This window comes from Melospiza georgiana, chromosome 1 (genome assembly GCF_028018845.1).
Source record: "Melospiza georgiana isolate bMelGeo1 chromosome 1, bMelGeo1.pri, whole genome shotgun sequence".
In the NCBI taxonomy this organism is placed as follows: domain Eukaryota; kingdom Metazoa; phylum Chordata; class Aves; order Passeriformes; family Passerellidae; genus Melospiza; species Melospiza georgiana.
The window spans coordinates 146881456-147025634 of record NC_080430.1 but is presented as its reverse complement, the minus strand read 5'-3'; the positions used below and the strand labels follow the sequence as shown (position 1 = coordinate 147025634).

General features: G+C 44.5%; 1 protein-coding gene across 1 annotated transcript; it reads left to right on the top strand.

Moving 5' to 3' along the window:
* The first annotated feature begins 47681 nt into the window (after positions 1 to 47681).
* ST3GAL1 (ST3 beta-galactoside alpha-2,3-sialyltransferase 1) lies at positions 47682 to 127350 on the top strand. Its single transcript, XM_058038132.1, has 7 exons — positions 47682 to 47701; positions 100790 to 101580; positions 111599 to 111795; positions 115021 to 115200; positions 120092 to 120137; positions 122305 to 122424; positions 123853 to 127350. The coding sequence occupies exons 2-7, from the start codon at positions 101269 to 101271 to the stop codon at positions 124024 to 124026; spliced, it is 1029 nt and encodes a 342-aa protein (XP_057894115.1). The 5' UTR covers positions 47682 to 47701; positions 100790 to 101268; the 3' UTR covers positions 124027 to 127350.
* Positions 127351 to 144179: the final 16829 nt, after the last annotated feature.

The following is a 144179-nucleotide window of genomic DNA, read 5'->3' as shown; positions in this document are numbered from 1 at the left end:
AAGGAGATTAAAGAACCATCTCCAAGAAGGCAGAGCTGCTGTTTTGGGCCTCCTACAGAATGTGAAGCAACTTCTCAGCCCTGGCAGGGCACGAGCAAAGCCCAGCACACCTGGTCTGAGACTCTGTCTCTGCTCCCCCCAGGGATCTGGACCTTCCCTCCCAGCTCACACCGAGTCCCAGGCAGAGCTGAGCCTGCCCCATGGCAAGCAGGGGCCATTAAAACTCCAAAGATCTCAGCTGGCTGTGCTGTGTGTTTATTCCCGCTGGAGATCATTTCTCCATAGCTTCCTGATCCAGAAATAGTCAAGTTTGGGACTTCTGGAAATCCCCCTCCTCCTGTTGAAATATGGCGTTTTAAAAGCCATTTCCTTTATCTGTGGGTTTTGAAAACATGCCATGGGTTTAAAATATTTCTTTTAAGGGTTATTCTTTTTTTACTGAAATAAAAGTCAATTTTCACAAACCACAAATGTCTGTGGTCAGTCAGGCTTACTAATACTTTCCACAAATATCTCAGACAGTAGTTAAAATAAAGGAATTTGTTTAAAATCCTGGCACCTGAAAACAGCTGCTGTGATTTTTTTTTTATATTTTTCATTAATTGCTTGGGAAAAAGAAATTGGATGCACTCTTTTATTTCTTGAAGGTTCCATCAGCCTACCAAGTGATAGCAGATTAATAATTGTGGAAAATTCAGTGCAAATTGACAGACAAAATTTAATTATCTCAGAAGGTCACTTCCTAGAATCAGGTATTAGACAAATACATTGTTTATGCTACCTGAGCAGGACAATGAATGAATGCTTGTTGCTTTGCTGGTAAACAAATGTCATTTCTGAGATGAAAAAGCAAAAATCTCTGTGTGTGGAATGGGGTGGGCTGTGCAACAAAGGCTGCTGGCACAGCCTGGCCCTGCTGAGCAGGTGGGAGGACAGTGAGCACCAGGCCAGGCACCGAGGGAAGTGTGGTGGTGGCAGAGGACGCTCCCAAAGAAGCTGTCACCTGAGAGCCTATGGTGAAACCCTCATGGCTTCCCCTTCACCCCAGCTGCTGTGGGAGCAGGGAAATCACTTCCCAAGAAAACAGGACTTGACACAGGTGATTGATTGGCTCTGGGCTGTAAATCCTGGCAGTCCTGCACTGCTCTGTTGCTTCATCTTGAGCACTAACTGAGAAATTCAGGTGATTTATGGCAGTTTCCTGCCCAAGGCAGGGACAGGGGCTGAGGAGCCCCTCTCAAAGGAAGCTGGGCTGAATGCAAAGCTGCTGGGGGTGCTGACTTGTTCAGAGCAGATGTTCATAATGCTCTCTCACAGCACTACTGATCCTCAAGCTTTTGTTCACACATCATGTGGTCTTCATGACATTTTTACTTTGTGTTATCCCTTCCTGGAGAACTGAGCTCTGAAAGCCTCCCTTGTTGTAACCAGCTGCCCTGGGTTACTGTGGGGAGAACCCCTTGAGAAAGAGCAGCACATGATCTCTGCTCTGGGCAGATGTGAGGGTCCCAAATCTGTGCCTGTTGCCACCACAGCTGTGCTGCAGCTGCTGCCACCAGCATCCAGCACTGCTGTCTGCAGCTCACCAAAAGGGACTCACCAGACAGGACAGAGTGAGGCTCGATTTGCGCTGACAGCAACCTCCGGGACAGGCTGAGAGGGTGCTTTGCTTCAAAAATTCCTGCTGAAGAAACTTGCTGCTCTCTTCACTACATGTGCAGTCAGTTCTCATTCTTCTATTTCCAGCAGGCAGCTCCCAGTGCCATCCCAGTGCTGCTAAGCAGAGCCTGCCACCCCACAGAAGCAGAGCTGCAAAGTCAGAGAGGAGCCAAGGCCTGGCTGGCCATGAAAATTGAATTGTTTCATCATGCCTGAAGTATGGAGAGCTCTCTCAAAGGCATGGTGTGGGGAAGAAGGTCTCTGCCTCTGGGAATCTCTGGCTGCTGCCTATTCATAAGGAATCTTTTTTCATTTTTCTTCTAAAAAGGAAAAAGTACAGGGCAGCATTTGCATTTCTACAGTATAAATCGCAGAACCACAAAAAAGCTGAGGCTGCAGGGGATTTTGGGAGGTCATCCAGCACAAACCCCTTGCTCAGGCAGGAACACCTACAGCCAGCTCCTGAGGACCATCTCCAGATGACTCTTGAATATCTCCAGTGAGGAAAACTGCCAGATCAGCCCAGGTGATCTGTGTCAGCATTCAGGCAGCCTTGCAGTAAGGAAATGTTTCCTGGTATTCACAGGGAGCCTCCTCTGTTTCAGTCTTTGCCCATTGCCTCTGGTCCTAGCACTGGGCACCATGGAAAAGAATCTGGCTCCATCTAATTTGTACCCTACCTTCAGGTATTTATCTGTATTTATAAGATCCTTTCAAGCCTTCTCTTCTCCAGGCTGAATAGTCCCAGTTCTCTCAGCCTTTCTGTATTGTATTTGCAGGGAGTGTCCTGACAAAGGCAGGAATGATGCATCTGACTGCATGTTCTCAGAAGGCTAATTTATTATTTTATGATACTATATATTAAAGAATAGTATATATTATAGAATTATATATTAAAGAATAGTATAGATTATAGAATACTATATATTAAATAATTATGTATTAAAGAATAGTAAACTATACTATAGTGAAGAATGCAGAAAGGATACTTACTAATGCTTGAATGCTAAAAGGATAATAATGAAAACTTGTGACTCTTTCAAGAGTCTCAACACAGCCTGGCCCTGATTGGCCAATGAGTAAAAACTCCTCACACCAGAATCCAATGAAACGATCACCTGTGGGTAAACAATCTCCAAACACATTCCACATGAGCAAAACAGAGGAGAAGCAAATGAGATAAGAATTGTTTTCCTTTCCTCTCAGGCCTCTCAACTTCCCAGGACAAAAATCCTGGGTAAAGGGATTTTTTCAGAGAATGTGAATGCCACATTTCTGCCTATCAAAAATGCTGCATTGTTTTAGTCATTTTCATGGCCTTTTGTTGGACTCTCTCATTATGTCCATGTTTGGCAGCTCAGCTCTGGATACAACATTGCAGATGTGTCTCAACCAGTGCTCAGTGTAAAAGAAGAGTCACATCCCTGATCCTGCTGGCAGTGCTCTGCCTGATCAGGCCCAGGACACCACTGTCCTCTCTGTTGCAAGCACACTTTGCTGGCTCATGTTCAACTTGGTGCCCACCAGGACCCCCCTGTAGTGCACAGGGGATTTCCATCTGTGGTTTCCATACTGTTTTCCACCATGCTTTGATGCATGAGGTTGTTCCTTCCCAGGTACAGGAGTTTTTCCTTCCTTTTGTAGAATAACTGATCTCATCTTTCAGAAATTAGTCCTTTAAGTAACCTTAAAACAGAGAAGAAACTCAACAAGAGGCAGAAATACATGCCAAATTATGGGAATAAATGGAGCATCACCAAGGGCATCCCTGCTGGGGAACAGAAAGTGAGGAGCACAGAGGAAGAGGGGCTGTGTCCCTTTCCCTGCCCTGCCTGGCTCCTTTCCTTGCTCTGTTAAGGCTGCAGCCAGGCCACACCCTCACAAGAAATGACATGAGGTTTGCTCCAGGACAGAAAACTTGAATGTAGTGAAAGTTGTTGAGCATCCTTCCACTCCTTGCTGGGATTTGCACAGGGAGAGCTGCCACCAGACATGCAGCCAGATGGAAAAATCCAGGGAGATCCATGAATACTGTCATGGCTATTTCTGCCTAGAACAGTCCCCCTTGGAGCTGACTCTGGAGGAGTTGGGACAGTACAACTTCCCTGGAAGAAAAGGTCTTGCTTTTCCAATAAAATATTTCACAAGTGGTCATAAGTTTACCACATTACCAATTTTGAAGACATTTTTAATGTGAGAAAAATAGAAACAACTTTCAACTTTCCAGTACTTAGTCATCCTGTGTTGACAGATTAGATGAGTTTATATCATATTTTATTGTGCTGTGTATGTGTTAGAGCAATATTGCAGTAATCTGGGCTATAAACCTTTTGCTTTATCTTATTTAATGTCCTACATCTTTGGAAGTAGAACTGTCATTTTAGACCAGTCCAGAACATTTCCCATTAGTCTTAGTCCATCCTCTGGGAATGTTAAATGGAGTCAAGGGAGAGAGAGGGAAAAGAGCACAGACCCAGTTATAAATATAGGACATTCTTTTTTCTTTAACTGCGAACTTTTACACAATAAATGATGTCTTAGTCTGGTGTGGTTTATATTGGGCACATATATTGTCAGTAAGAGGAACTCAGGAGTTTTCTGCAGGGAGTTCCTCTGCTTTTATTAAGATTAATAGAAATTCACTTATAACTATGCTTAATTGCCTGCTGCCTTGACATAACCTTTGAGAAGAATGAGGGTTCCTCTTGCTTTCCAATAGCAGAGCATCCCCAGAGACCCTACTACCACGTTTTCCTTCATCTGCAGAGGTGCACTGAAAATTGAGGATAAGAGCTTTCAGAGTCAAGCTATGCTATAAAGAAGTTGAAAGCTGAAGACTAACGAGGCTTAGGGAGAAAACACTGTGCCTTGGTTCATAGATCTGAAGGGCTAAAAATATCTAAATTTCATCATTAAGGGGGAAAATTTTGCCTGACCTGTCTAGTGACATTATATGGTGGAGTAACTGCAGCAGGCAACAAGGGAAGACTGATTGATGCCACCTGCCAAGAGCTCTGTAGGGCCTTTGACACAGCATGACATGGTTATCTCCAAATGGAGAGACATGGATTTGATGTGGACAAGGAATTGTCTGGATGGAGGCAGCCAGAGAGTTGTGGTCAATGGCTCCTGTGTCCTGGTAGAGTCTGGTGAGGAGTGATGTCCCTCAGGGTGTGCCTTGGGACTCTTCCACACCTTCCACACCTTCATCAGTGACATGGAAAGGGAAATAATGTGTACCTTCAGCAGATTTGCAGGTGACACCAAGCTGAGCAGGGAAGTTGACACAACAGAAGGATGGGGTGAACATCCAGAGGCACCTGGACAAACCTGGGACGTGGGCCCACAAGAACCTCATGATGTTCAGCAAGTCCAAGTGCAAGGTGCTGGAACTTTGTTGGAGCAATCCCAGACTCAAGCTCAGACTGGGAGGAGTATCGGGGCCTGAGTAAATATATGTATTGCAGTAAAAGATCTCTGTATTGTAAAGTGACCCTGCCCCAATTCTAGTTATTTTAAAAGGGCTGCAGCTGTGATGTCCTTAATTGGGTGGCAGCTGTAGCCCGTGGAGGTTGCTGGGATAAAAGGGGGCGAGGCGGTCAGGGAGAGCCTTGGAGGAGCCCTGATGAAGAAGCAGGAACAACACTGCTGTGAAGAGCTGCCTGTGAGAAATCCATCCACAAAGTATGGGACTCCAGAAGTATGATAACAACAATATGATTACAACAATTGGTAACCCCGACATGATAGAAGATAGGACAGCCGAGAGCTGTGGCAGCTTGAGAGCTGTGGAAGAAGAGCTGTAGGACAGCTGAGAGCTGGGACAGATATGTGTATTGTAACTGTGTAATTGAAAAATGTGTTAAAAGAAAAGGAGGGAATATAGGGGCCTGAGTAAACATATGTATTGCAGTAAAAGATCTCTGTATTGTAAAGTGACCCTGCCCCAATTCTAGTAATTGTAAAAGGGCTGCAGCTGTGATGGCCTGAATTGGGTGGCAGCTGTAGCCCGTGGAGGTAGCTGGGATAAAAGGGGGTGAGGCGGTCAGGGAGAGCCTTGGAGGAGCCCTGGTGAAGAAGCAGGAACAACACTGCTGTGAAGAGATGGCTGTGAGAAAACCACCTAGAAGGTATGAGACTCCAGAAATATGATAATAGCAATATGAATACAACAGAGGAGAGCCTATTGAAAGCAGTCCTGCAGAGAGGTTTTGGGGTTCCTTTTGGGTGAAAAGCTGGACCTGGCAATGTGTTCTGGCAGTCCAGAAAGCCAACCATATCCTGGGCTGCATCCAAAGCACCAAGGCTGTGGATTCTGTCCCTCTCCTCTGCTCTTGTGAGACCTTCCTTTGGACCTGCTCTTACAGCTCCTCAGCACAGACATAGACTTGTTAGAGCACATCCAGAGGAGAGCTGCAGCACCTCCCCTGTGGAGACAGGCTGAGAAAGTTGGGGTTATTCAGCCTGGAAAAGAGAAGGATCAAGGGAGACCTTATGGTAGCTTTCCAGTACCTAAAGGAAGGTACTAAAAACGATGGAGGGAAACTCTTTACATGAGCAGACAGAGACATGACAAGGGGAAATAATATTAGACTTAAAAAGGAGAGATTAGATTAGATGTTAGGAAAAAATTGTTTACTGTGAGGTTGATGAGACACTGGATCATGTTGCCCAGAACAGTGGGCATCCCTGGAAGCATTTAAGACCAGGTTGGATGGGGCTCTGAGCAGCCTGGTGTGGTGTTCTTGCCCTTGGCAAAGAGGTTGGAAGTAGCTGATCTTTAAGTTTCCTTCCAACCCAAACCATTCTATGATTGTAGCTGAGCAGGCAGATGAGGCTCACCTGGAGAGGCAGAGGGATGCCTGAGAGACATAAAGCAGTCATAACTTCATCAGTTTTGCTCCAATCCAATAACTGCACTGCCTCAGTGTCTTTCTGTAAATGTTGTACCCCTTGGTCTCCTGCAGAGACTTTTCCCCAGAGCTCTCTGCCTGTGCATGCCCTTCATGTAAGGCCACACTGTGAAAATGTTGATTTTTCCAGGACACCTGCTGCTTAGGTAGGAAAGCTCTTTGCCATGCCCAGGTATTCTTCTGCACATGCCCCTCTCACATGTGTCTTCATGGAGAGCCAGGCCGACTAAAACTCCTTCAGATGTCTCCTTTTCCTCCTGATGATCCAGGTGTTGAAGGAAGTAGGCTGCTCCCACCCACAACTCACTGGGCAAGACAGAACAGGCTGAAAAATCTGAAGCTATAGATCAGACAAGGAGAACTGCAGTAGTTAACTGGATACCTCTGGTGACATCTTAAGTGACCCAGAGAGACAGGTCTCCAGAGGCAATTGAAGTGCCTGCTGTCACAAGTGAAACATCTCAGTCTGAAGATGTCTCTTGCATCAAACTTGGATCTCTGGTTCCTCTGTGGAGAGGTCAGCTGTGTTTCAAGCCACTAGAGAAGCTGCAGCAGCAGACAGAGATCTGCACCCGGGGAGGCTGGGAACAGTGAACAAGGAAAGAAGCAGAGAAGGGGATTGTGCAGAGGACAAAGTTGATAAAGAGAGATGGAAGATCAAAGTGAGAGGACAGAGGGAGGAGGACAGCAAACCAGGGCAAGAGACAAAGAGGCAGATTGGGAGAAAATGGGAGGAGACTGAAAGAAGATAGAAACTGGGGCAAGAGAGAGGGATAGGGAAATTAATTGACAATAGTATGAAAAAGTGCTGCCTGAAAAAGGAGGTGGAGAAAGAAGCAGAACACAATGAACCAGAGAAGAAAACAAACAATACTGCAGAACAGCAAATGTTTCCATGGAAATAAGATGTAATTGGAGAGGGGTATGGACCCTTACTTCTCCCCAAGTTGAATTAATAGAAGGATATGCCCTCCCCAGCAACAGTCCATCAGCAGCAAAAAGATATCTCAGACCAAACCATCATAAATGCTTCTCTTGTGCTGCAGGAGAGGCACTGCCTCTCCTGGGAACAAAACAGTCAAAGCAGCCTCTTTGAGACTTGAGAACACATTTCAGCCTCATATTTCTAAGCATTCAAGAAGGAAGGACAGAATGAAATTAAAGCCCCTTCTGCCCTCAGCAGGAGCTAACAGACAATTTTTCCTGTAGGGGCTTAGTTTCCTTCTAGCTCCTACACTCAGCTGGCATCACAGTGGCAGCCGGACGATTACAGTTGATTGAACCCATTGCCATTCTGTGTCAGAGATGGTTTAAGGTCTTGCAATCATTTTACTCAGCATAGTTAGGAGGTGAATCACTCCAGAGTGGGATTCCTTGATAGCTTCAGTAGTTTGAGTTTTAGTGAGAACTTCTTTTCCTTATGACAGATGCTATTTCTGTTCTTGCTTCTTGTGAGCAAACCCTTGCCATCTTCTTACCTCTCCCCGTTCTTTGTAGTCCTGGTCAGAAAGTTGAAGTAAAAACCTCCCTCTCTGGCTCTGGTTGCATTTCTCCAATCCTTCCTTGCTCCTGTCAAAAGACACAGCATCCCAAAGCTTGTTTCTCTCTATCTAACAAATCTCACACATCAGTCAGGTGTGCCAACCTCCCATCTCCATTTCCTGTTGGCTTTGTGCCCTTTTGCTCCTCTTCCCTTTGAACTTTGCTGCCAGGTACAGGAACCAAGTCATGACTGGAGCACCTTGGAGCCCAAAGCTTGGCAGATCTGTCTTCTTCTCTGTGGTACCCAGCTCTGTGGCTTGAGGCAGAGCACATCACTGCAGCACAAGTCAAGAAACATCCTCCACTGTTGATTATCTGGTTAGAACTACCCAGTTTCAAGAAGTAGAAAAGTGATGGCTACTCACTTCTTAGTTCAGAGTCTCCCATACTTTTAATTCTTTTTCAGGCTATCTAATTATGTGATGTTTTCCATTTTCTGAGTTCATTTCCTTCACCCCAACACTGCAGTAGCAGTTTGAGACACACATGAGCTCAGCACCACATCATTTCCCAGTAAAAGCAATTCCTCAGCTCTATTATCCTCTTTCATACTGCATCATTCTAGTCCAGAAATCCACCTTGCTGTCTGTCTCTCCAGAGATACCACCCAACAGAGTAGATCCTATAGAAAAAATGTCAATCTGGCATTTCAGTCTAGCTGAGGAATCAATTAAAATGTGGATGACAGCTACAAGTAGCAAAGAGCACTGCTCAAAACTGCACCTGCAAACAAGGCTGAGCTAGAGCATGCCCTAGGAGTTGTGTGGTTCATCTCAGCAAATTTAGGATGTAGGAACATATTGCAGAGCAATAAAGCCTTTAGTCCCAAATGCTACTATCAAGAAAGATGGCAGAATAGTGAGGCTACAAAGAAGGAGGGAATTTCAGGATGAAGAATGGAACTACAGTGAGCTACTGCTTTCTTGCTCATTCCCCCAAGTCAGTTAAAACCAAGCAGAAATGCCTACCTGCACAAACACCCTAGAAATTAGGTTTAGCTTTTCAACCGCCTCTCTTATTTGCTGAATGTAGTTTCAGACACTGACAATTTCTCAGCCATGTTTGCCCTCTCCATTTGTATAATTATTCAGGCTACTAGGTGCATGTGGTATAGATGTACCTAGTCTGGCAATTAGTAAATACTTAAACATAGTCTCTTCACTATTCCTATTTTTTTTTTCTGCAAATGTATTGACATATGGAACTTTTTGAAATTTAAATTTACTATCAGTTTAGATTCAGATGCTTTAAGATGAAAAATCTTAAGCACATTGAAAATTCTGTCTTTCCATCTCTCTACAACTACAATTATGAGGACTGTTTACTGATGGAAAGTTATCCACATGCATCCTGGAATGTGCAACAATAGAAATTAAATTACATACATCTCAAAATAGGTCATTCAGGAAGTGGCCATTATTTAATTTTAAACAGACAAACATCACGGCCCCACCAAAGGCAAGTCAACAACAACCACATCAAAAATCAAAATACAATAACAACAAAAAAATCAAACAAACTACTAAAAAGTTTGCAGATCCTAAACAGAATTCTTTGTTTGTCTGCCAGTTCAGAGTAGCTGGGTGGCAATAACCAGTGCATCCAGCTCTCCGCAGCCTACAGGACTAGACCCATTTTCTGTGTGTGGGCACTGAAGAATACATAGATTTATAGTGCTTTGAAAGCACACACAGGAGACTTTTAATTACCAAGGCCCCAAAGGAGATATAATTGGTTTCAGAATTTATGTGCAATAAATCCTTCTGCTTGGTTATTTGTTAGTAAGTTCTGTTGATATACTTTGCAGTGCCTTTAGTGCCTCCCCTGTGTGTTGTGGTGATGGAAGTCCAAGGTTTGTGTGTTGGATAGTTGGGGAATCAGTAACCCTGCAAACCTAGGTATGAAAAGGGTAATAGCTCATGCTGAGGCCAGAAAATAGTTGTTGGGGGAGTCAGGAAAAGTCCTGCATCTCTGCACATTTCTGCTGTGCCGTGGTCTGTACACATGGTGAGGCAAAGGATCAGGTGTTTCTTATTTTGGGAAGGCACATGAGTAGGCAGTGCTGGAAACATCCACCTGTAGGAGGAATGGCTTGTTTTTCTGATTTGCTAGTATTTCTACTGCCTAGCAAAGTAGATCTGTAAAACAAGTCCCATTTTTGCACCCCTGTATCTGTTCTACCATTTGGTCTGCATGAACTTCGCCAAGCAAGTCCATCTCACGAACAACAGCTCTCCATGAACTGTGGCAAGGTGAGTCCATCCCACAAGTCTCTTATCACCTTGGTGTCTCCCAGACACTAGTAGAGTGTCCAAGCACACCTGTCCCCTCCCAAAGACATTCTGAACCCCAGGAGAACAAACAGTGGTGTTCACATGAGCAGGTGGAGCGAAGAGCACACAGGTCATTCTCTGGCTGCTCTCTCTGTAAGGGTTAGAGAGCCACAATCACAGAACAAAACCGTAGCAATCACAGGTAATTTCCAGGTGAAGAATGCTGTGCTTCATCACCATCATTACATCAGCAGGGAATCCCCTTGGGGATCAGACGTGAGCAGAACACAATTAGATGACAAGGAAATCCTTTACTCAAAAAAGGATTTACTTTAGGGTTGGTTTAAAAAAGAAGGTGCAATGAATTTTAAGGTTACCTTCAAGAATGTTTTCCTGAAACTGATTCCACAGAGGTCTTGATTATTGTCAGTTACCAAATCACTTCTTATTTGTAATCTTTTATGTCTATAGCATGCCCTTGCCAAATTTAGACTGGAAGATCACTTATATTTTATAAGAAGATATGACAGGGCAGGCAAAAACTGGATTTTTATGGTGAGTTACAGCCTTTAAACATTGGAAAATAAATGGATGATAAAACCCTACCACTGCACATCTATCACTGCCACCCAGCCTAGGAAAAGGATCTCACTGCCTTGACATTGTTCCCTGCAGCTCTCTTTCTCCAAACAGCCCTTTGTGCAACAGGAACCATACTCACTGATAAAACAGCAGGAATCTGACTTTTCAGAATCTAATTTATGGCTGCCAGTAGTGCTCTTTAACTAGTGAGTCTTTTGTTTCACTTGTGTTGGAAAGGGAAAAATCATCAGCTTCCTGTGCTGCTGGGGACATCTGGGAAAAAGGGAAGGGAATCAACAGAAATTTCATCTTTGCAGAAGGTATATTAGGGAAGTAGTCTCTCCAAATAAAACCTGTGAGACCTTCTTGGGGTATTATGAAGGACATATCCTCTCTCATTACCAGCTGTGTGGGGTTCCTTAGTCTCCTTTGCCCATTCATGTTTAGAGGTGCCATATGGCAGCAGTCACAGACTCTCCTTCAGTATCAAATGCTGCTTTTCCTTTGGTCCTAGAAATACATGTTTTGAATTTGTTTCCCATATATAACTGAAATGATTGAAATGTCATCTGTCACTTCAGTGTGAATAGGGCTGAAAGACAGCCTTCAATCACACCAGTGCCAATGAAGAGGAAAGGAGGAAGTGCAGAAGGCTCCCATTAAAAGACTCTCATGCTATTCCTTGTAGTGCAACTTTGCAATACATTTGGAGGTGAGTTGGAGATGAGACAGAAAGGTCCTGGCAGGATTTATCTTCAGCCCAGAGACAGTCTCAGAGACCTATTTCTGAGCTGGTAACAAGAGAGCCTTGTTGTCATAGGTATGAACATTAGCAGTGGCAAAGGCTCACAAGGGCCTAAGCCAGCTCCAGTGATCACATTGTGCAGCAGCTGTTTGACTTCTTCAAACAAAACCTAAGCCACCTCCAATACTTGGTCAAAAGAGGGCACAGGAAGAAGATAATATGCATCTCGCTTAAGTAGAATGTAAAGAAAACAAACCCTGAAAGTTTAGTCAAACAGAAAGAAGAGGGGCTTTTTCTGGACAGTTGTCAAATCCTGATCCTCTTTCACATCCACAGCAGCAAAGGAATTGCCAGCTGCTCTGACCTGTGCCCTGAACCACATCAGTGAGCATCACTCAGTGTGTGCCTGCAGCACCTGGACCAAGCTGATCTGCAGGAAGGTGGAGCTTAATCCTCTGTCTAATGAGCTGAGTGCTGTGAAACAGCAGAGTGCTCCACTTCCTTCAGCCATAATCCAATTTCCACATACAGAATAATCCACTTTACCTTCAGACAATAATTTCATCCATCAAGGGTGAAAGAATGAAGCAGATCATCACTCTACTGAATGAAACAACCCGTTGGTCCCTAAAAAAGCCCATGTCCACATGTGGCTCTAGCTGTTGGCTGCTAACAGAGAATGACTCTCTGTCACTGCTCCTGTCCTTTAATGCATTTCTGTATTCCTGCTCCACTGTGATGTCACTGTCACGTATTTACCAGACTCCCTTTTAATCTTATTGTCAAGAAGGAAACTTGATCACAACCCCCTAAAGTAGATTCTGGCTCCTCACTCAACAGAGGTCAGGATGTTGTTTTATCTAGTTTTGCTCAAGACAACTGGCAGAATTTTGTTTACATATTAGCTAAGAAGCTCAGAACCCCCCAGGATGTCTGAGGTTAAGGATGGAGTGAGTCAGTGCTCACAACTAACAAGATTATTTTATCCACCTGCCGTTCTCAAGGTGCAGACAAAAAGAAGACCAGATTGCTGTGTGTCCTAGAGTTTATCTACTGCTGTAGTATAGAATTTGTACTGTGCATCAGAGACTGCTTAGAATAAAACAGAGGCACTCCTGCACTCCTTTTGCAGAACAGGATAAATCACTGGGGTGTGGGGAGTGATCCAGGACTTTCCCCTTCACAAAGTGACAATGGTTTTGCAACTTCAAAGAACTGTCTCCAAGAGGCTTTGCTGCAATTGCTACAGCAATTAAGACAAGGTGCTGCACCACGTTTTTCTTTTTGGAAAAAAACATGGACACATTTGTGGAGTGTGCTTAAAGGTGTCCTGCGAGAACTACATCTAGGCTAGATCAGGCATTCCCTCTAGTTATCTGGATGTATACCATGGTTCTGAAATCCATACAATACTTTTCCTTTGTGTTGTGTATAACAACATGAGTGCAAGAAAGTTCACTAAAGTTTGATTAAATGGGAGCATAAAACATTAAACTTGGTTTGGGGAGCTTTGGCATGAAAGTCTGTCACACAGTTGTTCAGATTCTTGCACCAAGACTCATCTGTTGATCAGAAAGTAACTGTGTTATTTTAAAACAGTTAATCTATGTCCTTTGAAGGAAGGGAATGACTCATAAGCTTGGTCTGGGCTCTGATGCTACCTACTATGAAAATTTTTATTATTGAAACAACCCATAAGTTCTAGACAGGATGGCTGGAGATATAGACTGACTCATGAACAGATATACAGAGATATGAGCTGCACATATGTACACATACTGGTATTTTTCTTCCATAATGCTCATTACTTCAGTATCAAAGCATGCATTTGCTTAGCAGCAATTCAAAGACCTGCAAGAGCTTTGAAGGAAGCAGGGAAGACGAGATTTAAGAAACTCCATTGCTGGAGGACATGGAGAGAGCTGGTAACAGTCACCTACTTCTCACAGGAAGGAGCATGAGGAGCATCATCTTAATAATGAACCTATAGAGTTTGCATTTTATATTAGTAAAATTACACTGGAGTTGGAGTAGCTTAACCCTGTCCTGAGCCAGTGTTGGTGTGTATGAGCAGTGTGGCACACCAACTTAAGTAAAAAGTGAGAAACTTCCTCCTCACTCCATGTGCCTTTTCCTTTTCATAGAGGAACCTGGTCCACACAGAGTCAGCTGGTCCCAAAGCAGCAGTGGAGGAAACCCTGGCAAGAGTTTCAAGCAGAAGATTAGATTAAATTGAACGACATTTTGATTTGTAAAGATCACACAGATGGAGAAGCCTGATTTAAAGGAAAGCTAAAGGTCATGCACTACTTAGGCAGCAGTGGAATTTGTCCATCCTGCTAACTCTAAAAATAAACTTTTAAGAATGTAATAAAATTGGACTTAGGACTAGAGGCATTTTGTGTGTTTTGAAATGCTTATGTATGAGCCATGTGGGACAGATGTGCCTAATGAAGGGAACAGGGAATTTGCATAGTGACTAAAAACATGGGCATGAGCACTGTAAGTCTGCAAGATGGAAACCACATTGCTGTCCCATGTTCACCTGTAAACTAAGAAAATTATTTCACTGCCCCTGATTTGGGACCTCTCAGCACCAGATCAGCAGCAATGTTTGTAACCTTTGAGCAGTGAGTGCATATGATCCAATCACTGAGACTGGGAAGAGTTGTAGGACCTCATCCACTGACTTCAAAGGGCTTAGGAAAAACCCTTTTCAGCTTGTGTATGATTTTTTTTCCCTAATTAAATTCCATGATAGATAAAATTTGGGATAATGAACAAACTCAGTCTTCCACCCCCAAAGGATAATGTATGACCCCATGTCAGTTTCAATTAGTGTTACCAGGAAAGGCAAGCCCTTCTGAAAACCTGGCTCAGGAACACTGATTTCTCTGTAATGGATAATGACCATGAAAGGGTGGGAATACAGCTGGAGAGCAGACTCAGAGCACTGCTCAGCTCGTGACTGAGGTGGATGTGCTAAGTCTAGTGAGCCACAAGCCCTGGCAAGTCAAGGCAGAACCCTGAATGAGGAAGCAATGCTTTGAAGAAATGTGATTGTTGCTAATTTTAGCTATAGATGAAAAGGTATATATTGAGCTTTTAGAATCAATAAAACCGGCTTCATGCATCCAAACCATGGAGTCCATGTCTCTCTCAATCACCACCATGAAAGAGCTCAGAGCTCACAAAATTAAACCAGCTCTTTTCCCAAACAGAAATATTACCAAGTTTCTGCACCTTTTAAGCCATGCATGCATTGAGTGATAGTATGGATATCTCTATTTCTCATGCCTACTAATCTTGCTTGCCTCCTTCTGAGCCCCAAGATGATTACCAAAGGCACCAATGACACAAGATTTGGTGGGAGAGTTTCCTGAGCTACTTACCTCATTGTAGGTCCTGTAGGTAATGAAAAAGGAGGAGAGCTTAAAGCAATTCTTACTGTCATGGTAAAATACAAAGCAGTCTTCACACACAGTACAAGCCTTCCTTGAAGGTTATCAATCCAATGTGATATTTTGAGAAGACCAGCTGCTACAGAGAAACCTTAGATATATTATATCATCAGAACAGACTTCCACCCTAAGGGAGGCATATTGTTACCAGTTGTTTGAGGAAAGAATAGCTTAATGCAAAAATAAATACTCTTAAGGCCTTTTAATATACAAGCATGAAATGAGGCTTCATCCTACAATACTCCAAGTAAACACCAAACCATTTCCATTCCCTGTCCCCTCCAGTGAGAGCTGAGGGCCTCAATTTCCTTAGTGTGCATGCAGGGGAAGGTTGCCAGTGTGAGGATGGACATGTGCTCAAAACTGAATTTTGTTTCTCAGAAGCAGAGGGACTTTTGCTATTCAAGTAGGATTTACCCTGATCATGATTTGAAACCCAGAAAGCAAATGCCAGTGAGATAAACTGGCAAGTGCTGCCTTTCAGTGGGACTTGCACACATCACTGTGGGAAGAAGGGTGATATTTTGAGTGGCATAAAACTGCCTACAGGCCTCAAATATACTTCTTTTTCATGGCATTATAATTTGTCTAGAACTATTCAATTCAAGGAGTCACTTCACCATGCATGAGAAGAGAGTGGTATAAATCAGGCTGCTTCAGGAGCAAGTCTGATGTGAAACTATGCTTGAGATCTGGGCAACAGAAAAGATGGCTCCTTAAAGCAATTGCAAATACTTAGAAACTATATAAAGGAAAAAAAATTACACTGGTGAGAGGGTTTGCTGCATAACCATTTTATTGCAGGTCTTTCTGTAGAGAGCCCAGGCATTCAGTGGAATGTAGATCTACATGAAAGCATCTGGCAACTGAGAAGAAACCTGCAGTAATCCAAGGCAGGGGATGAGCCCAGTGGGTCTTCTCTATGTCCCTGTGAGTCTGAACACACAAAGCTCCCTTTCACTGCATCTGATCTTTGCTGTGAACCTTACAAGGACATCAGTCTGGTGGCAAGCAAGAGATTGGAAGGCTTCCAGATTCAGAAATCATGGTTTTCATCCTGCCATGAGCCAAACACAGTAAAAGCAGGCCTAAAGAAATTATAGCCAACAGGAAATTCCAATCATCCTTTGGCTATATCTATCAGTTCCTCAGGGTCATAACCCAAACCCTTGTGTGTATGTAACAACTCTAGCTGTCATCTTCCAAATAATTAGCACAGACAGGATTTATGTGTTTTGCTGATTATGGGGACTTGCATTTCATGATAAGCATTTTATAGGCTCTTAGACTTCTAACTAGCAAATTCAGAACTGAATTTAAGTTAATTCAAGACTGAAGGTTCCTTACATGGTCAAATTGTTTTAGGGTCTGTATCTGTCTGACTTTAGTACAAATGACTCCCTTTGGATTTTGCTCTCAGTGAGACTTTTAGTGCCAGAATCACAACAGAGTCTAAGGAATTCAGAGGGTGAACTCATTCTGTTCTGTTAATAGTGTCCCCACAAACACACAAAAGGAATGTTGAATGGAAAATTAAGATGCATTCCTGTCTTCATCACTCATTAGTGCTGCTTTGGGGTGAGAATAGCACCTCACTTGTGCTGTGCCAGAGCAAGGTGTGAAGCAATGACCAAAAGAAAGATCTTCTTGTAAAATAAGGTCATTCCATCCCCTTGCTAACAGCTCCCCAAAAATCTCTTCCCTTGGTCTCATTGCTCAGGAGTATTTCCTGCATACAAGCACACCAACTGGCAACCTATTTACTTGGCACTGGCCACTCAATCCCCTTTTCCCCCTGTTTTCCCACCTTTGTTCCTCTCTACACCAGTTGTATCCTTCCCTTTCCCTGTCTTTGGTTTCTCCCCCAGCCTATCCCATACCAGCTCTTGTGGAATCCCCAGCTGCTCCTCCTCCCCATCCTCTCATGTGTCCCATTCCCAGGCAGGATGCCTCTCCCAGCTGTGAGGTGAGCTGGGCAGCTGTTTCCCTTGGGAAGGGTGTTACCTCCTGCCCATGAAGCTGAGGCTCTCCTGGAACAGCCCCTGCCCAGTTTAGAGCCTTGTGTCTCTGATTGGGATGTTGTGGTTCCATGGCTTGTCCTTCTGCCTGTGTGTGTGGAGATGAGCCTTCAATCACACAACACAATAGAGTTCTTCCAAAATACATCACCTCAGATCAAAGAAGATCCTGAGGACAACCCTCTGGCTCTGCATCTGTAGGTGCAGGTATTCTGCATGGCTTTGAATAAAACACTTGGTCTGTACCATGGGACATAACACACTGGGTGAAGTGGAGGAGGGTGATGATGTTGAGCACTTTGTTAATGGTTGTGAGAACCTGCCAAAGACTTGGTTGAGAAAGGGTTTAAAGAAGGGAACACAGAGGGCCGTGCTTCATCTGGACTATGTTAGAAACAAAAAGGGAGAAGAGAAACACGACTGTTCTGAGAGAAGGATACTTTGTGGGCACTTGGGACATCTGTATTAATTTAAAGAGCACTGGAAAATCTTGGCTGTGTGGAAGTGATCTGCACTCTCTGCATCAGGGAATAAGCCTCCTTGGGGACATGGGACAGGAGAAAACCAGAACTCTGGACCTGTGCTACCTTGGGCTATCACACATCCTTCATCCCATACTGCTCAACTTCCAATGCCAGCATAGAGGGCTGTAGTCCGTCCATCTCCCTCATTTGGGGCATTAAATGCAGGTATTGATGCTTGTTTCTTCTTCTCTCTTGAGGCCAAAGTAAAGCACTACTACATTTGCTGAATCCATCACTTCGTGCAAACTACATTTATATGACAGCAAATCTATAAACTTCCCTGTGTCCATTTACTCTGTTGTTCAGCTGTCAAGAAAAGGCAGCCCATCAGGTCCTTGCCAAAGGGCACAGCAGCTGCATCTTTCTCCTGGCTCAGTAGGATCCTCTGCCCTACATGAAGCCAGACACTAGAGCAGAAACCTCCTTGGGAAAAGAAAAAAAAAAAAAAGACAAAGAAAAAGAAAAAATAACCCAAAGCCCCAGATCTCTATTTTAATAAATTATTTGGGTTATTTCCTCTCAGTAGTTCCTCTTTAACTTTTGATAATCAGTCTGGTTCTCCTTTATATTTCCTGTTTTCCATGCCATAAACATGCATAATCTAGGAAAATAAAAGGAATGGAAGAGGAAGATAAGAAGTCCCAAGAACAGGTACCACTATGAGGGAGGGAAAATCTTGGTATATCTGTGCCTTGTTAGCAGTCATGAGATGATGAACAGACATCACTGTGAAAACAGGCTTTGAGTCTAATGTAGTCTTTATAGGGCAATGGAAATAAAAGTTGCCCCAGAAGAGAAATCTCAGATTTCCTGATAGGTTTAGATTGAAAAGAGGTCTGTTACATCTCATATTACTGAAGATACTTCTGTTCCTAGGGGATTCACAATACCCTGGAAGATTTTCTAATTTCCATAGTTGTTGGTCACTTTGGTCTTTCCATACCATAACAGAAGAGGAATATGGTTTAGTGTTTTAAATTGAGTACAACCAGAAGAAAATAAAGATTATGCTGTTTGTATAACTGAGTTTTGTTAGAAAATGCTGATTTGAAATATCCATGGGAATGTATTCATTGCAGCAATCTTCCATTAAACTCTAAACTTGCATGGTACCTTTGAATTTGGAAGCCATAGGGGGTCCCAAGGCTCTCCCCTCCACTATTAGGTATTAGGGTCTGTAACCAAGTATCAGTTCCCAAGTAGTCCCAAATCCTTAAAAACTTCATCCTGGATTTTGGTACCACTCCCTGTTCTATTATAAAAGTTTGGAAATCATGGGCACCCCAGGCTGATTTTCAGACCTTCTGTGTTATCTGAGGTGGATGGAGGAATCTGGAAACAAAGAGACAATATTCCAATGGGAAAGATCAGCAGCAAAATCCAATCAGGCTGATGTTGATTAACTTGAGTATTACCCTAATATTTACATTTTTTATGAGGCATAACATTGCTGGACCCTGCATTGCTAAATACATCCTATGCACAGATAGGAGTTATTCGAAACAGTTAATTTTAATTAGAATTCAGTAAGCATATCTTCACAAATTTTCTAGTGCCACTTTAAGGAAGATGCTGGCAGGACAGAAGATGTTTGGTTATGGATTGAAAACCAACAGGTGTGACCCAGCAGGCTGCTGATCCCTTTTTCCACTCCTTGTTATCTTGCCCAGGTCTCACAGCCCAGCAAAGAAATCCCACATGGATGGAATGAGGCAGAATTTTACTGGTGGCCAAATCTCTTATGCAGTGAGGAAGACTCAGAGACAGCTCTTTAAAGTAATTTTTTCAGTGAAAGTTTAATATCTAAACATCCTGAAAATTAGTCCTAAGCTAGTGTAAAAAATGAGCCTTAGTCAACCCAAGTGTTTGGCTTGCTGCAGCATACAAGGGAATAGTTGTAGGCTCCAGTTTTAAACAAAATGATACAGGAGTCCCCAAACTTTGGCTTTGCTCACAGTGTCCTCTTTACTCCTGGCATTCCCATTCTGCCCACTTTCATGAATAATTTTCTCCACCTACCTCACAGCAGCAGCATTGTCAGGTGTTGGGAGGAAGCACATTTGCACAAAGGCTGCACAGCACTGAAGGATGACAGCCCTTGTCATTTGAGACCAAGCAGGAGTGTGGAGGCTCAGTGGGTTGGGACAGTCAGATCCTTCCCTAAAGTCCTTATGATTAATGAAAAAATTTTGAAGTGTGCAAGCATGTTTTTGGTATTGTTGTTGTTGATGCTGGTTTTGTTTGGTTGTTTTTTAGAGGTTTTGGTTCTTTGTTCTTCATCTTGGATTTGCCATTTTGGTGGCTCATGAGCAGTGCAGAACCCCCATGCTAGGACATCCTATTCTTGCCTTCTTCCATCCCCTCCTTGCAACTGTTCATCACAAAAAGCTCATCTCCACACCCACAGGCGGCACAAGGGATGTGGGGGAGTCCCAGTGCCCCAGCCAGAGGCACAAACACCAGCCAGGGCTTTGGCTCCATAGATTGGCACCCCTGCTGTGGGCAGCACCTCTCTGGGTCTCCTCATTGATTGAGGAGGATCTCATGCATGGGAACAACATCTTTGGATTGTGCAAGGCTTGTTAAGGGGTGCTGAGGGGGGTAACCAAGGCAGGGAAAAGAAAGCATTAGCAAGGATTAGGGAGGAACAAGCATTGGAAAATAGATTGATATGGGATAAAGTGGTTGGTCAAGTGTAAACAGGCTGCTGGACACTATGCTTGCCTGGCCATGCTCTGTGCCTCATGAATGCTATCTGTCCTGTCTTCTCCATTTCCAAACTCATCGAAACCCCCTTTTCCTGTGTGAGAGACTCTCTGCTTGTATGTGGGGACAGCTCCAAGTGGAACAGGTCCAGGAGCCATGGGATCCCCATGTCGGTGGTGCAGGGGTCGGAGTCTGTGGTCACCAGGGAAACTGGAGCTGGACCAGCCAGGGAGCAGTGACATGGCCTGGGAGCAAGGGGGTCAGAAAGCCTCTGAGGTAAAGACCAAAGGAGGGTAGAGAGACCAGAGGAGTCCCAGAGAGCTTTCTGTATGAGCCACTTGTGATAGCAATGGAACTGGGGCTGTGATCCCAGGGACTGGCGTCTCCAAGTGCCAGCACTGGTGCTTACTGTGATGTCACAGACATCTTTTATGAAAAATCATTTTTTTTAGGATTTTTCCTCCTTAGAAGCCTGAGAGGCCTCAGGAACAAAATGTAAACAATGGTTATCTGCTGCTGTGGAATGCAACAGGTGGATCTGTGATTGGTCCATGTTGGTTGTTTCTAATTAATGGCCAATCACAGTGAGCTGGGTCGGACAGAGAGTCTGAGCCACAAGCCTTTGTTATCATTCTTTCTTTTTCTATTCTTAGCTAGCCTTCTGATAAAGTCCTTTCTTCTATTCTTTTAGTATAGTTTTAATATAATATATATCATAAAATAATAAATCAAGCCTTCTGAAACATGGAGTTAGATCCTTGTTTTTTCACTCATCCTAAGACCCCTGTGAACATGATCACACTGTGTCATGTGTGCTGTGTCTGTAACCTGGCTGTCCAAGATTTATGTACATGTGTAAATATGTGGTGTGTAGGTGAGCCCTGTGTGTGTGTGTGCCTGCAGGGAGTGCATGCCCAGGGATGCTGCTGGGACCTGGGGCACGGAGCTGTGCCAGTGAGACATAAACTTTTAAAGAATTTAGAGATTTTAGAGGAGCTAAGATTTTAGTTAGAGATAAGCTTTATTGGAGTTAATTAAAATAAATGGGTAGGCCTTGATGAAGTTAAGAGTTAGTAGTTAACTAATAATTGATTGCTTGTCAACATAGTGTTTGGTTAGCTGGGTTTATAATGAAGAATATAGAAACTGATAAACAGCTTTTAGGAACATAAGACAATTGTAGGCCTCCTCTGTTCTGAAACCAATTGAAGACAGGGAATGGGAGTTCTACCAAGGGTTCATTTGTCATATTTGCATTGAAAAGGTCAGAACAAGGAAGACTTCATTTACTTCCTCATTTTTGGACCCCTCTCCATGAAAAGGACCACCAACCCATTTCAAGGAACAAACTGTTCATGCTTAATATCTTTTGAACTAATTACCTTATGAAGCTGGGAATGGGATGTACCAAAGTTATGAATACGTATTTGTATTTTGGGTATTCAATACTTGTATAGATAAAAGGGTTCTGTAATCACCTGTAAATTGTGGTGTGTATTTGGGAGCTATCCCACAATAAACACACACTTTCTAACTTTAAAATGTTAGAGAGTCTTTGTCCATCACAGCTGGATATGGGTGCTAGATCAATATCCATAATTTTTTAATAAATCACCAAACTCTCCCCCCCCGACTGCTGGAGCCAGCCTCCCCCAGCAGCTGCCACTACCACTGCCTTGACACCTCCAGGCACAGATGGGAAATGATTTCCAACTCTGTCAGCCCAACATTGCTACCTTGGCAGAAAAGGCCACGGAAAGCAGGAAAAGGAGAGCACAGCTATAAACACCAGGATGCTGTAGCAGCTGTATCCATCCTGAGTCTGTCTGATCTGTGGATTCCATAGTCCCTCTTCCCTTTCTCTCTCCTCCATTTGCATCCCAACAATCTCCTCTCTTCTGAAGGGAGAATGTGTAATTACTCCTCAAATCTAGCCAACGTTTTGCCCTCCCTCCTTCCTGCCTTCTCAAACCTAACCTGTGATCAAATCCACCCACCAAAGTCAAATGTCTTTCCAGGGATGAACTTTCACACAATCTTGGGAGCAGTTTTCTAGTTTTTGTGGTTGGTAAGAATAAAAAATTAATGTGTTTTTTTTCCGTGTAGAAGCATCAGTCACGCATTGTGTGTACACTAAATTCACAGGGTCATAGAAATTAGAGACTGGAGAGCCCAGGGGAGAGAACTGCTCCAGCTAAGGAGCTGTGCAAAATTGTACTCTGCATTGCATTAAGGCGAGGAAGGTCTTTGAGCATTCCTGAACTGTCATGTCGTCCTTGTTTTCTCGTCACCTTCTTCCTGAAACACAGGTGTGGGCATTGTCTTTCCCAGAGAAAGTAGCTTATTAATTTTAATGAGCAAGGAAGATGTGTGCTGTTGAGGAACAAGCTCAAATTAAAATATTATTATTATGCAATCAAATATGGGCCTTTCACAGTGACATTTAAAGAGCCATGTCCTTATTTTTAGTGAAAACCTGCACTAAACTGGCTTATGATCCATCAGCATCCCTGTCTGAGGATCTGACCCAGGTTAGATTTATTTGATTCTATTCTCAGGCTATTATATACTCTCCCATTATGGATTGAGCCTTAATGCCAATCAAATGGCATTGGAAAACCTCCAAATGTTTTCAGCTGAGTGGGAATGGCCCTGTTCAGACCATGTGCTTAAGGTCAGTGTCTGCTCTCAGGTATAAATCCAGCAGAATGTCACTGAAATCAATTGAGATATAGCTGATTTATAGAGATGGCATTGGCAGTAGCAATTGACTGCCTCCAAGAACCTGTCTGTGGCCTCAGCTCAGCCCTGAGCTCTCAGGATGCTCACACAGGTGCTGAAGTCAATGCACTAGAGGACCTGCTGTCTAGTTATCTTCTGACTCTCCTTTGAGCTCTTTTGGTTTAATTTTCTGAAAAAACAGACATTGGGTGCACTGATTCTGGGGTGGAACATCAAGATGTGATTGAAAAATTTTTGCTGTAAATTCATTTTCATATGTTTGCCTATCCCTGTGCAAGCAGGAGCAGCAGGAAGAAAGTTTCCTCCTCCTGCCACATCAGCTGAGGGGCAGCCAAAACATCCCCAGATTTCTATGTGGAAACCAGGACTTGCCCTGTGCTGTGCTGCTCCCACCATCTCACATCCTCATCCAGCCCCTGTAGAGATCCTGGAGATGCCCTCAGAAATTCCCTCTCTTGCATGATGCCTCCTCCAGACTTCCCAGCGTGGGGTGTGACTTTGCTGCTCACCTTGTTCACATCCTGAACTCACCCCCACTTTGTGGATTTAAAAGTTCAGCAAAAGGGCAGCCCCATGAAAAGATTTAGAGGGTTCCTAAGATACAGCTGCAACAAATCTTTTACTCCCACTCCAAGCAGCAGAGGTCTGGACATAAGAAGAAATGCACAAGGAGGAAGAAAAAACCACTTTCATTAGCAGTGACTTGCTGACGATGTGGTTTCTCTGTCAAAACCTGTGACCTGAATTATCACTGCCTGTGCTGCTGGAGGGTTTATTGGAAAATGGATAGCTTTGCAGGGAAAAGAAATCAGGCTGGTGCACATGACATTTTTCTAAATAAAAGGAAAAACTTCTTTACATTGCATATAAGCAAAGAGGACATGATCAGAATACTCCTGATGATGAATCAGGCTGCAGAGTTCATCTGGTCCATGTGAATCACAGGTCAGGGATGTTCCAAACTACCTTCATGCCCTCTGCAGCCAAAGTCCCCCAAAATGCAGTCTCCAACCTGTAGTTATTTAGATGCTGCTCGAGTTTCCAGTAACCTGGAAAAAAACAACATTCAAAGGAATGTCATGGCTGAGAGCTGTCCTCACACCCTCTCCCATTTTGTATGAACATCATTCCAGCAGAGTTCTGCAGCTAGGAGAGGTTTAAGGCTTCTGGCAGTCTGGAGCCCTCACTCAGATATGTTCCCAAGTCACTGCCAAAATCAGGGGTGGAGGAACCTCTTGGGCAGCTGTGGGCATGACAGGTGTATCCTGCCCCACCTCTGGATGAATGCACTGCCAGAAGGACAATGAACAGGCTCAGATATACAATCTTTTTGGTGGTCTGAAGGACAGACTTGTGTAAGCTCCTGGACAAACTCAAACACAAAAACAAGACAACACAGGGTGGCAGCAAGGCCAAGTGCAAGGTCCTGCACATGAGTCAAGGCAATCCCAAGCACAAATACAGGCTGGGAGAAGCATGGATTGAGAGCAGCCCTGAGGAGAAGGGTTTGGATGTGTTGGTTGTTGGAAAGCTTGGTGACCTGGCAGTGAGCTCTGGCAGCCCAGAACACCAGCTGTGCCCTGCTCTGCATGAGATGATTTTCTCCTTCTGCTCTGCTCTGGTGAGACCCCACCTGCAGTGCTGCATCCAGCTCTGGGTCCCCAGCAGAAGAAGGGTGTGGACTTCCTAGAATGAGTCCTGAGGATGAAGAGCAGGGGCTGAAGCACTTCTGCTATGGCTAAAGCCTGACTAGTTGGGGCTGTTCAGCCTGGATATGAGAAGGTTCTCAAGGGACATTAAAACACCTTCCAGTAATTAAAGGAGGTCTACAAGAGAGCTGGAGAGGGACTTTTTCCATGGATAGATGGAGATAGGACAAGTAGCAATGTCTTTAAATTAAAGTAGGTTAAATTAGATATTATGAAGAAATTCTTCCCTGTGAGAATGGTAAGGCACTGGAACAAGTTGCCCAGAGAAGTTGTGGATGCCCCATCTCTGGAACCTCTGCCATCTTCAGAATATTTATTATTTATGGCAATACTTCTGCTCATCTTCATTCTTTTCAATGTTGTGGTGGGTTGACTTTGGCTGAACACCAGGTGCCCACTCTATCACTCCCCCTTCTCAGCAGAGGGAAAATAAGATGGAAAATAACTTAGAGGTTGAGATAAGGCAATTTACTAAAGCAAAAGCAAAAGTTTACATGCATTGAAGCAAAGAGAAAAAAAATAATTGTATTCTCTACTTCCCACCAGCAAGTGATGTTCAGGCACTTCCCAGGAAGCCAGACTTCTGCATGGGTGGCAGTTTTTCCAGACGGCAAATATTGTAAATAACAAAAGCACCCTATTTGTCCTCCTTTTCTTAGCTTTTACATCAGAGCTGATTTTGTATGGTATTGAATATTCCTGTGGTCAATTTGGGTCAACTGGCCTGCTTGTGTCCCTTCCTGGGACACTGCTAGCCCATTGGTGGGGGGATTCTGGGGAGACAGTGCTGATGCTGTGCCAGCTCTGCTCTGCAGGAATCAAACTCTGCTGTGCTACCAACACCTTTCCAGCTATCAATGCCCAGCAGAGCACCGTGAGGGCTGTCAGGGGGAAATGAACTCAATCTCAGACAGACCCAATAAAAATGCTTTTCTTCCTTCTGACTCCAGAGTTCCTGGATTAGTCAGATTCTCATTTTTTATAACACTTTTGCAAATATGTAACCAAAGGGGAAGTCAACACCCTGCAGATACAGATGAGATTAGGCAGTCAGAGTGGCCAACAAGCTGAGTGCTTGGCTGCTCCCCTCCCAGCCAGGCTGTCTTTAAGTCAGCTTGGATGAACCAGAACTTTGTACCTGTGCTTGCCCCTGGTGAGTATTTTTTGTTTCATTTTTTAAAGAATAATGGGTGGGGGTTTTTTGGCAACAAAATGAGGATCCTAGCCATAAGTTCTTGCTTTCCTCATAAAGAACAATTCATTCCATCTTTATCAGTATGTAAAAGCTCCTAAACAAACATTACCAGTCAGAAGGGGAATACTCAAACCTGTTATTTTTTTCTATAGCAACCTCAGTTTTTGAAAATGTGTACATTACTGCAGAAGCTTTTTCATACTTCTGGTTGGTCCTACATGGTTCAGTGTTGTTCTGTGTAGAGATACCCAAGCCATGTCTGAAAACACCACATCAAATACAGAAAGCAGGTTGATCATATTGATGGAATCTTCCAACCAGGCCATCAGCCCTCCTGAAAATCAGGACAAAGAAGCCAGGGAAGCCTGGCTGCCTCATTCAGGACTGTTGCAGTTTCTTTGTGTGCTCCTGCACTGCTCTGCATAAATACCCCTTGACTTTAAAGCTTCATTTATTTGCTGAAATTAATGCAACAGCATGCAGTTACTATGGTGATGTGGGCTCCCTGACTATCTCAGGCTAAATCCATACCCATGTGTGAGCTGGTTCTTTCAGTGCCTGAAGTTTGCTGGCTCTGGAGCTCAACCAGACTGGAAGCCAATATATAGGAAAGGCTGGTGGATCAGGGAATGTGGGTATCACTGAAACAGGGACACTGGCTCTGCAGTAGCTGTGGACCTTGTTTGGGTGTCTCCATGTCCCTGCATGCTCCATGCATGGAGGGGACAAGCACAGATGACCTTTAATCTTCATGAAGAAGGCAATGACACAGTCTGTGTCTCCCAGCCTTGTTGCTCATGTACTCTGCATGATGTTAGCCTTTTGCCAGGCTCCTGCCTTTAAAGACAGGAGATAAGGACAGTTCTGCCTTATTCTCTTGACTGCAAAAAGCAAGACTTGGAAGTAGGTGGAATTCATGCACTGACAAGGTCCTCAAAGTCTCTGAAATACCTTGAATGCTGTGACATCCTCTGTTTCCAGGGCTTCAGGGCATTTCACAGATGCACAGATCTTTCACTGGTCTTCTGCATAAAGGGCTCCATTTGTAATTACTAGAAGCAAGCAGGGAACTTCCAAGAGCTTTAACAGTTTCTCTGTGGCTGGGAAAAGGGTGCACTTAATCAAAGCTGTGGTTTGCTGTGAATTACCCACTCGGCTGTGGATGGTGACTGGCTTTACCCTGCAGCTTGTTTGTGTTCCCTGAAGCCTCAGATACCTCTGTGCTGCCATGAGGATTTTATCTTGTTCAACCTTTTCTTCAGGAATAAATCTGTGTCCAGTGGTGTCTCAGTCAGCAGGTTTGTCTGCCTGGTGCAGCTCCCCACGGCACACAGAGTTGTGCTGTAGCATATTCTGGAAAAGAGCAAAGTTGCTCAGATGTACTATAACAAAGGGGGTTTCCCTGCTAGGGTGGCACAGAAATGTTTGCTCTGTTGAGAGATTAAAGAACATCTGCAGAGTTTTCTGCTGGCAGGAATGTGTCACTTCACAGCTGGCTGTTTGCAGAAGCACCCTGTCATTACCCAAGCCCCCTGCCTGCAGCTGTGAGGTGCCCAGGGAAGGAAAGAGAAGTGGGCTCATTGCACAGACTTCCTGGCAGATGACTTACCTGCTGCTTGCAGCACTAATCAGTGTCAGAACAACAGGGACTACCAGGCTGGAAACATATTTATGGGTAGATTTTGCACTGTCTGTAGATGCAGAAATTTTGGTAAAATCAAGAAAAAAAAAAGAAAAGGAGGGGGGGAAGGAAGACTCAGGGATAAAGATAATTTATTTGACTAAGAAGTTGGGAATCTTAAAGTTCCCATTTTCTTAAGTAACTTTAAAAACCACAACTGAGATACAGGGATGTATTTGAGCTCTTTATCTATGGAGGGTTACATCTTTGGATGTTCTTTCTGTTGCCATTGAGTCTGAAGCTCTTCGGTTGGTCTCCAACACCTGATGCAGAGAGAGGAGGGGCTGTGAGCTGCAGAGACAGTTCTTCTAACCTGTGAGGCTGACAAAATGCTCATCCATGGGTATTGTGAAGAAGGAGAATGAGTGTCTCAAGCTGTTTTGATGCCTTGAGAGGCCGCCTAGAACAGAGGCTAGACAGAGTAAAGGAACAAAGTAGGTATTTATTAAAAAGGCCTTCAAAGGATACACCTTGGGCAATACAACAGCCCAGCCAAGGCTACACCCAAGATGGATGACTGGTCATGAGTTTTCACACTTTTATAAATTTTGGTCCATTTACATATGGGGTTAATTGTCTGATTACAACTTCAGGTTATGCAGTCCCATCCTCCCAGTTTGCTCTCCTCAATTCTCTGTTGTACTTTTTGGGCCTGAAGCTGCAATGGTGTCCTTGGTTCTCAGGCTGGAAAAGGATTGTTTTGTCTGACAAAACTGTGAAGAGAACTTGCTAACACTTTACATGAAGTTCAGAGTTCTATAGTAATGCAGTACAGAATCTGGAAAATATGAAAGCTGAAACTTAAGGCATCAGTTTCAAAGGTCCTTCCTGGAAATGGGAGAACCATGAGAAAGTGGAAAGACTGCAAAAAGCGAGGTTTCAACATATCAAGTTCTCTAGCAACATCAAGGCAATAACTTTAGAATAAATTTGCAAATTGTTTTAACCAGTCTACAGCAGCACAGCTATCATGCAACAACAAGCCCACTGGGACAGGCACTGATGCATCTGAGCCTTCAGCTCTGTCACACCTCTGCATTTTGAAGAGAACTGTCTCCCATGAAACTTCCCTTTGCAGAGGACAGAACTGACCCAGCTGGTTAACGTGCCATGCTCCCTCACACAGGCTTTCCTCTTAGCCTTCCTTGTTTTGTTTTTCTTGCAAGGAAAGAATTATTTTAATGCCATTTAAGCTGAAGGAATCTGGTTGCTGTTGCTGTGCACTGTAATTCTGCTGCCTTTCTGGCACAGCACAGCCTTTCCCTTGCCTTGGCAGCCAAAGGAAAAGGAGAGGGGAATGAGATCTGGGCTACACTGAGGTGATTATTTTAAAAAGCTCATTGAACAGACCATTTGGCAGTACAGATGTCAGCTGCCATTAAAATGGGAAAGGAATTTTCTCTTTTCTCTAGCACACAGCAATGGGCTTTGCCTCATTGAAATGTACTCAAGGTAACTGCCCCATTCAGGATGTACTTCCAACCCTGCAGTTTGGGAGTTACAGCTCTGTTTGACTCCTTAGCTAAAAAAATACAGTAAACTGTTCCCCAAAATAAATAGGAAGCAGAAGATTTGATCTCAAAGATAAAAAACTTCCTGTGTAACCACTCAATGCCTCTCCCCTTATCTCTGTATGTCCACATTGTCTTTGTGTGATGTGCACAATCACCAACACAGAGTGGGGTAGGTGTGGTTTCTGTGCTCACTGGCCAGTTAAACTCACCCCACTTCATAGCCATGACAGCCAGCAATTAAATGGAAATGCTCTTTTTTTAAGGTGTAGGAACTAGACTACAGCTAGCAAGAAAAGTGATTAAAAACCAGTTGTGAGGCTTTCCAAGGGTGTGATGCTGGAGAAGCTAAGGCCAGAGTCAGTGAAGGCTTAGATGCTGGCAGGCATTATGTAGGCCATAGGAGAGGTGCTTCATCCCTCCAACCATTTTGGTGCCTCCTCTGGACTTTCTCCAACAGATCAATGTTCTTCCTCTGCTGGGGGCCCCAGAGCTGGAGGCAGTGCTTATGAGTGTGAATATAGGATCCTGTTATGGTTTTGGCCTGGCAAAGCCAGAGCCCCCGTGAGTACACCTTCTCCCCGGTGTCTGCTGTGAGATGTGGCCAGGAATAAGCAAAGCAGGCTCCAGCTTAAACATAAAGAAAAGTTTATTAACTAAACTACACACAAACAATTACTAAACTACACACAAAAGAAAAAAAAGAAAACACGAGGAAAATGAAAACCTCACAAAAAACACTCTCCCCCTCCTCCCCCCTAAATTCCCAATACAATACATCCTCCGAAATCACCAGTTCTGGGTCCAGCACCACCCTTTAGATTGCTCAAACTTTCAGTTCCTCAAGAGGAGAGGGAGTCCTTCCATGTGTGGTGGTGGCCTCTTCCGTCCTTGTTCCGGTGCTCTCACCACCGAACAGGGATCAGGTCTGCTTCCAGGGTTATCTTTTTAAGGATGCTTTGTCCAGTTCCAGAAAAGCACAGTATCTCACCTTCTCACCTTTGGGACACCTTTGGGACATCTGTCCCCCCCATATTTTATATACGCCCTGGGGCCGAGGGGTACCCACACTGAATCTTCTTTGACTCTGGGACATTTCTCTCCCTGGACTCAGTCTCTGTATCACATGGAAACATGGCTCTGTCCATGGCTACACGAAAGAGTCCAGCATAAAATGCCACTCCATCTTCTCCATTCTTTCAACATCTCTCACTCTCTTTCTCTCTCTGGGCCTGACCTCCATCACTCGTTCATTTCCTTCGTCGTCCTCCACTTTTATCACTTGTCTAGGAAGGGTTAATGTTCTGTAAGGTTTTCATTGTCCAAAAAGGGTTAAAAACTCCTCCAGGCGGCTGGACTCCTGGCTGCACCCCCCCATCTCCTCAGCCGGGCTGCCTGCTGCCAGCACATATTTACTGAGTTTCGAGATAACGACACAGGCTGCACTCTCTCTCTCTCTGTCTGTCTCAAAGGGGGGGGGGGGAATGGCTGCCTGATGTCTCTTGGGGCTCCTCCACCCTTCCATCCTCCAGGGCCTCCTCACCCCCATCTCTGTCCAGGCCCAGGCCTACCGCATGGCTGCCCCTCCCCTGCCCAGCAGCAGCGGCTGGACGGGGGAAGGGAGATCCGACCTCCGTCCCTCGAAGTCCCAAGAGCCTCCCACGGCCGAAGCTCTGCTTTTAACCCCTGGGTGTTCTCGGAGGTGTGTCCAAAATCCCACTGGCTACACCAGGTGCCAATATCAAAATCCAAGCACCCATTGGTTTGACCACAACATCCCAGAATTCCCACTTCTTCCTGGTCAAACCACCAGAGATCCTTAAGTTATTCTTAGGGTAATATAACTTCATTTGTACAGAATTTTTAAAATTTCTCTTCTATCAGAGAATCACAGAACAAGATGTCTAAGATCAAGGTCAGGAGGGTAAATATTGGCTGTAGGCCAGAAGGAGCCTTTGTGGTCATCTCTGCTGAACTCCTGCAAGAGGCACAGCAGCATTTCCCACATCAAGCCCAGGGCTCCTGCCTGAGCATGAATCCTTTAGAAGGGCACAGAGCCAGCCTGAACTTAGTCTGGGGTAAAGGTATCAAGGGATGGACAACACCCCACTGCCCTCAAGGAGGAGATGTTAGAGGAAGAGCTTGGGTTTGGCCTGGAAAATCTCTCATCCCACTGCTCTCATGTCCCACCTAGGACTAACACCCTCTAGGCCCAAAAGTTGGCCTGGTTGCTGCCTCAGAGGGCAGAAATTGGGCCTTGAGCTTATTCAGAAGTTGAGATGTTAGTTGATGTCTCTTAGGCTCCACACACATCACAAACCCCAGCCCCAAGGAGCCAATCCTCCTGGAGGAGCCTGTTTCAGAGGTGGCCTCCATCCCTCAGCACTGTTCCAGAGGCAGTCTCCATCCCCCAGCACTGTTCCAGAGGCGGTCTCCATCCTTCAGCACTGTTCCAGAGGCAGTCTCTATCCCTCAGCACTGTTCCAGAGGCAGTCTCCATCCCTCAGCACTGTTTCAGAGGTGGTCTCCATCCCTCAGCACTGTTCCAGAGGCAGTCTCCATCCCTCAGCACTGTTCCAGAGGTGTTCTCCATCTCTCAGCACTGTTCCAGAGGTGGTCTCCATCCCTCAGCACGGTTCCAGAGGTGGTCTCCATCCCTCAGCACTGCAGAGGGGCAGCAGCTCATGGCCCCCTCTCACAGCTGCAAGGAGCTGAGTGTTTGTGTGGGTCACTGTCAGCATCAAAGGTGGGACAAAACCTCCTTGGTGCTCACTTTGACCTTCTGGTGAAGCTTTGTTCTCCTTTTTCTGAAAAGCCTCCAAGTCTCACAGGGGTGAGATAGTGTTAAAACCAGCATTCAAAGCTGCTTAAGCACTGAGTGAAATATGAATCAGGACCCACCCTCTGTGCCAAAGGCAGGTTTAGCTGGCAGCACACCTTCCCTCTTTGTGCTGCTCATTCATTGGCCTTGTTGCGATGAACTTTCTCCCTACAAATGTATTTAGATTCAGTTTTCAGACACTGTCTCTCATTGGACACAGTGAACCTGGAGCTGTACATGGAAGTATAAGGCAAGTTGTAACTCCAAAATAACCCACACCTGCATAAGGAATCATGCAAAAAGGTTGGTTAAAGGTGAATTCAAGAGCTCCAAGGCAAAATCTGTTTGGGCTGCAGATGTGTGAGGCACTTGAAACCCTGTGCTTTGTCTGGTTTCTGCTTCTTGACTTCTAACTGAGCATCTGAAGCCTCTCCTTAGATCTTCAATATACTGTGATCTGCAGGCACAGAACCCTGCCTGCTCCATGGGAACTCCCTGCAGGGCTACCAGTCAGGCCACATGGCTCCCAAACACACTCAAGAGATCCTCTTTCTGACATTAATGCAAAATTCAAACCAGGTGAATCATTCCCAAATCTCCAAATCAATGTGAAAATAGCATTCAATATTGTAATAAATTTTGGAATGTTTTGAGTTGCATTCTGGTTTCTGAACCTTCAGGGCGCATTCAGTAGATGTTCCTAGAAAAATTAGAAATAGTGTATATATAAATTAAAATACAATTTAAATACATTTACATTATATTTAAGTATTACGACATAAACATTTAAGCGTATAAATGTTAATATAATTTATCAAACCTAGAAATATTATTTAGAAATATTATTTTTCTAAATGGTAAGACATTCCCTTGCATATTTTTTTCCTGTGATAGTGTTAATTTTCTTTATAGCAGCTCATATGGCGCTGCTGTGTTTTTGATTTGTTCTGAAAGCCAATGTTTTCATTGCTGCTGAGCAGAGCTGACACAGAGTCTGGGGCTTTTCTGCTCCTCACCTCACCCCACCACTGAGGAGGCTGGGGGGTAACAAGGAGTTGGGAGGGGACACAGCAGGGACAGCTGACCCCAACTGTCCCAAGGGATGTTCCAAACCATTTGGGGTTATACTCAGTGTATAAATCTGGGGAAGAAGAAGGAAAAAGGTACATTCAGGCAGGTGTTTGTCTTCCCAGGTAGGCAGATGGATCCCAGATTTCCCAGGGATGGCTGAACACCTGCCTGCCTCAAGTGGGGAATGAATTCCTTTGCTTGGGCATGCAATTTTTTGCTTTACCTGTTAAACTGTTTTTAACTCAACCCACGAATGTTCTCACTTTTACCCTTCCCCTTCTCTCCCCTATCCCACATGAGGGGATGAGCTGAGTATCAGGGTTAAACCACAACACCCTCAAAAAAGCTATTTCCAGAAATGGGGGATTTCAGTGAAACAGCAACACTTCTGTGCACTGTGTTTGCTCAAATAGTGACAGTGATTTTTCTCCCCTTCAGATTTTGTTAGGGATGAAGCCTCAGCACAGATCAGTTTTAGAATTGCCACACAAATATTGCTTGTTACATCCATAATTTGAATGCTGGGTATTCAGAAATGACAATTCAGCTTTCTAAAACTGAGCACTAAAAAGTAAAAGCTATTTCCAAAAGTCCATGAATAACTTGCTTATGCAATAACATCCCCAAATCCAGTGTCAGAGTTAAACTTTGAATTCCACAGACTTTAACTTGCAGAAACACACTCAGCCTCTGCATATGCTACCTTGGGAGATGAAGATCCATCTGAAAAAGTCTATAAATTTGAAAAATAACTCTCATAAAAACTAATGTGATTTATGTAAGCACATTAAAAGGAAAATACCCTGAACAGTTGGTTTAAGTGCTTAGACTTCTTTAACTTAATATTTCCATATGGTTGCATTGTAATTTTAGAAATTTTTTTGTTGCTTCATACTCTTCTTTGTTAAATTTGAGAAACAAATCAAGGTACTGGCACAAAGAAATTAAACAGCAAAGATGCCTCCAAAGAGTGCTTGATTGTTCCCATGAGAAGCAATGATTCTTTCTACAAATTCCCCTAATCCTCAAGGAGACAACATTCCAATTGTCACAGGGTTGTTTGTATAATTGTCTGTGAACAGACAATCATCAACATTTTCTGATATAAAAAGCAGAAAAATAAGTGAAAAAATGAACAAGCTACATTTATTCTTTTAAAAAAGCAGGATTACATTAGCTAAGTAAAGATTAGTTTCAAAATGCCAGACATGGTTTGAATTCTTAGTGAATTGTTTCATGTTTTTAACACTTTCACATTTATCCCACAAGATTTTCACTTTTGCCTAGACTTTACTACCCCTGCAATGATCCACCACTAAAAATACTCAGTTTATCTGGAGCTCTGAAACTGGCTTCTGTGCTGTCTTTTAACTTCAGCTTCCAAAGATCTTGAAAATGATTATTTAAACCAGCACAACGCATTGTGTCAACCTTCTCAAACCAATGCAAGCCCACATTATATTGGTTTAAGTGAAGTTGATTCCTACCAACTAAAACTAAATGGATACAAATCACTTTTAGAGCAATGTGGAGCTGCAGGGGAGTGGTGTGATCTCACCTGCACCTCTCAGCTCACTGACTGCAATAGTGTACAGCAAAATTCAACAAGAAAAATCCTTTTTGGGGGGAATTTCTCCTCTACTGCAATTCAGTCTTCCTGTCCCGAAAGAATGTGGTAAGAGCAAGTGATAAGACAAAGTAATACATGACATCATGAATTTGCTTTGATTATCTGTATCAGACCAATTTACAGGTAAAGAGGAGGTTGATGTTCAGATGACAGAGCAAGTGTCGGTTGAAACTTGGCTCTAGGATGGCCTGAACATCTGTGGGGACATAGAGCTAAGTAAAAATGGCAACACTTGTCCAAAAGTTCATTTTAGACAAGGTTAATTTGTTCATTTTCCTGGAAGTATCTGCAATCAGAGCTAGTAAGTGATTGGGGGGAAGAACACAGGGATGGAGAGAGAATGGACAAAACAGAGGGGAGAGAGAGACAGATGGGGAAAGGGCTCACCTGAACTGCTCTTGCAGCTTGTGGTGGAAAGGCTCTATAAGGAACAGCAGGATTCTCTTGGGAAAACTCCTTACTTCTCCCAGACAGAAAGACTGGAAGGTCCCTCTCAGGCCTGCATGCCACCCATGCAAGTGGGCAATATATAAACATATCAATCATATTTATCATGTGAGAACATTCCAACCAGCCTTTCTAACACAGAGATAAGATGCTGGGCAGGAGAAAGGCCTTTCATTACACTTCTTTCCTTCAGACCTAATAAGCCACAATGGATTGATGGTCAACACCCCAACATTAAACACATTTTGTACAAATTAAGGGGAATCTGCTGAGATACACAAATGTTTTGGCATTTGTTGGAAAGAGTATGTCATTCTTAGCATGTCTTATTAAAGTGACAGACAAAAAAAAAAAGCTATCAAGAATGGATTCATTGCTTTCTGCTTTAGAACTTGACAGATGTAAGAATTTATTTAACAATAAAACACCTGGCAACTGTCTGGCAGGGCTAGAGGCTGTGCCTGGTACAAGTGGATACAGCTGAATGGCTAATGTTGGAAACCAAGCTGGATGGGAGGAGCTGGAACCTGTGATGCAGCAATGCTTTTTAGTATCAGAAAAAGGGGAAATAGTCTTGGAACAAAAATATCAAGATCAATAGTTACATAATCTGCTCTTTTTCCAGGGGACCATAATTATTAAGGCATTTTCTCATCTGAGCCACATGCAACTCATTAAAAAGGTACAATCAATAGCAAGCACAGACTGTGGACAGCATAAATATTGAAATCCAGCTCTATCTCCCTAACCAGCTTTTCAGTGAGCTGCCCCTGTGTGCACCCCCAGCACTGGAGAGTGAGTCCTCTCATCCATAGGCAATAACACCAAGCATCTGCTGGAGATCTGCAAAGCCTCATCAGTGTGATGTGCAGAGGAGGATGCCAAGGAAATGATTCAAACCTGGGAAAATGCCTCAGTCCAAAAGTCAGACTCATCTTGCCTAAATGCAGAAGTCTATAATGCAGGCTGGGATAGGAGAGGTAGCCAGCACAGGGTTCCTTGACTGCTGCTAGAGACAAATAGGAATGCTGTGAGGGACATTTATCCAGTCTGCTTTAAAGATTCACTCTGGGCTGAGATGAACTTCACTGTGAAAGGGCTCATTGCTCCAAGCTGGCTCCAAGGGGATGGTGACTAGTGTTGTACAGCCATCTGTTGGGTAGAAGGGCACATCTGGCCAGATACATCCATGTGAGAGAACAGAAAAGTTCCATCTCCTTAATTCATCAGAAGCAGATCACAGTGCTAACATATCAAGGAGACCTTCATGTAAAGACAGGTTTGTTTCCAATGGACATTGTTAACAGCAGACAGAAAAGGGATTTAACAGGTGTAGGCTGAGGCAAGATACATGCAAGGAAAATACAAAGTGAATTTGTACAATGAATGAAAGAATCCACTGCTCTGCAGCAGAAAAGGCAACTTCTTGATCTCTGGGAGCCTCCAATGTCTTTATGAAACATCAGAGCTCCAGTTCCACTTAATGTGGGTTAAATGAATAAACCTATTAACCTGAATAAAACTGTGGTGCTCCATAAAACAGACCAGATCACATTACTTCAGAATGTCTGGCTGGTCCCTGTCTTAAATTTGTTTTAAAACCTGCATACTTTTCTATATCTGACAGTCTTTCCCTCTGTTCTGCAGGGGAAATAAATAAACACATAGAAATACAGTCAGTTCTTTCATCTTTAGAAGAGAGATAATCCTTTTCAAAAATAACTGCATTCTACACAGTCAGGGCAGTGAGCACAAGGATTTCATCTGCAAAGGCAGGAACAATTTTGCAAGCCAAACAGAGTAAGTCACCTGAGCTGCTGCCCCCAGAATCAATGGTTCTTCAGTCTTGTACTTACTCCAAGTGACAAATGTAGGTTAGAGGGGTTGGGTTTGCTCAGCCCCCTCCAGGTGGTACTGGTGTCCATAACCACCTGGTTTCAGAGATAACAAGAAATATTTGCCCTGAGCTCGGCATTGCTGGCTCAGTTTAGGTCTCAGAGAATTCAGTAGAACGTGTTCTGTTGCCTCACGTGCACTGCTGCCAGCTCCTCTGACTCCTCTGTGCAGCAGAGTGAGAGCATCACAGGGGCAGCTGGGAGGTGGTGCATGCACTGTGCTATGTCCTCATGTCTTTACATGTGTTGTTTCTTTCTTTGCACGCTTTCCTTGCTGTAGAACAAGAAATAGTTTTGTGGAAACACGAAGCTACTGTTTTTTATCTAAGGAAGTGTGGGTCTAATGTATTAAGGCAGGTTATTTTCTCAAACAGGAAACCATACAATATATTTGTCAGGAATGCATCAAGTCCCATATGCAAACTTCAGAGAATTTGTTCATCCTTGCATCCTTTTGACTTTTGATATGATAGTTACCAACATAATTTTAATTTACAGCCTTCACTGCACATGATACTCTTTTCTCCTTCATCTGCTATACATCCTCCCTTCCCTGACATTTACTTCCCTATCAATCAACAGCAACAGGATCCCACCTCAGCTTTCCTTTTACAAGGTTGAGCAAATCTCATTCACCCATTTCAGGGCTGCATCCTGCCAGCAGCTTAAAGTCATCATGTTCATCACAATCTTTCCCCTCCTACACTGGAAGCAAGTAAAGAGCTCTTACCCCAAGGCAGATTGTTTTCTAAATTTCTAAGGGTGAGGTTCACCTTGAGTTAGCTTGCGAGGGTGAGTTACCTTGCCCTAAAGGACACCTTGACAGCTCCCTCGAGTGTGCTGAATGTTTTCCAGCAGTTAATCTCTCAGCCAGGTAACTCCTTCTACACAAATCTTGGAGAGAGTTTCCAATATGAATGTTTCCATGGTTCTGTTCTGTGCTTTATTTGGATACCTTCTCTTCCTGAGTGGTGGGCTTGCCCATTCTCTTGGGTGGCACTGCAGCCTGCCTCATGGAGGTGTGCTGTGCAGCATTTGAGCTACACTGGCCATGAACCTTGCTTGGGGGCTGTTTCTGCACCCTGGCTGCAGGCACAGACTTGTACATCACCTGGGCTGCTGCAGCAGTGAAGTGAGCACCTCAACATCAGGAAAATGCCAGTACATCCAATCGGATTGTAGGAGACTGGGAAATGTTCCCATGTATCCTTAGAAAGCTCTTTTGAATCCACTTTCTCTAAGCACCAAAGGCTCTGTCAGCACCTTCATAGAACCATGGTTTGGTTTGGGCTGGAAGGGACCATAAAGATCATCTAATTCCAACCCACCTGCCATGAACAGGGAGACCTCTCACTAGTTTAGGTTGCTCAGATCTCTTTCCAGCCTGGACTTGAACATTTCCAGGGATGGGGCATCAACAACTTCTCTGGACAACACAATCCAGTGCCTCACCACCCTCGCAGGAAAAAATTATTTATAATACACAATCTAGATCTACTTTGTCTTATTTCAAAGCCATTTTCCCTTGTCCTGTCACTACATGACTTTAGAAAATGTCCCTCTCCAGCTCTCTTGTAGCTCCTTGAGGTCCTCAGAGGTGCTGGTAGTTCTCACTGACTTTTGTTAACTGGGCTGAACAACCCCAACTCTCTCAGCCTGTTTTCATAGGAGTGGTGCTCCAATTCTCTGATCATCTTCAAGAGCTCATTTGGAATTCCAGTAGGTCCACATCCTTTTCATGTTGGGGACCCCAGAGCTGGATGCAGTGCCCCAGGTGGGACCTCACCAGAGCAGAGCAGAGCAGAGGGGCAGGATCCCCTCCCTCACCTGCTGCCCACGGGGCTTTGGGTGCAGCCCAGGATAGGTTTGGTTTCTGGGCTGCATCCAGGGCACATTGCTGGGTCATGTCCAGCTTCCCATCCATGAGCACCCCAAGTCCTTCTCCTCAGGGCTGCTTTCAGTCTGTTCATCCTGCAGTCTGTGTTTGTGCTTGGGACAGACCATGCTTAGCACACACGGACTTTACACCACCAGTCTGGCTCTACCCTTTGTCCCCAAGAAAACAGCCAATTATCCGGGTAACTTTTTTCTGCTTAAGTCCAGGTAAACACAATATATTATAATAACCCTTTCCTGAGAACCTGGTTTATTGTCAGCCAATAAACCAGCTGACAAGGAAACAGTCAATTATCTGGGTATCTTTTTTTCTGCTTAACTTAAGTCCAGGTAAACACAATATATTACATTAATCTTTTCCTGAGAATCTGGTTTATTGTCTCTCTGATAAATACAGATTGGCATTTTACCAGACTTCATATTTATTTCCAGATGTTTTTTCCCTCTAGATTTACTCTAAGAAATCACAGTGTATTCAGCTTAGATTAATTTCTCTCTGGTTTTCTAGATCTTTTTTTATTTCCTATTTCTTAGATGTAGGCTATACTCTGGATGCAGCACCTCTCTGGTTTACACCAAGACCATTTTCAAGTCTTTGAAATCTTTTGTCCAGATCTCGTATCTAAACATTAAATTCCTTAGTTTACACAAATTCACTCTTCTGCCATCAGGAAAGTGTTCTCCAAAGTGACCTGTGATGACAAGATTTTCTCTAAACATTGATTTGTTAATATCAGATCTAAAACAGCATTGCAGCTGACTTGGTGCTGCTGTAGTGAAGCATTCTACTAGCTTTTGCACACAGAAATAATGTGACATAGGTATTTGCTAGGCAACATCTGGGGAATTGATTTATAAACATTTTTAGTTTTTTTTTTCTTTAGCAGCATTTCAGCTGGTCTGTCCTGCACTGAGCTCCAAGCTGTGGGTTAACAGCAGAATTTCAGAATTATCCTTGCACAAGCACTCACCATCCCTCCTTGGAGGGATTCTGCTTATACCATTTATCCCTCCCCAGCCTATCTCAGTAGCTGGAATGGACTGAAAAGTTATTTTAACCTGTATATCTGGGAAGAAAGCAAAATCACACAAACTTTTCTATCCTACCTGTGTTACTATATTGCTTTTCTACCATTCAAAATAAATGCCTATCCATACTAAATTAAGCTGTGTAACATCTGCCAGGTGTGCCTCAGTGTTTTATTCACAATTTTCCCTGGGGATGAAGTCCACCTGCAATTGCCATTTTGTGTTATTTGTGTTTAAGTGAATACAGAATGTACAGCCCCTGGTATGTGTGTTATGTCCTTTGAGGAAAAGAATTTGAGAACTGCATGGTGGCAGAGCTCGTGTGCTTCTGTGACATTCAGGAGAGATGAAACTGTTAGCTGGTGCTGATCAGACAAGCACATAAGCCTGACTTTTAAAAGGTTCATCTGTGTTACTATATTTATTTTGTTGGAGCCACAGAAAACTGCGTTCTTGTCAAAATGTGTCTTTAACAGGCTTTGCTTGCCATTCTTCTTGTGGGCTGGAAACTCAAACAGAAGCCTAATAAGCACTTCAACCTAGTCAACAACATTTATTTTCTGGGTCTAATTTCACCTTCTGGTTTATTCCTGACTGTCCTGGGGACAAGTGAAATGAAATAAAATTACATTATGCTAATAACTTCCCAATCACTTAATGCACATATTTTCAAGTCTGTGCTTGGGAATAGATGGTACTCAAGGCATTGTGAGATCCAGATGGCCAAAGGTAAATTAGGTTTATTTTACTTCTGTGATGTTCTGTAGGTGACATCTGAACTGCAAAGAAGGGTCATTTATATTGGAGAGATTGAATGTGCTACATGTTCAATCTGTGAAGCACACAAAGTACACATGGCTGCCTCTCTTTGCCACGGAGTTACTTACCTTTGTCCTCATTTAGGTGCTTATGCCATTTCTTCTTTCTGCAGTAAAATATTTATGGCAAACTGTTTTTATATTGTTTTAATCTTCCTTTATCCTGACAGAGGTAGAATCACAGAATCATGAAGGTTGGAAAAAACCTCTGGGATCATCAAGCCCAACCTTTGACCCTGCCCACTAAGCCATAGCAGGAGGTGCCATATTAACTTGTTTCTTGAACACTTTCAAAGATGGTGATTCCACCCCTACCTGAGTTATGTTTTTTTATTCTATTTTCATATCCCATCAGTGCCTTTAAAAAATTTTTATAAGTGTTTCTTATTCCTCTCAGGCTTTATACTGTCCTTATAGCAAAACTTGCATTTATCCAATAGTACAAAAGCGAAGAAGCATTTCAAAGCACAGAGAGGTTTTTATGTAAGTTTTTGGGAGCTCCAGATTTGCTGAATATTTCTAAAAAAACAGCTTTTGGTGTTTACTGTGTGTTTTTATGTGTTGCAATACTGAAAGGTTTCTCTGACTTTCACAGTCATTTATTGAGAGCAGATTGTACCAAATCACAACCTTTACCCATAGCCAATGCTCCCATATACAGCACTAATGAGTACTGGCAGGTAAAAACACATCTCTGTGCAATGGTTTGGCCTCACAAGAAATCTTCTCTGATGTCACAGCTGCCTCTGATGTGGGCCTGCACCCTGGTCCTGCAAAGCAGAGGCTGACACCACTGACTGTGTGTCAGTACCACTGAGCTCTTGCAACTCCTCACCATTTGAATTCCAAGAGCAAGCAGGGAGGGATGCTGTTTATTGTTTCTCTTCTCTTTGCTCTTAATGCACCTCAGTGCCAGAGCCTGGCTGTGTGAAGTGTGGAGGCTGAGGATGTGATCTAAAAGCCTGCTTTAAGCCTGCATTCTTACCACTTGCTTTTAGAAGATTCTGGAACAGGGAAGGAAGTTACAGTCCTGTGACATCTGTCAGAAGTGTCGGGCATAGTTTGCAAAAAAAAACCCCACAAAAACAGCAAGAAGACCAAGCCAAACATGATAAAAGCTGTGTGTCACTCATGCCAAAGTCTACAGCCACCAAATAGCCTTATCAAGTTTATTAGGGGCTACTATTGCAAGTTAGACAAAATGAGGGCAGTGACTCTTACACAACTGAATACAGAACAGGATGCACCTCTTCAGTGGAGGTAAGGTAGGTATACATATTTCATCTGTAATAGGTATATAGACCATCTGTCTCTTCTGATAAATTGTGCATAGTCCATCCATGGTCAATCTTCTTAGATTCATATCTGTAAAGTTTGGAAGTATTTATTCTCTTTCACATCTAGTCATACTGATCAACAGGTGTGTTCTGTATGGTGTAAAATAAATACAAATCATTAGCTAATATAATTATATAAAAAACCAGCAAGAAGACCAAGCCAAACATGATAAAAGCTGTGTGTAACTCATGGCAAAGTCTACAGCCACCAAATAGCCTTATCAAGTTTATTAGCACAGTGCTTATCAAGTTTATTATGAAGTGCTACTATTGCAAGTTAGACAAAATGAGGGCAGTGACTCTTACACAACTGAACACAGAACAGGATGCACCTCTTCAGTGGAGGTAAGGTAGGTATACATATTTCATCTGTAATAGGTACATAGACCATCTGTCTCTTCTGATAAATTGTGCATAGTCTATCCATGGTCAATCTTCTTAGATTCATATCTGTAAAGTTTGGAAGTATTTATTCTCTTTCACATCTAGTCATACTGATCAACAGGTGTGTTCTGTATGGTGTAAAATAAATACAAATCATTATCCAATATAACTATATAGATTAACACTTTTAAAGGGAACCACCTGTGTGGAGCTTGGTCCTGACCTGGGGGCATAACCAGCAAGGTCAGTAATCACTCCTGCCCTGTTCACTGAGACAGGAACTATCCAGGGGCATTTTGGCCAGAGCTAAAAACAGTCCCACTCAGCAGAATGAGTGGGAGAAGCTGAGGATGGGCACTACTTGGCCACACTCCTGCATCCTCTCCTCTTTCCTCCCACTGGAAGCACAGTGCAGTGCATCTTTTAGAGCAAGCCAACCGTTTTTGAACGACAACTTATTTACATAGGCAAGGAGAAATAGCTTCTTGGCAACTGTGTTCATGCCAAATGCTGATTTTCTATTTTAACTTCTAGACACAATGGCAATTGGCTTGTTTGAAAGATGATGGATTATGAACTGAAGGGAGAGCTAATGAGGGGGGAGCAAACATTAGCCCAAACTTGCACTTCCCCAGTGCACTGCCTCAATTTACAGCTTGGTGAAACACTTGAAATTGGGTTTGGGCCCAAGAAGCTTTTGAATTAACCAAACCAATTTATTTTTAGCTACAAATATTTTTAATAATATTTAACTTTAATAATTTTTAACTTTAAAATAGCAATGAAAAGCTGGACAATCCAGGAAAACAAGGCAGAGTGTGGGAACCAATCAATAAGGTTGAAACCCACTCTGCCTTTGAGCATCTGCAGGGTAGATGCCTCCTCCCTTTCTTGTTGCAAGCAGTCAGGATGGGACAAGAAATGAAATCCATAAAAGGTTGTTATTTATCAGGAATTAGCTTTGCCTATTAAAACTGTCAAGAATTACTCAGATGGCATTCCTAGCACAATATTTAATAGGAGGTTGGCAAAAAAAATCCTCCAGCCATCCTTCAAAAAAAAAGCCCCAAAGACAACATGTTTCATGGCTTCTTCTCCAGCACCATCTAGGTCCATCTCTTTTGGAGTCTTAGAGCAAACAAATTGCAGCTCCTCTACCTCTGCCTTGGGATGAGACTTCTTAAGATGGAAAGGCCATAGTTCTGCCCACATTTGTTTTAGCAGAGTGTGTAAGAGGAAAAAAGTTCTGCAATTGCTTCATTTCTCCTCTCTTCTGATCAGTGCTGGTGATAATGGTTTCCTTATTATGGCTTGTAGACTCCAGCATGCTGCTGTGTTAAAGCATAGGAGGGCTCAAATCTAACTCTTAAATAAAAAAGGTTACAGCACAGCATGTTTGTAAAATATCTACTGACAAGTCAAAAAGTGTTCCACATGGCCTGTAAAACATATGTTAAAAAATATGCATCATAGACCAGCTTTAAATTATTCATTTTTAATTCCTTCAGCCTTGAAGGGCCTTTAAACATTGACTACTGAGAAGCAATCCTGCCACTGAGGCAACAGCTATAAAATAAAAAACTGGCTACCTAGAAATATAGAGAAAAATGCTTTACCTAGGCACAGTTTCTGAATTTTAAAACATGAATAAAGGTCTGGATCCCCACTTGGTAAAAGCTGATACAGCTCCTTTGAAGTCTGCACAACTATCCCCCATCAGCAGTTGAAAGCCCTGGCCCAGACTTTAGAATAGATATAGTTCCTCTACATAAGATGACAAGCAAGATTTGCATGGTTAGTTCAAACTATTTTATATTTTTTTATTCTATTTTTATTTTATTTATATTTTTTTATTTGTTCTCTGCTCTTGGTTCAGCCAGGTGCTGGCAGAGACCTGTAGATTATCTCTATGCTCTGCACTTCTCCATGCTACACCTCTGTCACTGTGTCATGCCTCCCTGAGGCATCTCTGGGGCAAACACACTCCTCTTCTGCCTTGCTTTACAGAAAGGAGCCTTTCTGAGCAAACCCAGCCACTGCAGAGCTCTCCTCCATATCTCCTCCTGGCAACTTGTGACCAAGGTAGGTGTGGCTGGAGGGATGGACCATGTCCTCTCCTGTGTGCTCCAGAGAAATGGAGCAGAGATGGGGCTGAAAACACAGAAAAAAACCAAAACAAAGCATCTCTCACTCCCTTTCTTCAGTCACAGAATCATAGAATAGTTTGGTTGGAAGGGAAATTAAAGATCATCCCATCTCAACCCCCCTGCCGTGGTCAGGGATACCTTCCACTATTCCAGGTTGCTCAAAGCCCCATCCAGCCCAGCCTGGAACAGTGCCAGGGATGGGGAATCCACAGCTTCTCTGGGCAGCCTGTGCCAGTGTCAACTTGATTAACTATTAATAATTAGGACATTCTTGGCTGCTGGGTTAAGCTTTCCTTGATCCAACCTAGTGAAGCTTTATATGTTGTATGATGATAAATCAGCTGTTTTACTAGATTCATTCTTTTCTTTCTGTTGAACTCATGGACAGACCAGGTGTGGTACAACAGGCAGTGAAATGCAGAGTGCTCAGACTCTTCTTTCTCATCACTTTCTCACTCCCTCCCTCCTCCCAGAAATGCTCGGCAGAAATCCCCAAACCTGATGCACAACCCTATTACTGGTGAGCTGTTCCCCCGAGATTCTTTTTTGTAAACAGTCCCAGTCACTCACTATTATCGTGAAGCAAATGAAGCACCAAATTCAACCAATTTGCCTGAAAGTAGGAGAGCATCAAGGCAAAAAGGTAACAGAGACACTAACAGATGATCAAATTGGAGCTCCTCATCCCACCTCCAGCGAAGTGTCAAGCAGCTCCTGGGAAAAAGCTCTGAACAGCTATTTAATAGACTGTTTCCACCACACAGTAATTCCTTGTATTGATACTTGATACATTCCTCATAAAAGAAGACTAATGTACTTTTTTTTTTTTTTTTTTTTTTTAATGCTCATTACTGTAGATTAAATCCCTTCCAAACCCTGTTTATGAAGGATATAACACTATGCTGCTCTTCAGGATGCAGAGGCAGGATTTAGTGATGGGGTGAGTCCCTGGAAGGGCTTGTTTGGGCTTATGCTCCCTGAGCAGAAAGCTCAGGCTGTCACAGGTGCTCTCACTGCATGCAGATGCCTGCACAGCACAGTACATGATGTGACACTGGTCCAAATCCACACTCAGGCTTTTACTAACACAACTCTATGGAAACAAGCTCAGTGGTGATTGATGAATTACAGCTCCTACATAGCACGTTACAGTTTCCCCTGGAAGTACCCGGTGCTGGATTTAATAACCCAACAACGTGGGCAGTTTCGGTAAGTAGATTAATCACCTGTAAACTCATCTGCTTCACAAAGGGAGTTGTGCACTGGTTGTCCAGTGTTACAGAACATGTTTTTCAGAGCTCAGGAATGCATTCTCCCCTCTGATATGTGCTGTGCATGTTCACTGTGCATATTTGCCTGCCTACGGAAGGTGGAGGAGAGAAGATCAGAGATCATTTGCTTCTTTGGAGGTGCTACAATCCCCCCACTTCTAGTCATGGCCCCAGTCTTTACACATCTCATGGCTCCAGCCTTTACACATCGACACTAAAAAAGCCAGCATTATGTTGTTAAATAGTTTTAGCAGACACTTTATCACTTCAATGTATCTGCCTGGGGAATTCTTTAATGATGCTGCTTTCTTTTTAATTCTACAGTTTTTTATAGGCACCTTAAAAATGTCTGGTGCTGGACAGAAAGAAGAGGGCTGAAGTAACTCTCCTATGAAAACAGGCTAAGGGTGGGAGATTATTCAGCCCAGAGAAGAGAAGTCATAGGGGAGACCTTATACCACCTCTCAGTATCTACAGGGGCTGCAAGAAAATTGCAAGTGTTTTTGTTTGTTTGTTTGTTTTCCCTAGGGAATGTAGTGATAGGACAAGGGGGAATGGCTTTAAAATGAAAGAGAGTAGGTTAAATTAGATATTTGGAAGACATTTTTTCCTGTGAGGCTGGTGAGACACAGGACCACCAGGTGCAGATGACCCATCTGTCAATGTTCAAGCCCAGACTGAATGCAGCTCGGAGCAACCTGGTCTAATACAAGGTGTCCTGTCCATAGTAGGGGGGTCCAAACCAGATTATCTTTTAAGGTCCCTTCCAACCTAAACCATTCCATGACTCTGTGAATATCGACTATGCACTATTTTTATTAGCAATGCCACACAGATTTTCTGCCCTGAGAAGCGCCAAATTTCTTCCCACTTTCCCTGCTGCGATCACCTTTAGGGTCACGCAGCCCAATTCCAGACACAGCAGTTTGGCGAACACACACACACAGACATTCCTGGAGGGTGACTCTCTAGGGAGGACCCGACGAGAGCCGGATCTCATCCCGAGGGCGCCGGGGGTGAGTCCGGGCTCGGGTTCGCAGCTCTCCGGGGCACAGCCCCGCTCCGGGGGAGGCGATGGGAGGGGAACGGGGGCGAGATGGGGGCAGTGATGGGGGGGGTGGTGCTTGGGGAGTGAGATTGATGGGGGTTGCTGAGGGGAGTGAGATGGGGGCAATGATGGGGGAATGCTTGGAGAGTGAGATGGGGTTGATGAGGGAGGTGAGATGGGGGCGATGGGGGCTGTGATTGGGGTGGGGGGGTGCTTGGAGAGTGAGATTGATGGGGGGATGAGATGGGGCCGACGGGGGCACTGATGTGGGGGTGCCTGGGAAGAGATGGGGTTGATGAGGAAGGTGAGATAGGGGTGCTGGGGTGATGACGGGAGATGATGAGAGGAGCTGATGAGGGGGTGGTGGGGGGTCCGCCCCTCCCGGCCCGGCCCCGAGGAGGAGCCGGCGGGGCCCCGCGCCGTCCACGTGGCCGAGGGCGCGCTATATGAGCGGGCAGGAAGCGCCGGGGAGGGAGCGAGGGGAGGGACGGGGCGCTCGGAGCGGCTCGGCCCGGCCGACAGACGGACAGACACACAGCGCGACACACAGACAGCGCGGCGGCGGCAGCAGCCACCACAGCAGCGCCCGTCCGTCCGTGCCCCCGGCCATGGGGCTCGGCCGCCCGCCGGCCCCCCTCAGCCCGCCGTGAGTACCGCGGGACCCCGTCCCTCTCTCCCGTCCTTCCTTGCCGCTCACCTGCAAATCCCTGCTGCTGCAGAAGGCGCGGTGGGAGCCTCCCCGCCTCCTCACTCGGCTCTTGAGTTCTTTTGGTTTTTGGAAAAAATTATTTTTGTGCTCTGGAAGGAGGGGCGGCCCCGGCGCTGCTCGCAGCATCCCCCGGCGCTCCGGAGCGGGGAGGCTTCTCCCCATCCACCCAGCCGGGATTTCCCCACTGGAGGGAGGCAGAGGGGAGGCGGCGGAGCCGGGGTGGGTGCCGGGGGAAGGGGCCGCCTTCGGGCGATGCTCGGGGGGCGACAGCGCCGGGAACCCCCTGCAGCTGCCCCACGGAGCGGTGCTGCCCCACGGGGCCTGTCCTGCGCCGGGAACCCCCTGCAGCTGCCCCACGGGGCCGGTCCTGCGCCGGGAACCCCCTGCAGCTGCCCCACGGGGCCGGTCCTGCCCAGCGCCGCCGCCGGGAGCGAGCAGCAGGAGGGACCGGCCCCGCGCCCCGGCTGGGCTGGGTTATTTCCCTCTCCCCTGGCTTATAGGCTCTGTGCCGGAGGAGCAAAGCCGGTGTTACTCCGTTAGAGGGCAAAAAAGCAGACTCGCTGTCGTAGGTATCCGCTCGCACGTTCCTCCTTGCAGAATGAATTTCTAGAGGAGCATAAATAACTACTCTTCGTTTGCTTTTATTGTACTTGGTATATTTATCTCAGCAGCGAACGTCTATCCCAGGTCCTTAGTGTGATTGTGTGTAGTCTTGGCACAAATGAAAACAAGCCAGTAAAAAAAATAAAAGAAAATGCCGTGATGTATATTTACTCAGTTGAGGCACACAATATTTTCCAACTCTTTGTAGCGGTTGGGCTTGTATGTATCCAACATACCGAAATAACTCTTTCATGCAATTGTAAGTCTGAATTATATATTTGTCTGCTGGGCACATATGTTGAAGGAAAAAACCTCCCTAATTATGGATCTTTCAGAGAGATTGGAAGGGTGACAAAGCCCTTGTAATCTTTTGGGTCAATTTTCATAAGCTCCAAAACCTCTCTTTGAAAAGGAAATTAAATTTCAGTGTACAAAAGGGACAGGAGATTCAAGGATATAAAAAAAGAGTCTCTTATTCTGCTTTGATCTTGTCCTCAGGAGTTCATTTACTTTAGTGCTCTTCAGTGACACAAGTTAAAATGAAGAGTTGCCTTTAACTGGAGTCTTCCTGCCTCTTGGCATTTCGGGAGGTACTCAATTAGCAGCACACTTCTCCGGTGTGTTATTTACACAGCTTCAGCTGGAGGGGTGGCTCTTCGTGAAGCATCTGCTTGGAAACACTTGGCTTGTTACAGCCACAGCATCCTGTGCCACCCATGCCAGCCAGCACCTTCCCCAGGACAGCGTGTTCAGCCCTCCTCAGTTTTTCTGTCCCAGTCCGGAGCCAGAGATGCTCTGCCCACTCTGCTCAGTGCCTCGACAGAGCTGCTCGGGTGTCAGAAGAAGCTGGGGTGGCCTTGGGCTCCCTTTGCTGCTTTCAGCAGAGGCAGGGTGTTATCTGCAGGACATGGCTGTGCTCAAGGTCCTTTCTGGACCTGTCTGGGAACCTGAGAGTTTCCTATCAGCTTGAGCACGTGTCCAGTGGGGTGAAGGAGGGAATGGTTGGATGTGAATAAAAGAATGAATGTGAATAAAAAGAATGAATTTGTTTATTAGAGAATAGCATGTGTTTTCTTGATTATCTTGGAAATAACAAAGCCCCAGCACAGGTCTGTGGTGAGCTTGGTGTTCTGTTCCTTTGCTGATTTCTCACTTCATTTACTCTGTTTTGGTGCTGCTGTAGAGTAACATTTCTGTGTCAGGAGGTTTCAGTCCTGTGCCTCACCAAAGTCCCAGTCTATGGTTCTGCCAAGTCAGCTTTTAAGTTACCACTAAGTTTTTAAACTACAGTTCTGCTAATACACATTTATTTTACCTTTCTGCTTAGTATTGTGTAGAAGCATTGTCTCTGAAAGTGCAAAAGAAGAGAGAAATTGTATTACTTATTCTTTTGGCTCACTCACTTAGTGCACTGTCTGATTCTGCAGGGGAGACAGCGAGCTGCCCTATGTGGATGAATTTGTCACACATCTCTGCCAGAAACAAACTTGAGAACTTCTTTACAGTTTTTCTTCCAAACTTGATTGTCCTGCTAATGGTAATGGCCTCTCAATTGAGGAAGGTCGCTTTTCAAACTAAACATAATTTTATGTAAGACTTGGTACGTGCTTATCAATTTTCTTTTTTGTTTATGTAAAACTGGGAGCAGCTTGAGAGGAAATTAAGGTCATGCAGATGGCAGTTCCGTCTTCTAGGTTATAAAAGCATCTTTTATGTCAAGTGAGTTGCAAATGCTGCCATTAAATGATAGTAGAAATAAATTTTTACTTGGAACATCTTTTGCACCTATTTTCAAATGCGTAGTGAAGCACAAACCTGCTTTTAAAAAGCAAAGCAGAGAGAGCAAACTCAGCTCCACAGCATATTTCAAGTGCTGATAATCCTACCACCTGGTGGAGCTTTTCATGGCTCTGGCTGAGAGAACTCTGAAAAGGATGCATTTTTTGTCTTGTTTCAACACTGTCACATGTAGTTTCTTCAACTTCTTTTCTTTTTCATAGCAGACTTAATCAATTTTCTATTATTCTGTATCATTTATACTTTGCAGAAGGCTGCATAGGGCTGTTGGTGTCTCATCTGAAGCAGCAGATAGATGAACTGGTGAAGCAGGGAGTAAAGTTTTCACCTACAATACTTCTTAAGTGAAAGAATTATTTTTAATAACCAGCCCCTCTGCCAAGATACTCTGGTGGAACCTTTCAGTGCAAGCCCAGTTAGCTTTGTCCTAATAATTTTTACATTTTGATATAAATATTACTATAAAAATTTTATTTACTGTAAAATATTTGCTAAACAGCCTGTGTTCAATCAAGCTTGCAAGGAGCAGAGAGGCAGATACATTTTGAACTGATCTGACATTCCTGATATAGGTTATTAAAACATGGGAATGAGTTCCAGGAAGTAAGGTGAAGTATGGCAGAGATACTTCACCCCCTCTGCTGCAGTCTTGCCTGTCTGTGATGTTTATGGTGTGCCTCCTAACTGATAAATGAAAATCTAACTCACAGGTATGCAAGCTGAAAGTAAACTCTGGGGTTATCTGCCAGCTCACAATTCAGAGGAATTGCTTACAACAGGGAGGGAGCTCCTTGACCCATGCAGACATTTCCTGTGCAGGACATGCAGCCTTGCAGGCAGAATGCTGTTGTGAATGTTTGTGTTGCTCTTTTTGCCCCAGTGCCTGTGGCAGCAGCCAGCAGAGCAGGGGAGGCCGTGGCTGGCCTAGGGATGTGGCAGCTCCCATCTGCCTCTCTGCTCCTGCAGGAATGGGGGGCCTGGTGGGATGGACAGCTGCCTTTGCAGCCCATCCAGAGCATGTCTGCATCCCTCTCTGGGCCAGCCTGGGATTCACTGCCCAGCAGGCACCTGCATCACCCAGCATGGGTGTGCTCCAGGGAGCTGGGATCTTCTACCAGGCTTCAGGGACCTTGGCTTCTCAGCTGTGGGCTCTCAGTGCTGTGTGAACTGCCCTGGGCTAGCTGTCCTTGTCTTCTGTCACCTGGTGTTGTATTTGTGACTTCAGGAGGGTGGGTTTGGTGTCCAAGGTATCTTCAGTGGCACCTGAAATGTGTTTGGCAACTGAATTCATCCTGTGGGAGCTGTGTGAGTTTTCTGGGCACAAACTTCTATCTTATGAAATAGATAACCTTACCAACATAAGTGGTTTCTGTTCAGGATGTATGTCTGTTAGTTGTTCAAAGTTGTCACTTCTTGTGACTCCTCTTGTCCTGATAACTGCTGTGGGCTGACCAGGCACTAATTAACAGCAGGTACAGAGGAGCTGCTGTCACCCTTCTGGTCACCTTTCCCACTCTTACCCAACCTTCTCTTCCACTGGTGCCAAGTGTCCCATGCTCGGGTTTGTAAGTAGCTGTCACTTTGTGTAAAATGTCCCATAAAACTTTGAAAAGCTCTTTTAAGTCACAACCCCCTGAAGCTGTGAAATAGCTGTGGAATGTGGAAAATGGGGGGCCTGGACAGACAGGGAGCTCTTTTTAAAAGAAACTCACCCATAGTATAGGTAGAAGCTTGCTCTGAAGCATGAGATAAGATTAGGAATGTCATCAATTGTAGAGACTGTAGTAATTGTTAAAATGCAATTCTGGGGGAAAGGAGGGTGGAAAGCAATTCTTTCCTGGCTTTGTTTCACTTTGAAGTGCTGTGATTAAGTTGCTTCATCTGGACTGACATGCACGTCCCTCCTCAGGGAGAGGAAGATTTGTGCCCTGTGTAGGAGATGACCAGACAGGAGTTGTGCTATTTCAGGAAACCTCTTAACCTCATCAAGCCACATCTGTTTCTCTGGGCCAGTCCCACAGCTATTTCTGCCAAGCAATTGCAAGGTGTCCTAGAATGCAACAGAGACACAAGTGATTGAAACCTGCGCCTGGTGACAAATGTTTGAAGTGTAGCTGTCTTTCTCTGAGGACATCATCTCAATAGAACTTTTTTGGTTTGTTTTTTTTTTTTTTTTTTTTTTTTTTATAGTAACTTTTCAAGTTTTCAGTGCAGGCTCAGCACTCTGTAGCTTTCCCTCCTGAAAGATTTGAGGTGAGGACAAGGAGAAATGGGTGACAGGTTAGAGCCCGCAGGGTCCAAGCACAGCATTTCCCACCTTGCTGGTGCCTGACAGAGGACTGCTGCTGGCATGGAGGTGACCACACATCCTCCTGGTGTCCCCAGAACTCTCCTGCAGTGAGCTCCTTAGCCACCCTTTTGGAGGATTGTTCTGCAGAGTAAAAACTGGCACAGTGACACTGAGATATTAAGTCTGATGCAATTTTAAAATGTCTCTGGCCTTTATAATTGCTGCTGACATTTTTCCGGGAGCCGTGGAGTTCTGTATTTTTTTACTTTTGTTTTTAGAGCTTTGGTACTCCAAAACAAAACAAAGATTTTGCCTTTTAAAGGACACTGCATTATTTCTAGAGGCTGGATCTTCAATCAAGGACTTAATCTTACTTATCTGAAATACTTTGTGTGCTGACACATCACAGTGTTGTACCAGATCGAAAAAGAAATATAATTCTATCAAATCTGCCAGCTCAGTTAATATGACCCTGCCAGGGAAGCATATAAGGCATCACCTCCAGTTCTTTTAGGAAGGCATCAGATTCCCACTGCCAGCTCAAATTCAAAGCACAGTGCATGTGGCCAGGTTTGGATTTAAAAAACAATAATTCTAAGGTACTTCTTGCATCCTGGCATGCAAAACCACAGATCAAATTGGAAGATGTCATCTGAATATTTGGGTTGAAACAGCAGTTTGAGTCCTACAGTCATTTGGGAATAATCCTGAAGCAGAGACCTGTGTTATCCTCTTTGAGACTTCTACAAATTCCTGTGTAAAGGGCATGGTGTAGGGCTACCTGCAACTTGAATCAGAGCTGACCTGACAGTTTGGGGGTTTTTTTTGACACTCTGGAGTTCATCCAAAGCTGCTAGGATGTGATGAGGCCATCCATACCTGTATCTTAAATTCGTATCTTAAATTCCTTTGGCCTGATGGGAGGTAGTGATGCCTTCTATGGAACCTGCAGCCTGCATTACTGCAAGACTTTGGCTATAAATGCTGTTGCTCTGTGCACCTAATTCTTCTTTTACTAGAGCTTCACTTAAATTAGTTTGTGCAGATTATCTGACTTAGATTTTTTTTTTTTTTTTGGTGACAACACTGAGAAAAATACTCATTTACATTGAATTGAAGCAATTTTTCGTTAAGCAAAGGCAGGTCAAAATAATTATGATTTTGAGAAAGTTATGCATTGCTACTTTTAGATACTTTGTCTTAATTCCAGGTCCGTTTCAAACCTCTCAGGTAGTCAAAATCACTCATTTTGAAAGTACCAAGTTTGCCTTCAGAGATGTCAGAATGATTCCTCTGAATTTGATGTGACCTGCATTGTTACAGTTTGTCAGCCAATGGCAATACTGATGCTATAGCTGAATCTGGGGTTTTGTTTCTTTTCTCTTTGAAACTATTTTTGTAGTGAAGTTATTATTCTTTGGAAGGTTTACCCTGTTTTTCTCTTCAGGGACAATTCTATATATTTCAAGTAAGAAGAGGATCTCTCCTGTTGTTCGGTCTAGTGCTTATTAGAAGAATTAGAGCTCTTCCTTCTTGATCTCTGTTCTGTTTTCAGCTCCTGTATCCTCTGCTTTCCCCCTTCAGTTAAAATCCGCCTTTATGGAGAAGCATTGACTTTATGATCAGGTCTCCTGTGGCTTCGCTCTGCCTGCTAAAACAGATCTGCTGTTCCTCTCAAGCAGCTGGCTTGATTTGAGCCTAAAACTTTAACCTGAGGAGTGAAAATGAACTTCTGCTTGCCCACTATCAAATGTTCAGCTTCATCCTTCAGACTCAGGGCTGTTGGATATCTCCAGGGGATCAAGCAGCAGCACTGGTGAGAGCACAAAGCAGGGACAAACTAAACTTGCAGGCAGGACATTGATGCATAGACAGCAGCTGAGAATGCCACAGCCACTGGAACTGTGCAGGTTCTCATGGAATCATGGGACATCCTTGCTTGGAAGGGACCCACAGGGATCATGGGGCTGGCCCTGTGCAGGACATCCCAAGAACCCTCCCTGTGCCTGAGAGTGTGGTCCAAATGCTCCTTGAGCTCTGTGAGGTTGTGTTGCAATCACTGCCCTGGGGAGCCTGTTCCAGTGCCCAGCCACCCTCTGGGGGACAACCTTGTCCTGATATCCAAGCTGAACCTCCTCTGCTGCAGCTTCAGGCCATTCCCTTGGCACCTGTCACTGATCACCTGAGAGAAGAGATCACTGCCTGCCCCTCCTCTTCCCCTTGAGAGGAAGCTGTAATTGCAGTGAGCAAACCAAGTGACCTCAGCTGCTCCTCATGGCCACCCCTCAAGGCCCTTCACTGTTTCACAGCTCTCCTTTGGACACTTCCTAATATTTTTCTATCTTTTTTGTGTTATATTGCTGTTGTGATGAAGTTCTCTCTTGTGCTCTGGAGGCTGTGCTGTAATGGCAGCACAGAAATAAAAGGGAGAACTGCATTACCCTTTGTAAAATGTCAGGAGTTAAACAGACCCTTGCAAAAACTTGTCTTGCTTAGAAAGGCAATATTGAAATGTAAACTGGCTCTTGCAAAATATCATATGGAAACCAAATTTGTCTTTTCTGGTGCTAAGAGGAAGAAAACAATTTGGGAGGGCAATGTGAGGATGCTTTATAAGTTGCTAAAAGAGAGCTCCCTTCTCTTGGGCTGCCAGAAATGCCTATGGTTGGCTTGCTGGTGTAAGTGGGGACTCTGCAGTGGATTCATGGAGAAGATCTGGGCAGGGCACACAGCTGTGGGGTCAGGATATGGCTTTGCTTCAAGATAGCAGCTATAGGCAACAAGATGTCAGCTCCACCAAGGTTATTCTGATGTCTTCCATGTGGTGATGTGAAGTGCCCATGGAAGTACCAAGTGTGTGTGAGATCCTGAGAGCTTCTTCAGAGCTTCAGGAGAGTTTTTTTCTAGTTTCATCACTCTTTCTCTCCTTCCTGAGTAGGTACTGAAATGCTCTTTAATCCTGCTCTTCAGGATTTTTCCCTGCCATGCTTTAACCCCTCAGACAGCAGCTAAACCCCACACAGCCACTCTCTCACATTCCCTGCAATGGGTAAAAGTGAAAAACTCATGGGTTGGGACAAATTTAATATGTAAAGCATAAGCTGCACATGGCCAGCAAAGCAAGCTAAGGAACTCAATCATCACTTCCACAGGCAGGCAGCTGTTCAGCCATCCCCAGGAAAGCAGGGTGATTTTTTTGTTTTATTATCCCACATAATGGTAAATGGGAAGGTAAATTCCATCACACTCAATGTGCCTCCCTTTCTTCTGCTCCCATCTTGCTGTGCTGCCCATGATGCTGTATGCTATGATAACCTGGGGTCAGCTGTCCTGTCCTCTTTCAGTTCTTTGTGCACCCCCAGCCTCCTTGCTGGTGGGGTGGGCTGAGGAGCAGAAAAGGCTTTGGCTTTGTGTAAGCTCTGCCCAGCAATAATGAAAATATGCCTGTGTTATCAACAGTGCACCCAGCACAAATCTAAAACACAGCCCCATACCAGCTACTGTGGAGAAAATTAATTATCCCAGCCAAAACCAGCAGAGTCCTTGTGTATTACAGCGCCCTGCATGGGGTCGCTGAAGGTGAGAGATGGACGAGAATCTTGTTTCTTGATCAGAAGGCTGGATTTATTGGTATATGATATATAATACATTATAACTATCCTAAATAGAATTAAAAGAGAGAAGTTTGCAGATGCTTGCTAAGCTAAGAATAGAAAGAAAGAATCTATAACAAAGTTGTGTCCAGGGACTCTGTCCCCAGTTTGTTCCTGTGATTGACGCTTAATTATAAACATGGGAACATGAACCAATCACAGGTCAAAACAGGTGCATCCTATTGCATTCCACAGCAGCTGATAACAATCATTTACATTCTCTTTCTGAGGCCCTTGCTTCCCAGAAAATGCAGAAATCTGAAAGAAAGGATTTCTGTGAAAAAATGTCTGCAACACTTGTGCACATACTTCCTCTCATCCACCCCGTTTCCTCAAATTGTCCTTGCTTGAAGAAAACAGACTGTTCTTACAACTTCCACCAACCCCCTTCCCTCCCAGGCTTTGTTCTCCGTGTGCCAGGATCAGAGTGAACCAAGGCAGCAGGAGAGCCAGGGACACTTCAACTTTGCCCCTGAGGACAAGTGTGTGGTGTTGTAGGACACACTTATGGCTGAGAACTTGGAGTCAAGGCCTGCCCCCTCTCAGCTCCCTGTCCTTTCTGGCTGCCAAGGACAGTATTTCAGTTTCCTGGAGGTTCAGTTCAGCCTGTAAAGTGGTTGGAGATTCCAGTAAAGATGTAAACACTGCCCTTTTGACCAACAGCTTGATTTTTGAACTACGAAAGTAAAGGGAAATCCAACCCCCATGGAGAAAAGAGCTTTAGAGGAGGGATTCACTCTCTGCCACTCCATTGAGTGGTGCAGTCATCAAAGATGTGCAGAAACACAGCTGATGCAATATAAATCATCTACATTTCTGTTTTGTTTACTACAATGGGGTTATCACCATAGTGCTGCAAGGATTGTGCAGTTTGGTGTCTTATCCATGTGGCTGTTCATGAACTTTTTTTGCTTGCCTGGATCCTAAGACCTTACAGAGAAACATAGTGTCTTTGTCTCACTGTGGCTGTCACAGGAGATTTTCTGTTAAAAAGTAAGCAAAAATAGATGTGCAAAAATAAAAACTGCTTCAGACCTGGAGTTAGAGAGAAAAAGCCTATATTGTGGTAGCAGGATGTGGGAAAGAGCAGCAGCTTCACAACTTTGTGATAGAACTGTGAGGATGCTGGAGCACAGCTGTCCTGCATCCTGCTGTTAAATCCATATCTCTGCAGTTCAAAGACAAGGATGTTGTGTGGGACAGTGTGTAAAATGCTGTGTACAAGTTCATGTAGATGATGCCAATGGCTCTTCTCTCATCCCATAGCATTGTGAGACCCTTGTATGCCCATTGCAGAAGGCCACCAGATTTGTCAGGAGCAATTTGACATAATGCTTACAATTCAGACAGTTAATTGCACCAACAAAAGTTGTGTGTTAATGCTGATTTGTGTAAGGCACTGATTTGTGTTTCTCCATAAGCTCTGTATCTGTGTTGTAGAGAACACCCAGTCCTTCAAACAAAAATTAACTCAAGCAACTGCATAACTGGTTGTGAGGCCAAAGAGCAGAGGAGCAGGAGATGGAAACTGGCTGTTGAAAATGACAAGGTTATTGAAAAACAAACAGTAAGTGCAGAAGTGGCTAAAAGGCTTGGAAGTAGCAGTGAAACAAAGGAGTTTAGGATAAGCTGCTTCTCCCAAGGCCAAAGTCTCCTGTTGATGCTGAGTTCAGCATTGGCAGAGGGTGTTGCTATGGAATTGTACTTCATTTTGGAGTGTTTGTAATAAAGGAAAATGACAGAGGCCTGTATTGAAAAGAATCAATAGGTTGGAATTTCCAGTCAGACTCCTTTGGAGGGGAATGTCTCCGTTTCACAGAGCACCAGAAGAGGCTGCTTGTATCTTCCTCTGTTGCCACCTGACCTGCTGCTGTAGGAGAGTGGCTCATTTGCTGAGCTTTGTTCCTGCTGTCTTAGGAGGATGCACACTTTTCCTTTGCCTGTAAGAGGTCTGGATGAAGAATTCTATCATAGAGTCAAGTAAGTTGGAAAAGATGTCTAAGATCATCAAGTCCAACCATCAAACTAGTGCCAACATCATGTTCACTATTAAACCTTGTCCTCAAGTGCCACATCCATAAGTTTTTGAACAGTTGTAAGGATGGTGACTCCACCACTCCCCTGGGCAACCAGTTCCAATGCTTTACAACCCATTTCATGGGAAAAAAAAAAAAAAGTCTTAATGTTAAATTTAACCTGAGGCCATTTCCTCTCATCTTGTCACTCTACTTGGGAGAAGAGACCGACCTCCACTTGGCTACAACCTTCTTTCAGGTAGTTGTAGAGAGAGGGAAGGTCTGCCCCCATCCTCCTTTTCTCCAGGTTAAACACCTCCATCTCCCTCAACTGGTCCTCATAGGACTTGTATTCCAGCTCCTTCACCAGCTATATACAGCTAATACTCTACCAGATTAAGACAGGAGTGCTCAGTGTGGCTACTGTCTCTACTGTTCTTGGAGAAAAGCTTCCCACACTCCAGTGACAGTAGCCCTTTATCCCTTTGGTTTAAAATACCCAAGTCCTGTCTGGTGACTGTCATCACACTAATTGAGAAACAATCCTAAGAAATTTGCCCCATTTTCAAGTTACTGTCTTGGAAAAAGGACAGTTGTCTTGTGGGAACAAGCTGGACCGAGAGTTACATCTTAGTGCAGCAGAGGCAGTCCTTAGATCCTCCTCAGGCAAGCTGTCAGACACACCCAGCTTTTCTTTTTTTGTGTGTGTGCTTGTGAATTTTTAAAGAAGCATTGCTCAAAATGTCTTTTTTCCTGACTAATCTTACCCCACACAAACTTAGAAGTTCTCTGTAGTGTATGAAATAAACCCACCAGGCACAGCTCCATTTTGGAAAATAGCTTTTCATTAAGGTGTAACTCTCCCCTGCCTTGCTCTCAGAGCCACTAACCTCACATTTGGCATGTCTCTGAATTTGGAAAATACTATTATGAGTCTGGCTGTTGTCTGCCAGTACAGTTTTTTCACCTTTACTGTCTTGCTTGGAAATTTAGTGGCTCTGATATCCAGAGGATAACAGTGAGGATCCTCTTATGGAAGAGACTGGAGCTAAAGCAAGACCCCAAGGGAACTGGATGCACTTGCTGTGGGAGTTTCAGGCTTGCTTGGCACAGGGGCACAGCCTGAGGGTGGGATCACCAGGGTGGCATTTAACAATTCCCACTGCTGGAAGAGACCAGGTGGCTTTACAAGGGTGGAGCTTGGTGCCATTGGGGCTGGTGCCACCTGCTGTGCTGCTGACCCCCTCCTCATTAAACACTGAGATGTGGCACACTGCCCCCTGTGCCCAAGGGTTAAGGGCAAAACTGGGAGAGATTTGCTTGCTTTGAAAAGTATCTCTTTCACAGTCCCTCATCTCTACAAAGGGAACCCATCCAAATTTGCCTTTGCTACTTTTGTATCTGTTCAGACTTCAGTTGACTCTAGTTCTTGGAGCTGGAAATTCTGTTATTAGGGCCCTGAGATTTTCCTGAATATTAAAAATGCCTTGCTTTTATAGCTGTCAGAACCAATCTTTCAGCTCTCCCCCTCCAGCTGCTGTGCTCTCTTGTGAGCTGATTGCTACTCCTGGGCAGGTAAGTGTCAGCATTGTTGTGCCTGGCACCAACAGTATTGACTTCCAAGGAAAGGAGGGTGTTTCTGCATCTCAGATCCAGTCCTGTGTTTTGTTTATGATACTCTCTTCTGCCAGGAAAAATTGCTGCATAACACTTTCCCTGTGTCCAAGAGAGAGCAGGGTGTCCAAGAGAGAGCAGGGTCGTGCTCAGTAACCTTGAGTGTGGATTTGTAAGCTCTGGTGAGCTCATTAGAGCTTGATCTGCTCATTACCTGGGGACTGCTGAAGGCAGCACCAAAATATTTGAGAAGTCAGCAAGGGCAGCATGCTTGCCTCTGAGTGAGCATGGGAATGTTGTTCAGTACATGCATTTGAATTGATTGCTGAGGCTGACATCTGCTTACTGAGGTTTACAAAGCTTGTGGCTTCTCATAAAACACATGGCATTTGTAAGGACAGGCTTGTCAATGAGAGTTCCCTTACTCAAAGCCAACAGGATTCTCCCATCTGTGTAGCAGAGCCCTTTCCTTAGAGCCATCAGTCACCACTGTCTGAAAGTCTAGGTGAAAGTGAGTAAAAAAAAAAAAATTCATTCTTGCTCTTCCCTTCCCAAGGAAATTCTTTCCCTGGTGTGACAGCCCTTCCCAGCCTACTTATAGCTCCTACTGAATTTCAACTTCCTGTCCAAAATTGCTGGGACATGGGATGATTAACAAGAAATGTTCCTGAAAGGACCCAGGACAAGGGATCCTTGTCAGCAGTACATGGTGAAATATTTCAAACCTGATGAGTGATCTTTAGGGCATGCAGCAGGCACCCAGAGAGTGTCTTGGGTATTGAGAGAGTTAAAATTGGTTTGGATTTTTTTCAGGAGGTGCAGAACAAAGCCACAGCACTGGCATTATCATGAAAGATGTCCTTCAGCCTGCCCAGTCGGCTATTTTAGGAGGCATTAAGTGATGTAAACATCATGGCAGAGAGACTGAAACACTTGTTGTGGTTTAACCCCAGCCAGCAACTAAACACCACTCTCCCACTCCCCCACCAGAGACTGGGGGAAGAACTGGAAGGTAAAAGCTGGAAATCTCATGGGCTGTGATAAGGACAGCTTAACAGGAAAAGCAAAAGCCATGCACACAAACAAAACAAGGAAATGATTTCCTGCTTTCCACAGCCAGGCAAGTGTTCAGCATCCCCAGGAGGGCAGGGCCCTGTCCTAGGTAATGGTGACTTATGGAGACAATGGACATCACCCCAAATGTCCCCCGTTGCTCCTTGTCCCCCCCACCTTATACACTGAGCGTGATGTCACATGGTCTGGAATATCCCTCTTTTCACTTGGGGTCACTCGTCCTGGCTGTTTCTCCTCCCACTTCCCATGGACTCCCCAAAACACAGCCCCACACTGGCCCAAATCAGCCAGCACTCCACAGCAAATGGAGCAGTGCTTGTGCAGGCCCATGGGTAACTTCATAGTTCCCCATCACTTGTGGGATTTGTGTCTTCATCTAAACAGCATGCAGATTTGTCACTTGGCTCCTCTCACCAGGATTCTCTAGGTGCACACTGAAAACCACTCTGCTAGCAGGGTGCACCTCACCAGGATGAATGGCAAAAGTTCCTTTTGGTTTAGCTGAACAGAGGGTGAACTTTACTTTAAGGTGAGGAAAAGGTGGTTCCTGAGTTTACCTAAAAATAAATAAGGTGCTGACTGGCTTGGTTATATTTTCACTGCTTGACCTATCAAAGGAGACAGTGGCATGGGAAGGACACAAGTAACTTTCAGATGACATTGCATTAATTTGTAGCAATGCTGGAATTTCTGTTGAGATGCTTCCCAATGATGTTGCACGCATCCGGCAAAGGCTCTGCTTGTTCTTTCCTTTGATATTTGCCCAGAACCAGAGACAGATGCTGTAAAATGGAGTAATTAAATGTGTTGATTTCTTGTAAAAATGGTTACTGTAGTTCATTTTATAGTGTGGGGGTAAGGGGGATCTTTAAAGATATCTTCACTCAGCTTGTGTGATTTGAAGGTGGCCTTTTCTCTCTTTTTTTTAGTGTCAATTAGTGGAAGTTTTTGGGTTGAGGTTTGTTTTTTTCTCTTTAAAGCACAAGGCTTATTTAAGAACATTGTAGACAAAATATTTTGCAATGCCAAAAATCTTCTGCAGTGTGTTCAGAGCAGGACTTTCTTTGCTCTTCAGCTCAGAGTGCTTTAGACAGAATGGGAGAAGGACATGAAAGAGAATTGTGTTGTACTTAGCAGAATTAGAATAAGCCCACAAGCACATGGTTTGTACTTTTTAATTCCAAGAGCCTGAATCTGATCTCACTCCTACTAATCTCTGAAGGGATTATTCCTGATTTACACCATCCTGAATGAAATCAGAATCTGGCCCTGAAAGCCTGTTGGTACTTCAGACATTGTCTCAAGGCAGCTGACCTGCAAATATGAAAAGGAGACCTGAGTTCCTGTGGGTTAACTGTTTAAATTTGTCAAGCTAAGTCGACTGCAGCTTGTTTAGCAGGGAGATGATTCTGCAAAACCTCAGGCTAGAACCCATTTACCTCTGTTTGACTAATGGGAGGAAATCTGAGGATCCTCTTTGGTGCAACACAGTGCTCTGCATTTGCATAGCATCTTTCATCTGAGGATATTAAATAACTACTTCAGTGCACTTCTGGAAGCTGTTCAGCCAGACAAATCTCTCTAATGACCTGCCACGACTCTGGTTGCTAGCAATGAAGCAAAAATAAGTTAGTACATTGAGTCTCTGGTCATGAGTGGCATCTGTAAGAAGAGGTCTGCAACCTAGAACAGTGTGAAGCTGTTAGCTGAAAATACTGGGGTTTCTGGAAAAAAGGCCATGTCGTACTTAGCTGCTGAGAAGAAAAATTGATTTTTATTAGCACAGGTTCAGTTAGTGTTCACTGAGACAGGTACCAAAAGCAAATGTACAGTTTTAGGGTGGGAAAGCACAGGTTGCCTTTTAGTCATCATGCCAACTTCTTTATGGCCCCAAATGAATATTTTTTTGTTCATGTTTTGGTTGTCTACGTGCTCATTTTTAAGGCTGTGTTTGCATTGAGATTAAGGGAAAGTTGAACACACCTTTTCATAGGGCTGCTCTAAAAGAAACTGGTATATTATTATACACCTATGCATATTCTCCAGTGAACAGGTCATGTTTGTCATTCTGCAAAGCACAATTTTGGTGTGGTGACACATTTGCACAGTGTTTGAACATAATAAATGCTGCCATACAGTGGGAACCAGATGGGCAGCCTCATGCAATGGCCCACCTATTTCCTTTTAGATTTTGTTCTTGAATTCTGTTGTCAGCTCAGATTTCTTAGTAGCTGTCTCTTTGCCATGTCCATTGGAGATGCTCCAAGCTTTAGACCACAGTAGTTAGATGAGTGTGGAGGGTGCTATCTTTATGGACTGTAGGATGCCTACATCCCATCATTCACCCAGCACAATGGAAAAAACACAACCTCTGGCACACTTAGCAAAAAGGCTCAGTATAGGAAGATTTTGCTCACCCTGGTTCAGTGATCCCTTGCAAACATCTGCTCCTGCTCTGGAGCTGAGCTGCTTTTTCCTTTCCAACCTGAAAGCGTGGTTATGACATTAAATATATTGAACCAAATTTGACATGCACAGTCATTTGTCTGGAAAGTACCCTTAATTTTCCTTGCAATAAGTAAGAAAGTCTGCTTCTTCCTCAAAGGCATATTTAGTTTTGTTGCTAGTCACTCCAAGTTGTTAGCCATGGCTGATGTAAGCCCTGCCTGTCTATCAGCAGAGTCTGGAGGAGCTAATGACAGTTCCTGGAGGTGAGACTTCATTGATTCAAGCTGAAACAGCTGGTGAGCAATGCTCTGAGGAGTTGGCATTAGAATAGAAAAACGCAGTTGGCTTTGTGTCTATATGAGCAACCGAGAAAACTCTGTAGTGAGACCTCTGCATTTTTCAGTTTTCCATAAAATAGTCATTATCATCTCAGGTCCACATCTCTCCACTTTTCTGTGTTTTTGCCTGATACAAGCCAGAGGAAGTGCCATGGGAGCAAATGTGGGATTTACTGGGGGAATGAGAGCTGGTTAATCCCACACTCTTCAGCAAAGCTCTCCCTTCCTTCAATCCTGTCTCTGCAGCAATGTGTGCATCAACCTGGGTTCTCTTCAGTGAAAAAGAGTGATACTGGACCTTCCTTTGAAGCTTTTGCTGTTTGATTGAATCAAATTCTCTAAAAATTCTCTCCATCTATATATCTGCTATAGGGTAAGAGACATTTTTCCCTGTTTGTCTCTGATCTCAGCTGGTCCCACAAAGTCTATTGCTACAGCAGATGTAAAGGTGGAGAAATTTTAAAATACACCACAAAGCAGATATAAAATCTGCTGCCTTGCTGAACTGGTTAATGTTGCTTAGCTGACATTTCTGCAGTGTAGGAAAAGCTGCATATTACTGGCCAAGCACTTTGTAATTTTCTGTTATTTCTAAAATGGATGCCAGCAATTGGAAATATTGAGTAATTTTTAATTGAAGGGATATGATCAGTGGGTGATTAGTTTTTGGAGTGCCTTGGATGAATGCTGTGTTGTAGAGAGAAGCCATCTGGAGCAGGGCTGTGGTTTAGCTGCTGCAATGAGTACCCATGGACTGCAGAGCCAAAATGACCAGGTTTATTACATCGATGAGGATCTTGAGTAATTCAATTCATTTTCACAGATCTAAATGAACTAAAATGAGAACATAATTTGGCCTGAAGTTTTAGTTTGATGCTCTCAATTATTAAACCAAGGATCATCGATGCATTTTCTACTATGCTTAAAATAACCCAGCCACAGCAAATCAGGCTCTTGAGGTCCTTCCTCTGCCTGCAGCTTTTATCAGATTTACCATGGGCAGGATTTCACCACATTGTGCCTGGATGGCCAGGGTGACTTCATTGGGTGCTTCTTGTATTTGCTGCTCCTCTGCATCACAAGCATCACACTGCCTCTGACCCTGGGGATAGGCTGGCAGAGAAGAATCCCAGAACCACAGAATGAGTTGTGTTGGAAAGGACCTTTAGAAATCAATTAGTCCCACCCCCTGCAAGGTGCAGGGACACCTTCCACTAGATCAGGTTGCTCAGAGCCCTGTCTGTGCTGTCCTTGAAGGTTTCCAGGTGTGGAGCACCCACCACTGCTCTGGGTTGCAGTAATGCTCTCACTGCTGGGGGTTGCTGGGCAGAGACCCTCCATAAATCTGTGTTAGTCACAAATATTGCAGCTCACACTGCTGCAGGGTACCTGTAGCAGCCCTGGGTTTGTAGCCAGGTTTGTAGCTGCTGGGCTTAATTACTCCAAAATGAAGACAGATCTGTGGTGTCATACCAAAGTAAATCCTCCCTCTTCCTGAAATTTTCATTGCAAAGTCTTTTTGCTGAAGCCTGGTCAGTCATGGTGATGTACAGCCCTGAAACTTGAGTCCCAAGAGCTGCCCTGTATTCAGTGCATCAAGGGGTGTTTGGAGCAGTGAGGGTTACTGGAGGAAGTGACTGTAAGGAAAAAAAAAAACAAACAACCTTTGAGAATGCTTTGATCTGAAATCAAATATCTGCACCAAGGAGGCAGTGTATTTTTAGGAAGAGGGCACAGGCTGCATGTAAGTAGATGCATTCTATTTGATGTGCTGAGATCAAGGTGTTGGAGTCTTTAGCTGCTCATCTGGCCATCTTATCTTGTGTTTTCCCTCTTAATTTTTCCCTTGTGTTTTAAAATTGTTTTTCCCACTTGTTCTGTGAAACATTCTTATGCAAAGCCAAGTCTCCTGCAACTCAAGCAAGCTCGTTTGTAGCACAAGAGCAAAGAGGTGTCACAGTCTTGGTTTTGCATAAAAACACATCATTTATTTCCTTTTTTTTCCCTTCCCAAGCTTGTTATTAAATGAGCAGTACTTTAATGAAGCATTTAATGGAGAAAACAAAACAAAGCAACTTCTATATTCTCTAGATTGTTCCCAAAACCCTGAATGAAAAATTATTTAGAGATTAAAACCCTTGCTGTTTCCTGTGTCATTGCAAAGCAATAATGAGCAGAACTTGAAAAGCTCTTCTCTCTCCTGGTTTGGAGTACCAGCCTCTATCACAGCATCAAACAGCCATGCCAGCACTTTTTCATGGCACCAGCTGATTAAGTTTCATAGCAGATTCTCCCCCAATTTAATGCTGCTAATGACTATGTGAATGAAACTCACAATATAAGCACAAGTTTGAAATCTCAGCTTCAGCATTGGAGCTTAAACAATCTGTACGGGAAGAGGCTGAGAATGTAAGCATCAGTTTAAAATTGTTGAGTTTTCCAGTTTTCTTTGCAATTTCCCCAAAGCCCCACAATCCACAGCAGACCCAGGAATAAATTGCAGGATTTGGGTTCTTGCTGTAAGCAGGGACAAGTGGCATGCCCTGAGCACTGGCACATGATGAAAAAGCCAGTGCTCTCTCTCTCAGCAAGAGCTGAGTCACTTGGGTAATTCCTGTTTAAAACAGCAGAACTGGATTCATGCTTCAAGCAGCCTCAGACAGCCAAAGAGGAATAAACTTCAGGTTAAAACCTTGTGTTTTGTGTCATTACCTTCTTCTCCATCCTTTTTGCCCCTCAGTGACAGTGTGTCAGAGGGTAACAATGGGAAGGGGAGCTTTGCTGCTTGTGGGAATAATAAAAACCAGCCAGGTCTACACTGAGAGGTCCCAATCTGCAACAAGAGAAACAGAGCACTTGTCTTGCCTTCTGATGTACAGGAAAGAAAAACAGAGGCAGGTTTAGATGGAATTTTATCTAAATGGTTTAGGTTTTGCAAATTGCAACCCTGTAGCCTTTAATGTTCAGGATGAGAAGAATGAGTGGCTCATTTGCTGTGATGGCAGTGAGACACTGGAACAGGCTGCCCAGAGAAGCTGTGGATGTCACATTCCTGGAGGAGCTCTGGGCCAGGCTGGATGGGGCTGTGACTAACTCACTCTAATGGAAGGTGTCCCTGCCCATGGCAGGGGTTTGGAACAAGAAGATCTCAAAGATCCTTCCCACCCCAAGGCATTCTGTGATTAATCTTGGTACATAGCAGACGTGGTTACAGCAGTGATTGACAGTGTGCTGAGAGTAGATGTCCCTCAGCAGGATTTGCTGTCAGCATGGCAAAGACTGGGACACTGTTGGAGGTGTTATCCAAGTGGGATGCTGCTGCCTGCCTGCCAGGAAAGCAGAGGGGAGACCCAGCCATGATGACCCTTGAGCAGAGAAGGGTGCAGGAGGGAATCAGGTGCGGGAATGAATCAACCCAGGTGCATCCCATGGGATGGGAGTTTGGAGAGCTGCCAGGCCCTAGGCAACTGCAAAGATGTCACCCTTTTAAGCAGAAAATTCCTTGGTGGAAATCATGGAAAATCCATGAGGAATTTCTGCTGCCCAGGCAGGTCCATAAGCTGAGGTGCTGTGCAGTCTGCAGTGACCACTCAGAGATGTTCTTCTCCTACTGTGCTTGTCTGCAGTGATGGAGAGCGGAGGGAGCTGCCACCATGGAACTCCTCTTCTCTGGCAGGATGGAGCCTGTCACTGTTTTATCTCTCTCCTCTTGGTCCCAGTGTTGGGAAGGGGGGTTGAAATGTGGCAATTGTACCCATGCCAGGGAAGGTGGTTTTAGGTTTTCAGGGCTTCCTGAACATTCCAGCTCCAGTACATTTTGTTCCCAGACGTGTCTTTATTCTTCATTTCTGTGGCTTTTCAGGCAAGGCTGCTGAGAGCACTGTCCTCCTGGGTGTCCTGGGTTCATGGTGAGGACAGAAAGGGACAAGAGAGAGCCGTCAATTGGAGCCAGTGATCAGAGAAGCCAGGAAAACAAACAGCTAGGAAAAACACCTGCCTTCTGGGACTTATTTCCTTAAGAAGCAAAGTGGAGAGAAAAAACATGTGGGATGACTGAGACAGACAAAAAAACCCATGCTCATGTTTGGTGACAAGCCCTGCCTTTCAGCACTGAGGGTAGGGCTTGGTTTCTCCATCTTGCTCCAGGGCTATGTGGGCACATGTGGCTCTCGTGGACAAGAGTCCCACTCCTCCTGCCTCTTCTCCTCACTGCTGGCTGACAGAGCCACTGGCAGGATCAGTACTGGGAATAATACCCTGCTGTGACCCCATAATGTAAAAACAATCTTGCAGGAACAAGTCTCAGAGCGAACTGGATCTTCATTTTCTTTTAAGAATACTCCAGTTTCTTTCAATCAGCAGAAGACTGCCCTCCTTATGAAATGAAAAGCAGTGAGTGCATGGAGGACAGGCATGGTACAAGGTTGTCCCAGTTTAGGGCAGTTTTGGAGAATACCTCCAAAGGGGGCCCCTCCACAAAGCAAACCCACACCACCCCTCCTTCCCACTGGTTTGGGAACGATTCCTCGGAGAGAAGTGGAAAGAACCTGTTTATTTAACAGGCACAGCACCCCCCAGCACACAAAATGAACAATACTGGATGACACCACTCTTTCACTGCTCTGAAAAAGATAGCAAATTCAGAAAGTCTCTCTTGGGGGTGGTCACTCTGTTATCAGTCCCTTCAGCACTGGGGCAGCTGCTGCAGCCACAAGGTGCAAACTCTCAGTGTTCCCAGGTCCCAGTCTGGAGCAGGCTCGAGTAGGTCCAAGAAAGGGGAAGAAAAACAGTCCAGGGAAGTTCAGACTGCCTAGCTAAACTAACCAACAACCAGAAGCAAAAAGCAAGAGCAAAAGTGAAATCAAGAGCAAAAAGCAAAAGCAGCACTGTGTACTGCCCAGTCTGTCCCACCGACCGTGGGAGAGTGAGCAGGCTGATAAGAAAACAAAACTTCACTTTTCAGAGCCAGTCTTGAAGGCACAGAACATAATATCCAGCATAAACAGAACACAGGAATGGGGATACAAGCATCCTAATGTCACCCTAGGACGAAGGTGAAAACAGCTCATGTTCCTTATGGGACAATGAGAGTTTTCCTGTGCTAGAGCTTCCTTGGAGTGCAGATACTCCAGGGTGCAGATGTTGGTACATCTGGCAGAGTACAAGCATCTGCAAAGCGTGTGCTACTGTCAGACCTGGTAATCTCACCTTTTATGGGTCACAGTGAGAAGTAGGTACTTTAACATGTCATTTGTCTCGTTTAGAGGAGGCATTGGAAAAAGAGGCTCTGGAGGTGGGACTTCCTCTGTGCTGCTGGATAAAGAAGCCTTGATGACTTGCTGGGGCATTGAGGTGTGATGTGGGATCAGCTGGGTCCTGCCCCAGCACAGCTGGAGTGAGATCCTGTTAACCTCTTAGCTGGGAGTGCAGGGGCTAGAGGGCAGAGGCTGGGGTGTCTGAAGGGGGGAGCTGATGCTGGGTCTGTGGTTGCCTCCTTCTGTGGAGAGCTGGAGCACCAAGGTAGTGCCCATCCAGTAACCTGAGGGGAGACTTTCAGAGCCCAAACTGCACTGAGTTGTCTGCACTTTATTGAAAGTCACTGAGGGCCATGCTGCCTTGCTTTAATGTCATTAGAAGAACCCAAACCAACAAAAAGTATTTATATATGAGTGTGTGTATGTGTGTATGTATGTTATCTTCTGAAACACATCCAACATGTAGGTGTTCCTTTTAGACAAAAGTTGATGAGATGAAGAAGCTTCCTTATGGCCCAGAATGAACAGGATCTGTTCCTCTTTCTGTAGGGGAAAAGAAAGAAAATCACTGGCCTGGTTGACTGTGTCCTGGAGAACCGAGGACCCAGACTCTTTTCCATAAAACCTTCATACATAAAACAAAGTCAAAAACCAAATACTCAATTGTGCTTAGATCCAGGGCCCAGCTGAAAGCTGGTTGGTGCCTTCCTGCTGCCTACACCCCTGTGCACAGCCATGGATGGGTGGTCCAGACTGACCCCATCCCAAGTGCCCACACGTGCAGTCAGGGAACCCTTTTCAAAGTGGTTTTTATCCCCATGAGGAAACAGCTTCCTCAAGTATTTATTACTTTGCCATGTCCCCTGATTTAAAGTATGCTCTGAGCCCTCTGCACAGGGCAAATGTTAGGGTGTTCTTTTTTTTTTCTCAAATGAAAGAATAGCAACATTAAAGTTCCAGTGGAGTGGTGATGCTTCATCAGAGTTTCGTTGACCCTGACACTTGCACTGTGCTGTAGTTTCGAGTTAACCAGGAGGTCAGGGTTTCTGATACACCAGGTGCTGTGTCTCATGTTTGGGTTGTATTTTTGCCTCCACAGGGGTAAGGAGGAAATGGCTCTTCCTGTCTGAAAGAGCCTTTCAGAATGTTCTGGTGGCCTTTTGGAACTCCAGCTGCTGGTGATAACCCAAGGATGGAATTTGTCCTGTACAACCATCTGAACAGTTGTAATTTCAGTGGCAATTTCCCTTTGTTCACACTGCTCAAATGCACTTTTCTGATGGTTTGTAGCAGAGGATTCATTAGCTCCTTTTCCAGCAGGGCAGCTCTGCTGTGCATGCAAGTCAGTGTTGATATTATAACACATTTGTTATAATTTGATAGCCCATTGCTCTTACACACGTTCACTGTCATTGCAAAAGTGTGCTTTTTGTTGGCTTTTCTCAGGAAGGGATGAGGGGATGCAGAAGTATAATTTGTTTAGTAGAGAAACATTATTTCTCTTCTCTGTTAACAGCTAAGTATGTAAAAGAATAAAGCCAAAAATACTGGTCAATCATAGAGGAGTAAAAGGAGCAATGCTTTGCAAATGCAGCTGAGGGATGTGAAAACACGATTCACTTTGAGAAGATTTTGTTTTGTAATTCTGCATCACACCTCTGGCTCTCAACACTCTGCTGTCTGTCTCTCTGTGTGTTCAACTCATAATATTCTGTTAATATTATTTGACTCATAATATTATTTGTCACTAGCTGGGCAGCTATAGCCTTAGTTATGATGTGATCTAAAATCCCCCGAGGCACCAAAATACTTGAAGACAAGGAAGGATGTTGCTAAATAGCACATGATATAGGTGGAAAATCTGACCACAGAAAGCCCAGATGTCTGCTAGAGACACTATTTTCTTAATTGCCTAATTTTAGATTCTTAAGGAAGTGTGTTAAAAAGAAACAAAGCAAAACAAAACTTTTGAGATCTAACATGACTGTTATGGATTTTTCTTAGATTTTCAGATGCTTCCAGGAAAAAAAAGCAAAGAAAAATCTACTGTATGCAATTTTAGCATGTTAATTATTTTATTTTATTTTATTTTATTTTATTTTATTTTATTTTATTTTATTTTATTTTATTTTATTTTATATTTTATTTTATTCTATTTTATTCTATTTTATTCTAACTCTGGAAGCTTTTGCATCAAAAGTTGCAGTTCAGGTTGGGGAGTACTAAGTCTGTTTTGGAATGATGCTTTCCTTGTTTGCAAGGTTTTTTCTGAACCTTTTATGAGTATTTGACTTTGCAGAAACCCCCAGATTACCATCCACCCACGTGCAGCTTTGCTCTGAGGTGCCTCTCTGGTGCTCTGAGTGCCCTTTCTCAGTGCCAGAGCTCAGGGAGTCACAAGTTCCCAGCACAAAGCACTTGCCCTGTAGTTCTGCTTTTGCTTTGTTGTATTCCAATTTTTTAAACCTTTTTTTCCCCCCTCTGACCTGCTGCTGCTGACCTTGCTGAACCTCTGTCCTGATCTGTATCTTATGCCACCCTGAAATATCATACACAGGAAGCATCTGGCTGTTCCCCTGCTGTATGGGGCATTCTTTCAGAGGATTATCTCTGTTTCATTCTGCTTCGTTCTGGCACGAAGCCTGCAGAAGTCATTTGACAGACCTAAGCTCTCTGCAGATCCAGATCATCCATCTCTCAGCGCTCCTGAGGCTCCCGTGGTTCTGCCGTGTCCACTTGCTCCGAGCTGCTGCCCTGGGGACGGGGGCATTTGTCAGGTTTGCTTTTTTCCCCTTCTCGTTGCTTTGTCAGTCACACCCCCTAGAAAAGGAACTGCAGGTTGCTAGGAGGAGGTGAAGCAAAATGTGCTCAACTTTGGGAAGTGAAGTGTGTGATGGAGATGGGGATTTTTAAACATCCACTGGGAATATTCCTGGTGGCAAGGAGGTGGGGGGTGTGTTTCTCACAAGCTTCTGGCTTCTGCACTTGCAGTTTTCCCATTGAAGGGAAGTTAGATTTGGTTTGCAGGTGCAAGAGGAAACAAGTGTGTGTTGCTTCCTTCCGATTTTACACTGGCTTTTCCTTTTTTTAAAATAAATTTGGCTCAACTTTGCACAGCCCTGGCAGGTACCCAACCCCTGTCGTGTTTCTTGGTTGAGTCAACAATAAATCCAGCCAGAGGAGAGCAGCTTAATGGTCTGTAGTAATCATCCATCCAAAATCCTGGCTAAAACCTTCATCTCTCCAACCTGTGTAGCTCCTTTCCTCCCAAAGGGGAGCCATTAGTGTGCGTGGTGGGTTGCCAGGGGCTCCTTGTTGTGCCTTGGTGTGTGTTCAAGGCTAGGTTGGATGAGGCTTAGAACAACCTGGTGCAGTGGAAAGTGTCCCTGCTCACAGCAGGGGGCTGGAACTGGGTGATCTTTAAGTGTCCTTCCACCCCAAACCCCTCTGATTGTTTGTCCTGAGTAGTGCATAAAATGGCTGGGACCCCTGGGATCCCCACATCCCTGGTGAAGTATGTGTCTAACATGTCCCCTTTTGGAAAATCAGGAGAACCTTCAATGGGGATGTAGTACCTTTTCCCAGGCTAAAATATAATCTGCTCAGTTCCAGATAAATGGGTTTCACTTTGATGCTGCAGGTTTTAGTCTTGTGCGTTATTGCTGTGTTGATAAGATTAATGATGTTGTCATGGTCATCTTAATGGTGTTTCACTAAAATGCCTCCTTTTCAGGTTGGGTAGCAATGTGGGAATTTCTCCCTTCATGTTTTAATATTTTTTTTCTAACCTTCCTATTAGCAGAATAAGCATTGAAGTGTGATTCCCAGCGCTGAGACCAGAAGGTCTATTGAAAGAATTCAAAACCTCATGGTTGCTGAGGGCCTACTGAGGGACATTTAATATTTGGGACTGCACCAAGCCCCTCAGAATACAGCTGCAAGGAACAAAAGCCTCTGAGAGATGTACTTATTCATTACTGTGTACAGTCATACATTATAAAGTTTAATGCTTGCTTGCAGACTGGGTGACAGGGACTCCATTTGCTCTGTGTTTGCCTCTTAATCATTACCATAATTGCTTCTACATCATCTCTAAAAGGCAGATTAAGTCCAAGCACGACAAAACCTCCCATGGTATTGCTGCTGAGATCTGCCCAATAAAAGCAGCGCTGGGTTTATTTTAAGGTTTTTTTTTTTTTCAGGCAAGGTTCTTATTTACCTATTATCAAACCACGCAATTACTTAAAGACATTATTCTTCTGCTCAGTGATGAAATAAGCCCCGAAGTCTCACCAGTGAGGTCACCCAGGTACCTGCAGATGAGGTGCCTGAGCTTAGCAGGAATTTTAGGTTTATTAGCAGTTTTAGTGGGTGCAGCTGATGCAGTGCCCTGGAAGCAGCATCCATTACCAAGATGCTTTTGGCTGTGGCAGTTTCCAGCCAGGCTGCATGGCATGCTGGTGCTGCTCTCAGCATCATGGAAATCCTCAAGTGAGTGATAACTCTGGTCAGCACACGAGCAGAATCAGGGCAGGCATCCTGACAGAGACCAGACAGTGCTGCTTGGTTCACAGCACAGTCCTTACACTGAACTGCAAGAATTCATTTTCCTTTTCAGGGCCCCTGAGCTTGAGTTTCAAAATGAGAACCATATTTTGAGCTCTTTGTTCCGGCAGAAAATCAGCTCCTCTTTCCTGCTGAAACTCTCTCAGTGCTGCAAAGGTGTAGCAATCAGCCAGGCTCTGGCTCATGCCTTAAATTGAGTGTTTTGTGTTTGCCAGATTGGCTCTTTGGTGGTGCCCCGTGCGGGCTGTGAGCAGGGGAGGTCCCACAGTCCTGTCCCACTGTGCTGGGAGTGCTGCTCCCACTGCCTACAGCTCCTGCAGCTCATTCCATGTGAGATGTCTCTCTTCCAAGGGAGTAAAGCACAGATGCAACTTTCTGCAAAATTACCAACTTGAAGGGAGCACTGATGGCTCCCTGCGAGGTCTCCTCCTCCACTCCCACTGTGCTGCTGCTTTTCTGAAGGCAAATTAAACAGATCTATTCCAGTCTGACTGAAGCCATTGAGTTACTTAAACAGATTGACCTGACTTGGGCTTATCAATTTCTTTAATGAGGTGTCCTCTGCAACTTCTGCTTGGCTTTTCTCCATCCTTCTCATTAAAAAATTTATTTTAGAATCTCTTTGTTCCAGGTGGAGTCATTGCCAAATAGTTGCCTGCATATATGCCTGACCCTTAGCCCCTAATAATGCTTTAATTTTCATTTTTAAATCTAGCCAAGGCACTCGGAAATCACCTTGCTTAAAAATGTAGGATTTGGAAAGTGTTTTAACTCTTAAGTGAGGAGCAGCAGTGAAGAGGGTACTTCTTCCCTCCTGGCTCCATGGAAATAACCCTGCATTACAGAAAGAGTTCCAAGATTAAAATGCTGGTTTTTGTAGCCTGGATGAGATGTCTTTTTATGGTCACCTTTTAAAATAACAACAGTGACAGATTCCACCTAGGCTGGAGGGATAACAACTTCCCATTGAAACTTCTTTATGAAATTGAATCTTCAGGATCAAATGGTGGATATCTGAAAGGTTTATCCAAATTGTAGGGAGGAAAAAAATCATTGTTGATGTATAGAAAAACTGATGTGCTTCTTTGGGATGAGTGTGAATCAAAACCAGTTGGATTAATCCAGATTTACTCTGATAAAATTGTACTCTGTCCTTGAGCATCTCTCCCTGGGCATGTTTTTCTTGATTTTCTTGATGCTGATGATCCTTCCTCTAAAGCTGTTGAATTGGCTGATGTTAGCAGATTGTTCTGGTCTTTTTTCTTGAGCCATTAAGATCATTTATGTATTGTACATCAGTCCAGGCCAGATCCTCCACTTGTGCATGGAGTTGCACCTGTTTGAAGGCCTTCCTCAGGCTATGAGGAGAGTGCCTGTTTTGTACTCATGCTCCTTCAGCTGAACCTTCACCCAAAAGTACCTCCCAAGTTCTTCCTCCTCTCCAAAAAAATAACAGCCAGTGCTATTCTTTCAGGTCATAGATTATTAATCCTTCAGGTGTAAGGCTGAGCAGAGCCCTCAGAGGTGGGAAGGGAGGATGTTCTTCAGTCTTCTTCTCAATAAAACTGGCTTTCTGCAAAAGCCCATCTCATCCATGTGTGTTGGGCACATGTTCAGTGTGGGAGCTCTGAGGAAGCACAGGCAGAGGGAGGAAAATGAGTGATTTTTGGGTGCCTGTTGTATGCAGCCATGAGGTACAGGGCAAATGCTCACTCTGTAAAGGTGCAGGGACATCACACCAGGTTCTCTGAGATCATTGCCACTACTACTGCTTTGGTTTTGTTTCTTTTATGACAAAGTCTCTGTCGAGTTTAGGTGCCAGTGTGGGAAGAGGGCTACTGACCAGGAGGGCTTAGAGGCACGAGTTTGCAGTCAGGCATCCTCCTGTTGTTGTCTCTCTTGACTCTTTCTCTGAGCAGAGTCCACAGTTCCATCTGAGCTGACCAGGTTTAGCAGGATCCGGTTTTACCTTCATGTTCTCCATGTTCTGTCTATACTCAGGTGGGGCAGGTTCCCAACTCCACTGAAGTGTTTTGTTCTTTCATCCTGGTAGAAATAAATCCAATTTCATGCAAAGTTGCTGCAGAAGAAGAGCCTCTTGCTCTGGCTAATAAACCCCTCTGCTCCAGTCCCTCCTGCTTCAGACACCCAGCCTTGCTGCTGTTTCCATCTCAAATGCATACTTACAAGAGCAGGGCAGGGAAACACAAGATATAACTTGCAAAATAGATACCTCCTATGTAGAAATACATCTCATTCCCAGACAGAGAGGAGCAGGAGTGTGTGGCTGTGGGCCTGGAGCTGGGTGGGATGCAGGGCAGTGGGGACAGCCCTGTGGCATTAGTGGGGACAGCCCTGTGGCATTAGTAGGGACACTGTTTGGGATCCCTGCAGGGTGCTCCAGCCTCCTGGCTGCACAGGTCAGGCACAGGACTTATTATTACTGACTGCTGTTGGATTTTTATAAAACTCACTCAGCAGAGCATTGGTATCTGAACTATTTAAGGGAGTGGTGAATGATCCTGTGGTTACAAAGTTAGGTGTGAGCTTAAGTGTCTTGTTGAGCTGGTGTTAATGTGGAGAAAACAAACAGGTGTTTCCTGGCTTGAGTCTGGGGCCAGTGTGTGCAACCTGATTAAATTTAGGATGTTTCAGTTCTGAGTGCCTGACTTAAGATACCTCAACACACAAGTTAATAAAATAAAAAAGAGAGAGCACCCACCAGAAGAGCAGAGCCTTAATGGCACTGAACCATGTACAGCGCTCATTTCCAGAGGGTTTCGTTTCCAAGGTGTGCTGTCCAAGCAGTTGGATAATGAATGTAAAGGTGTCCATGTATATTGGCAGATGGTATTGTTGAGCTGTGGTCAGGCTGACCACAGATAGACCCCTTCTGACTGAAATAATCAGGTAACACTGTGCATGGAAGCCACAAGAGTTTGGAGAAGGTGTTTTTTTGTGTCCTGTGTGTGCCCAGTGGGCCTGATCCTGCATTCCTGTGCTGATTCTGGTCATTAAAATCAAAGAGGTTTTTGACTGACTAAGGAGTTCAGACTGTATTGCTGTGGATTTTAGTTCCTGCCATTCGTTTTCCTTTGATTATCAGTACAATGCTTTATTTTTGCACAGTGTAATATTTTATTAAAGGCACATTTGTAGCTAATAACATTTATGAAGAGGCAGCTTTGACTGAAACTGCATCTGAATGTCACTTGAATAATGAATGGGAAGACCATATATCCATTAAAATTTGAACAATGATAACTGTATGTGTGTTAGAGCCCCCTTTTTGATGGATATGGCCAGCAGCCATTAAAATACAGTGACAATTCTTGTTCGCAGTCCCACAGTGGCTGATAATAACACTCTTGATAAGAATTTGCTGCTCAAGACACCAGTTTTACAAAAAGGATTTATTGCAGCTAACAGCATCTCTGAAGATTGAAATGTAACCATCATTCAGTTCTACTTTTATTATTTTTTTAAGTCTTATTTTTTTTAAGCCTCATTTTTTAAGTATGTAAAGAAAGGATTTTACTTCCCCATCACTCTCTGGAGTTGGTTTCCTGCTGGCCCTTATTAAAACTTACTCACTTTTTGAATATAAAATGTTAGCCAATATCCCCACTGGTTTAAAAGAAAAAAACCCAAAACTTTTCATCTTATTTTTAACACAGAGGGTTTGTAGAATTTAGAAACAGATGTGGCCTACTGGGTCATCTAGTCAATTTTCTACAGCCCTCCATTATTTCTTGCAAGCCTTCATGTTTCTGGGCTTTTTAATTTTTATAGATGCATTGCTGCTGCAGCTGTTCTCCAGCTCAGGGATGTGTGGATGTCACTGGGCTCTAACAAGGAGACTCACATGGCACTTTGAAGTTGGAGGAAAATAGGGAAAAATCTTCTTAATAGAATCTATCCCAGAGAGTGACTTTGCTTAGCTTACAGTTAATAGGAGGTGCTTCAAAAAATGTATTAAATGCAGAGTCTTGTAACTGTTTTCTTGGAGCTGCAAAGCTGATGCAAGAGGCAGTGTAGTACAGTGGCTGAGATGACTGACAGATTTATATTCTGCTTTTTGACCTTCAAAAAGTCCCTTAATGGAGCTTTTCCTTTTCCCCCTCATCCCTTCTGCAGAGCAGGGTTTATCTGAGCAGAAAGTGCTTACTAAGCACCAATTGAACACCTACTGTGCCAGGACCCTCAGCTTTATCTCTCAAGCCTGGTCAAATGCAAAATAATAAGTTGGTCTTCTGAAGAAATAGGTTCTTGAAAGAATCATGTAGGCTTGGGTTTTCAACTGGCACAAAAAACTGGATTTCTTAAGGATTTGGCAAGCTGAGTTTAGCATTTCTCCTATAATAATGGATATAGTTTGTTGATTTTTCTGATTCTTTACTCCCATTCCTGTGTTAGATCTGATCAGGCAGCAGGAGCTGGAAGGCTCACATCCTTGTGCATTAAACAGGATGCAGTGCCCAATTATTATCTTGATTAAATTTGGTGATTAAGTGGTCTGTAATAGTGTATAAGCTCAGACATCCCAAGATACTGCTCAAAGCAATGGTGACTGATCATCTGGTCAGGGTTGGGGTGGCACTGCTCTGATTAAATCTTACTTTGAGGAGAAGTTGGTTCCCATCTCTGCAAGCACTTAAAGCTCTGTGGAATTTTGCTGCATTTCTCTTTGCTGAGCAATATGTGAAAGTACATCAAGTGCAAGTCTAGATAAGTAATAAATGTCAAGAAAGTATGTTCAGAAGGATGTATTTGTAAAATATATTAATGGCTCCTTGTTTAATTTAAGACAGAAAAATACCACATTCCTGATAAATTTTTGAAGTACAAAAATCCATGAGAAAATAAATATATGCCAGCATCATAACTTCCTCTTGATGACTAAAGCTGTGGCATTTTTAAGGCCAGGGATGAAGCAATTTTAGGCATGATTCAGTTGAAATCTCTGCTTTTCTCTGTCCTCGGAATAAACCACCCATGCATTTTAAATTTTGCTCCTTTCGTATGCCATGGGATATTGATAAAAAATGATAATAATTAAAAAAAGCAATGCCCCTTATAGCAAAGAAAAGGCAGTCTGGTACTCAAATGTTTTGCAAGCTTGGTGCAGCTTGGACTGAAAACTGGAATATCACACAGTAATAAGTTTGTGGAGATGAAATCCACTTGGATAAAAAGTACAGAGCTATGCAGCTTGACAGGCTGAGTCCTAAAGGGCAGCAGCCTTGGATCCAATAGTCTCTCTCATTTTTGAATAATTGCTGTGCAACACAGAATCAAACATTTATTGCTGAGTACAGGTGCATTTGCTCTCCCTGGTGACCCTCTATAAGCAAATGTGCAGGATGATTTCATCACCAGCACTGCAATTCACACAAACTGTTTGCTTTAGAGAATTAAATAAACCCAGACAAAGGACAGTCAATACTGTTGTTTTACCTTCTTGCATTTAAATGCTGCCTCCTGGATGGTTCAATAATAGCAACCTGGAAGACACAGGGGTTCTGTGGAATGATTCATGTGAAGAAATTTATCTTTGAGGAAAAGCCACAAGAGCACCAAAATCAAGGGGTTGCTTTGCTGTAGACAAATTCAGAGTTTCACCTTCATCTGAGCAGGCTGCTGTGATTGATGACTGGTGGGAATTTGGTTGACTGGAGAAATCTTGGCTAAACAATTTGTTTCCAAACTGGAATGGCCAAGCAGTGGCAAAGCTTTGATTCTGCTGCCAATGCAGCATTTGAAGAGTGAAACCATATTTGTGGCTGTGGTTGAAAGAGCTTCTAGGAGACATTTGAACCCATGCCATGAATTTTTGAGCTAGAAGCATTTTTCAGTGCAAGGGAAAATGATATCTCAGAGCAGCCCTTGCCTGGGAAGGGGCTGTGATCAGTCTTGCCTTTGGGCAAAGCCTTCCCTGAGACCAGTATCTCTTCAGTGCAATTAAAAATAAAGGAAATAAAGGCATCTGGTGCGTAGCTTGTAGTGATGACAGCACATTGCAGGGCTGTGGAGGGACTTTAGTAGCCATTTAAAGTGCCAACTAATTCCTTATTGGTTTTTCTACTGTATTTGTGCAGTGTTGACTATCCCTTGCTAGGACCAAATTAGACTAAGAGTTGGAAAGGTAAATGCCTTTGGTCTTCTCCTTTTTATCAGCTTTGTGACCACAGCAGGGCTAAGGCATCCCAGGTCTGTGTTGTCTTCAGAAACCCCTGAGAACTCAGTTCAGAGAGACAGATCCACCACACCACCCTGGACTCACACCTTGTAATTCTGGTGCTCTCTCCCCCCGCTCTGAGCTTTGTACAGTGAAAAGGCAAAGGAAAAGAGAAGCTCTATAAAACATATATTGGATGTGACTGATAGCACCTCATGGATGCAAGAGTAAATACTGAAATGCTGATTTATCTTTCCAAGACCAACACCTGGGCTTTTAATGAGACTTGGACTGAGGAATATAAACACTGGGTGACAGCCACAGTAGGGCTGACTGTTCAGGCTGTACCTCCAGTCTGTCCAGTTATTCAGAGCCAGCACAGAGCAGTGCAGAGGAGCCATCAGGACACTGCAGAAATCCTCAGCTGTTGCAGATCTGTTTGTGGGGCAGGGATGAGATCTCCTAGGGCTCAGTCCTAGCCAGGGTGTTGTGGAGTGTTCATCCTCTGCAGGGTTCAGGACCAATCCTTCAGCCCTATGGAGCACAGACATCACAGGCATGGGATGAAAGCCATCATGGACCATTTTCTGTGTCTAACCCTGGATTTGGAGCAGCAGGTTTTGTCCTGGGCAGAGATAGGTGGAAGGAGATGTGTCTTAGCACTCTCGAGAGCAATCTGGTAAAAGAGTCTTTACCAAAAATTTCTTTGTAATCATTTGTGAGATAAATAAACTGCAGGCATCACACACAGCCAAATGAAATGGAAGCTATGGCAAAGCTGGCCAAGGGGACTTTCTCCTTCAAAAACTTTTGTAATGAGTGACCCAGACTTTCAAGACAAAATATTTGGCAAGTGAGCTCAAACAGAAGAAATTCTCTCATTCACTCAAAAGCTCATGCTTCTTGCCAACACAGTAATGTGCTGTTGGGACAGGTAGAAAGGGCTGCTTTCCAAAAATAAGCAGATCTTATGCAACAAGCTTAGTTATATTAATAAGTGAAAAACAGATGTACTATTCATTATCTGCTTCCAAATCCAAGTAGACAGTCATCCTGATGATTACTGATTATTTTTTTATTCTTACACAGAGAAATGTTTGAGGAAAGGCAGAACTCAGTCTTTAACATTCTTTTGATTCCACATTGGAGCTTGGTAATTGATGAAAGATGTTCCATGTGTTACTTGAAACTTTTCTGTTGGCTTTGTGATCTGAACTAGGTCTGACAAGTTACATCAAGAGTCCTTCACAGGACACTCCCTCTAGCAAGAGCAATCCCTTCTTGCAGGACCTGCTTCTGGAGTTCTCATTGAAGTGAATGGACTTGATGTGGATGAACAGCATTTGTCTCTATTCTGTTGTTTTGGGGGGTTTTGTCCTGATTCTGTTGAATATAGGAGCTGTCTTGTAATGTCCACTGTTATAAATATAGGAGCAATACTAAAATTCATCCTTAATTGTTTTTAAAAAGGGATTTTGGATAAAACAGCTGGTGGAAGTAATTTGAAAGACTCAGCTGGCTTTGCTTGAAGTTGGAGCAGGCTCTAAATACACTGACAAGTCCAGCACTGAAAAAAAATCTCTGTTGTCAGCTGATGTTTCTCCTTAATCTGCACTCTGGTCTGTTCTCACTGGCTCTCCTTAGGCACTGAATTTCATCTCTAGATTGGGAGCCCCGTAAATGAGAATGCAAGTCTGTTGGGTTTGCATGGCAGAGTTTTGGCAGCAGGGGGATTACAGGGGTGGCTTCTGTGAGAAGCTTCTGGAAGCTTCCCCCATGTCCAGCTGAGCCAATGCCAACTGGCTCCAAAAGGGACCAGGTCCATCTGCAATGCTGGTAGTGCCTCTGGGATAATGTGCATAAGAAGAGGGAAAAGTTCTTCTGAGCAGCAGCCAGAGGAGGGAGGAGGGAGGGAGTGTGAGAGAGCAGCAGTTCTGCACGCCCTGAGCTCTCTGGGTCCTGGAGGATGCACCTGTGGAGGGATCCCACTCTGGGCCAGCTCCCGCAGCCCATGGAGGGACTCACACTGGAGGAGCCTGTGGGGGTTTGGCTCCCTGAAAGGAAGGAGCAGCACAGACAATGTGAGCTGACCACAGACCACATTCCCTGTCTCACACTGGAGGAGCCTGTGGGGGTTTGGCTCCCTGAGGAGGAAGGAGCAGCAGAGACAATGTGAGCTGACCACAGCCCACATTCCCTGTCTCCCTGCACTGCTGGTGGGATAATAGGAAGAGAAATCAGGAGTGAAGTTGAGTCTCAGAATAAGGGAGGAATGAGAGGAAGATGTTTTAAGATTTGGTTTTATCTCTCATTGTCCTGTTCTGACTGCCAAGTTGAATCTGTTCTGCCTGTGATGGTAACTGGTGAGTGATCTCTCCCTGTCCTTATCTCAGTTTTTTCACTATATTTTTCTCCCCTGCCCAGCTTAAGCAGTGACAGAGGGGCTTTGGTGGACACCTGGCATCCAGCCAGGGTCGACCCAGCACAGTGAGGCTCCCCACATTTCCAGTGTCAGGAGTGAGTCTCTGTGCTGTGATCACTCAGGGCAAGAATTTAACTCCAAAATTACAAGTGTGCATTGAAAGCTAAGCTGAGATGGGCTCAGAGATAGGCTGGAACTGCACATCCTGGCTCTTAACCTGGGTGCTCGTGGAGAGTGACTCAAGAGCTTGAACAGCTCCGTTCACCTGTCCCCTCATCACAGGGATACTTACATTACCCTCTGCAGGAGCACTGCTCCTGCATAAGCGACCTGCTGTTCATGTCACACTGCGATATCACCCAGATTCATGTTTTTGTAACCTCAGTGGCCTGAAAGGGGTTGTGCAAATGTGAATAGCTGCATGAGGCTTCTCTGACCCAGAGAAAGGCAGTATGTGAAATTTGGGCTTGTATGCCTACATGGACATCCGTAGCTAGAAGAAAACAAATAAGAAAGGAGTTGTTACTATATGCCTGTGTGACACTCAGAAATGCTCTTGAGGAGGTGGCTGACAATAGCATGGAGTCTCCTAGATGCAGTGAGGCAGCAGGTGAGTGGCAGTGGTGGCTGTGCCAGGCAAAGCAGCTCCTGCTGCCAGGGCCCAGCAAGGAGCCCTGTGGCTCCTTTGTAGGCATCACCATGGCCATGGAATCACAGCCAGGGAACCAGCTGGTAGCTCTCTGCCTGCAGCTTTCTTTATCCCATAAAGAGTTCCAAATGCTGCTCCCTGCTCCTTGCTTTTTAACAGATGACATTGAAGGGCTTTCACCTTTTTCCCCCCAGTTTTTTTTAAGGTTCTCCCTGCTTCATCATGTCATGGGTGATGCCCCTGACACCTGACCACTGACTTCTGCACCAGCAAGATTTTCATGGAATCACAGAGGCTTAAGATTGGAAAAGACCTCCCAGATTATCAGGGCCAGATGTCTTTTTTCTTGTCCTGAAGCCAATCTGTGGCAGGGCTGCCTACAGCCCCCTCCTCCCTCTGCAGGCACCATTTCCTCACCCAGCCCTGGAGGTGCTCCATTCTTCCAGAGGCACCAGGGATGGGGCACATCCTGACCCTGGGAGCTGCCTCCCTGCCCAGCTGCCCTTGCCAAGCAGTGCTGCAGCCTGGGCTCAGTTCCTGAAGCAAAAAGCAGCTGAAGCAGCTCCGTGTTTCCCTCTCCAGGGACCAGCTGCTCTCACCTGGCGCCTCGCAGCTAATCACAGTGACAGCAGCCATTGTTTATTTCCCTCCATCCTTGTCTTCCGTGTTTTATGGAAAATTAGAGCAGGCAGGCAAGCCATCCATCAGCCTATAAATGCTGTGGAGTCTTTTGGCTTTGTGCTAAATAATTGTGCATTTTATTGCTATTTACACATTTATTTTCTGAGGCAATAAAATACAAACTGCAGTCCTCAAGACTTTATATTTTGCATCTGTATCGCAGCAGCCACACAGGCAGCATGCAACCTGCTGCCATAAATTCACTTTCTTATTTTAGTAGGTCTAACATTTATTTATAATTAATGTCAGAGACCTTACACAGGAATGCCAATTATTGATTTTTTTTTTCTTTTTTTAAGAAAAAGAAATTACTTTTGTTCTTTCTTACTGCCATAGCAGCACAATCAAATTGCAGAGGCTAATCTTGTTCACAACAGTGGAAGAAAAGGCTCTTAAAAACTGAGTTGGTGGTAAAGTTATAAAAAGCATCATGCAGCCCCTTAACTCTGGAGTTTGTATATATGGAAATTATTGTGTGGGGGGCAGGGGACAGTAATTCACATTAGCTGCTCTGCTGGTGTCAGTGTGGGAATAGCAAAGATCTCCAGCAGGAGCCATTGTAACCAGTGCAAAATGAGAGCCTTTGCAAGGGGGCTCTGGGGGCACCCCCAGGGTCTCAGGGGGACCCCCATTGCTGTGATGGAGGAGTGGCTGCTGTGCCTGCAGGTTTGCACTGCCAGCAGTGCCCGTGGGGATCAGCCCTTTCCATAAAATGGTTGTCCATGGAACTCAGCTCCACTTGCCACAGTCACATGCACAGGGATGTGAGTTGGACCAAAGAAGCCTTGAAATACATTTTTATGGCTTGAATCCCCCATTACCTGCTTGGTGCTAAGAGATCTACCCATGCATTTGTAAACTAAATGGCCCTTATCAGTAGCCTTTGCACAGCTGGTGCCTCTCCTTCAGTCCAGCTGTGCCAGGAAATCTGCTGAGGGAGGCATCAGGCTTGGCAAAGAGTGATGGGAGCAGCAGCCAGCTCCATCTTAAACTAATTTTTACCCCTGGCAGGGATGGCTGCCTAACAAGTGTCCAGAGGCTGAAACACAGCCCTGAAAAAGCTGCAGGTTGGGAGGTGAAGGGGCTGCAGAGGGCAAAGTAAGGAGTCTGCTGCTGCACCAGCTTCCCATTCATGATGATTTACTGTCAAAATGCTGAACAGCTCTGGGACAGGGAAGAAGTGGAGTTAGGAGCAGAGCTGGGAGCCAGGGATGGATGTTACATTTCTGCCTCAAGCTCTGGAATGATGAGAATAAGAGGGATGCCTGCAGGCTCACTCAGCTTTTTCACGTCTGCAAAACAGAGCTGGCACCAGCAGGTCTTGTGTGTGGTGGTATTTGGAGGGGTTACCAAAAAAAGGGGTTGTTGTGGGGGTTGAATAACCTGCTTGTTTTGAGCCACCTTGCCCTCCAAGGGGTTCTGCTCTCACAGCAAGTGAACCTGAGTGGGTCAGGAAATAAAACCAGAGATCAGTCCATTCTGTGACGCCTTCCCAAGGAGCTCCATAAACAGTAAGGGAGCCTGTGTCAGCTGGGAGGCGTGTGATCTCTGCATGACTGTGGCCAGAAATGCTGCCAGAGCAAAGCTGATGTTGCTGAACTGTGAGATTCAGCCTGAGGAACACCAAACCAATCTGAAGGATTCTGCTCTGGCTGCCTGGGGGCACTGAGTGGCAAAAGCTGTGGAAAACAGTGAGGTGTGGGCTCTCAGTGTCTCTGGAAACTCATACCCCAAACATCTCATGTGGAGTACCACAAATGGAAGCAGGGAGGGCTTTGGCTGTTACTTGTTTGTCATTGCACAGCCACAAATGTCACCTGAATTCTGTGACTTCAATTCTGGCTTTTTTTTTTTTTTTAGCACTATTAGGTTTTTTCTTTCTTTGCTTGCTCATCAGGAAGATAGCTCTATTTTCATTTCCTAATTAGCTTGGTATTTCTTCACTCATTCAAAGATGTCTGGCCAAATTAAATTAACATGCAGCACTTGTCAAGCCAAAGGCTTTCCACACCAGGGCTAGACAGCCTGGGGACAGGAGAAATGAGCTCTCACAGGGCTGGATTGTGTGGGCTTGGGGCAGGTATCACCCACAGGAGCCTCACCTGCACACCTCACACAGGGGGATGTTGCTGACAGGCATCTGGGCATGGAGGAGCTTTATTCTTGCTCCCCCTATTGCTGGGGAGCCTGGCTACCAAATGTGCAGCTCACCTCCACAGGTTTTGTAAAGTTGTTTCTGAAAGCAAACCCTGTTTGTATTTTGCTTGTGTTGAACAAGTTGAGCTGTGAATCATGTTTCACACCATGGATGCTATTGCAGATCTAGCCCTCCTTTTTTGAGTTGCAGAAGGCACCAAACACATCCAAGGGCCTGTAGGAATGGGACAAGAGGTAATGGTTTTAAACTAAAAGTGTTTAGATTCAGACTAAGGAGGCTATAAGGAGGAAATGTTTGTGAGGAGGGTGGTGAAACACTGGCACAGGTTGGTGAGAGAGGTTGTGGATGTTCCATCCCTGGAAACATTCAAGGCTGGGTTGGATGGGACTCTGAGGCAGCTGAACTTGTTGAAGATGTCCCTGCTCATTGCAGTGCAGTTGGATGATCTTTAAAGGTCCTTTGGAACCCAAACCATTCCATGATTCCAGTAAAAGCTGTGGGGAGGGAGAAGGGCCATGTGTCTCCCATTTTTTTATCCTTTGCCATAGAAGAAGGGTTTTACTCAGTGGGAGGTTGGTTTGGTTCACACCAGCAGAAGTTTGGACATCCCTGTGTGCCTGCTGTCCCCCTTGCAGGCAGCAGCATGACCCACATAGGGGTTAATTCCACAGTAAGCCCTGTCAGCAGGTCAGTAAACCTGCTCCCACCCCTTCCTGCTCCTGCTAATCCAGGCAAATCCTCTTTCCCTCCACCTTCTCCTGTTTCTTCCATCACCTTGAAGTAAAAAGGTGAGGATGAAGGAAAGGAAGGAAGGTTATGGAAACACACTTTAGCCATTTTGGTAGGTGCATGAGAGCAAAATGAGCTTCCCTGGAGTGCAGCCTGGCCCCTGCTGTCTCTGTGCAGGTGTCTGTGTGCACTCTGCCCCCTCCACCTGCTCCTGCCCAGGACTGCCTGGACCATGGCATCTCAGGACTCCCCCAGCACAGAGTCATGTCCTGTAAATAAGGCTGAGCTTATTTTCCAGGCTGCCTGTGTCTAAAATCAGGGACTTTTCCTTCTGGGTTCATTTAGTCAGGAGAAAAGGAGGCTGAGGGGAGACTTTCTCTCTGATAACCTGGTGGGGATCAGTCTCCTCACCCAAGTAACAAGAGATAGAACGAGAAAGAACAGCCTCACACTGTGCCAGGGCATGCTTACAGGTGTGTTTAGATTGGATATTAAGAAATAATTTTTTACCACAAAAGCTGTCAAGCATTGGAACAGGCTGCCCAGAGAAGTAAGGAAATCACCATCCCTGAAAATACTCAAACAACATGGATGTGGCACCTGGGGACATGGTTTAGTGATTTGATGGTGCTGGATCAACTGTTGGACTCTGTGATCTCAGAGGTCTTTTCCAGCCTGAGTGATCCTGTGATTCTTGCCCTCTACACTGCCGTGCAAGCCAGGGTGCAGCTTCAGCTCATGGACTCTGCAGAGGATGGTGCTCTGAGGTGATCCCAAAGAGTTGGTTTTTATTCAGGACTGACAGGATGGCAGCACAGTTTTTCATCTGCAGGCTGGGCTTCTTTCTGTTTCTTCTTTCAGTCCTTTGAGACTGATAAATAAGAGTTTGGGGAAACACATTTTTTGCTGCTGTCTTACGATCTGGTAGTGATAAATCAAGAGAGGCAAGAGAACTTCCTGTACTGGTTGTTTGTGGAGAAGGAGTTAAAAAGTCCTCTATTAGTTATGTGTGACTGGTTGGTACTGCTTTGCATGGGAGGAAACTTCTCAGCACCTCACCCAGCTGAGCCTCCCACGAGTCTATGAACAAATGTCCAGGATTGAAGCCAAACTGTCTCAGTTTCGGGTGTCAGCCAGGAGCTGCACCTCTCTTAGGGGCTCTGGGGGGTGAGCAGGCTTGTCCTTGGCTGCAGTTCTGGCTGGTAGCTCCATGAGCAGAAATGACTGCAGATATTTGTAAAACTCAGGAAAGAAAGATCACTTTGCCTCCATGTGCTGGGTGCACTGTGAGCCTCACTGAGGAGATGAGAGATGCACCAGATCTGCCGTGCACATCAACCAGGGCAGGGGCAATGAAATTCAGGAGCCATAAATACAGGAGGCTGCAAAATGAGAACAATTTCCATCAGCTGCAAGTTTGGAAACACCCTGGCATCAGTGATGCTGGGAACTGGAAACTTGGAAACTTCATATTTCACACAAAGATCCAGCAATCCACCATGGGACAGCAACCCCTGCTCTCCATTCTCTTCTCCTGAGGATGGAAACTCCCCAGCAACAGCAATTACCAAGTACTGGATCAACCCCCTGTAGCTGAGTGTGACAACACTTCTGGGACTGGGAAGTCACATCTCATTTTAGAGGAAATTGAAAACAATGGTGCCCTTCAGCTGATGCATCTCCTCCGTAAGTCATAGGTCAGTTCTCCTCTGGGAATGTCTAAGTTCTGTTTGGAATGACTTTCCTTTGAATGCTGTCATTATTTTTCAGCATTCACTTTTCATTTTTGAGCAAGAAAGGCGTGGTATAAAAAGAGTAAAACTCATATTATCCTGTTTAAAACCAAGCCAAGCAGAACAGTGCATTTCCCAGAGTTTCTTCGTATACATTTCCTTGCAAATCTTAGAGAGATTTTAATTAAAGGTTTCTTTTCCCTTTCCTTCATAAAGGCAAAACACAAATAAAAATCTTGTAGTTGCCACTTTTAAAGCAAGCTTTTGGACACAAATTGGTGGCTCATTTAAGAGAAAACCCAAAATCCCAGGGCTCTGCTGCCTGTGGTCACAGGGGACTGTTAGTTTTTAACAATATGCCCATTAAAACTTTCCAGGAGCTTCATTTCTACAGCAAGTGGTGACATTTTCATAAACTCCATTTTTAAAGTTACCATGAAATTTTTCATTGGAGTGAGAGCAGGATCCCACATTCATTGCAATAGTTACATGTACAAAACCTTGCAGTCCCAAAGGAAAACTTCCCTGTCCCACTGCAAATGGAGGGATGGTTTAGGGGGGGAAGGATATTGCAGTGAGTGTGGGATCCTGTTCTCAGTGTTTGAATGGGAGGTGTGATCTCAAACCCAAGGGCAGAATTTAGGTTTTGATGTTGCCCTGGTGTGGGTTTTGTGCTGACAAAGGGCTCTGACATTTATGGTCACTTCAGGACAGTGACCCTGAGGATAAAGCTGAGGTTTCTGACCAGCCCATGTAGGACTGGTGTTTGTCTTTTGTTGATGCACAAGAGGAAGTTCTTGGTTTTCTAATGTGTCACTGACTGGAAAGTATTACTGGGAAAAAGTCAGCAGCTGAGGCTTCCCCACCCTGAAGGAAAGGAAGGAAACTCCTCAATAAACAGGAGCCCTAAGGACAGAGATGTCTCTGCCACTCTTTGTTATAGGTAAAAGGATAAATTCAGGCTGATGTTTCCACAGCATCTGGCCTCCTACAGCTTCATTTCTAGGTAGAATGCTGGTAGCACTGCAGAGAGCAAGACAAAAGCAATACTGAATTGGTCACCTCTCTCTTGTGCTAAAATTTCTCCTTTTACAAAATCAGTGATACCATTTCACAATTGAAAAATTAAGTTCTAAATTAATTGAAGCTCCCTCTGCTAATTATTTCTGTATGGCTAAGTGATACTTTGAATTTCTCTTTGAATGAGGAAGCCCTTAAGTATTCAGCGTTGCTGGTTACCTTAGCAGACTCCCTGTTTCTGTTTTAGCCATCCAAGTAACACAAGTGGAAAAGATGCCATAGTTGTGTGCATGTCTGTGTGTGTTTCTCCAACATTCAATTATCAGCATCCAAAACCTCAGTATTACCATTTTTAATGCAGTTCAGGATGCCCAGCTGAGTGCTGTATGTGCAGCTCTGATATATGCAAATCCATTTTGCATGCAGCTCTTGACATATTTTCATATTCAGGATTATGGGAAGCTTTTTGTGTGCCACTTTGATGTATGCTAATCTTTTTTTCTCTAAAAACACTTTAAAAAAGTCCAGACAAATAGACAATATTTCTTCTTCACTGAAACCCTGTGTTTTTTCTGTACCCAGGCTCCCACATGGTTCAGAGCAAAGCTTCCACCAGTGATATGCTGAAGGGCCATATCCCTGTGCCCTGCTCTGGGCAGCTCCTTGTGTCCATCAGGGATCAGAGACAACCTGAGATCTGGCAGCCCTCTGGATGAAAGGCTGCCTGAATCACTCATTTCTTGCTTGCCTGTCACCTCTGTTGTAGGTGCAGAGAAAAAGCTGGAATGGGAACCTCACACACAGAGGCTGGTGGCAAGAGCACACAGTGCAGCTGGATCCAGATAGGTCAAGTGCACCTATTAGGGACATAAATGATCAATCATTTAAAGTGGTTGCCTAATGGCTTTATAATTCTGCCCTGTAACACAGGATGTGAGTTTTCAAATGTGTTATTTATATCTCTAACATATTTTATTGTATTATTTATGGACTTGTTGTAAACTTTCTGTGGCTGCCAGACTTATCATAGTGTGTACAGCAAGACAAAAAACATGGAAGTATTATTTTGTTCTTGCAAGGTTTGCAGTGGATGCCAGGTCCAGACTATGCACAGATGCTAAAACACCTCTGAATTTAATTGTGGGTAGTTTGACACCTTTGTAGCACCATAAAGACTAAATGTAAATCCCAGGTTAATGAATGAGAAAATCCCTGTGGTGTCATTAAATCTTCCCCAGAGCAGCTCAGTGTGCCCAATGAATAAATGTTTAATGCAGTGCTGTGTCAGATGGAGCCATCGATTGGGAGAGAAACGCTCTGGGTTTAACAGGATCCCATCAGCTGAGCTCCACTCACAGCCCCACAATGCCAGCAGTGCTGGGGATTGCTGCAGGGCAGGAATCCCAGCAGGGAGAGTCAGAGGTGCTCACATGGGCACAGAAACATTTCTCCTAGATTTTCCTGGAGTTGTGGGATTATTGACAATATCATCAATGTTGTCATCATTACCATCTAATCTTTCTTGGCATTCAGAATTGTAATGCTATGACATCCCCTGCCGTGCGTGAATCACTTTCTTAATATCAAGAATTAATGTTTCTCACAACACATTCTCTAAAGTCACAAACAGCTGTATTTATAGCCACATCCATTTCCCTGCAGCTTTAGCCAAGGAGCAGGTTGGTGAATATTTTTGAGCTGGATCCTCACAGATGATGTAGCAAAACACCTGTGATTGGGTTCAGTTTTGTGCTGGGATTGCATGGCCAGGTTTTGGTCGTGGGATTGGGGTTGGGGCTACAGGGTTGGCTTCTGTGAGAAGCTGCCAGAAGCTGCCCCCATGTCCAGCATGGGCACCCAGACAGGGTCAACCCACTGCACACCTTTAGTTCAGATTATTCTACAGTCTGAAATGATCCGATATCCTCACCTGTAATCCTATAAAATTAAAACAATGCAGCTTTTCAGTAGTTTTAGTTTGCATCTGTTTCTACTACTGCTGCTATTGTTAATTAGTCACTGTGTACTTCAATTACATGAAAGTAGTTTTCTTACCGTCTTTGGTGAAATTGTAAGACTTTAAAAACAATCCATAGTAGTCCCAACACAAAGTTAAAAGTAAAAAGAGGAGGTGATTTTATTTTCCTTTCTCAAATGAGTAAAAGGAGTGCTGTGTATCTGGACAGTGATGGTGGTGGTGGTGTTTTTGTTTCATTTTGAATTTCAAAATGTTTTACTTTTCTTTAATTACCAAAAGTTACACATTTTCCAGAAAAAAAAAAACTTTTGTAAAATGAAAAGCAGATTTCTTTATTTAAAATGTCAAAGATCCTTCTTTTTGAAAATTTCTTAATACAGCAAATCCACATGAAAAATAGATTTAATTTTGACAAACTGATTTGAAACAAGACAGAAATAAAAATAAATTGTGCTTGAGAAACTCCTTACTAGCTCCAGTTCTAGACTTGTCATATCATGAACCACTTAAAAATTCTTCTAGGTGCAAACACACATAGGTGCCCTGGAAATCCCTTTGATAACTCGTCTTTTGCAAGCAGAGAGTAGCAGGGCTTTGATCACAGCCTACAAATCACTGAGTGGCATGGGAGGGATGGGGAAGCACCTGGGCAGTCTGTCCACCATGGACTTTGCTATCAAAGTTTGTCAATAGGAATCAAACAGCAATTTTTATGTGTCCAGTTGTCTGCTTGGATGTTTTTAAAGAACTCTTTGAAGTAGAGCAATTCACAGACATAGAGTGAATAAATTTGAGTGAGTGAGTGAATTTTAGTTTAGGATTTTCACCACAGAGTTATTCTTTTCATTGTCCCACCTTTGGACTCTTGGCATGCAGCCCAAAAAAATCCCATCCCAACCCATGGTGAATATTGGCCAGAGAAAAGTTCTCATCCAGCAGGTTAAATCTGTGTGTCTGTCCAGCATTGCAAACTACAGGATAAGGAAGGAAAAGAGTATTTTTAAGAACTTATAACAATATATTTGCTATTTTAAACATCAATGTGTCTGTGGGAAAGGGGATTTGGAATATATAAAAGAAAATGAAGTAGCCCCAGGGAAGCAGAGGTGCCATTTTCTGATTAATGGAGTGTGTGCAAAGAGGTAGAGCTTTTCCAAAATCACTTTCTAGCAAGAACAAGGGCTGTGGAAGACATTATGACCAGCAGTTTATTTTTCCACTGTTGTTTTTCAACACATCCCTGGTTGACCTGGCAGACTGCAACCTCTTGGCCATAAATGCCACTGCTCACAACTTGTCTGGACAGTTCTGTCATTCCAGTTCTCCTATTTTGTGCTGAAAATACTTGAACAGAGGATTGAGCCAGAGGAATGGACCATAAACAGGTCAGCAGTGGAGCTGCCTGTTAGGTTTGAATTCATCAACAAATTCAGGCCTTTCCCTGGCCTCTCCCAGTTTATCTCATGGTTGTTTCCTGGTGTGAGGATGAGGCTGAGTGCTCCCTTGGCACGGGAATGACCTGGAAAACTTAAGACTGAGCTCCCACTGGCAAGCTGTGGTGCATTACCAGTGTGCTTTTCTTCGCTGAGCCTGGCATGATACCAAGCCTGGCTGTAGTAACAAAAGGCCATTATATCAACAGTGACTTACATTATGGTTCCCAGTGGAAATAAATTGATCAGGAGTTTACCTCCATGGCCCCAGACATTCATGTGTTTCTGGGTGATAAGTGGTAGCCAGGAGAATGCCATCCTTGCAGAGCTGGTGCCTCCAGTGGAGGGAGCTGGGCTCTCCCACCCTTTCCCTTCACCACAAACCCTCCTTGCACCTCCTCCCTCCAGGCTGGAAGTCAGGTGCTGTGAGAAGCGATGGTGGTAGGGGACATGATGTTTATCAAATAGGAAGAAATGGATCATCAGCATTTTTTATTCTTAGAGTCACAGATTCACAGAACCATAGAATTGGAGTTTGGGTTGGAAAGGACCCTTAAAGATCATCTGGTCCAACAGGGCTCCTCTGCCAAGGGCAGGGACAGCTTCAACTTGATCATTTTTTTCAGAGTCCCATCCAACCTGGTCTCCCACACTTTTGGGGATGGGCATCTGGCACCCTTCTGGGAAACCTGTTCCAGTGTTTCACCACTCTCACTGTAAAATATTCTACCGTGTATCTAGTATAAATCTTCCATCTTTTAGTTTAAAATAATTTTGCCTTATCACTACAGGCTCTACTAGAGTCTCTCCCTACCTTTCTTAAGCCCCCTTTAAGCACTGGGAAACTGCTCTGAGATTTCCCCAGAGGCTTCTCTTTTCCAGGTTGGACTAACCCAGATGTCTCAGCCTGTTCTTGATAGTAGATGTCCTTCTCCTCAGATCTGCTCTCAATCTTTTCATCCTGTATTGATACCTGGGGTTGCCCTTGTTGAACCTCATGAAGGAGATTTTGGAGCCAAATAATCTTTCCTGGCATTTGCAGTCCCATTCAAAACAAAATTTCCTTCTTGGCCTGAGGTCATGAGTACCCAGTGTAGCCCAGGGAGGACAGCACAATTAATCCTGGGTATTACCAGGGTGATTTCTCCAGCCTTTGCAGGAGTGAACTCTTGGAATGCAAAGGAGGAGGATGTGGTGGAGGAAGAAATGTCTTCATGGGGTGGGAGGTGGCAGGGATGCCAGTTCTCCACACCCAAGGATAAGAGCAGACTCGTGACCTTTCCAAGCCAGATCCTCCAGCTCTCTCTTCAAACACTGCAAGGGAGTTTTCATTTCCAGACCACTCAACAATAAATCTGATGAAGTCTGCCCAGATAAATACTTATTTTGAGGCAGCAGAATGAAAATTCCCCACCCAAGTTTCTTTTGATCCCATACATATCTAGCACAAAGAGGTGCCTGCTTACCCTGACCCCACAGAGCTGTTGTGCAGGATGGGCTGTGTCAGAGAGATAGGGAGATTTCCTTTGGACCTGGCCAGCCCCAGCCTGCTGCCAAACTGCCCACTGATAAGGCACAAGTGGGTAATGATTTTTTTTCAGATCACTGGTGCCTAAAATGCTGTTCAGGTTACGCTCCATAAACCATCTCCAGTTTTTCTATTTCTTCTATTCACTGTGATGGATGAAACACTGCCTTCACATTCAAGAAGCACAGAGGAGCTGCTGCATTCAAATTTTTCTGAAACTACTTTTTCTCATGGCTTAAATGCTCCTGAATGCTTTTGTTTTCCAGGCAAAAGTGGCTTGGAGTGGACATTTTAATAAATTTGAGAGCAATATACCAACTACCTTGCCTGATTTCAATACTGCCATGCCATTTGACAGTGGCAAGCAAACAGATTTATGCCTCTCAGCATAGTCAGTGATGGGGCAGAGGAGTAACAGATCATTTTCTCCCTGATTAAATGGCAGGTGAGACTTGGGTCTGCCTTTCTGTCTGTGAGCACCCAGGAGAGCAGCACACAGGCCATCTCTGTGAGGATGTAATGATGGCCAGGAGAAGAGAGCCAGTGAGCTCTGGGAGACAAAACACAGTCTGATTTTAATTAATCATAGAATGGTTTGTGTTGGGGGGAGATTTAGAGATTTTCTGTTTTCAACCCCCGTCTGCTATGGGCCGGAACACCTTCCACTAGAGCAGGGTGCTCAGGACCCCAGTCAGACTGACCTTGAACACTGCCAGGGATGAGGAATTATATGGAATCCATAATGTGATGGAGGGATGGAGGGATGGAGGGATGGAGGGATGGAGGGATGGAAGGAAGGAAGGAAGGAAGGAAGTGGCGGAAGGAAGGAAGTGGCGGAAGGAAGGAAGTGGCGGAAGGAAGTGGCGGAAGGAAGTGGCGGAAGGAAGTGGCGGAAGGAAGGAAGGAAGGAAGGAAGGAAGGAAGGAAGGAAGTGGCGGAAGGAAGGAAGGAAGGAAGTGGCGGAAGGAAGGAAGGAAGGAAGGAAGGAAGGAAGGAAGTGGCGGAAGGAAGGAAGGAAGGAAGGAAGGAAGGAAGGAAGGAAGGAAGGAAGGAAGGAAGGAAGGAAGGAAGGAAGGAAGGAAGGAAGGAAGGAAGGAAGGAAGGAAGGAAGGAAGTGGCGGAAGGAAGGAAGTGGCGGAAGGAAGGAAGTGGCGGAAGGAAGGAAGTGGCGGAAGGAAGGAAGTGGCGGAAGGAAGGAAGGAAGGAAGGAAGGAAGGAAGGAAGGAAGGAAGGAAGGAAGGAAGGAAGGAAGGAAGGAAGGAAGGAAGGAAGGAAGGAAGGAAGGAAGGAAGGAAGGAAGGAAGGAAGGAAGGAAGGAAGGAAGGAAGGAAGGAAGGAAGGAAGGAAGGAAGGAAGGAAGGAAGGAAGGAAGGAAGGAGAGAAGGAAAGGGATGTTGCACCTTGTGCTTTTTCAAAATTGTGTCACATGGTGGCTTTTGGTGCCCCATAAGGGCAGGGCTCAGCTTTGCCTGCCAGAGCATGGGACAGGCTGGAATGGCAGAGGCTGTGCTGGGGCACAGGCACCACCCCCTCATGTCTGCTTGGGACCTTCAGAGCTTGGTGGGACTGACCTGCTGGGGCTGAGGACATGGAGCAGAGGTCTGACAGGGTCCCAACATCATCTGGTTAAGATCCAGGCTCACTCCCTGTGCTCAGCTCTGATTGCCTTCCAGGCTGTCCTGTAATTCCCATTCTGTCTCACAGAGCAAGAGCTCAGAGGTCTCTTGTGAGGTGTCAGACCAAGGAAATGTTCCTTTCTAAATGTTGGCCAGCTCTGGTCAGGGGAGCCAGGCAGTGATGAGCCTGGGCAGGGCAGACATGCCTGTGGTTTGGAGTGAAACAGTTCCCTCCATTTTTTCCCTCCAGGCCTAGCACAGACCTGGGGTGTGAATTTATGTGTGTTTTTCCAGGGATGTGCTTTTTGCTCTCCTAGAACGAGATCTTTCGTGGCTGCTCTGGGCCCTTGTGGGTTCAGGAAGGCAAGATTGAACCTCCCAGGCCAGGGCTTTGAGACCAAGGGTTGCTCAAGTAGTTGCGCACAAGAAGTGTGGACAGGAAAAAAGTCCTCAAATGGCAGGAAGGATGCTTAGGGACATACTGTAGTGTTGTCAAATTTTTTGCTGTCAGTGGCTTAGCTGAGAAACTACTTAACCTCTTTAGGCTTTACAGGGCAGGAATCTGAGCTGTGTTTCTGAAAATGGGCACTTGTAGTTCTGCTGCTGAGGCCTTTCTAGCCAAAATTGCAGCAAGTCTTGAACTTACTCCTTCAAGTGTAGAGTTTCCAGCTATAAAATACTGTGGGATGTCCAGAGGTTGTGTGATGGCCACCATCAGTCATGAGAGAGCTGCAGCAGGTCACACTGTCCATTTCCAGATTCCAGCAGGGCAGGAGGATATGTGAGGTTTCACTCTAAAGGATTTTGGGACCTCTGAGCAGTTCAGGCCCTGCATGGAGCACTGGCAGTGTCTCTGTGCTGGGATGCTGCTGTTCCCTGCTGCTGCCTTTGTGCTGCTCTGCCTGACACAGTGTCTGGAAAGTGCTGGCAACTAAACTAGAGAGTGCATTTCACACCAGGGCCTTACTGTGAGTTACAGACAGAAAAACTGGATCCTGAATCACCAGCATCTAACACAGGCTGACAAAGATCTCCTCAACGTGGTGCTGGTACAAAGCTTTTCTTTGCTGGGAAAGTGGGCATCAAAAAGGGCCAAACACCAGTTTACTGGTGCATTTACAGTGTGGGGGGATGAGTGGTAGTAGTATGGTGATTTTTTTCTCAATTTTTTTCATTATTATTTTCTTCGTGCATTTTGTCTAAGGCTCACCCATGAAAAGAAATTTTAAAAAATTAACCATCACAGAATGGTTATTATTAACCATTAACATTAATATTGTGTGGCTGACCACACAGGTGTTGTGTAATGCCCTAATGCCCTTCCCCTGCACCCCATGAGCTGTTCCATGCCCAAGGCAGCAGCATATCTCAGTCCCAAAGGCAGAGCTGACTCACCTGGGTGCATTTCATGCCTGAGGCTGAGGCTGTGCAGGGCCAGCCCTGGGAGGGATGCAGGCAGGGTGTCCCTTCTTGGAGTCCTTGTGTCAGGTTCCCACCTGTCCCTGTGCCCCCAGGCTCCTTTGGGCTGGTGCAGTTGATGCTCCTGGGCTGGGCCTGGAGCATTATTTAGGTTCCCCTTTTTTTTCTGTGCTCCTTTGTGGGTGTGCAGATGAGCTTTTGTCAAACAACCTGACAAGTGCACTGAGAATACATTGCATTTGTAGGTGGATTTGTATAAAATAGTATTTCCTTAAGGTGTTAAGAATTGCTTTGTATTAGTCCATTGAACCAATGGGATTTTATCTTTGTTGATTACCGAGTTGCCGGGGACCAGGGACATTCTTCAAAAAAAAAAAAAAAAGGTCTTCTGGTCTTCTTTCTAAAACTTGAGAAGACGATGACAATCACAATTGATTGATCCTGGTATCTTTCAGAATGTGAAATGTAGACAGGAGATTAAGCTCAACTCTCACAACCATTTAATCATCCTGGACCCACTTCTACACTCAGGACTGAGTTTGGAGGAACTTGTCTCTTCTTCTGACCCTGCTTCTCTGCTCTCCCAGGGACATGATCCTTTGCATTTTCCCTGCCCTGCCCATCACTGGGTATTATCAGCATAAATAAACTGCCCTGGGGTGCACAGAGGTGCCTCACATGGGGACAGTGACATGGTTAAAGAGGAGGGAGTGGGAAGGTAGCAGGCAAAATCCAGCCCAGAAATAAGACCTTAAGCACCCAATCACTTAAGGTGGCTTAACCTGCTGCGTGCCTGGGCTGAGCTGGATCTCTGAGCACAGGCACAGCTGCAGGCAGGCAGGGCTGAGCTCTGTTCATCTCTCAGGGCTGGGCACTCAATCTCTCTGCCTTAAGTCCCCAGAAATTGTTTCTGGGTCTGAGGCCAAAACAGCCTGTTCACAGATGTGCTAATGCTGAGGTCATGCCAGGGATGGTGATAAGGACTGTGGCTGGTATCATGCTAGTTGTGATGGCTTAATTTAACTATCACAAGTAGTATCCAAAAGTGAAACATTCCCAGCAGCTGGGGTTGGCATCCCTGCATGCTTTCCCACACCAGTCTCTGACCTTGCACTTTCCACTGTCTTGGTGAATCCTGTGGAAACACTTTTGCAAAGATTTATGCATCTTGTGTGAGCAGAGGGAGGGAGACAGACACAGGGATAGGCTGAGAAGATGTTGTGGAGAGTAAAAGTAATGATATCTGGGTTGGATCTTCCAGGTGTTTCAAGAAAAAAAAAGCTCCAAGTGATACTGAACTCAAAAAAAAATGTTTTACATTCATTTCAGTTATCCTTTTCCTCATTTCAGTTATCCTTTTCCTCACACCCTAAATCAAATGTATAGTCCCCGGAGCCTTTCTGTCAACATATACATACATATATATATATATATATATATATATATGTGTGTGTGTGTGTGTGTGTGTGTGTGTGTGTGTGTATTTTATATATATTCCTATCATAAGTATCTATAGGAAGCATGAACATCCAGAGGAAACTGTTAGTAGTAAATTAAAATAGAGTATCCAGTGTTCATATCCACAAGGAAAAAGGGCTTTGGGAACTCTGGTTTCTTACCTTCCCATCATATGCTAAAAAAACACAGGATGATTAGGAATTTGAAGACATTGTAGCCCATTGTGTAAACACTGGTTTGGGTTTCTTCCTCTTGGAGTTATGAATTTAACCTTAGCTCAGTTGCAATAAATAAATAAATACATCTGGCCAAATGGGTGTTTGTTTTGGAGGCCAGGACTGTTTTATCAACTCCACTTTACAGGCTTTTCCAAGACAGGCTGGATAATCCCTGTCCCTTCTCCTCTCCAAGCCCCAGAGCAGAGCTGGAGCTGTGTTTGCAGATGCTGATTTGGCCCAGCACTGGCAGCAGTGGGGGGCTGACCTGCCAGCATTACAGCTCTTGAATTATCCACTCCATAAATGGAAAATCACTTTGCTTCTGGGATTGGGCATGTTTTTGGGGTTGTTAGAGGCTGTGTTTTTGTTTAGACTCACAACCACATGCAGGCTGGAAAGCAAATGTGTGTGGGGCTGTTCTGCAGCACAGAAAGGAGCTGGTGTGGATGGGGCTGGGCACTGGGGATGCTCTCTGAGCTCCCTTTCTCACTCTCCAAGGCACAGTGTCCCCATCACATCTCTAAAGTTTCAGGGATTCCTGAATTTTAGCTGGGAATACTTCAGAAGATTTCTGGTTAGTGTAAAAACTTCCCTCTCTAACATTAAAGTGAATGCAGGACGGCTCCCTGATGTACTGGTGCAAGAGCCCAAGCAGATGGGGTTAATACAGCCCTTTGTTATCCTGCCTGACCCACTTGTCAGCCCTTGAGCTCCTATAAATGCACGTGGAGGGGCCAGACTTAAAATAAATCCGAGACATTTGGCAAACAGCAGCCAATTGAAGGGCACATGCTGCCCATCATGTGCTGGGGAGGAGAAGCCTGGGGCAAGGCTTAAAAACGAGCTCTGAGGTTCCTGTTCTCAGAACTGGCTGTGTGGGACTCTGTAAATATTTACACAGCACCTCTAAAATCCAAGCTGTTTCCAAGGTGGTGGTGAAGTGGTTTGGCCTGGGGCAGCTCCTGGCAGATGCCCAGGAGAGGAGGCAGCAGGAAAGCTGGGGATGCTGCAGCTGCACTTCCCTCCTATCTGGGTAAACAGGAGGCAGTGAGGGGGGTCCTGCCTCAATGCATGCACAGAATGGGTTAAAATAGTGAGGTTTCATGGTAACAGTTGTAGTTTTGCTTATTCTTTGCTGGGCTGAAGCCTGCAGCTGAGCAGTGAATGAGACTTCTCCCCCTGGGCTTTCATTTGTTCATAAGTTGCACATATTCTGACATGGTTGCGTCTGTGATTTTTTTCCTACCCTTTAAAAAAAACAAAACAACAAAACAAAGAGTGTTATTTAAGCAAGGCACTTTTGGGACTTTTTGTAAACAGCTGAAGTTTTATAAACAACGTGTTTTTCTTCCCACAAAACGATGCCTGTCCCACAATGGCATTCCCACAGAACACTGTGGGATGAAGGGATTCATTTTATGACTTTTAAAAACTTGTTTAAATCACTGCTGCCAGGAGGGGAAGGGAGAGCAGCTCTGGGTCCCTCTGTACCTCCAAAGCAGATCCATGCCTCTCTGCCTAGGCTGGGGTCAAGCTGCTATCACCTACCTTTCCTTGACAGAAAAAAGAGCAATTTTCCATGTGAAACAAAGGCCATTTATACTTTGATTTCCCCTGTTTGTCCCAGGACATATGAGCTGTTTTTTCTTGGCTTTCTCTAATCTCAAATCCAACCCCAATCCTTAAGAAATTAAGCTGGCTGGGGAAAAAAAGAGAAAAGAACTGATTCATCTTCCTCTCCATCCTGCTCCTCTTCCTTTGCTGGGTGCTTGCTGCTCAGCTGGTCTGAGTTTTGAATACTTTGCTGCATATCTTGTGGCTATCAAGGTCAGCCTGAAGGAGGGAGGGGACTCATTGTCATTCAAATAGCTACAAACTGTAACACAAATAAGGCCAGAGCAGAGCCAGGAGGCTGATTCAATACAAAGAGACTTTGTCCACAGGTCGATGCTCTGCCCTTTCCAAAATTTCACCCTCACACTCCTCGGTGTGCAAATATCAGAGCAGAGCTTAAAACCAGGGCTGCTGTTTCGAGGGCTCTGACCTGATCAGAAGTTCTGGGATGGGGAGGGAAAAGCAGAGAAATCACGTTGGGAGGAATGAAAAAAAAATCTGACCATTTTTCTTTCTTTTTTTATCTGTGTGTCCCTAGGTTGCAAACTTCTCTCCATGGCTTAAATGGACATTGGAGCATGTCTCTCTGATGGAATGTACAACCCCAGATGATCCCATTCTTCAAGAATTAAATTCCAAGGGAAAGAATACAATCCTTTCTACAATTTGCTTGTTTTAATGTATGGCTTGCTCTCACACACAAAACCTGAGTTTTAATTTCTGTATGCAGAAAGACAAGGGTCTGCCTTCAGTAAACCCTCACCAGGAGAGGTTTAGCCACAGGACACAGAGAGGTTGAAGGAGCTTGGAAGCACTGTGAGAAGGTGAAAGGAAATACCCAGCTTGTCCTTTTTTAAGCCCATCTGGGGAAGATGAAGCTTCTCCCTTATGGCTGGAAGTAGTGGAGTCCATCAGTTCAGCCTGGGGCTGGGGTGGTGACTGGCAGGGACCTACTGCAGTCCTTTTTGCCTTAAGTTGAACCCTGTGCTGCTCTCAGCCAGAACCCCAGGGGCAAAGATGGTTTTGGTGAGGAGGAGGAATGTGAAAGTGTTCACCTTCGCCTTCCTGCTGATCACAGTGACATCCTTCCTGCTCAACTACACTCACCAGGTGACCTCCACCACCTGGGACCCCCGACATCTTGTGGTGCAGTTCTCAGAGCACGTCCAGAAGCTCTTCAAGTACCCCAGGAGACCCTGCAGCTGCCACACGTGCATTTCCGAGCTGGGACATTCCCTCTGGTTCGACCAGAGATTCAACTCAACTATGCAACCTTTCCTGACCTCACACAATGCCTTGATCCCAGAAGACAGCTACAGGTGGTGGCTGGTAAGTGGGGGTGTGGGTACAGCCCAGGCTTTGGGGGGCACTGGTGGTGTCAGGCTTCCAGGGGTGCCAAGCACACAGAAAGAGATGTTTTCTGCATTTGCTGTCTCAGCTGACAAGGCAGAGGTGGAAGGAGTTTGTGCTGCTGTTCAGCTCAGAGGGGCTTGGAGTGCATGTTCACTTGCTCCAAGCTAGAGAAGTCCCTGACAGAGTTAAGTGGTGGATCCAGAATTTGCAAATGTCCACTCTCTCATTTTCTCCCTTCTCTTCCAAAGACCAGGCTTTGTAATCCTTGTTTCTGCTTCACATGGGCTTTTTGCCATTCATCAAGGTGGATAATCAAGCTAATTGTGAAGTGTGTGATTCCCCCAGGGTCTCTCCCTACCATAAGATGTGTAAATAATTAGCAGGATTAAATGGGAAATTATTTATTCCATGCCTATGAGAACATTGTCTGTTGTGGCTGATGGTGTAAAACAGATCCAGAAAGCTCATGAGTGGCTGTGGGTCACTGGGAAGGAACAGCCCCAGGTGGTTCCTTGAGCAAAGTGGTTCAGCTACCCCTTGAAGCCTGATCCAGGCACCATGAAAGTGAGCGGATGTCTTGTTCATAAAGAACAGAAAGGAAAAAGATGCATCCTGTTGTTTTGCTTAACAAAAGCCCCTTTTATGTTCTCTTGAAACAAGACATCAGTTGTTTGATTTACTCCTGGCTGTGCTGCTGAGGTGCTAAAGTGCAGGTTCTGCTGCAACGGTCCCGGTGAAATCACAGTTTCCTTGCACTTGTTTTTCCCCTCTTCTGGGAAAATAGTCCCCTGTGCCTTTCTTTGAACCCACAGCAGCCTGCAGCTTGGTGTCCTGCAGCAGGCACAGCCCTTGTTGTGGAACTCTGGGCTTCCAGGCCTTCCTTGGCATCCTGAGGGGGCCTCTCCAACAGGCACCCACTATTGCAGGGGGGACATTTGGGTTTGGAGGGGATGTCAGGTGCTGTGGGAATGAGGCTGTGTCAGATTTATCCCTTCCCACTCCACTGGCTGTTGCATTTAGTGCTGATAAACAAATGCCACTGAACTCTGCCACCTTTAATTGTTGTGTAAATGATATTATTGCTTTATGATGAGGCCCTCCTTTTTGCAGTGAGTCTCAAGTACTCCAGGTGCTCTGTCTTTTCACTGCCCTTGGCCGTGACTTTGATTTCCCATTGATTGTGGTTTTCCTTGCAGCTTCCAGCCACTTTTCCTTCAGGTCCCCATGTTTACTGTCTGGGCTTTGCTGGGGCATTGGGCAGGGAAGGTGGCAAGCTCAGGTCCTTGTCCTTGCCCTGGCTTGAGGTTTCACCAGGGAGCTGGGCTGGTCTGACCCCTGGCAGTTTTCAAAGGAGGGGGCATAGCCCAGATTGAGCTCAGTAATGGGAGGATGAGGTTACTCATGGACACCATGAGCAAAGCCCCTCTGCATTCTGCACTCAGAGCTCACTGATTGAAGCATGAGGTTTGGATGCATTCTCTTTTAGGAAAAAAAAATAAAAAGAAGAAAAAGTTTGGAACTCAGTACAGAAGTCTGACTAGGTAATGCTCCTTCTTGTAGTGAAACAGGGAAAAAAAAACAGTGCTTCCTCAATTCACAGAATCAGTGAGGTTGGAAATGACCTCTGAGATCATCGAGTCCAACCTGTGCCTGAACACCCCCTTGTCAACCAGACCAGGGTACCAAGAGCCACATCCAGTCTTTCCTTAAACACCTCCAGGGATGGTGACTTCCTTGTCACAGACATTTTTTATGAAAAATCCTTTCCTTAGGATTTTTTCTTCTGAGAATCTGAGAGGCCTCAGGAACAAAATGTAAATAATGATTATCTGCTGCTGTGGAATGCAACAGGTGCATCTGTGATTGGCCCATGTTGGTTGTTTCTAATTAATGGCCAATCACAGTGAGCTGGCTTGGGCTCTGTCTGAGCCACAAGCCTTTATCTTTCTTTCCTATTCTATTCTCAGCTAGCCTTCTGATGAAATCCTTTCTTCTATTCTTTTAGTATAGTTTTAATATAATATATATCATAAAATAATAAATCAAGCCTTCTGAAACATGGAGTCAGATCCTCATTTCTTCCCTCATCCGAAGACCCCTGTGAACACTGTCACACTCCACCACCTCTCTGGGCAGCCCATCCAATGTCTAATCACTCCCTCTGTGAAGAAATTCCTTTGAATGTCCAAATTAAACCTTCCAACCATAGTTTTAGACTGTGTCCTCTCGTCCTATTGCCAGTTCCCTGGGAGAAGAGACTGACCCACCTGGCCACAGCTTCCTTTCAGGTGGTTGTAGAGAGTGACAAGGTCACTCCTGAGCCTCCTTTTCTCCAGGCTGAGAACCCACAGCTCCCTCAGCCTCAGTCACCTCATAGGACTTCTGCTCCAGACCCTTCAAAGCTTTGTTGACTTTCCTGGGCTTGCTCCAGCACCTCAATGTCCTTCTTGGATTGGCCCAGAACTGGACACAGCACTCCAGGTGTGCCCTCACCAGTGTGTTAAAAGTTCAGCTCAACCTGAAACAGATTCTTTCAGAGGAGGTTTGTTTCTTTTTCAGCAAAATGAAAAAAACAGATTTTCAGAACAGCCAAAAGTCTCCCCTCCCCGTCCTTAACAAAAGCTGCTCATTAATTTTCAGGGCTGTCTAACCATCTTTTAGTGTTTTCATTCTTTTATTATTCAGATCATGTTCAAAGGGAATACACCACTTCAGAATACAAAATCAAAGCAATTTTTTTTTCAGATGGTAAAAATAAATCTTCTAAGATTCCTAGACTTTTTCAAACTTCAGCCTGGATGTGTGAAATATTCTCCTGTCCCCATAACTGCATTGTGTATTGGAAGTTTTTACTCCCTGAAAGTTTTTGCCCTAATGTGTAGTAGATGAAGAAAGTGCCCTGACTCCTCTGAAAGATGGTTTTGGGTAAACCCCAGGCATGATGTGGCCTCACCTTCTCATTGCAGCTGATTCCTTATGTACATGTTGCTTTGGGTAAGCTTTTCCAAGAGTGTGTCATTTCTTCAGTAAATAATTCCCAGGTGCATCCTGAGGGCAACTCCCTTTTTGCTGTTCATTTTTAGGCTCATCTTCAAAGCAACTCTGAGATTTTGGCCAGTCTTTAAGAAAACATTGCTCATGGCCATGTTTCACTCTTGTGTGCTCTGCCAGCTCAGTAATTAGTAACTTTTTGCTATATTTGTACATAAAAAGGAGGTTTGAGAAAACCTGAGATTGCTCCAAGTTCTTTTTGGGGTGGGGGGGGATGTCTGTGTGTTCACTATGAGGAGCTGATTTCAGACAGTGGGGTGGTTTTGTTGAGCTGTAATTGAGGTTCTGAGATGCACTGGAGCTCTTTATGGCATGGCTGTGACCTCCCTGCCATGGGGACACCTGTGTGATGTGCTGCCCTAAAAGCAGGCACAGCCCTTGCCTGTCCCCAAACTCTGCCCTCCCTCCCCCTTAACCCTGTGCTGCAGATGTGAATAAGTGCTGCTCATCCCAATAGTCCTGCAGCATTAGATCCCTCCAGTCCTAGGACAGTGAGGAGGATTTCAGAGTTAATGACCAATATTGGAGACAAAGAGACATTTGGGACCAAAGAAGGGGGTGGTTTGCCTTGCTTACAGCCCTTCCCATGGCTGCCAGGTAGCTTCATGTTTTATTTGGAGAATATATAGTTTGAACGCTTTCAGCCTGGCAGGATGTGACTTTTAGAAGGAAATATTCCTGCCTGCTCTGAATAAAAGTGCTTGTGTATACTGGATTTGGTGCTGCCCCTTTGCAGGTGGGAAGGAGCAGGGGGAGAAGGTCAGTGCCACCATCCCTGCAGTGGCTCATCCTGCTGCTCCAGGGCTGTCCCAGAGAAGGCCCCTGAAAATGTTCCTGGCTTTCCTATGTTCATGGAAACACGGGGGATGTTGTCAGGATTGCTCCCTGCTTCTCGTTTGCTTAAACATACACAGCTGATAAACTGGCCCTTCATTATCAGGTTGCAAACAATGGCCCAGATTCTCCCACGTACACCCCTGTAGCTGCTCTGTGCTTTTTGTGACTCAAAGTTGGATTGGAATCCCCTTCTCTCAGGGAGGATCTGGGCATTAATAACACTTTAGGCTGTGAACATTTTGTTAGAAATCCCTCCCTCCCTCCCTCCCTTTTCTCCCTCTCACCCTTCCTGTCTCCCGCCTCCTCCCTCTCTCTCTCTCCTCTGCCTTCTCTCCTCTGATGCTCAGGGACTGTGAGAGTGTTTTTGCAAGGTGGCACCTGGTGTTACGTGATACATTCCTTTCTGTTTATGTTTTCTTTCTCACCTCCCCGAGCTGGTTCACCTGCAAGCTTTCCATTGTTTTACCATGACACAAATGTTGTGGATGTTCCCACTAAATTTCTCATTAAATTTCACTAAATGTTCTCACTAAATCTCCTCACCCATACATAAGGAAACATGGCAAGAATTACATGCTGTGACAAAGCACAGCATTTATTTATAGTTCTCGTGTTTTGTTCTAAGGGCTGGATACATTGTTCTCGGTGGTCAGAAAGTATAAAAAACAGGAGATCAGAACCTGCTGTTGTAAGCCCAAATGTTGAGGTTGATGGATTGAAGTTGTGATAAGTAAATTTAGGCTCAGAGTTTCCTGGCAATCTTCTCTGTAGCACATTGTTCATAAACTATCATGTTATAAGAATTTTATCTCAAGTTCTACAATGTTTCAGCGTTTTGCATTTTCTTTGGAAGAAAGCTCAGATCTTGTAGCCATGTTATTAGTGTATCAAAAAGAAAATATTAGTTTAAACTCATTACATTAGTGGAAAAAATGTAACACATGGCTTAAAAATTTGCTTTCAGCTGTTGAACAAAGGGGCATCCCCGCCCAACACGTGCTGGGGAAGTTGGGGCAGCTGCATTGATTTTTAAGGCAGCAGCAGAGCTGCTTGGTACCTGAGTCATGCATTTTGAATGCTCTCTGAGGAAAACATATCCAAATACTTTGATCACCAGAAGTTTCCTTTGAATCTGGGATGCTGTCTGTGACACTTGGAAAGCAATACAGAGGGCTCAGCACTTTGAAGGTAGCATGCAGCTACCAGATCACTGCAGAAGGGGGTACCAAATCCCAAATCCAGGCCAGGCTCCAGGCGCTGGTCCCGGTCCCACCCAGCCCCACCTGCAGTTGAGCTGCTTGGTTGTGACATTTAGAGCAGGTTTGGACATATGGGAAGAACCTGACCCTGGGCCACCTCTCACCCTCAGTGGCTGCCCCCACATAAGCCCAGCTGGGCTGGAGCTGCTCCTCCTGTGGTGAGGACAGATGGATGTGGAGGTGGTCCAAGCTCACAGGTCTCTCTCAGCACAGGGGTCAGAGTAGTGTAGGGGTGACCCAACCATGGAAGTCAGAAATTGTACAACTCAGCATATTATTGTGTGATATTTGCAGAATATATGCATGTATATATTTATATTTGAGAATGTAAATTTTTTGACTACACAGATCAATAAACAAAGTCCAAACTCTTGACAGTTCCTCTGTTCTTCCCCTTCAACTCTTGGATGCATAGTAAATGAAGGACATTAAATATAACAAGAATAAAGCCATATTTTTCAGACCAAAGAGACATCTTTAAAATTGATGATTTCCTTTTAGGCTCTCCTTGAGTCTGTAGAACAGAGATTACCTGGATTTGTCCCACCTGACTCTTGCTAGGATTAATCTTGCAGCTGGAAAGTGTTGCATGAGTGTTAATGCCTCCAAACTGCAGCAGTGAGACCATTAGTAGCTGGGCAAAAGAGATTCTCATTCTCATTTGCTTTTTATCTTTGAAAAACAGTTTAAAAAAATTAGAAAAGCCACAAAGCCCAGCATTGCTACCCCAGCTTGCCCCAGGCTGCCTGGCTGTGCTATGGTAGGGCTGCCTCACCAGTGCTGGCTGCTGCCACAGCCACAGCTGTGCCTCTCTGTCCACCACAAGGGTTCTGCCTTGGACCGTGCTCTGTCTGCATCTACATCACACCCATGATTGCAGGCTCATCTATTCCAACGGAGAATAATTTGGCGTTCTGAAGCTGTGCTTAATACACTGCCAGACTTGGCTGTGGGTGCAGGATGCACTCCAGGAGAGCTTTCCTTGGAGGTTCTCCTGACTCCTTTGAAGCCCCAAGATAAGAAGGACATGGACGGAGCAAGTCCAGAGGAGGCCAGGAAGATACCTGGAACACCTTTCTTGTAAAGACAGACTGAGAGATTTGGAGTTGTTGTACCTGAAGAAGAAAAGGCTCTGGGGAAACTTCATTGCTGACTTTCAATATCTAAAGGGGCTACAGGAGAGCTGGACAGGGACTTTTCACAAGGGCATATACTGATAGCACAAGGGGGAAGGGCTTTAAGCTGCAAGAGGACAGGTTTAAGATTCGTTATTAGAAAGAAATTCTTTCCTTTGAGGATGGTGAGGCACTGGCACAAGTTGCCCAAAGAAGTGAATGCCCCATCCCTGGTGGCTTTCAAGGCCAAGTTGGATAGGGCTTGGAGCAACCTGGTCTGGTGGGACCTGTCCCTGCCCAAGGAACAGGTTATTGGAATGAGATGATCTTTAAGGCCTCTTCTATCCCAAACCATTCTGAGATCCATGGCTGTAGCTGTGTCCTCACCACTCCAAGCCATTAGCTCTGAGCAGCCATGGCTGAATTCACACTCTCCCTTTGCACCCCCTTAGCCAAGTTTTGGGTATTGCTGCTTGGTAGTGCTGTCAGTGTGCTGGTATTGAGAGCCCAGTGAAACCTCCTGAGAAGTTTAAAAAGCAGCAAATCCCTTGTTATCCTCAGTGGGACAGTGCACAGTGATGAGGAGGGAACAGCAGGCTCTTCCTTGGAGGGCCATGCATGGGTGAGTAAAGGGAGTGCGTGAACCTTGAGGGTTCTTTTTTCTTCCCTTTTTTCTTTCCTTTTTTTTTTTTCTTTTGCTTGCTTTTTTAAAATGAGAAGATGCAAAAACAGCTAGTTCACTTCTGTGTGTGAAATGGGGAGTTTCTAAGGCTGGGAAATGATTAAGGAAAATTCTCAATCTGAACTCCCAAATAAAGTTTTTAACAATCTAAGGTGGAGAGTTGACTCTCAAGTGACGCACAAATATCTCATGGAGGGACTGTTGACTGACATTTTATATGTGGAACAAGATGGGTTAAAGATGCTTTATGATCTTGGACAAAAAGTTAAATTGCTTCTTTAGACACACATATTACTTGCACAGACTTCTGAGGAAAGCAGCCACTTCACTCAGGACACAGGGGTCAAGTATTTCAGTGTAGTTAAGGCCACCTATAGCAGCTATATCCATACTCATGCCCCTGTCACACATCCACAGCACCTGGAGGGAGAATGCTGTCCTAGCAGAGCTACATGACACTGCTGTGGCTCTGCCCTGCACAGCGTGGACAGACTTTCACTCTGTGATTTTGTTAATTTCCTTTTGGGAAAGGCCAGACTGGTGGGAGCCTGATAAGGAGGAGAAAAAAAAAAAAAAAAAAAAAAAAAAGAAAAGACAACTATACTTAAAAAAAATAGGACAAAAATTTGGTGTGGAAAAATAAACTATAACAGGTTTGTAATTGTAATGCTATTTGTCAGTAAGCCTAGCAAACATTGTGCAATAAGGAACTGGCTGCTTGTTAAGAACATTTATAAGCTGAATATGCCTTGGAGTTAAATCAGCCTTGTTGCTTCCTCTTCTCTGTTCTGCTGAAACGTCAAAGAGTTACCAGTGTTGATAGAAGATTAGGCCTGAAACGTATATTTCAAACAGATAATCATTGAGAAATCAAAACAGAGCACTTGAAATGAGTTAAGGACAGATGTCTCATTGTATGGATGCTCAGCACACACTGCAATAAGGTCATCACCATATGTGAGGTCACTGAGGGAATTTCTAGCATTAGTAATGGTCTTTCCCATGGAATTTATGTACAACAGGGGGATTGTAGGACAGTGGTGTCCTGCTTTCGGGTTGGTGTTGGTTCCCATGTTTCAGCTTGGGTGCAGTAGAGTTACTCTGGACAGAAGCATAAAAGAGTGGTGGATGCCTGAGCTGTGTAAATGGAGGTGCCTATCCAGGATGTTTCTTACTATCCTAATGCAGCAAAAATGTATCACTGCTCCAGGTCTTTCCCTTTTCTGATGCTGTCAATCTGGACGAAAAGAAAGTGTAACTTAAAAAGGGCACTCAGGTACTTGGAATTTTCTGGAAATTGCCTTCCTGTTCTTGAATTTTCTCACAGAAAATCAGTTCAAGAATAAGGTTTTGGTGGGTTTCCTTTTCATTTCCTAAAGACACTTAAGAATCAGAGAGTATATATGGTATATGCAAATATCTGTTCAAATTACTCAATATAAGTTCATTTTTCAAAAAAGATTGTATTTTACTACATTATACACCTGTATATGTGTATATCTATGTGACATCTATGAAGTCTCAAATTATTTTGAAGGCTGCAGGTTTTCTACCATTGTTTTTCTCATATTCAGAGTAAGACAAGGTTAGATTCAATTCATAAAGAAAACACAAGATTTTAGATATGTGGCCATGAGTTTGTTGGATCGCACACAAATTTAGATTACCTTTTTTATTTATATAATTGAGCCTTGCACTGAATAGTGACATGCAGAGTCATAATTACAGTGCTCATCTGGTCATCCTAATTACTTTGCATCCTAATCACCTTGTGCAGTTCATATACATGTATATAGATTAGGGAGGATTAATGGGAAGGTTAAGTCTGTGTGTGCATTTCTTTGTCTTCTTTGTTCCAAGTTCTCAATGTCATCTTCTAGCTCTGAGCTCCAGAGACCTGTTGTTTGTTTCAGTGCAAATAAGGTCCTGCAAAAAGCACAGAATTTAAACAAAAATTACAGTGCTGCACCTGTTTGTATCTGTGTGAGAGAGGGAGAGAGCAGGACAAATTAACAGTTCCTGGTGCAGTCAAGGGAAACACACTGGAAACTAAAGCCAGGTTAGCCCAGGCCATTCCTGGAGTCGTGGGAAAAGGTGTTTCTCTTCTCTCCCTCCCTGTATTTCCATGCCCTGGGCTGGCAGAGCAGGACAGAGCCTTTTTGGCCTTGTGCTGGAGCCGTTCTCCTTTTGTGAGCTGGGAAGGAAGGGGCACCAGAGGGTGAGCAATGCTGTGTGTGAGCATGCCAGCACTGCCAGCCTCTTCAGTAAATCTCAGAGAGCTGAGCCCCACAAGGGGAGTGTCTGACCATCACCTGCCCTGCACCTGCCTGTGCTTTCCTAATCCAGCCATTGTTTCCACCATGCACCACAGAGCTGCTACAGAACAGTTCCCCTCCCTGGCAACAGACACAATGACCAAATCCGGGTGGTTTTCTTCATCCTGGAGGTTTTTTTAGCTGATTATACATCTCCAGCCCTCAGGGCTAGCTCTAGTAGAGTTTCCTATTGCATGAGCAGCTGGTTCCTCCACAGTTCACTTCCCATATCCCTCTCCCACTCCTGGCATATGCCAAAATTTGTGGCAGGGACATCGGCTGCTTCTGTCTTCCATCAGCTCCCCTGAGGCTTTTCTGTCATTTATAGGAGAGTTAAAAGAAATCTTACACATAAATAAATAAAAGAAATCTTACACATATCCTAACAGAAAATACCTGACCCAGAGTGGTTTTAGGCTTATAGAACACCAGAGGAACATTTATTCTGCTAAGGCCAGCCTAAGGGAAAATACTTGATCTGTTCTGTCATGGCTAGAGAGAGGAAGTGTGGGAATCTGATGAGGAGGAGGAGGAGAAAAAGGAAGCCAAGTCTGAAAAGTTAAGGAGTTTTCCACTTGATTTTTTTCCCACTTTGGCACCCAACACAAAGCCTTGCAGAAGGCAGTATCTGTGGGTAGCTGCAGGATTCCTCTTTGAGGAGACATTCCAAGCCATCTCTATCTCACAGAAAAGCTGCCTGCGTTGGTAACCTGGAGTGCTTTTTCTCCCTAACAGAAGCTGCAGGGAGAGAAAGCTCCAAAGAGCCTGAATGCCACCCTGGCAGAGCTGTTTGGGGTGATCCCTGGGGACGGGGACCCTCTGCAGGAGCGCGGCTCCAACTCCTGCCGGCGCTGCGCCGTCGTGGGCAACTCGGGCAACCTGCGGCAGTCCCAGTACGGCCACGACATCGACTCCCACGACTTCGTGCTCAGGTGAGAGGGAACACTCAGCCACAGCTGCCTTTGCTGGCTAAAAGTCACTGCTAATAGGGGGGACAAGTGATTTCAGGATCTGTCTAGTGAAACCTGGTACTTAAGTCAAGTCTGTGTTTCAGGGGTATAAACTCTGTGTTGGAGATACGACCTCGTGTTTTAGATTGGATGAAAAAACATTAATAGGTATTGATGGTGTAGCTTGTTCTGCACAGTCCATAATTGCCTGTGTTAAAAAATATAGGAGAAAAAAAGATTTGCATTCATGAGTAAGAGTTATTTTTGCAGCCAGAGCTCATGAGTGATCTTTCAGACATTTAGCTGACTGTATTAGATTTGACTTTCTTGCACTAGTTCATTCTTAAGCAGTGGTAGGGTGGGGAAGCCAAAGACACTTTTCAGTGGACAGGAGTCACCTATTTGGCTGCAGATTTGTAAAGATTGGCATTTTTTTCTCCCTTTTGAGGCAACATGGTTGGCTACTTTGTTCTACTGAAAGGCAAGCAGGAGCTAGGTAAGCAGAGCTTATCAGCCAGAGGGCAGCCAAAATATCTGGACTAAGTTCACCTCCAACATGTCATCTGCAATTGGGATATACTCCAATTACAAGGCCAGATCACCCAAATTCTTTCACTTGAAACAAACTCAGGATGACTTTTTCCTTTCACACCACAGCTGCCAGCACAGAACAAATTTGGAGAGCAATAAAGGGCAGGAAGGGAGGGATTGCTCTTGAAATGACACATGTGGGAATATTCTCTCAAAGGCAACAAAAGTCTTAGTAGGAAGCTGTGCACTGAAGTCAAGAACAAATCAACAAAAGGTCAACACTGTTTGAACTGTTAAGCCACCTTGGCTTCTGATGTGGCTTCAGCACGGCATAGAGTCTTCAGGTGACACATCTTCACAAATCACATCAGGAGTTGCTTCCTGCAGTTGCATGTCTTGCTCCCTGCCAGAACTACCTCCCCAATGGCAGAGGCACCAACCTGGTCTTCAGATCCATGAAGGCAAAGGGAGAGCCCTCTACATTATTCCTACAGATTGTAAATGTGGGACAGCTGCAAATATGGGAAGCTGTGGTGCATTATACTTAATTCTGTGTCCTTCCATATGGAGACAGCCCTGTTCCTGTGTGGACATTTTTATATTGTCTGTCTTACATTTCCAGACCCCTGCAGAAAAGACCTTGCTGGACTCAAAAGTTGGTAGTAATAACTAAAGAGTAACATACCCAGATGCATGTTTCTGTTCTGAGGCCTTGCCCATCCCATAGCCAGCCATCCCTGGCAAAGGCAAAATTCTGGGTCTTAGTGAACCTTGCAGTCTCAGATTTATATTTGAGCAATCTTAAGCCAGATCTGAAAGGATTGCATAAGGTTTTAGGATTCACCATGGGTGAGAAGAGAAGGTGACCCCTCTGTGCATCAAACACAAAATCTCTGACCTGAAATTCACTTCCACGTGCTCTGGCAATACAGTCAAGGGCAGGGGAGAGCCCAGGAGTCTGAGGAGGCACCTTTCCTTCCAGACAGCCCCCTTTTATTGGTATAACTATCTACTTTCCAACAGAAGGAAGTTCCTGCTTGTTCCTTCCTGCTGAGCCTGGGTGTGAGCTCTGCCTTTTGCTGTATGGCACCAACAGCCCCACCATGGTGGCAGGAAAGGTGCATGGACCCAAGAGCAGGCTGTAAGATAATCAACATGTCACCCTTGGTTTTGTCTTGATGGAAAGAAAGACCCATATTTGATACCTTTGACTGACTAATCTCAGGGCAAAACACAGAAAGTCCTGTGCTTTTCCAGTGTTTTCTGCACGGTATGGTGTGGGTCTCTGGCAGGGAAGGCAGTAAAAGGAAACTCAGTAACAAATCCATGAGCTGGCAGGATATTCTAACTACACTAATAACTCCCTTGAAGGGAGTTAGAAGAAACTTAAGTAATTCACCTGGGGGAGAGCTGCAATAACACAGCCTGGCATAGACTTGATAAACAGATTTTGCCTCTCCTGTTATCATTAACCAGGGCAGCATGTTGTCTGGCAATGTATGATGCTCCTCATTACCTTGTCAGCTACATCCTTCCTTGTCCTCCCTGTGCTTCTGCCAGGAGCTGAGATAATGTTTTTGCAGGGAAAAAAAAGCATTTTGCTCAGAGACAACTGAGGGGTTTCTCCATGGTTTTGCATAGCACCATGGATTCGTACAAGTTGCTTCAGGGATCTCTAATGTGCACTGTGCTGCACCACAGAAATATGCAAATCTCTGCCACTGAGCAGCTAAAGCATCAGGGAGAGAATTGCTGATGTGTTCCCAGATTGGCTTTCAGAAGTGAACACAGGCATAGAGGCATTCCTGCAGTCCTGAGTCCAGAAATCCCCTCTCTGTTCCCTGTATGGGCCACTCATTTAAGAGTCAGTGATCCTTGTGGGTCCCTTCCAACTCAGAAAATCCTGATTCTGGGAATCTGTGATACATCCAGCATATGGTAGGGCAGCCCTGTTTGGCCAGCACATCTTAACTGAGCCCTGGAGGCCCTGGGCAGATTTCCATGCACTGACCCCAGGGTTCCCTAAAGCACCCCGTATGTGCAGAGTGACCCTGAGTATCTGTTGGAGTACCACAAAGTAAAAGTAAAGTTTGAGTAAATGAAGGGTCAGCAGCAGCTCCTGTATTTGTCACTGTCTTTGTGTCTATTTGGCACTGACTTTTGTGCCTTTTTGTGGGAGAACCATAAGGAATATTTGCTGCTTCTCATCACTCATAGCATAGTTTATTACCTTGACCCTAAGACATTCAAATACACCTGGATGGATAAGGGGGAATGGAACTGCAGGAAGTCATGCTGACCTACTTCAGGGCAATGTTTTTCTCACCAGCTTTAGGATGAAGTGAGATGTGTCCTCATGGACTCACCACTCTTTTGATGACTGTAAAGGGAACACAGGAATGTGCTCAGAGATACACTTGGTACACTCCTGTTCAGGCCAAGGAATTCCACACTAAAGCTGAGCTTTCATTTACTGTTCAGTCACATGGGTTATGATCATTCCAGCTTGTCTGAGGACCCCTACACCTCTCAGGGCTGTCTGAAAACCCTGCATATAGCATTCCTTTTAGCCATGGGACCATATTGCTGACCTCAAGCAAATGACTTGTAAAAACTCACATGTTCTTGTGCTTACCTAATTCCTCTTCTGTCTCAATTGTTATTTTTGGGCTGCAGAATGAACCGTGCCCCCACTGCTGGCTACGAATCAGATGTTGGGAGCAAGACCACTCACCACTTTGTTTATCCTGAGAGCTACAGAGAGCTGGCAGCAAATGTGAGCATGATCCTGATCCCCTTCAAGACCCTGGATCTGCGCTGGGTCGTCACTGCTCTCACCACTGGCACCATCAACTTGTGAGTAAGGGCAGGCGCAGGGGGTGGGAGCTCCATGTTTCATGCTGCTCTAGGAGATGGTAGCCTGTGTGGGGCAAATCCCTGCTTCTGGTAAGGCCTAGGATCTTTACAGACCCTCTCAATTCAGAGTTCAGCCCTAAACACTTGATTTCTAGGAAAAGATTAATGTTATGATTGTTGTTGAGGCAAGGATCGAGATCCAGTCCCTTACATCCCCAGAGGTCTCTGAGAAATGAAAAGAGGAGTTTTTGCTGGTGGAAGTGACAAGTTTGGTCAGAAGGCTTGTGAGCTTTGGGGTTCAGTGCCTCATTTTGGGCTTTTCTGCTCATGCTTCCTCCTCTCTGGGTCCTTGGTGTGGGTGCCATGGGATGGAGAGAGAGAAACAGCAAGCATTTCTCACAGCGGCTTGTGAGAATTTTTAGGGAGTTGTAAAGATGTAACAACTGTGTGAAGAAGATGTTTCTGTTAGTTAGCCAATCAAATAAAACCTATCATATCACTATAAAAACTGCATTGTTCTCTTGAGTAAAGCCTTCTTTGCTCTTTCTACAATACTACCTCCTGCCTGTTCCTGTGTTATTCTCAGCACAAGAATAACACCTTGGAGTCAGTACACTTGCAGAAGAGGATGAGGAGGCAGAGAGGGCTGTGCAGGCTGCTCACCTGAGGCAGGGAGCAGATGCAGACTGCAGTATTTGTTGTCCCATCCAGAGGATGAGCTCCCCTGAACAGGCTGGTCAGGAATTTGGTCTGGCTTTCCTGGTGGAATGTGACTTAGAATTGTGCAGAGGAAACAATGTTTTATGTGACACCTCCATGTCTTAGCCTTAAATTCAAGAGTTCTACTTGGCAATAATGTGGCACACTGAAATTTATTCCCCAGTTCTTTCCTGAGTGCTGTCAGAAGTAAAGGTTGTCTCCTGCTAGATTTATGGCAGCACCAGAATTAGAAATGTGATCAAAATGCATGTTTCTTCTGGAAGCCTGCTAGCAGATTCTTTTCCTCCCTCTAAGCTGGCTTTTCCTAATCCAGAGAACGAAATACGTGACATTTGTGCTGTGTGTGAGGTTATCTGCTGGATGTGAAACCACAGCCCTGTGGGGTTGCTTGGTGACACTCTGCTACACACAGGCAGCAAGAACAGATCAGATTGCTTTACTCCAGAGGGAAATAGTTCAAGACATTTAAACTTTTTTCCCAGTTTTAAAGTCTCGGAATATTTAAACTTGGAAAAGTATGTCTGGGGCTTGCTGACAGGGCATCAGAACCACTTCACAATTTTAAGACTCTTTGATGGAAAAACAAATGAAGATTTATTTCTCCTCTTCATTTCCTTTTCTCTCTTTGTAGATACATTTTAGATTCTTTTCATTTATTATTAAGATTCCCTTAACTTGTAAAAAATCTGTGTTAGCTTCCTTTTACCTTTTTTATCACCAGCATTTAATACATGCAATCACAAACTGGCTTGAAAAAAATCCACTTTCAAGACACACTCATAACTTGGAAAAACCAGTACACCTAGAAAAGTGTACCCCTCACTACAAGTCATTGGGGTGCTGAAGCCTGTCCAGAGAAGGGTCATGGGACTGGGGAAGGGTCTGCAGGACAAGGAGCAGCTGAGGGAGCTGGGGGTGCTCAGCTTGGACAAAAGCATGCCCAGGGGGGTCCTTGCCATTCTCTCCAACTGCCTGACGGGAGCTGCAGCCAGGTAGGGGTTGGTCTCTTCTCTCAAATAACAAGAGACAGGAAAAGAGGAAATGCCTCAAGTTTCACCAGGGAAGGTTTAGATTGAATATCAAAACCAGTTTCTTCACCAGAAGAGTTGCCCAGCACTGGAGCATGGGAGTGGTGGTGTCACCATCCCTGAAAGAATTTAAAACATGTACAGGTGTGGCTCTTAGGGACATGGTTTAGTGATGGCTTGGCAGTGGTGGGTTAACTTCTGGACTCAATGATCTTAGAGGTCTTTCCACCTACATGATTCTATTGTTCTATAATTTACATGGGCACACGTTTTTCAGGCAGGTCCACTGCCTGTCCCTGCCCCAGGAGAAAGCTCTTGGTGCTTCTGAGCTCTGAGCCCGGCACTGATTTCAAGTGAGCCCTTAGCCTGTTAGGGAGATATAACTGACCACAATGCACTCACAGCACAGGAAAGGGAAAACACCTTTGCTTAATAAATTACAGGATATATCATATATTTATAATTAGATTGTACATATGGGCTTGGTAAGCATCTGGTATAAATTAGTGTGCAATTATTTCACCACGTGAAAGAAATACCACTATTTTAAGATGTTTGCCATACTCAGAACAGAGAAATTGCATAATTAATAAGCTGGAATAATAAAAGCAGAAAATCATAAGCATACAAATCATAGCAATGTACATAGCATAATTTTTGCCTTGTGGAATTAACCTACAAGCATGCATTAAACACACAGTGTCAGATAATGGGTATAAGGAAATTGTTGAGTGCACATTTTTAAAGGGGAGAAAGCATGAAATAAAAATAAAACACATTTGAAAGTCAGTATTTTAGAAAGGAAGAAGTACTTATCTGCTTACCCTGGTCTGCTTGGGCATTGTTCCACATGCACAGCCTGCACGGTGTCAGCTGAGTTTAGGCTAACAAGAACCCAAGTGCACTCATAGCTAAAAAAGATAAGCATCCTCTATTGGTTAGACTTTTACACAGTCTTTAATTTTCTGTATGAAAGAATTTCCTAAAACTCAAAACCTGTGAGTTAAATATATTCTTTTCTTAGTATTACCATAATTCTTGCAATTTTTTATGATTCAAAACAAAAGCCAAACTTCAGATTGCCTTAATATTAGCTTCAATTGACAGCTGAGTGATTCTCTCAGACACTCTCAGTCCCATTTGACTGATGTATTTCCATCTAAAAACATCTCTCTAAGACTAAGCATTGTTCCAGAGAAGACTAAGAAATGCCTTTTCTGGGATGGGAAACTTTCAGGCCCTCAGGAACCATATATTTACCCTGGCCTTCACTTGCAAATCTTTCAGGAATCTGTATGGTGGAAAAACTCCACTTTGTTTGGCAAAGACAGTGACAGTATTCCTCAGAATGTTACACATCTTGGGTCAAGGGCTCAGTAAATGTTTTGGGCAATGAAATGAATGTTTTATACAGGGACAATGACAGATTTCACTGGAGCCCTGCAAGGTGTTTCATGGAAGATCTCTCCCAGGTGATGTTCCACTGCCTGGAACCTCCATCACAGGTGTCACTGTCCCACTCCTGTTTGGTGCCTCCTGGGTCACTCATTCCCTGGCTGCCCTGCAGCCCAGGGTTTACATGAGCATCAGAGCAGACATCTTAACCAGTGTGCAATATTTTCTGTGTCATTTTATGAAATTGTGCAGTCACATGACAGCAGGACTTGGGTACTCTAAAAACAATGAAGTAGATCTTGGTTAAAATCACTAATATGTCGTCTGACAAAAGCTCCAGCAGTCTCCTGGTTAGATCAGAGATGTCCACAAGTACTGTCATGACATTGCATACTCATCTCTTTGGTCTTCTACTGTATCTCTCCATGACATACAGCCCTCTTGTTCCTTCCACATCACCTTGTAAGAAAAGATTACCTATTTATTTATATGATATTAAGGAGATGCTACCAAAGAAGCCATTCTAGCAAAGAAGCCATTTTTGTCTTCCTGAGCACAAAAAGGGCATGGGATCACCAAGACTGATTTGCTGATTTACTGATTTGCTGATCAAGGTCAGGCATGGGCTGCAGCTGCAAGGGAGTATTTGCTGAGACCAGATAGAGAAGTCTGCATGAGTGTCCCTTTCCCCGCCAGCATCACCTCCCAGGAGCACTGGAACCACCATCTCCTCTCTCACTGCCTCAGCCCTGAGCACAGGAGAGCATTGCCAGGTCACCACTGTTTGGGTAGATTTAGACTAAGTTTTAAAAGTGATGATGTTCCATGGTTCAAAGAAAATAAAACCTTGATGACAGGAACCTTGTCACCAAAACCCAAGTGAAAACATTGAGACTGAACTAGTGGAAGGTGATTTGGTGCTTGACCACAACCCATCTAAAAAGTGTGCAGGATATATTTTGGGATATACTCCAATTACAAAGCCAGCTCACCCGAATTTTTTCACTTGAAACAAACTCAGGATGTTTTTTTTTCTTCCAGCACTCGTCATGAGCTGTGCAATGCCAGCACACACTGTGCATGAGATGTGGGGAATAAAAGTTTTTTTCATTTTCAAGACATGACTCATGATTTCAGCCGAGTCATAAGGTGTAACTTGGAAGTTTGATGCTGGAAACTGCCGGAAACATTCAGCATCGCCCTGGGGAGGAGGGAAGGAGCTCTCTGAGAGGGGCTGTGTGCTGGAATGCCTGAGTTCCATATAACCGCAGAACTGGTGAACTCTGAAAATCATGTGGTAGCTCCGAGTGTTAGGAGAGGAAAAGTCTCCCCCTGGTGGGAGAAGGTTTTTCTGCCATGAAATGAAATGGAAAGTCTTTCCCATCATCAAAGCAGGCAAAGACTGCAACAGTAATGATCCAAGAATCAGAAGTCTCGAGCTCCACATAGTATTGACTCTACAGTATATTCTCAACTAAATCTTTGGTGTCTTACTGTCAATAATTAACTTGAATATTTTAGAACACAATAGTTTCCTATAAAATTGCTTCAGTGACAGCTCAGGTTTTTTCCTGCTGTGTTACTTAATTGCAGCCTTAATTTTACAACAACTTCTTGAATTTACTACTTTAGAATAATTTGAATTTATCACTGTACGTGAAGAATATTCTTTCTTTGGAATTACATGAAAATACCAATAAGTTGGGCTTTTATTTATCATGGTGCTGTCTTTCTTTTTTCTTTAACAGCACATATGTTCCAGTTCCAAGGAAAATCAAAGTCAAAAAAGAAAAGGTGAGCAGTGCTGGTTTGTGGATTTGTTCTGCTAATTTATTTGTAGGTCTTTGCCTGTTTGGGAGACTGCAAGAATCCAAGCAAGCCCTTGACATTGATAAAAAATTGAAGCCAAAATACAGACACTTTCAAAGGCTCAGCTAAGCTAAAGATTTGGCTCCTGAGTGCCATTTAGGCCATAGATCAACCACTAAATAACTGTGGTTGGAAAGAAATTGCTTTTGTGGCTATGCCATTGCACGAGCTCTGTTCTGAAGGCTGCATCACTTCCTCTGGTGCTGCTCAGGAACATTCAAAGTGCAGCATTGTCCTGCACAGTAACTGCTCTGTTCCTACCCATTGCAGCCATTTGTATGTAATGATAGTGAGGAGAGACTTCAGAGGTTTTCCAAAATAATTTTAACATTTGAACACCAAGGGTGTTCCTGACTCCCAGGTCAGTAATAAGGAGCTAAGTGAGCTCTGAACAAATGAAGCTGTGTTTTTCCAGGTCAGTGGAGAATTCCTGGTGCTAGGCTCTTAGCCCACAGCTGCAGTAATTACCTGTACCCAATTAACCAAGCTTGGAGGCTGAGCTCAGGCCAAGCCCAGCAAGGTTTTGCTCCAGGTGTGTTACAGCTCTCACAGGCAATGCTCAAGCACAGTTTGCATGAGAGCACAGACAGGGACAGGCTGGGGGCAGGATTTGCCATGGGGTTAATTCCCATGGAGGAACTTCAGCCCCTGTGCAAAGACTTCTGCTGTTGTAGCTGCATGGTTTGAGAGTATAATCAAGGCAGGCTGTGTGGGAGAAGAAGAACCTCTTCCATGTAGCTTCCAGAAAAATAGAGATCTCATTCTCTTAGCCTTTGGACAGACTGATTTTCCAAAGAAGTACAGTGTCTAATCCATCAAGGGCTGTTAAAGCCTGACATTAGTTCCAGATCATTAAAATTACAAATTAAAGCACACACCTTTCATTCAAGAGGCCAGGTTTTGCCAAAGCCTTCAGGTGAGACCCTGAGCTAATATCAGTTTATTTTCCTTCGCTTCAAACCATGGACCTCTAGGGTGCGGTAAATAATCCCTTAGCTCATCCTGACCTGTTCTGAGGTACAGGATAACCTCTGCAAGACCCCTGTGAGAAGCACCAGGGCAGGTTGTTAAACTCACAGCTCAGCTGAGGGGCAGAGCCCAGGGTGCAGTGATATGCAGCAGCTTCCTGAGCATGAGAGGAGATGCCTGTGTTTCTTCCCACACTGTGCAATGCAAAACAGCCCGTGAGAAGAGATTACACACGGATGCAATATCAGCAATTAACCTCTGACTCTCTAAAAGGAAAAGCCTTGCAGCTAACCACATAGCACTGAAATGCTGTCACTCCAATTACAAACACAGCGTGGAGGGAAAAGTCTCTGCCTCATTCAGGGGAGGGGGTTCAAACCAAGGGCTCCTACCAGTCCTTGGATTTACTGTACTCTCAGGTCTTATCTTAAATGCTCTGTCTCTGGGAGATGACCTTTGTGAGATAAACAAATGCATTTTATGTCTTGTAAGAAAAAAACATACAGCATAGAAAATGGCATGTTTGAAAAACAGGATAAAAGAAGCATGCATGACCTGATAGGCTTCCTGAGGTCCTTGGTTTCCTTAGTTCTGTACCTGTAGAGATGCCAAGACATGGCTGGCACATTGTGCAGAAGAGGCAGTTGTTCTTATGTTCCCACTCAAACTGATGGGAACTGATGATCTTAGGGGTCTTTTCCAACCTAAATTAATCCATGGCTTTGTGAAACCATGTCATGGCATCTCATGTTTGCCTTGTTCAGAACTCCAGCTCCCCAGAGCTCACCTGCAGGGTGCTGCAAGGAGAGCTGAATGGCCAATGCCTAATTTCCATCTCAGTTTCATTCCCATTAGTTTCAGTAGGAATCTCCAGGATTTACATTACTGTAAGCAGGAGGGATATCAAGACCAAGGAAGGGCTGTTGATATGTAATTGCACATGGGAAATATTCCTGATGCACTTAATATGGGACTTATTTTTGCCTTTTATTTGCCTTCAAGAATAACTATTATTCCTTTCTTACCCCATCCCCTACCCCGGTGTCCTTTAGGAATGATGTGCTACCATTGTTTTTTCCCCAGGGTATGTTACTAATGAGTCTTTCTCTCCAATTTTGCCCAGATCCTAGTTTATAATCCAGCTTTCATGAAATACATCTATGAAAACTGGCTGGAGCATCATGGGAGATACCCCTCCACAGGCCTTCTGTCTTTGATGTTTGCTCTCCATGTATGCGATGAGGTAAAGTCTGTCTGTGTGTGGATATATTGATAAAAATCAGGACATTTCACACTGGAGAGCCAGGAACAACCCTGGCCACTCACTCAGCCTTTGTTTCCCCCTCTCCACCTTCTCTTCAGACATGTGCAAACTCCTCAGAAGCATGCAGACACACTCCAGTGCCTGTGATGGATTTTTTTAATGTCAGCAAATTGTAGGGTTTGCTATGTACTCCAGGAGAATATAATTAAACATAAACAGAGATTCCAGCTGGTATCAAAAGACATCTAAACATGAATGGTGTCTATGCCCGTCTTGCTAGTGAAAGTTTGAATTATGTTTTATCTCCTGTTTTCAAACTCAGGCTTGTGGGTTTATAATGTAGGTTGCAGAAAGTGCCTTTGCTCCAGCAGTCACTTGGGGAAATTCCCTGGTTTGAGTGATGTGAGGTGCTCCAAGGTGACTGGAGACTCAGCTAGTTAGAGTAAGGCCTGGTCAGCTCTACAAAATCCTGCAAGTATGGGCTTGTCAGCATGGGGCATCAAAATCACTTTGCTGGCAAAATCCCTGTCCTGGACACACATCTGCTGCTGAGTTTTGGTCCCCCAGGCCTGTTCTGCTTGGAGAGGTGGTGGAAATACTCCTAAAGATACTGGAAGAAACTCTATCATAGTCACAGCAGATTGGCTGGAGTTTGTTTTCTGGTGAGCAGGCAATGAACAGGGCTCTGACATTACCCAAAACAAGTCAAAAATAGCTCATATTTGAATGGACCTGGGTGTGGTTGATTTAGGGAGCTGCTTTGGGGCTATGACCCATTCTAATCCAGTCAGACATTTCACCACTCTCAGTTTAAATAAATCAGTGGTGATGTTTGGACTGTTACTATCAGATGAAACAGGCATAGCCATCAGCAAACAAGCCTTTGGGAGGGGAGAGGCTGTAGCTGGGTGCACATGCAAAGAACATAAAATCTATCTTTCTCTGGAGTAACTGCAAATATCATATAATCAAGCATATAAGTGTAGTCATTTTGGGTCATTATTTGGAAGACCAGGAGCAAACCAAATTTTTTTTCACTTTTTGTGGCTTAAATCAGCTGAAGAGGAGATTCCCATCCCAAGCCACGGATCTCCTGAGGACAATCATGCTTAAGGGATAGGAATGCACTTGCATATTGCTAAAGAAGAATTAATGTATAGAAATCTCCTTTTCCCTCTGAGCTGAGGTCTGGTGGTGTCTCAGCATAGCTTAGGATGTCACATGCCCTGAGTAGGCCTTGGGCTGTTTCTCTGTGGTCCTGTCATGCAGCAGGAGAGCTCAGGATGCCACTGAGTACCTCAGGTGCTGCTGCCTGTAAATATACTGAGAATAAAGAGTTTGTTCAGCACTTCAGATGTAAAGCAATTGTTTTCCAGTCCATAACTCTAGTTCTCCCTTCCCTCCTAGGTCAATGTGTATGGCTTTGGAGCAGACAGCAAAGGACACTGGCACCATTACTGGGAGAACAACACTTCAGGTGGGGCTTTCCGGAAGACCGGCGTCCACGACGGGGACTTTGAGTTCAATATAACTTTGACTCTTGCCTCCATTGAAAAAATAAAATTCTTCAAGGGCAGATGACCCTGGCCATGGGGACAAGTGGGGGCTGCAATTTCCAGCATGCAGCAGAAGAAAGCTCAGTGCAGATGATCTGGGCACCAGCCAGGTTTGAATGCGTGGATCTGCATTGATGAGTTTGGAGCATCTCACACCACAGGGACGAGGCCAAGGCTTCCAAGCTGCACATGATTCCCCATCCTGGGATAGCTGGGAGCTGCCAGTCAGCTGGAATAAATTAATCTCTGCTTAGGCACTATGGCTCAATTCTTGAATTACTGACGAAAGATCTGCCTGTTGCAATTAGAGGAAGCCTGAGCACAGGAACTGCTGTCTGTGTGTCTGTCCTCTCCTCAAGCAAGGCAGCAGATCCTTGAAGAAGAGTGAAAATGACTTCTGGGACCTGAAATCTGCTAAGGCAGCTGTGAACATCATAGTAAGGATTACCTCAAAGAAATTAATTCACTTCTGCTGTTGATCTTTTTGAACCACCTCTTCTCTGTTCTCTTATTGCTTCTGTTTTCATGCTGTATTAAGGAAAAACACGATGAAGTTGCCTGGAGGAGTAAATATTTCAACCATTGCCTCATTTTGCATTGATAGTGTCTAGAAAATATGAATCAAATCATCTCATGTATTATTTAATATTGCTTCCTACACAGCCATAATGATGGAGAAAATAATACTGAAAACTCCAGGAGAAAAAATGGCCTTTTTAGCCACTTGTTTGTCTCATTTGGTTTTATGTAATTTTTGGGGGTTTTGGGGGTATTTTGGTGGAAAATACTCTGGATTTTTTTTTTTATTATTTTTTTATTTAATCAGTTTAAAATTGGAAAGTGGACTTTCTTCAAGTCATTTATATGTGCCTTTTATAATTGTGCAACAAATGTGATTTTTTTTTAATATGACAAACCCTAAATTCAACATTTTTATAAAAGGGGGGGAAATTAACCAAAGTTTAGCTTCTGTCTGGTATGCTTTTGTAGTCAAAACCAATAATAACGACTCCTATATTGTATTTGAACAAACACAAACAAGACAATTTTTGAAGGTAGCTTTTACCTTTTTTATGGGAAAATATTCAAAAGTCACAAGGAAAAATTTCTTCTTAATTTTTTTTGCAAGTTTAAAAATGCAGTATCTCTTTACAAGGTCTCTATCCAAAATGGAAAAAAAATAATGGTTTGGAATATTAACTAATTCTACACTATAAGAATCTTTTGCTCTGTAGCAGCACCTACAAAGACACAATCTGTCCAAGCTGATCTTAGAGCATGAGACAGATTTCAAAATCATGTACATCTCTGGAGAAATGAGTATATTGATGTCAGTACCTCCAGGCAGTGAAATGAGGGAAGTTACAGTGGGGGTTTTATACTCACAGATTTTTGCTGGAATCAATGCATTAAAGCTTCAAGGACAGATAAAGTGTAAATCCAGCTTCAGTCAGTGAAGAATAGAAAACTGTGTTCTTTTCTTCTCCATATGATGAAAACAGGACTTATGGATTATGGATCCACTTTCAGCCTTGGTGAAACCAGAGGAGTTCTTGCCAGAGACTTCAAAGGACTTTTGATCAGGCTTGGGAAAAATGGCATATTTAATTTTTAATGTATCACATTGGTTGGAATTTCTGGCAAAAGAAACCATCATCTAAACGTCCTCTCTTCTATGCACCAGTTGTGGCAGAATGTCCAAGCAGATGAGTTTCTGAGCCAGTGAAAACCCTTCAACAGTGAAGAGCTTCATCCAAGATTTATCCCCTTGTCTTTCTGCACCAGCTGGTACCAGTGAGGTGCCCTCCAAGGCAGCAGCACATGGCACAGTGGCATGGGCACAGTGGCATGGGCACTGGAATTTTGGGCCACAGCACCCCTCACCAACACGAATTGCTTTGCCCACGTGAGTATTACTGGACTTGTGGCTCATAAAGAGCCAAGAATGCCAAATGTCTGTGTGGGAACTGAGCTCCCTCAGCTCGTGTGACCCTCCATTGCAGCAATATGGAAAGGGCAGGATTTTCAAATCCTCAAATCCTCATGATGAGACCTGTTCACAATCCTCATGTCAAGAAGCCATTTCCCAGCATGAGCTGACCTGGGTGTCACAGGCACAGCAGATTTGATGGGCTCACTGTTTTCTACAAGTCCTTTGTGAGAGAATGAAGCATTACTGCCTGAACCATGTTTGTTTGCTTTAAGGATTCCAGCTTGTTTAGATTGCTGTTAATCAATATGGCTCTTGTGAGATGCTGCAGTAATACAAACAAAGCAAGTTTAAGAGGTAAAAGACTACGTGTAAAATGCCAGTCAGAGCTTCACAGTGTGACTGGATTTTGGAGCTTCAAGTACTTTTCTTTTTTCCTCATGGACAAATATTAGTAATTCAGAAACATTGACTGCTCTTTCAGTCATTTTTAGAAAGACTTGGAAGAAAACTCATGGTGGTTAAATCCCCTTGATGTTTTGTTGTTTTTTTGGTTTTTTTTTTCTTTTTTATCACAGGGGTCAATTTGGTATCAAAAACAGTGGAAAAAGAAGCCAGCTACATTCTAGCCTGTGTTGTTTGAAAGTTTCCTTTTTCTGTTCTAATAAAATTTCCATTTCCCCCTGAACATTCTGCCTCTGACAGCACATATAAAACCTCATGGCTCATACATGCAGCTAGATTTAGTGTCTTCATCATGGAACAAGCTGCAGTTCCCATTTAATTTTGTTGCCAACAGCAAGCAGTAAGTGTGTACCACTGATGTCCATTTTTCACAGTGTAGGGAGAGCAGAGTGGATCTCTCCAGGTGTAGGATGAGGAATAGTCTGTGCTATCATGTTTCTATTCCAGTGGAACTTTTTCCAGAGTCCTTTAGGCAGCTGACTGTTGTGTTAGAGTCTTGTCTCAGTTTCTCCACAATTTTGCTGCTCTTTCAATTGCCTTCAGAATCAGGAGATACCAACAGGTGATGCTGAGGGAAGAATTAATTCCTACTGGCCTTGTTGAAGACTGTTTTCTTGCTACAAACTTCTTGGGTTTATTTAGTTTAAAAGAACTAAGGAAAACATTTAACAACATGTCAAGGCTTCAAATTCTTGAACTGTATTTGCCACCACTGCAAAATCTCTGAAGCACTCCTTGAGTGTGTGTTGTGTTTTTTACCAAAGCCAAATCTCTTGAGCACTTTTTTCCTCCCATGTCCAGGTTTTCTTTGTACTTTTCTCTGACTACACAATCAATTATGATTTTTTTCTCTAATGGTGGGAGTCTCACACAATCATTTGTTGACATTTTATTTATTTAATTTTTCAGTATGATATGAATCAAAATAAATTTTTTATTGTAATCGAATCAAAATGTTTCTGTGCACACTTCTTTTTCCACAGTATTTTCATTAACTCCTAGAACCTCCTCTGTCACATAACAGTGTAATGAAGCTTATTCCACTTCCTCACACCCATCTAGTCATACTCAATGATCTTAGAGGTCTTTTCCAGCCTTTATGATTCTGTGGTCCCAGGGGGGACATTGGCATGTTTCAGGCTGCTTGTGGTCATCACCCTGCTCCCATGGTCTCCCTGGAGAAAAGAAATTGAGCTTAATGTGCATGTGGTCTCCTGATGGATCTGTGCTCTGTTTAAGGGATAAATAAGGGAAGATAATGCAGGCTCAGAAATCAGTGACTTGAGAAGAAATTCAGCTTGTGTGAGCTGGCTGAGATCTGAGGACCCACCCCAGGTCCCTGTTTTCAGGGTCACACAGGCACTGCAGTCATGGCTGGCTGAGCTGTCCATGAAGAACCCCTCCAGGAGATGGATCCCCATGGTCAGGTGTCCCCTCAGCAGGTGACACCCACATCTGCATGACCCCCTGCAAACACGACCTTGGCTGTTTCTCATCAACTGCTGCCTTTCCTTATCCGTCCTTTCCTTTTCCTTGTTTAAGGGACTGAGCAGGGTAGATGGTGTGGCAAGGATGCAGGGTGCCCTTTGAAATGGAACCATCCTGGTGGAAGGAGCTCAGGGAGCCACCAGAGCTGTGGCTCACCACAGGCAGGGTGAGCTGGTCACTGTAGGAGCTGCTGTCCAGTGTGACCCTCGGAGGATCAGGTTCTCTTGACACTTTGCTTTTCAGCCCAGACTCTAGACATGCTGCATCAGTGGGATATTAATGGATACAGCCCAGCCAGAATCACACTTGTTGAAAATAGGTGGGAAGTGGAGACACACAGGCCTGAGGAGCTGTTCCATCACTTCAGGTGCAGAGGAGATGCAAAGCATTTGCTCCTCTGTATCCTCAGCAAAGCAAAACAACACCAAGGAACAGCTCTCTTGGAACTCATTTTGTATTTTGCTTCACGTCCACTCACAAAAGGTGCAATGCAATGCAGCTTCCAGATCTGAAATTATTTTGTCAGGAAAGTAATTTGCATAAAATTACAGTCTGGAAACCGCTTGAGACAAGTAAGACATGCAGCAACAACAGCAGACAGATGGATCAGCCACAGGACTTGGACAGAGGACTTTGCTGATGCCATCAAATGAAGAACAAAAGGACTCACAGGGGATCTGTATGGCTTCAGTCCATGGCATGGGTTCCTTTGATGGCTCACAGTCAGAATAGCAATTAAACCCAATGAATGAAAAGGCAAAGGAGTCCCTTGCCACCCTTAAAAATCTGATTTCCCTTGTCTTTTCTATAGAATTTGAGGGAGTTGATCTCATTACATTTATTGTCTCCAGGCAATATGAAATAAAATAGGGTTCACACAGTGAAAAGGTCTTCATGGTCAGGTACTTGTATGCAAATCTCTGTGTTTTCAGTTAAATTTTCTCCTGTAGGAAATTTACTGTGTTGGACTGCTCCTTAGTTTGTAGTTTCTAAGGTAGCCTTTTGCTGGCAGAATATAAACATATCCTTGTGGGAGTTTGTCTGTCCCCATGACATTAACACTCCTATTAAGGCAGGCCTTTTTCCACAATAGTTTCCCCATAATCAGAGACTCCAGAGTTACACAGGCACTGCCAGCTGGCCTCCCTGTCCACCCAGATCACTGAGGAAAGCCTCCTAAGCTGTGCCACCAACACTGCATCCTGCAGCACCCCCAGGGATGCCCCAAATCGAGTGTTACAGCAAGGAGCCCCTCATGGCCTTTTCTCCCCATGTGCATTTTTGTGCTCCTCTCCTTGCTTGAGCTGCCACCCCCAGGGAAGCTGCACATTGCTCCCCCAAACCCACACTCTGGGGCTGGGCTGTGAATGGACTGGCCATACTTGAGCTGTTCTATAAAGTGTTCTTTTCAGCGGTTTTTTGGGTTTGCAGCCACATCCCATGGTCAGCCTGTGCAAAGACCAGAAGGTTTCACATGGTCCAAAATAGCAGAGTGATTTCATAGCATCGGTCACAGAGCCAATCACAGAATCGTTGTGTCCTGGGGTAGCTTTATGATGCTGAATTGTATCCCCATTCATCCCCAGAAATAAGTTTTGTTCCTTTAAAACCAGATCCAAGAGAGAAGTGGGGGATAAAGAAAAGTGAAAATTTTTTGCTGCTGTATAAAAAACATGGAGATTGTTGGATAGAATGGTTGGGTTGGAAGGGACCTTCAAGATCATCCAGTTCCAACCCTGCTGCCATGGGCAGGAACACCTTCCACCAGACCAGGCTGCTCTGAGATCCATCCAACCTGGGCTTGAACACTTCCAGGGATGGGGCAGCCACAGCTTCTCTGGGCAATCTGTGCATCACCACCCTCACTGTAAATTATTTCTTAATGATATCTAATCTAAATCTCTTGTCTGTTAATTTAAAACTGTTCCCCCTTGTCCCAGCACTATTTCAGCTCCTCTTTCTCCTTTAAATGTGGAAGGACTCAGGTATCAGAGGGTGGGTGAGTGTGAGCAAGTTCCCCAAGATGCTGATGGGCACAGAGCTTCTGCTGAAGAGGTAAAATCACAGAAAAAAGGTGTGGGAGAAACTGATGGCTGATGGTTCTTCACTGGGGACACCAAAGAGCTGGCTGCAGGGAGAAATTCTGCAAGCTGACAGGCCCTATCATCTGAGGGTTTGATTTTAATAGGTAGGTAAGGAAATAGAAATAAACAGGTTTAAAGGTGAAGACAGGATATATAAAAATAAAGCAAATGGATCTTTTGGAGAACCTGGTGATGAAAAGTAGATTGTAAATAGTTTTACCCATTTGTTCGGTTCATCAAAGTAGTTGGGCCAGGAGTGAATTAGGCTGGTGATGCTTTTGGGCACAAATGTGATTTGACCCTGGCCAGCAGCCAAGCACCCACACAGCCCCTCAGTCACTCCCCACAGCCACCAACCCAAAGCACAGCACTGTACGGGTGTAGGAATAAAGCTAACTCCATTCCAGGCAGACTAAAATAAACTAGATACTGGAGGAATCTTGTGGATTCCAGGGGATCTCTGGAAGTCTGCAAACATGTATTGACAACAACACCTGAAATAAATCTAGGTCAAATTTACACCTAACTACCTCAGTTGCTGGATGCTTCTCATTACTCATCCATCCCAGAAATATCCCACTGTAATCAGGTGAGATTAATACTCACCATTAATACTCACCACTAGCAGTGAAGACAGGAAAGTAGCTGAAGAAACTACAAGCTGCTTCAGGGGGAATGCACCTGGGGCATTGGTGGCTCTTCACTTCTTGTTATTTGTAGGGGCTGGAATAACATTTTAGACCAAAAGCCTGGGGCAGTGAGAAATGTCTGTTACGTGGCTGTGGGAATGGCGTTTGTTCCTTCCCTGAAGGTGGGTACCATTCCACCTCTCTGTGGTGGCTTCCTGTGGGCCAAGGGAATGTCACTGCTTGTCACCAGTTGCAGGTTTTGCAACATGGCTTTACAGCTTAGCAGAGAGATGCAGCAGATGCACACAAACGAAGCCAGAACGGTGCTTTTTATTTCCTATAATAAGCAAAGGAATGGGAAACATCAGCATGCACACAGATTAATGGGCCTTTGAGCAGTGAGATGTGATTAACTCATTTTAGTCAGCGCTGAGGATCTCAGCACCTCATTAGCTCTTTCATTAATAGTTACAACAAATATCTGATTAGTGTCTGTTTGCCAGTAATGAGTTCTCCTTCCTAATGGAGACTGAGTTTGCTGCTGTGTGACAGAGAAAGGAAGAGGGAAGGAGCTGGCTAATCACTGTGCTGAGGGGGCACTTTGCCATCATGGTCTGACCCAGCTGTCCCCCTTGCTGGCCCTGCCACCCTGGCACAGACCAACCTGCCCTGTGCCAAGTGCACCCAGCCAGGCAAAGGGAGAATCCCCAATTCTGGCTCCCTAAATCAGCCTGAGCTGGGTGTCAGAAGTGGGACAGCCTTGGAGGGACTGACCCCCTGCCCAGGCCAAGGGGTACCAGGGGCAACAAGGGACAGCAGATGCACAGTGGTGGGAGGAGAAACACTGGACAGAGACAGGGAGCAGCAGCTGCTCTCACATGCAGCATTCAGTGCACTGATTTGTTTTCTAATAGATTTTTCTAACAGACTTTAATCATTTCCCCACTAGAGCGTGCTCTTTTGCCGTTCCCATGAGTTATCCCTGGCTTCTGGAGCAGTGTCACATCACAGGCTCAGAGTGTGTTCCCTCCTGACATTTCTATCTCCACAGCTGTAAGGCTTGGGATTTATTTGCTGAATCTATCAATTTTGGCCTCTGGGTAATAACTAAATGCAAGAGCCCACAGGCAATGAGGGAGAACAAGATGGGAGAAGTTCTGCAAGGCTTCACACCCTAAGGGTTTCTATCAGTGCTGCTTTCTGTGCAGTTTTGCTTTCTGTTTGAAGGGGGACAGCACTCCCAGATATGTTGTGGATTTTTACTTTTACTGACCCTATAGAAATGCTCATCATAGAGGAAAAAAAAAATTCTTCCCTTGTAACCTAATTTCCTGATAAGAACACATATTTGGGAGTCCTGGCTATGTTGTAGTGGTTCAAAACTTTTATTTGGGGATGTAAAAGGCTTTAGTTATAGCAGACAAAATGTCTTTTGTGAACCATAAAGGCAACTCAGTTATTTCTAGAAGGGCTTTCATGTTATGCTACCAATACCATCAGCTTGTGTAGTTTTGGATTTATTTGTTCTCAGCTGTGGTACCAAATGTTAAATGAGGCACAGATATATTGTAAAAAACAATCAATGCTGCAAATTAATTATCTGGGTTCAATGAAAACAGAAGGTCTATCTGGCTGCTGGCTGCCAGCAGTGTGTGAGTTCTTTATCCAGTGCTTTCTTCATGATAATGGGAAGCACAGGAAGGCTCATCCACCAGCTCTAGACATCCTTCCAGGAACAGCCAGCTATTCATTCCTGTGGCTACATCAGCACTGCTCAGAGTTAATTTTCTAGAGCTGGTCTCACCCACAGTGCTGAGGATGAGTTCTCTCCAGCTGACTCACCATGATGTCTGTTCTGATCAGCACCTAACCCTGCATCTCCTGCAGCCCTAAGGACTGTCCCTGTACTAAAATAATGTCATTCCTTAAACTCATGTATGTAAATAAAAGTGTATGAGATAATGTAGGAGCACTGCAGCAGCAGCAGCAGAGTGGGATTCCTGTGAGGTGAAGCTGAATGTTTCCACTGTGTCCCCAGAGGTGGCAGGAAGGGAATGCTGGACATTGCAAAGGGTGACCTGGCAGCTGGCACTTAAGAGACATGTTCTGGGATGTGTTGATATATGTAGATATATAAACATAATAAAAGTAGGATGCAGTAAGATAGGTCATATCCCATTCTTGTGGCCAAGGGCATGGAGTATGACTGCACAGCTAAACCTCACTGTCTTAAAAATACTGGATGGCTTCATCTCTGCTGTCTTTGGGAACAGTTCTTGGCTCATGCTGTGTCCCAGGCACAGTCTGTGTAGGGATGAATAGCCACGAGCTCAAACAGTGCCAGGAAACACACTATGGACTAAATAGCATTGGTGGACTAAATAATATTGGACTAAATAACTATGGAATAAATAACTATGGACTAAATAACATTGATGATATCAGGTCCTGGTTAGTCCCTAGCCTAGTTAGTCCCTGAGCCTTCTTTTCTACCATATGAGCTAATAGTGTATAAAAAGGCCAAGAAATGCTGTGTGGCTTTGATGCCTTGCCCTTCTGAGAAGGGGAGGTGAAGATGGCTGAGACACGTTCATTTCTGTAGATCAAATGGAGAGAAGCAACAATGGCCATGCGCTGCAGCTTGGGAGGTTCAGGCTGGACATTGGGCACGAGCCCTTTCTCACCAGGAGGGTGAGAAGGAAACAGGTCAGCCAGGAGAAGAAATGGGACCTCTGTCCCTGGAGAACCTCAGGGCATGGCTGGATAAAGCCATGGCTGGTCCCATACAGAACTATGGATTCCCTCTTGGGTCAGACACCTCCCAAGAGTCCTTTCAGCTGAGGTTTCCAGGGAGAAAAAACACTGATTGAACAGTATTTTTGTGTTGATGTGCAAGGCCGGGGTTACAGGATTATGGCAGTGGGCTACTCCAGGAGGGGAATGGCTCTGGTGAACCAGCTGGTCTTGCAGGGTTTGGAACAAAAGACAAAAAAATTCCTTTAAACTCATCAGGGAAGAGTCTCTGTCATCCAGGTTGTTTGGGGAGAGGCTCTATTTTGCAGGAAGGATAGAGATTACTGTGCTTACAGCAAATGTTGGCCTCACAGCTGGCACAGAACAACTTTATTTCTTTGTGTTTCAAATAGTCACTTCCTTTGATTATGGTGCCCTTCAGACCCTCCACTCCTGTGCAGTCCTTCAGCACAGCAATGCTTGGCCGTGTTCTCATGGATGTAGATCATCTCCCCCAGAGGTCAAACCTCCATCAATTTACACCAGGCAGTATGATTTTCCATTAGTCCCATAAAAAACAAAAGAGAATTTTAAAAATCACCGATTTTGTAATCACCTGTACCCTCTCCTTGAATTTAACTTTCTGGATCTGGATTTATGGGAATGCCACATGGCATTTATAGATAGGCCATACTTGGTATCCATTCCATTCAACTCTTTCAGCATGTCTTTTGTCAAACTATTGCCTGGAGCTCAGCACAGGAAGATCTGGGCCTTGACCAGACAGCTTTGATCTGCTCAGCAGCCATGAAAAAGAAAGCCTGGCAAAAATTAGTCAAATCTTTTCCTGTACCTCAACAGGTTCCTAGAAATCCTATCACTTAATGGCATCAGCAGGTTGTCACCAAAGTGACAGTGACATGGGGAGTCCTTGTTGCTGCAGCAAAAGTGTTGAGTGTCTTCATAATGGTGCCTGTCCTCACTACCAGATGTACAAACAGAGGACAAAAAGATTCCTACCCCCAAGATACACAGGCTATGTAAATATTTAATGTAGCTACTGTGCTACAAAGAATAATCAAGAAATGGAATTAATGACCGTATAATTTTCAAAATTATCTTAAACCTTATTTTTACAAAGTGGGTTGTATAGAAATATACATATATTTACACAACAAAAATCTAGGTGTCCTTGGAGCCTAACTTTTAATTTTTTTAACGTGTTGTCCAAATCTTTTTTTCCCACCTCCAAATTTTTAAGAGCTGTGGAGTAATCTTGAAAGTCAGAGAAAAGAGTAAAAAGGATCTGTATTTACAATGGAGCATTAGGTTCTGGAACAAAGTGAAAATTTTCCTTGGAAAAAAATAATAACTTTAAGTTATTATTTAATAAGTTATTAAATCCCGTTCTGTTTTGAAAAAAGCTTCATCTGTTTTGGAAAAAACCCTTATCTGTTTTTGAAAAAAAACTCATGTCATGGTTGCTTTAAGCATGAGGTTAACAGATTTCATCTACAACAATTTATTCCATAGGTCAGTCATTTACCATTATCCAGGCCACTATTGCAAACTTTACCCTGACTGGACTTGTCATGCTCACATTATAAACTCCTGGACCTGATGAGCAGCATCCATCCCTGAGGAATCTCTCACCCCCCAACACCGGCCCTGCTGCTGAGCATTCACCCCAACCACTGCACTGACATCAGCCCAAAGCTGCCTGGGCACCGAGCTTGGTCTGACCCCATCGTGGCCTGGATCCAGTTTAGGACAGGGCACAGAGGCTGCTGAAGCCACCAGGAGATCTTTCCATTGTTTTAGTGGGTTTGGATGAGAACTGCAGGTGATATCCATGTCCCAAACATTTAGCACAGCTCTCATCCACCCAGCTGGCTGCAATCAGATCCATGTTCCAGGTGCTGCCTCCTGGGAATAGTCCCCAGAACCAGGCCAGCAAGTGAGCAAACAACCAAGCAGAAAGGACAGCTGTGGGAGAGGGTTTCAGTCTGTGTTTTATTGATCACTGTGGGCCCAGCCTGAGTCAGCTCAAATCCAGATCCCACCAGAGCACTCTGCAGCAGAGGAAATGCCTCTCTGCCAGGGGCAGGCTGAGCCATCCCCGTGTTCCTTGCCGTCTCCTCACTGTTCCTGCCCACTGCCAAGCAGGTGTTGGCCACCCACTGTTAGCTTTGACTCAGAGTGGGTTTGGCACTGCTCCTGTACCAGCAAGAGAGATGGCAATCAAAGACCATGCATGTTTTCTTTTCCACTCGGTGGTTGGACTGCAACAATGGAAAGTGATTTATGCTGGAAAAGAGCTGTACAAAGAAAATGATGCCATGAATGCAGTCCCTACTAAAATGGGGATGGGCAAGGGAAGGCAGTTCACAGCACTCAGATCAGTAAAGTTACTTGTTCTGATTAAAAGCTCAATTGAGTTGTGGTTCCTGATACTGTGGAAAGGACGGAAATGTCATTTCATGGCTCATTCATTTCCTGTGGAAAGAACTAATTCTCTTGGAAAACTGTAAGCTCATTTCATAGCACAGTTGTCTGTGGAATGACATTCCTGGTCCAGGGAATGGAGGGAGAAAGGCCAAGTGCCCCTATTCTACCCAGCCCCATTAAGTCCAGGCTGACACCAGCCTGCCATCAGGAGGGGTCAGGTCCATCAGCCCTTCCCGAACATTTTCTTCCCCATCATCACCGGCACAATCAGTTCAGAGAGGAGCAGGCAGCAAGCCCATTGGGGGTCCTGCTGTCAGCCCTCTATTCTGCCTGATTTTGGGTTATTTCTGACCTTGGTGAGACAGGAGTAGTGAGCTGACAGCTCCTGCTCCGTTCCTCATGCCCTGCTCCATGCTGTAGCCTCAGGAAAGGCTCTGGCTCATCAGTTTGTTATTGATCCATGTCACAGCAGTTGTAATTGCAGGGATGGGAATAACAATTAAAGCAGTGGAAACAGTGTTGGCTGTGGGGGTTTCCAGAGGAGGAACATCTCCCATGCAGGAATGGGCAGAGGTGCTCCAGAGACTGCATGGTCAGGAGCAGAACACTCGGTCTCTGGTTCCCACTTTGCAAACCTGGAGGGAAGCCAGCCCACGTTCCTCTACCCAGACCTGATCACTTGTGCATCCACCTCATTTCTCCTGGCCTGAGGACAAGCTGGCCACTGGAACTCTTGAGGGTTGTTCAAAATCCTGGAAGGCAGAACTGAGCATCTCTGATGGGCACACAACATTTGGACAAGGGGAGCCCACTTGTGCAGGACCTACAGAACTTTCCACTACCTTGAGATGATCTGCGTAGTCCATGTGTCCTGCTGCTCTGTGCTGGATAAGAGAGCTCAGCATCCTAAGGTCCTCCCTTTTAAGGAAGAATTAAGCAGATTTTAAGCCAGAACAGTTTCACAGAACAAGAACAGACTAGGATCTCAACTGTTTAGAGCTAACAAAGCAGGATTTAACACAGTAGTCTTACTAAACAAAAAAAAAAAAAAAAAAAGAAATTGTTTTACAGAAGCTGGTAGAGCCCCAGCCCCACTGATACTTATTTTTTCCCCTTCCCATCCAAGCTACAGCTTGTGCAAGAGAGCAAGACTGCACTGGTGTAACTGTGAGGAGAAAAGGAGAGAGGTAAAAAGAGGGAGACCTGTCACAGACATCTTTTATGGAAAATCCTTCCTTAGGATTTTTTCTCCTGAGAAGCTGAGAAGCCTCAGGAACAAAATGTAAACAATGATTATCTGCTGCGGTGGAATGCCACAGGTGCATCTGTGATTGGCCCATGTTGGTTGTTTCTGATTAATGGCCAATCACAGTGAGCTGGCTCAGACTCTCTGTCTGAGCCACAAGTCTTTGTCATCATTCTTGCTTTTCTATTCTTAGCTAGCCTTCTGATGAAATCCTTTCTTCTATTCTTTTAGTATATTTTTAATATAATATATATAATAAAATAATAAATCAAGCCTTCTGAAACATGGAGTCAGAGCCTCATCTCTTCCCTCATCCTCAGACCCCTGTGAACAAGGTCACAGATCCCTGTCCCTGCCAGCAGCCAGGAGATGCCAGATTGGCTCTCCCATTTTGTGTCACCAGGAAGGGGCTGTGCAGATGCACAACCACATCTCTGGGCACAAGGGCAAACAGCAGCAGCAGCCCCTGCTCATGGGGAGGAGCCCAGATCTCCTTTTATTATCTTCCCTGGTGAATCCATACTGACGGATGAGCTGCTCTGGAGGGACTGCCCCACACTGCTATAGGAACCAGCAATAACCAATAAACGCAATTAACAGATTGCACCATCCTGCTTCTGGCAGAGAAACCTCCCCAGTTCTTTATGATCTTTTACAGGAGGGTAAACAAGGACATGTGACATGTCCAGCTTCATTTATTGTGTCTCTGTCTGCATTTCAGTCCTGAGCCCAGTCTCTTTTCTGCTGGCAGCTAATGAAATCCCAAAGTGGGCTTGTTCTGATTTTTCCCACCCCTCCCATCGCTCCCATTTCTGCTTTCTGAGATGTTCTGAAAATAATTCTGTTAGCAGGAAAATAAGCAGAACATTACTCTTGATGGCATTCAATTGTATTTTCTCTTTCCCTGATGTCAGGCCCTGGCAGCGGGGGGTAAAGAGGAACTCAGGGCCATCAGAAAAGCTTTTCTGGCACAGAGAAGGAACCTGCATGCTGCCAAACCCTTTTCTATTGTTCAGTGTGCACCCTGCTGTTTATTTGGGACCTGGAAAAGAGAGCCTTACTGTGAAATTTAAAGTGAAAAATATTAAAGCTGAGCATTGCAAAGGCAGGTCAAGCAGCAGAATGAGCTGGTCCAGCAAATGGGCATTTTTGCCTTCTGTGACAGCTAATGGTGAGAAACAACAGTTTGGATTTTTTAATGGCTGTTGTTTTTGGCTTACAGATGAGGAGTTTTAAAAGAGACTGAGCAGAAGTAAGAGACAACACAAACCAGTCTTGTATCTGTTCAGACTCCATTCACAGGGCATCCTTTATGCCCAGAGACACAGCTCTGCCCTCACTGGTCTGGCATTCACTTTCAGCCTGATGGGCCCCCGCCCATCCAGCAGGCCTGTGTCCATCTCTGCTGATGGTGCTTCTGTTTATTTCTCCACGTTTACAGCCTCAGAGTGAGGCAGGGATTGGGGTGTTGCAGGCTCAGTTCTTTGCCAGAGCCACTTAAGCACAAGCTGTGTTAGTTAAAAATGCTGGTATTAAATTTTGGAAGCACTTCCTCTGCACCACACGGCAAAGCGGCCCCTCTTGAGGGACTCACATCTCCAGGAGTTTCCTCCCGTCCCTGCAGGACCTCGGGATGCTCTGTCAGGCAGCAGAAGGGAGAGGCAGCAGCTGAGGAGGCTGAGCTGAGCCCTTCCTCCAGATGGCAAACAGGGTGTGCTCAGTGACACGGTGACAGGCTGCAGGGACAAGTGACAGCATCGACACTGACAGCAGGGAGAGGCATTGCCTGAGGCAGCGCTCCACACTGACTGCAGCTGGCTGGGGGCAGGAGGGAAAACAAGGTGCTTCAGGTGGAAGAAAGCATCTGAAATCACCTTTTTTTTTTCCTCACAGATGAGCATCAGGTTGGTCTCCATCCTGCCAGGTGTGTTGCTCTGCTTTCACTGTGATTGCTCCTGAAAAGGATAAGATTCCACTTTCCAGCCCAGAGCATAAGCCTGGCCAGAGTCACAGAGCAAAGCTGGCCCAGCATCCCTCCTGCAGGGACATCCTGGAGCAGCTGCCTGAGGATGTGCACACACAGCAAGGCAATGATTCCTTCTCTTCTCTCCCAACTTCTGGCAGCTGACACCCCAAAGAAGAGGTTATACTTCAATCCACCCTCTTCTACATGGATTTTTTGGCTGTTTGACACACTTTCAACACTGCAGGTGTTGAAAGGGATCTGAACCCTTCCCATCAAGAGAGGGCAGTGCTGTCCTCGCTCACAGCCAGGCACACCTGTGCCAAGGAGAGATAAAGTGCATTATAAATTATTGCACTGGCACAACTCTGTGTTTTGGTCTCCCAGCAAGCCAGCTGAAGGGCTCTGGGGGTTACAAAAGCCAGGAGTTAATCAGTAACTCAGATGTTTACCACCTGCATGTTTAACTATTTTTTTCCTCCCTTGCAATACCTGCTGGTTTGGGTTATTATGCCTTCTTTAATGAGTAACTACTGGGAAGGGGATTAAATACACCTGTTCTCTCAACATATTATGAGTTTTGATGGTGGCCATTTTGACTGTATGCAGCTGTATCCCACAGCCATTGACACATAGAAGGAATAATTCGAGTGCTTCTAGCAAAAAAAAAAAAAATAAAGAAAAAAATTAAAAAAAAAAATTCAGCTCTTTCAGTACACACCATGTCTAGTCTGGCATGATCCCAGTCCTGTGCTGCTCTGCAGGCATCTCCATGCACACCCCAGTATGACTTTACACCTTATATGCTGTCTCAGCATCTTCTGTTGTCCTTTCCTTTCCACCTGCTCACTCAGAACCACAGAAACATTTGGAGGAATGAAATCTCTGGAAGTTTTGTGTCCCATGAATCTTCCCTCTGCTCTCTGCCAGTGCTTGCTGGGAGAGGAGCAAGGAGGTAAACAAGTTTTTGCTGTGCAGTGAATTTTGGATTAGGTGCTTTATGGCTTTGCCATCGCTGCCTGTGCAGATGAGGGAAGCCAAGAGCTCTGCTGAGGCAATGTGCTCCATGGGCACTGCACTGCTAAACCAGCTGAGCGTGAAGGGGTTTCACATCTGTGAAAGTACAGAAAGGCAGCACTGAGCATTAATATGCACTTTTAAGGCAATTTTTTCCTCTACAAAGGATGAGCTGATCTCTCTGTGCCCCTTTCCCACTCCATCACTCTGATTCCTTCTTGCCTTGCATTTCCCCCCAGGTCTTCAGTGTTTGGTTGTTTTTCTCTCCCTCTTTCTTCAAAACACAGCTTTGAAAGCAGCTGTTTAAAGCAGCTGTTCATCGTGTCAAAGCTTTGTTCATAATCCACTCTTCTCACTACTGATAACAACCTGCAATAATCCCAGTTCAACTCCTCTTTGCCCACCAGAGGTGCTGCAGCTGCTCCCCTTAACTCACCTCCAGCTCCCGGCGGGGCTCTGTCCCAGAGCCTCTGCTCTCCCACACAGCCTCCAGCAGGGAAACAGGCTGGGAACATGGGAGAAACGGGGCCTGAGCTCACTCACAATAAAGCTGGGGCCATATAATTAAATGTGGGGCGTATAATTAAATGAAGGCACGGTGCTTCTGCAGTGCGCACTCCTGGTGATGTTGACAGAGCCTGAAAGCTCACAGCTGGATGCCAACAGCCCAGGCAGCTTTTAAAGCAGTGGTACTGAGAAAGGAAGGATTGATGAACACATTCTTCCTGTAAACTGGAAAATCTAACCACAGAAAGCCAGAAACAACAAACCTAGAACTGTGCAGGGCAAATTTCATGACTGCTTTTGAGAGAAGAAACTCTCTTGACCTGGCAATGATGTTACTTGCTTCCTAGCATTGATTCTAAAATCCCCTTTTCTCTTTCCAGCCTTCATTAAACACTAATTAAAGCCACCTATTGCAAAAACAGCCCTAGGTTCATAGTACTATTTATTAAGCTGCCTTAAAAGCCCCAGCTCCCTAGAGAGATAAGAGAGAACAATATTTTTGTGTTACCAATTTTTTATTAACTCTTTAATAAGTTATATGCAGCGAGATGAGAGAGGCAAAATGAGTAAGCAAGAGGTAGAGATCTCAGCAAAAAAAAAAAAAAAAAGGATCAGTAATTTTCCATTTTCCTTTTGCTGGAGGTAGAGTAGTAGTTTGGTCACAAAGAACAGAACAACACAGAGCAAGCAGAGATCCAGGCTCTGCAGCATGAACAGAAATCAGCCTCCTCAGAACATGCCAAGAGAACCTGTGACCACAGTGAGAGGCTAATAGTGCTGCATAGATTGGTTTTCCAGAGCAGGTCTCTAGTTGAGCACTAAAATTCCAAACAAAGTCATTGGTCAGGCTGAAGAGCTTTGGTTTTATAAAACACAAGCTTCTCATTAAAATCAGAGTCATCCCTAGATACAAAGCATTTTTCCATTTTCCATAAGGCTCCAGACAATCAAGAGAGTCAGCCTTCTACAGTGCAAGGTGAAGTACTTTACAGTGTAAATTACTGTATTTCCTGCCAAGGCATTGTCCAGGTGTCAGATGCAGTATGGGATCTCAAAGTGTTAAACCTTAAAATCTTTGCTGCCCCCATTTCACATAGTTACCTACAAATCTGAATTTATGGTGCTGAGACACAACAGTGAGTACATACACATTTATCTCAAGTGCAGTATTTCACATGGCATTGAGAGCCCCCCAGGGCTCCTCACACAGCTCAAATGTGTTTGCCAATTACAAACCCAGGGGGAACCTCTCTGAGCTGAGACATCCAGGCCTGAATTGCTCAGGGGCTGAACACCATATTGCCCCATGTAGTGATTGTTAGCAAGGAAGTAGAAAGTTTTTACATTTCTATCTACATTCAGTTCCTCCTTGTGCAACCAATTTCTCTTTTCTGCTCAGTTGCTGGTGCATCCTCATCTCTGGTGGGTGCCTTCAGCCAAGTGCCTGCAGGTGAGAGGAGCACCCAGGGGCTGCAGGCTGCACTGGAGGTACCAAAGGGTTGGGTGCCTGCAGCAGATAAGGGGCAAGACAGAAAATTCCCATAGCTGCCCAATAATTTACCACTAAGTTTTCTAGAGTAGATGCCAGCCAGTTCCTTGCTTCTCTCTCTGCCTCTGTCAAGGTCGGGACTGAAGTGCTCGAGACGGTATTTTGTGTTTGGGTTAAAATTATTTTTATTTCTTATCTATATTACAATCTCTTAAGTGGTGAGTTCTACTGCATTCTACTAACAAGCTACTGTCTATCTAACTATCTTTCTCTTCAAGGTCTTTTAAGATAAACCATCCAATTAAGAAATGACACTGAAATTATTTTTACTTTTAACCCAATAACCAATCATTCATTCCCCACAATGCAGACTTTTCTGTCCAATTACAAAATACCTCCCAAACCCATGAAGAAGAAGGTGAAGAAGAAGGACTAGACACTGGCCTAAAACAACCATCTTATCTTTATAGATATTACCATATTCTAAAACCTTAAACTTTAAGTTTCCCACCATGTGATATCACACACTTCTATTCAAACTACCCACCCATAATCCCAGTTCTGTCATTCCATTTTAGAAGCCTTCTCCATGACCCCAGGTCAAATATAGTGTTCTCTTGAGGGTCTGTGCCTTTCAGCACAGAAAATTTAAAAATCCAGGGTTCCACAGATGTCCTTACACTGTAACCTCTTCTGAAATCTTCTGATACAGAGTGTTCATGGCAGAGCCAGGTGTTATAGGCACCTACCACCTGTGAATCAGGAAAGGCAATTTTCTCTGTTTGGAAAGCTGTTCTGCAGTTTGCCTTGCCTCAGGACAGATACTCTTTTTATCTGCATTGCAAGAGGAGGCCTTATCTTTCAGAACTATATCAATATCTTCACATGGAAACAAATCACACCCAGACCTGCAGTCAACGGATATGAGCAGAAGCATTTTCATGACTGCAGATCTTAATTCCCAAAAAAAAAAAAAAAAACCAACTAAGGGAAAAGGGAGGATGAAAAACAATAGCTCATCAGAGGCAATGGCATGCTCAGAGCACACACAGGTCAAAACATGCCAGGCAGCACTGTTCTTCTTTTAGCACTGAGCTCAGGAACATCACATGGAAGGTGAATGTCCCAGGAAAAGGTATCACTCACTCCTCTGAGACGTGAGGGACGTGCTTGCAGGGATGTGATTTAGAGAATTAGTTGCTGATTCACCACTGGGATTTTTGTCTGAGTTAAAATTTTACTTTACTTTCCCAACACTCCACAACCCAGCCTGGAACTCACCAAACCTCGCAAGTTTTATAACCTGCTAAACTTCAAATTTGTCTGCAGTTTTCTCCTTGCTTCCTCTCCTGTGCTACTAATCATTGCTTTATTTCTGGAAAGCGGAAGCCAGACATGGGGAAAAGTGACCAACCAAGCAATAAAATTTCAGTTCTGACCAATGTCAGACAGAACTTCCTGTATGCTTACATGTGCAAGGATTTGGAGTCCAAGAGCAGGAGACTGGAGGTGACTGCTCCTTATAAGCACCTTGCAGGTATTTCTTAGTCCAGATTTTTTCCTCTCCCCCAGATGAGACACTCAAAAGATCCAAGGCATCACCAAGATTTAGTTTCCTTTAAGCCAAAGTGGATTCTCAGTGGAAATTCAGCATCGGTCTTGCCTTGGACTCTGGGCGCACCTGGAAAGGCCAAACAGAATTTTAGCGTCTGTACCTACACAGGTCCTGTGCCTGGGCAGGAGCTCTCAGACTGCCCTGCACCTTCAGTGTAGCTTTCCCCACCATTGCCAATTTGGGAGCTGTACAAGGGGGTTTGCAACACACAAACACACCCAGGCACACACAACAGCACACTGCAGTTTCACAGGAAGCTTCTGAGTTCATTGTTTCTCTTCAAGTGTCAGTAAAACCAAAAACTAAGACCCAAAGGATGAAAATTTGGAGTCTTCAGGTCATGTCCTCCATGACAGCTCTCCATATTCTCAGGTGCCTTTCACCTTCTCTGATATTCTTCTTGATAAAACCATGTCTGTCTCTTCCTGTTACTGCTAAGTGGTTTCCATGAATCTTGGCAGCCTTTTCTGTTTTAAAACACCCTGTATTTCCCTGAGCTTGTGTAGGAAACATTTCAGCCTCCAAAATAGCTTCCAGCACTCAAGGAGAGGAAGGAAAAGAGGT

Excerpts from the sequence above, each read along its gene's own strand:
- ST3GAL1 (XM_058038132.1), top strand. The coding sequence starts at position 101,269 with ATGGTTTTGGTGAGGAGGAGGAATGTGAAAGTGTTCACCTTCGCCTTC. Across the intron at positions 111,796-115,020 it reads TCCCACGACTTCGTGCTCAG|AATGAACCGTGCCCCCACTG; the intron begins GTGAGAGGGAAC and ends TTTGGGCTGCAG. Across the intron at positions 122,425-123,852 it reads CTCTCCATGTATGCGATGAG|GTCAATGTGTATGGCTTTGG; the intron begins GTAAAGTCTGTC and ends CTTCCCTCCTAG.